At 42.9% G+C, this 121,896-nt stretch overlaps 1 protein-coding gene and 1 pseudogene across 1 annotated transcript; one reads left to right on the top strand and one right to left on the bottom strand.

The window, feature by feature from the left end:
* Positions 1-12,254: 12,254 nt before the first annotated feature.
* LOC121144557 lies at positions 12,255-12,773 on the bottom strand (annotated as a pseudogene).
* Positions 12,774-29,487: 16,714 nt separating this feature from the next.
* Positions 29,488-121,610, top strand: MEGF9 (multiple EGF like domains 9). The gene is made up of 6 exons (XM_040963882.1): positions 29,488-30,179; positions 79,255-79,456; positions 100,418-100,557; positions 111,301-111,444; positions 115,424-115,693; positions 117,413-121,610. Exons 1-6 carry the CDS (start codon positions 29,573-29,575, stop codon positions 117,862-117,864), a joined length of 1,815 nt encoding a protein of 604 aa, XP_040819816.1. The 5' UTR covers positions 29,488-29,572; the 3' UTR covers positions 117,865-121,610.
* Positions 121,611-121,896: the final 286 nt, after the last annotated feature.

The raw sequence follows: 121,896 nt of genomic DNA on the forward strand, positions 1-121,896 counted from the left end.
TCAGCTGACCTGTGCGACCTGCTTGTGCTGCCGATGGCTTAAAGAAAAGGGGTGGACAATGATTATCCAAGCCGACACCCAGGGGACACACCAGCTGCCTTGCAGCCTTTCCTCCAGCCTGCGCCCCTTCCCCCTCCATCAGTTCTGCACCCAGGCAGCAGGTCACTGCTCCCTGGTCCTCATTTGGGCTCCCAGACCGATTGGATCTTCCCAATCGTATGTTTCACTCCTCTCCACCCTGCATTTCACTGAAGTGATTCTTTCAGAATGGATTTGGGGAGAGGGGGAGAGCACTCAATATTTCTTTGCCATCTTAATATGTGCCCTGTGATTTATTTATCCACTTCAGAACCACTTGCTATGCTTTAGAAGAGACAGTCCAGATCTAACAGAGTGTGTTCTGGACACAGTCTGAACATCTAGTTATGATCACCAAGGACACAGCTGATTGTTCATTCCCAGCATCATCCATTGATGTTAGTTGAAGATGGAAACTTAGGCCAGTGATGAGGCTTAGGAGGCAGGAGTGGGAGAGGGGTTTAGGGAACTAGCCCCCCAGTGGCCGTTCTCGTTAGGGAGCTGGCTGTAAAAGCTGGGTTTAGCCCAGCTCTCCCCCTGCTGTCAGACTCACTGTGACCCATTTTGTCTGCGAGGTCTTGAATTGTGTGTCTCCAGTCCCATGAGCTCCTTTCCTTCGTGAGTCCTTGTCACAGAGCTGACCAAGCAGTACAAATACTAAAGAAGAAGGACAGAAAAGTGTAAAATGGTTTACTGGTTCAAAAGCTGGGAAAGTAAGAAATCTTCAAATGTATCTTGACAGATGCATTGGCACCTCAGCCTTTGGAGTTGGTGTTTCTGAGGGGGAAGTTGAATGACACAGGATTTTAAATGCATTCAGATCGGTGGATGTTGCACTTGACTCGTCCCAGTAGCCTAAACACACGAAGAGCTTTCCTGTCTCGGGTTGTTTGTCCTCACTGTTGTGTGTATCGGGGACCTCCTCCCGTGACTGGTTTTGCTCCTCTCAGGGCTCTGAACTATCCTCGAAGCTCGGTTTTAGTCTCTATGCTGTCTCCCAAAGCACTGCCCCTCCAGCCTGTCATTCTTCAGCAAAGCGAGGGCTTTGCTTTCCTTCACAGCCCTACCTGCATACGAGGTTCCACTTGCATTGTCTGTGGGTTTACTTGTTCATGGTCTGTCTGTTGCCAGCATGCGGCTGGAGGCTTGTTCCACAAGGGGCAGAGCCCCGGCACAGGGGAACACTTAACATGTCCCAGGCCCTCAGTTGATAGGGTTGACTGTCTACATCCCATCCACAGAGTAGAAATATTAGGGAGACAGGCATTTGACACAACTATTCTGTGTCAGAGGACCTGGGTGTAAGTTCTGTGTTTTTACATTTTTTTAATTCCAGAATTGGTGGGTAGCAGTGGGTGATGGCACAAGAGCTTGGGCCAGCCTATGCCAGTCATGCGAGTATTCTGCTTTGATTCCCAGTCTCCTGACTTAGGCCTGGGCCTGAATTAGCTGCTATGGGAACCTGGAGGGTGAACCAGCAGGTGGAAGATCTTTCTTTGTCTCTTTTTCAAATCAATAATAAATAAATACATTTTCAGGTAAAATATTTTTGGGAAAGATGACATTTGTAATAAACATGGACAGGCTGATTTTTCTTCATTCATCCCTAAATGACATACTATCTTAATCTGACTGTGCTAGGTCTTGTGGCACTCTGTAGAGATGACTTAAGCACACGGGAGGATTGTGTAGGTTATGCACAAATGCAATGCCCTTTTCTATAAGGGACTTGAAGATCAAGATATTTGGATGCTTTCCCCTGGAACCAACACACTATGAATGTGTATATTCAACACACTTGAATATAATCGTTCCCTAATTAACAAAGTTGCCTCAGGCATGACTGCTTTTACTAGGTAAGCGCAGCTGTATAATAAGCTACTCTAAAACTTAGTGACTTAAAAACAAAAGTTTGCTGCTTCTCACCTTCTCACAGTTTGGTGAGTTGACTGCGTGGACTGGGTCTGCCCAGGCAGCTACAGTGCCCTGGAGACTGCTTCTAGGGACACATGGCTTAGATATGCTCACCCACCTGTGTGGGCCAGAGCTGGGATGGGTGGGCCTCTCTCCGTGTGGACTTTCAACCTGGGTCTCCGTAGCCCATGGCAGAAGCCTTACAGGAGGTCAAAGGGGAAGCAGCAAGGCCTTGAGGTCTAGCTAAAACTGCACAATTCATTTCTGCCACAGTTCCTTGATCAAAGCGAATCACGTTACCCTCCCTTAGAGCCAAGGGGTGGAGAAAAAGGTTTCTACCTTTTTCTGGGCAAAACTGAAAACATTATGTCTCTACTTATCAATGTGCCTCACTGCCCCCAAAGCAGCTTTCTGGGTTTGTTTGGCACATGAGTCTTGGGAGTCATCCACCAGGGCCCAACCCGGTAGCTGGCACCTGGCAAGCCCTGGCTATTGGCCAAGGGAATGAATGATGAATGACAGTCATCAGCGATTCCACCACTCTTCAACAGTGGTACCAGTCCTCTAGACACACTGGCTCAGGCTGCCCCCTTGTGGAAACTGAGGTTGGTGCTTCCAGTCTGGGAAATAGAATTATATGACTCCAGGTTGCAGATTAGGAAAATGGTTTCTGAAATTCAGCATCAGAAGAAGTTGTAGAAGATATTATATGAAGAATGAGCTTCATTCTGGTCATCTTAGTGGGTCTGACTTGATCCAAATTAATTGAGATATGGCTCATATTTTAAGCTGTGGTGAGAGGCCATGGTATTGGGAATAGCACCCTAGGTTTAAGGGCGACACGATGTGCATTGAGAGGCAGAACTGCCGCTTGCTATTGTGAAACCTTTGGAAATCCGCTTAATAGCTCTGATTCTCATTTACCTAGGTCATGGATTGTTGTAAGATTAAAGTCATGGCTAGTAAGAGTGCTTAAAGGTAAGACCCTCACTCAGTAAGTATAGGTAAGCATTATTGGCCAGGCAAAGGACTCTGAAAATGTCTAGTATGTAGTAGGTGTTCAGTAAAATGTAGACTTTCTTATATTAGGTGCTCAATAAACAGTAAAAATGAGTGCAACAAGAACAAGAGTCATGTTAACTACTGAATCCCAGGAACTAGTGTGTCCAAATGGCATGTAGCAGGTGCACAACAAGCATATTCTGAATGAACAAAGCTCAGCTCCTGTGTCTGCCAAACTGAAGAGTTTTGGGGCAAGTGCCATGGCTCAACAGGCTAATTGATCCTTTGCTTTCCAATGCTGACATCCCATATGGGTGCCGGCTCATGTCCCTGCTGCTCCACTTCCCATCTAGCTCCCTGCTTATGGTCTGGGAAAGCAGGGGACGATGGCCCGAGGCCTTGGGACCCTGGACACCCACACAGGCATTCGGAAGAGGCTTCAAATCAGCTCAGCTCCGGCCATTGCAGCCACCTGGGGAGTGAACCAGCAGATGGAAGATCTTTCTTTTTGTCTCTCCTTCTTTCTTTAAATCTGTCTTTCCAATAAAAATAAATAAATTGGGCCCGGCGGCATGGCCTAGCGGCTAAAGTCCTCGCCTTGAACGAACTGGGATCCCATATGGGCGCCGGTTCTAATTCCAGCAGCTCCACTTCCCATCCAGCTCTCTGCTTGTGGCCTGGGAAAGCAGTTGAGGATGGCCCAAAGCCTTGGGACCCTGCACCCGTGTGGGAGACCCAGAGGAAGTTCCTGGATCCTGGCTTCAGACTGGCATAGCATCGGCCGTTGTGCTCACTTCGGGAGTGAATTATCGGAGGGAAGATCTTCCTCTCTGTCTCTTCTCCTCTCTGTATATCTGACTTTCCAATAAATAAGTAAATCTTTTAAAAGATAAATAAAAATAAATAAATCTTTAAAAACCAAAGTGAAGTCCTTTTTATTCAGTGCCTCAGTGCCTATTTCCTTATCAGCACTGGACCAAATTATCTATGGATAATTTTACCCTCCCTCCAACATTAAACTATCTACTGCTTTCCCTTTTGTTTCTCTCATTAACATCATCACTGTTTTTAACCAGACTTTGATGATTAGCCCTTTTTAAAAGATTTATTCATTTTTATTGAAAAACAGATTTATACAGAGAAAGAGATAGAGAGAGGAAGATCTTGCATCCACTGGTTCACTCTGCAAGTGGCCACAATGGCCGGAGCTGAGCTGATCTGAAGCCAGAAGCCTCCTCCAGGTCTTCCATGTGGGTGCAGGTTCCCAAGGCTTTGGACCATCCTCCACTGCTTTCCCAGGACACAAGCAGGGAGATAGATGGGAAGTGGAGCAGCCAGGACACAAACCAGTGCCCATATGGGATCCTGGCGCATATGCCAAACAAGGACTTAGCCACATTGCACCAGACCCTGATGATTAACTATTTTTTTAAGATTTTTATTTTTATTATTATTTTTTTATTGGAAAGGCAGATATACAGAGAAGAGAGACAGAGAGGAAGATCTTCCATCCGATGATTCACTCCCCAAGTGAGCACAACAGCCGATGCTATGCCGATCCGAAGCCAGGAGCATCTTCCGGGTCTCCCACGCGGGTGCAGGGTCCCAAAGCTTTGGGCCGTCCTCGACTGCTTTCCCGGGCCACAGGCAGGGAGCTGGAAGGGAAGCGGGGCTGCCGGGATAGAACCAGCGCCCATATGGGATCCCGGGCGTGCAAGGCGAGGACCTTAACCACTTGCGCCACCGTGCCGGGCCGGATGATTAACTTTTTAAAAACTCATTTGTTAGGAAGAAAGACAGAGAGCCTGCAAATGTCTGCAATGGCTGACAGCAGGCCAAGCTACAAGCCAGGATTCAGGACCTCAATCCAAGACTCTCCCGTGGGTGGCAGGCACCTAATTGTTTGGGTTGCCATCTGCTGCCTCCCAGGGTGTGCATTGGCAGGAAGCTGGATTGGAAATGGAGATACAGTTTGTTCCCAGGCACTTGGATATGAGATAGGAATGGATTCCTAAGTGATGGCTTACCCTACTGCACCACAAGGTCTGCCCAGGTTTTTTCTTTTCTTTTCTTTTTTTAATTAAAAAAAATTTACTGTTGTTGATTGGCTACTTCTTTTCCCAAACTCTTCATTTCTCTCTTTCTGGGTCCAGATAAAAGCTGCACTTTTCTAGCCTCCTTTGCAGTTTGGCATCGTCATGTGATTCAGTGTGGACTCATAGAATGTGCAAGGAAGCGATATGTACATTTTCTGGGGCATCTCCAACCTTAATCCCCTTATCTTGAATGTTGGCTCTTTCCTCTTTCCCAGAAGTAACTTTGATGAAATAAATGATGACATACTCATGTATAGCAGAAGAACGGGTGCACTGTACCTGCTCCCAGCAGCATCAGTTCACTAACCTGCCTCTGTTTTATAAGACAGAAGTTATTTTTGGTCATGTTGGAGACACAATGTTTTGGGGTATCTTTGTTACAGCACCGTAGTGGTGACCCCACTAATAGTCTCAAACTTCTTCCTCATACTGAAGATGTATTAAAGCCCATTTCACTATGTAGAATTGATTGGAGGCTTGTAGAAGAGCCCTTGAAAGCCACCATGCATGTTACAGAAGACCACAAAATATTCTTTTGTGTCTTTTCCTACAAACTTTATAGCAGAATTACATAAGTATATTTTTACTTGTAAGATTGTGAAATAAATACAATTTAAATGATAGTTGATACAAAGTACCCCAGTACCAACCAAAAGTGACAACTAGAAGTGTAACTTGCCTTATGATGGCAATGGAGTGATTGATTTTAGTTCAGGTTCCTGTCTCCTGCAAAGACATTGGTATTGTATACAAACAGGATAAACATGTACCCCTACACACGTGTCAGCTGCCCTACACAGAGAAATACACAGCATGGGTGAGCCAGAGTGTTGCGCTAAACGAGGGGGAAAAGCCAAAATGGTACCCATGCCTGGGAAGCACTGTTTGAGAACGGGAGGGCAGGAGAGAGGCAAGACTCTGAGAGGGCACTGAAAGGATGGTGAGGTCCAGGGTGGAAACAGAGCGCGGCCCCACCTTCCGCCTCTTTTGATCTTGCCTTTGCTTTGTCCTAGAGGCAACAGATGGGAACATTGGCATTTTGATTGACAATTCAGAAGGTACCTGGAGGGGAAGTGGCTTGTGACATCTGGCTCAGCTGACCTACATTGTTTCCGGTTTGTTCCATATTACAACCATTATGCTCTGTGGAGGCTAAATTTCTCAGTTTGGATACTTTGAAGGCCACATGTTCACCATTGACTTTGCTATATTTGTCCTCTTAATCACCATGATTGTTGTCAATGTAACTACGGTGGGAAGTACACTTTTGTAAAAAAAAGAAAAAAAAATATATATATATACATATTTTAGTTGAGAGAGGGAGATTATCTGCCCCCACTTGGTATATTCCCCAACTGATTGCGTTGATTGGGTTGGGTCAGGCTCAAGCCAGGACTCTATATCTCCCTCTGAGTCTCCCACATGAGTGGCTCAAGCATTTGGCTGTGTTTTACTGCTTTCCTGGGTGCATTGGCTTGGAACTGGACCAGAAGTTGAGCAGTCAAGACGGCAAACACTACTCCTACGGGACGTCAAAATGGCAGGCTGTGGCAACCTTCTGTACCACAAAGCCAGTCTGCAACTGGACTTTTGATAAAAAGTATGACTGTGTCCATTCAGTGTGTTCACCATGGTTGAGGTTGAGTATATGTACATTTGCTTAGCTGGAAAGCACACTGGCAGGTCGCACTCTGAGAAGACAGTTTTTGTCCCAGATGCTGAATGATGGAAAGGAAAAGAAGCAGGTCACACAGCATAGTTGGAGGCACTTGTTGCAACAGGTCACCTGTTAACCTTCATGAGTGACTGATTCCGTAGTCATCAGGATGACCTTGGATCCATGATTGTTGCTGCTGTCAACAGGTGACCGTGAGCCACTGTCAAGAGGTGAGCCACTCTCTGACAACCACCAGTCTAAAGGGACCAGCATGTTGACTCAATTGGCTAATCCTATACCTCCAAGCACCAGCACCTCATAGGACACTGGTTCATGTCCTGGCTGCTCCATTTCCAATCCAGTTCTATTGATGGCCTGAGAAAGCAGTGAAGAATGGCCCAATTTCTTGGGACCCTGCACCTGTGTGGGAGACCTGAAAGAGGCTCCTGGATCCTAGCTTCAGGTCAACTCAGCTTGAGCTGTTACAACCATTTGGAGAGTTAACCAGAAGATATAAGATCTTTCTCTCTGTCTATCTTTCTCTCTGTAAATCTGCCTTTCTAATGAAAAGAAATACATCTTTTAAAAAGAAAAAGCAAAGTCTAAGGAAGGGAACTGGTGTTGTGGTATAGTAGTTTAAGCCACTGTCTGTTACACCAGCATCCCATAACAACCCTGGTTCGAATCCTGGTTGCCACACTTCCCATCTGGCTCCCTGCTAATGCTTCTGGGAATGCAGTGGTAGTCAGCCCAAGTGCTTGGATTCCTGCACTCAAGGGAAGAGCAAAATAGAGTTCAAGGGTCCTGGCTTCAACCTGATCCAGCCCTGGCTGTGTGGCCATTTGGGAAATTAATCAGTGAATGGAAGATTATCTCTCTCTCTCTCTCTCCTTTAAAACAAGCAAAAAAAAAAAAAAAATAGCCAAAAGACAAAGTCTAACTCACTGCCCGGGTGGTGTGCTCAGCAGTGACTCAGCAGTGACTCCCAGACTCCCAGCCTGCTCCTTGGTGAGACATCCTGGCCTCACCCTTGCTCATCTCGGCGATGGAGTTCGTAAGATTCAAGGCCAAGGGTGAGGAGAGAACCCACAGGGACACCTGATAGCCTTATGTGTTTAGATGATCTGGGTCAATTTTTCCCCCCATGTAAGATTATTAGCAATCTACTTTATTGCTGTCATAATTGCTAAAAATGAACAATGTTATTTCTCAACAATACATTTTGCCTAAATAGTTTCTCATTATGGACTGGTTAAATACTTCCCAATTTTGTGTTACTGTTAAAATTGCTGCACTTTGTCAATGTCACTTTTTTTTTCTTTTGCTTCTGTTGGACCATTTCCTCAGGAAGCAGGGTGAGATTTCAGTCTTAGGGAAGAGCACAAGGATGTTGTAACATCAGAGAAAGACGAGAAGTAGGCTTTAACAGGAAGTACTTACACAAAATAGGCTACATCAATAACACACTGTACAATGTATTAAAAAAAGAATCAGGCTTATCCATAATAGCCTCAAATAGGACCATCCCAATGTCTGCCAATTGGTGAATACATTTGAAAATATAGTATATCCCTACCCTGGACTATTACTCAACCATGAAAAGGAAAGAAGTTTAAGTACACTGCATAAACTTTGGAAGCATTGTGTTAAGTTAGACCCAGAGAGCCATGGACAATTTGGACCCATTTACATGAGTTCTAGAATTGGCAGATCTAGAAGTAACAGAAAATCAGCAGGTATCAGTGGAGCAACTAAACAGGAGAAGGTAACGGAAAATGATCTTGCTCATGAACACAGGATTTCCTTTTGAGATGAGAGGATCGTTCTGGATTAGTTCCTAGCAATGGCCTTACAACCCTTGAATGTACAGAAAACCACTCTGCTTTATATTTTCAAGGGCTCAGTCTAGTTAGATGTGAATTATGTCTCAATACAAGAGGAATGAGGCAGACTTGTATGTATTGACCTGATGTACTTGTACAGTTCGTTCAAAGATGCCGTGTGCAGGTTAGCGTCTGTGACCCCGTTTTTGTGAAGGTCTTTTTTCCATCCTTTCTCTGGGGCTGATATTCCTAGCCTTCCCTGGGAGGCACGTCAGCCTTGCTCTCCGCAGGAAGTCCCTGTAAGAGGGAGACTGCTTTTCCTGCCAGCAGCCGAGCCCCTGCCACGGGCTAGACACCATGACAGGTATGGAGCCCTCCATCCTTCCTGGGTCCCCACCAGCCATGAAGTGGGAGGGTCACTTCCAGGACAGCACAGCTATGGAGCTGGCCCTTGCAGCATCTTGCAGGCAGCCCAGGCAACTCAGAAGTAGACCTCTGGAAACATCTGGAAGTCTTCATGGTGGCAAGACCTGCCCCTTTTATTACCTCTTCAGGGGGGATAGCAGGCCTGTCCCAAAGGCAGGGACAGAACAAATGGACAACTTCCCTTTCCAGCAGAGGTCCTTGCAAACACAATGATGAGCTCGTAGTAAGCTTTCAGGATCGGCCTCTTGAGCACAGACCCTGTCCCGGGCAGCAGGGTCACAGTGCTGGACTCAGAGTCCCTGTTTACCTTCCAGGGCTTGCAGGGTGAGGGCAAAGAGAAGGACAAACAGCGCTTGCCATTGAAGCTGACCCGTCCAGGACAGGGATATGTTGTAAAGTGGAGAGGATGAACGTTGCAATCAGAAGGGCCTGTTACTTCATGTCCTCACCGTGTGGGTTTGGACAAATTTCCCAACCTCTCCAGGCTGTTTCCTCATCTGGAACAAGTATCAATAATTACACATGTGCTTTGACTACATAATTACCATGAAAAATTAAAGGACTGAGTACATCAAGACTTAGAACTGCCTCGCACACAGTGGAAGCTCACTGAATGAGTACTAGTATTGATACTGCCAGTATAATTGTAAAGGCTCTAGTCGGGCCAACTGCAACAGATCTTGTTGAGCAGAAAACAACAGAAGAGCTGGGTTTTTACAGGTGAGTAGGAATTTGCTAAATTGCTGGTCCAAGTTAGAAGCAACAGCAAGGTCAGCTTTGGGAGGGAGACTTAGACTGTTTAAGGCAACTTGAGTAGGCTAATCGGAAACCACTGAACTATTCCCATCAAGCTGTTAAGTGCCTTATCTGGGACAACAAGACCATCCTCCAAGAAGGGACCTTAAATGACCTCTCAGTGAGAATTCAAAAAATGAGCATTCTCGTTAGCAATGCTGCTTGCAGCGAAGCGGCCTCCCTCGCCCCGTGGCTTCGCCCAGCTAGCCTCAAGATTAGCGGGTCAGTGCCTGTTTTGAAACCAGCTCCATCACTTACTACCACTGTGGCTGTGGGGCAGGTTTCTCAACCTTTCTTAACCTCGGTGACCTAGCCCATCTTTGAGAGGGAGTCGTTTTCTCCCTTTTGAGGTTAGGCATAAAAGGAGACAATGCAGGTGAAACTCAGCGCCAAGCCTAGCGCAGCGCCTGCCTCCACCTGCCTCCATCGCTAGTGACGACAGCAACAGTAATTACCCAGAGCAGATCTGCATTGTTTGCAACTGGGAATCTTCCTAAAGCTGGTCGGCTCAGGTGGATTTTCTAGAAGGACAGGTCATTTGGGTCAGATGGATTGCTCTTCCGTGGGAAAGGGAGCTGCTGCTCCTGGGGCAGGAGTAAGTGCTGTTTTCTATCTTAACTCCGGGGTTGTCCCTGGGAAGGTGCAGACTTGGTCAAGACTAGACTTGCACACCTACCCCACATGCTTGAATCCCACGCAACAAACTATTGTTTCTCTGTGCTGGTCACCTGACACAGGGCTGTGTGGTTAGCAACTGTTACAAGTATTTGTTATGTTTTAAAAATTAATCAATATGTTTCTTTTTTGTTTTTTAAAGATTTTTATTTTATTTATTGGAAAGTCAGATATACAGAGAGGAGGAGAGACAGAGAGGAAGATCTTTCGTTCAATGATTCACTCCCCAAGTGAGTGTAACGGCCGATGCTGTGCCGATCCGAAGCCAGGATCCAGGAACTTCTTCCAGGTATCCCATGTGGGTGCAGGGTCCCAAAGCTTCGGGCCATCCTCAACTGCTTTCCCAGGCTACAAGCAGGGAGCCGGATGGGAAGTGGAGCTGCCAGGATTAGAACCGGCGCCTATATGGGATCCTGGCGCATTCAAGGCGAGGACTTTAGCCTTTAGGCCACGCCACCGGGCCCAATATGTTTGTTTTCATTTACATGAGAGATGGAGGGCTGGTTCACTCTCCCCTAATGTTCGTAACCAGTAATGCTAGACCTGGCTGAAATGGGGAACCGGAACTTACTCCGTCTCCTGTGCGTGGCAGGCGTGCGGCTCCTTGAGCCCGCACCTGCTGCTTGCCAGGGTGTACATTAGCAAGGAGCTGCAAGTGGGAGCAAGGCTGGGACTCGAACCCAGGCTGTCTGATGTGAAACATGGTGTCCAGATTGACGGCTCTATCTCTAGGCTAAATGTCCCCCTCCAAATTATTTTTTTTATCTTTTGTAGAAAATACATAATAATTTTATATTTTAATTTTTAAAAAAATCTAAAAATATCCAGATTGACATTTTAGAATAATTATTATTTACATATATTCTTAAAAAATTGGAAAGCATTTTCCCACTTTTTTTTTTTTTTTGCCTGAGGAAGGGCATTAGAAAACTTTGGCAAATCAATACAATACTCTTTAAGGTAACAAAATCGCATGTCTCTTTGGAGTCATATATTCTTTTTTTTTAAAGATTTATTTATTTATTGGAAAGTCAGATATACAGAGAAGAGGAGAGACAGAGAGGAAGATCTTCATCTGATGATTCACTCCCCAAGTGAGCGCAATGGCCGATGCTATGCCGATCCGAAGCCAGGATCCAGGAACTTATTCTGGGTATCCCATGTGGGTGAAGGGTCCCAAAGCTTTGGGCCGTCCTCAACTGCTTTCCCAGGCCACAAGCAGGGAACTGGATGGGAAGTGGAGGTGCTGGGATTAGAACCGGCACCCACATGGGATCCGGGTTCGTTCAAGGCGAGGACTTAGTCACTAGGCCACACCACCGGGCCCTGGAGTCATATATTCTTGTAGTGCTAAAGTCACTCCAAAAATACTATGTAAGTACTGCACTGGTTTAACAGAGCTACTTTGTACAAATTAATGTCCTCTAATACTGTGTGCCTCCCCCCTCGAACAGTGAGCCCCTCCCACAGGCTGCCAGCCTTGCCAGCAGCTGCCCCATGGTGTGCACGGAAGAGGAAGAGGCGTTTCTGTTGGCTCTGGGCTGGTCAGAAGCCAGGCAGCATTCCAGTGTGTGGAAAACGCTCTGTCACTTCAGACAGCATTCATCTCAGATGATCCCAGGATTTAGAAGATGTGCATCTTTTATTTGATCGAAAGTCACATAGTCTTACTCCTGCTTATTTAAAAAAACACCACAATTCTACCTAAAATATAGTTGTACTTTTTAAATAAAAAATAAATCCACTGGCCTGGAGAGCTGGGACCTGCTGGAACACGCAGCCTCGGCATCACTTCTCTGCAAACTTGGCCGCTGCCATCGGGGCCGGGTACTCCCTCTCGCCAATGCTGCCAGGGCTTTAATCTCAGCATTTAATTTGTGTCTCACCCACTGCGTTGCTTCTTTGTCTTTTCTAGATTCTGAAGAGAGTGTACTTGCCATCAGACCTTCCAGGCAGCTGCTGAGGCTGACTGCCTTCCCGGCGATTGTGGCTTCTTGAGTTAGAACAATGTTCTAACAGGGTCCTGAGGATGTGGTTTGTACATTTATTTTTTCATCTACTGAAACCATATTTGCTCTTGCTCTTACATGTTTCTTCTTGCTTCACAGTGGAAGGCAGGTGCAAAGTTAGTGGCTGTGCAGCTACCCCGAGGGGTCCTCATGTCTGTCCAACCATCTAAGCCAACCACACTTGGGTTCGCTGGCTTTCATCTCAGTTTGGATTGAGGTGTTTCTGCATTGCAGCTGTTTCAAACACTTCCCATGGGTAGCTCGTCTGGTCTTTCTGTGTGTTTTCCTTTCTCTTCATTGAAAGGAATAAGACAGGCCTGGCAGGGTAGCCTAGTGGCTATAGTCTTTGCTTTGCATGGGTTGGGATCCCATGTGGATGCTAATTTGTATCCTAGCTGCTCCACTTCCCATCCAGCTCCCTGTTTGTGGTCTGGAAAAGCAATCAAGGATGGCTCAAAGTCTCGGGACCTTGCACCCATGTGGGAGACCTGGAAGAAATGCCTGGCTTCTGGCTTTGGATTGACTCAGCTCTGGCCGATGTGGCTACTTGCAGAGTGAACCAGCAGATGGAAGATCTTTATCTTTCCTTCTCTCTGTGAATCTGACTTTCCAATAAAAAGAAAATAAGTAAGTCTTTATAAATAAATAAATAAACAGAGGAACAAGACAAGAGCCAGAGATGTTTCCAGCCATAGTGACTCCTAAACCATGCAGCACTTGATTGTTGCAAAGACCAGTAGCGAGGTCCAGGTCTGCACAGTACCAGTGGCCTGCACATGATGTGCATCTGGGCAGTGCTCAGGGACAAGGAGGCCAAGAGGTGACAGCTGCCCCACCCCTCCCATACATTTTTTTAATACTTATTATTTTTATTGGAAAAGCAAAGCTGCAACAGAGAGACGGGGAGACAGGGAGAGAGAGGAGATCTTCTACCTGCTGGTTCACTCCCAAATGGCTATAATTGCCCAAGCTAGGCCAGTCTAAAGCCTAGAGTCAGGAGCTGCTTCTGGGTTTCCCACATGGGTGCAGGGGCCCTTGAACTTGAGCCATCCTCCACTGCTTTCTCAGGCCATCACCAGGGAGCTGCATCAGGAGTGGAGCAGCCAGGACTTGATGTGGCACTCATATAGGATGCTGGTGTCACAGATGGGAGCTTAACTTGCTATGCCACAGCATCAGCCCCGCATAAGTTATTTTATTTACATTATTTAAATACAGAAAAAGTCATTATAAAACAACACAGGCTTATATAAATATTTCTTGAAGAGTGGGTGCTTGGCACACGGATAATAAATATATTGCTTGGGATGCCTGCATTCCATGTTGCAATCTCAGCCCAGCTTCGATCTCAGGAGGCTGTTCATGTATGCCCCAGGAGACAGCAGGTGTTGGCTCAAGCAGTTGGGTCCCTGCCCACCACAGGGGAGACCTGGACTCAGTGCTAAGCCTCTCTCTCTGACTTTTAAATAAGTAAAGATTAAACATAAATCTACTTCTTGAGCTCTTCTACTTTTCATCTATAATTCTCCAAAGAAACCGATCCATTTGTGTTGTTAATATTCTCCCCCAAATACTCTTTTATATCCGTTTCTCCATGTCCTGACAGGTTCTGTGTTTGTCATTTTCAGCCTTGTCTTAGCATTCCTCAAATGGATGGGCTGCAGTCTGTTGCTCCCCTGGGTCTTTTAGTACCTGGAAGGTTCCCACTGTTTGCTGTTGCTGTAGATGATACTATCAAGTGTCAAGAGAATCTTCCAATCTGTGCAAGAATTTCCCCAGGACAGATCGCTAGATTCAGGCTTGGGACTCAAAGGATGGAACTGGGTTTTCTTGCTCCTGTTACGTAAGGACAGAACCTCCTGGAGAAAGATAAGATTGGCCACGTACTCAGACTCTGATCCACTGGGAAAGGAATACGGAAGCAGTGCCAGTGAGATGACAGGGCACTTGGCTGAGCTAGGCAGCATTTTCTGGAAGGGAAATGATTCCTGGGAACATTCTCCACTGATAGCTCAGTCCTCTGTTGGCTTACTCGGGGCTCCCCCGCCTCTGCCACAGCTGCCTTTGCTGGAGTTGTGCACAGGCAGTTAGCAGTGTGCAGAGCACTCTAGAATCTCCCATGAATTCCCAAGGGTCAAATACCCTATGCTGGGCATGAATAAATGACTTGAGCAGGGCAGCTGGAAAGGGTAGAGGAAGCCCCATTCCAATGAGGCAGGGCTTGCATCAACCTGTTGACCTCCCAGGTGCTTCCCCGATGAGAATGGTGGAGCATTGAAATGACACACTTTTATACATTTATGTATCTACTTGAGAGAGAGAGAGAGGGAAAGAGAAAGAAATAATTTCCTATTTGCTAGTTTACTTTTTAAATGCTCCCAATGGGAGGTAAGCCAGCATGCTTCTAGAAGTCTAGGCCCAGAGCCCATGCCGAGTGTGGGGGCTGTGGATTGCCCATGAAAGGGGGCTTGGGGATGTGTGGGATTGAAAATCACCAAGGGAGTGGTTGACAGGTATGGAAGGACTTCTGGGGGATTCCATAGACAAGGCCACTGCACTCATAGGTAAACAAGGGGGCTGGAATTGGGTGATTTGGAGGGGGCAAATCAGAGATCACATCAGGGTCAGACCAATGCACTCACCCGTGTGGGAAACCTGGGCTGAGCTGGGGGCATCACCTGTTGCCTGCTGGTGTACACAAAAGCTAGGGATGGAGGGCCTGCCTGTCAGGAGCGGGTCACAGTACTTGCCAGTGAGTGTCAGGGGAAGAGGTGGGCCATGACACCAAGCAGCATGTGAGAGAACAGGGTTTAGGCCCAAATTCTGTAGGGAATTTGTTTGCTCACTCCTGTGGGACTGCTATACCCTCGGGTTTTGCAAGAGACCTGGGGGTGGTGACAGGCTGAGCCAAGAACAACCACAGAACTAACCAACACTCATGGGTACTGTGGCTGGGATTAGGCTGAGCTGGCCCAGGCTGCAACACCCATGGATGCATCTGAGAATTCGGTTAGGGGTGGATTGGGCTGCAGCATCTGCCTCTTAGAGGCCAGGACTGGAGGTGGACTATGCTGGGCAGCACCTGCCAGCACCCATGAGATCTGGGCCTGGGAGCATGCCTGGCAGGAGAACTTGGGGAACACCCTTATTAAGCTGTAGCTCCTGCCGGTGAGCATGAGAGCCAGGTTTGGGGATGGGCCAGGCCAAGCAAAGTTGCGGCACTTGTCAGCATGGGTGTGGAATGGCTTAGGGAACAGATCAGACAGGGCCAGGATAACCTGTAATACCCATTAGCATGTGTGCAAGCCAGAATGGTGTGTGGGTTACTTGGCTAGCCTACTATACCCACCAATTCATGTAGGCTGCAATACCCACCAGCATGTGTAAGATCCCAGACTGGGGACAGGCCTGGTAGGGGAGCTTTGGGGACTGCTATTCTAGGTCACTGCTCCCGTTGGTGAGTGTGAGAGCTGGGACTGGGGGCAGACTGGGCTAGGTAGAACTGCAACACCCATTAGCCTACACATAAGCTGGGTTGGGGGAGGGCTAGGCCAGGCTAGGCTACCATATCTGCTGGCACATGCAAGAACCAGAGTAATTGTGGCCAGATGGGCTTTGTCTCAGCATCTGTTTGCAAGTGTCAGAACTGGTTGTAAGTCATGTCAGGCTGAGACAGAGGAGAGGCAGAAGGAGAGAGAGAAAAAGAGAGAGAGAGATCTTCTGTCCTCTGCTTCACACCCCAAATGGCCACAATGGCCAGAGCTGGGATAGTCCAAAGCCAGGAGCTTCTTCTGGGTCTCTCACATAAGGGTAGGGGCTCTAGAACTCCGGCATCCTCTGCTGCTTTCCCAGCAGAGAGCTTGGGTCAGAAGTGAAGCAACTGAGACACAACCCATCATCCACATGAGGAGCTAATGCCACAGGTGGAGGCTTAGCTCACTATGCTGAGCTACACCCAGGCCTCACCCAGAGAGCACCTTTTCCTTGAGGTCTTCCCTGGTCACTGCACTGAATGTGACAGGATGCCTGAGCCTTTTTGCTTAAAAAAAAAAGTTATTTATTTATTCATGTAAAAGGCAAAGAGAGAGGGAGACACAGAGAGACCACTGGCACATTATGCAAATATAACAACTGAAGCAGGGCAGGCCCATGCCAGGGTTTCAGAACAGTCTGAGGCTCCCACATGGGTAGCAGGGACCCCAAGTATGTACTCAGCCATCATGTGCTACACCCCTTTCCCTAGGGCAAGCATCAGCAGGAAGCTGGAGAGAAGGGGAGACTTGAACCCAGGCACTCAGTCACAGGATGGCATGTGGGCATCTCAAACAGCACCTTCACATCTGTGTCAAACATCTGCCCCCAAGCCAATTTCTAGCCCATTATCAGCCTTGGTTGCCTTAGCACCCTTTCCTGAAATGATCTGTGTGTCCGTCTAAGTGTCTGACTCCGTAATCAGAACCTGAACTCCATGGGGACTGCAGCCAGGGCTCTCTGCTCAGAGCGGAGCATCAAGGTGGCACTCAGAGAATCCCACGTGTCCTTGTGTACCTTGATTCAGCCTCATCACTTTCCTCCTAAGCAGGACACACGAGGGCATTTCAAAAAGTACATGGGAAAAGGGGGATGTAAAGGTAAAGTCTATTTTGGTGCAAGAAATTTTGGACTGCCTGTGTAGTATTCTCGCAGTATGCGTTTCCCATGAACTTTCAGTAGCTCCCTTGTGTATAACTCGGCTTGGCAGGAGAGAGCACCAGGCAGGGAGGGATTAGGCTGTAGATCAGGGTACCCGCCTTAAGAGCAGCTCCCCTCATGGGGTATGTGACCTGGGCCACTCCCTCCCCAACACACAGAAGTGACATGAGGTGTGTGGGACTCCAGGGAGCAGGATCCAGTGGGCAAAGGTTCGTAGAGACAGACCTCAAGTTCAACAGAGCGAGAAGTTGTGGACAGAGCTGAGCAGGGATAGGATGAGGATAGCCGTGTCCCTCTCTCGTCCCCCATGAGCCACTCATGGCCCTCCACCTCCGTGTGGTTTGCTCACCAATCGGCAGCTCGCTGATCTCTGGAATTTCCTCCTTGCACAGAGTTGGGGATTCTGCCTCACAAGAGGAACCAGGCTGGATGGGGAGTGGCAGGGGTGCTGTCCCCAGGCCATCCCATCTCCCATGATCGCAGGAACTTGGGTTCAGAGTAGTTTCTTTCATTTTTTTTTAAACATGTGTTTTCCTGGGGTGGGCACTGTGGTGTAACAGGTTAAGCCTCTGCCTGTAATGTTTGCAAAAAAAGTTGAAAGAGGAAGAAATATAAAATAGTTTCAATTAGGAGAGGACACAATGGCATAGTAAGCTGAGTCTCCACCTGGGGCACCAGGTGGACGATGTTTTGTGTCTCAGTTGCTTCACTTCTGATCAAGCTCTCTGTTGAGAAAGTAGGAGAGAATGGCCTGAGTTCTAGAGTCCCTACACCGATGTGGGAGAAGAAGAAGCTCCTGGCTTTGGACTGTCCCAGTTCTGGCCATTGTGGCCGTTTGGGAAGTGAAGCAGGGGACGGAAGATCTCTCTCTTCTTCTGTCTGTGCAAATTTGCCTTTCAAATAAAAAAAGAAAAAATTTTGAAAAATAAAATGTTTCATTTTATTTGAAAAGCAGAGTCAGGAAGAAATCTTTCTTCTGGTTCACTTCCCAACTGTTCTGAACAGCCACACAGAAGCCAGGAACCTGGAACTCCATCCTGGTCTCCCACATGGGTAACAGGAATCCAAGTACTTGGATCACTCTGCTGCCTCCCAGGGTGCCTGTTAGCAGGGAAGCAGCAGAGCCAGGACTTGAGCCAGGCACTTGGGTAAGATACCCGGGCATCCCAAGTGGAGTCTCAACTGCTGTGCCCAATGCCTTCCCTAAGAGCAGTTTATTTCTGAGGCAGCACTTTAGGACCTCCGGGGAGGAGAGGGCGTCAGGCTGGGAGGCGCTGTCAGTGGCATGCCGGGTTAAAGCTCAGTGACCCACAGTGCCAATGCCCTGGCTGGTGACCACATCCGCCTACCTGCTGTTTGCTCACTGCAGAAAGCCAATCATCTGAATCTGGAATGTGGCACCAAAGCCAAATAAGGGCTCCTGGCCTGGTTCTGCAGCCAAGTGGACCATGCATGCTTAAATACATCCTCTCCTTCTTTCTCTGGAAGATGGAGAGTGTTTGAATTACACCTAAACACTTGTGAAGGCTCTCTTCTAACTCGAACATTCCAGCATTCTTTTGGACAACAAAAAAAGAATTTGACTCGTGCCCGGGACTCATGCCTGGGCCCTGGGTCTTCAACAGATCATCTTTCTTAGTTGACAGCCTGGAAGAGAACCAAGACCCTGACCTGTGTCACCAGTGGTTGAAGCCTTTGCAGAGTGTCTGTGTTTATTCACAGCTCTTGCTGGACAGATGATGGAGGCATGACACTGTTACCAGGGCCCCACCAAGGTCCATCAAGAGAAAGACCAGCTGCCCCACCAACGCCCCGGACAGGTGTGCTCATCTAAAGGCCAGAGAGTAATTCAATACCTTCAATACTGTAGGGACAAGTTGGGGAGCATTTAGACCAATGACATGCCTGTTTGTGGCAGCCCAGGGCAGGCCACGCTGGGGTCCCAAACCTGGAGCAGGAAGTGATGAGCAGTTTTTGTACCAGCGCTGTAGATCTAAAACACACAGCACACCACGGAGTCCAGAGCAAGATCCATGAGAAAACCCTGAAGACTGTGGCTCACAGGAAACTCACCACACACACACACAGAGCAGGTAACTACAGCTGCTTCTTCCGGCCACATCTTCACAAGCAGCATCAAAAAGGCTGTCTTGGCCCAGCGCGGTGGCGCAGTGGTTAACGTCCTCGCCTTGCATGCCCGGGATCCCATATGGGCGCTGGTTCTAATCCCGGCAGCCCCACTTCCCTTCCAGCTCCCTGCCTGTGGCCTGGGAAAGCAGTCGAGGACGGCCCAAAGCTTTGGGACCCTGTACCCATGTGGGAGACCTGGAAGATGCTCCTGGCTTCGGATCAGCATAGCATTGGCTGTTGTGCTCACTTGGGGAGTGAATCATCGGACGGAAGACCTTCCTCTCTGTCTCTCTTCCTCTCTGTATATCCGCCTTTCCAATAAAAATAAAAAATAAATCTTAAAAAAAAAAGGCTGTCTCTGACGAGGGTCTTGAGGCCAGTGTCCTGGCAGGGACAGACTGGAAGCTGTTTGACCTGGAGATCAGTGGGCTCAGGGACACAAGCCTTTGGCTTCCTGCCCAGTGTGAGTCCTGCTTCCTGGAAAGTGCCACTCCCATTCAGGGTGGCATTTTGCTTTGGTAAGTTTCAGACACACTGGTTGCTGCCTAGTTTGGAAGAGTGGAACACTGGCAGGATGTGGAGTCCCCATCACTTGCCCTTACAGGCAGAGAACTGTAAGGACATCTTACATGTTCCCATTCATTACATGAGAGGCTCCCAAAAGTTCATGGAAAATGTGTAATATGGAAAAGGCATGCATGGACTTCAGATCTTAGGGAATTGCACACCAGCCTGTGGCAGGGCCTCATCCAGGGCCATGGCTTGCAGTAGGGGCAGAGTTAGGACTAGTGCCCATGCCTGCTGCTTCCCAGGGTCACAGTTATGGCAGCCCATCCTGTCTCAGATTCCCTTTATCCAGCAGGTCCTTCCAAGAAGCCACTGAAAGAGAGACAGAGAGATTTCCTTTTGCTGATTCACTTCTCAAATGACAGAAACAGCCATAGCTGAGCTGATCCAAAGCCTAGAGCCAGGAGCTTCTTCCAATATCTCATACAGGTACGGAGGCCCAGGGATTTGGACCATTCTCTGCCGCTTTCCCAGGCCACAAGCAGGAAGCTGGATGGGAGGTAGGGCAGCCAGGACTCATCCCGGGGCCCATATGGGATGCTGGTGCTTGCAGGTGGAGGATTAGCCTTTAGAGGCACTGCATCAACCCCTGGGATGTCCACTTGGGATCCAATCTCTTGCTGATGCACTCCAGGAAGCAGCAGGTGGCTCAAGTGCCTGAGTACCGCCACCCACACTGGAGTCCTGGATCGACTTCTGAGCTCCTGGCTTCAGCCTCACCCAGAGGACTGGCTACTATGGGCACTTGGACAGTGGAACAGTAGATAAAATCTCTCTCTCCTCTCCTCTCTCTGCTGTTCAAATAAATTGGGAATAAATAAGTTAGAACCTAAAAGTAGACCAAAATACTGCGTCAGCCTCTCCTTCACGTTGCATGCTGCACCTATTATCTCCTTCCTGCTTGTTTTTTTTTTTTTTTTAATCTCAAAGTCTGTATTACTTCTGGCTTTTCCAAAGTGGGCTTCTTTTTCTGGTTTTGTGCTGGATGGTACATACTCAGGGAGGACCTGCCCAGTCACTCTAAGGTGATATCATAGCACCCTTTCTGTCACTTTTGAGGCATTTATCATACTCTATTAGTAAAGTGATGTTCCTATTTGTTATATGAGAGGCCCCAAAAGTTCATGGAATATGTGTAATATGAAAAGGCCATGCATGGACTTCAAAATTCTCTGCAGCAAACTAAGTTTGTCTTTTTTTTTAAATTTATGTATTTTTTATTGGAAAGTCAGATATACAGAGAGGAGGAGAGACAGAGAGGAAGATCTTCCGTCCACTGATTCACTCCCCAAGTGAGTGTAACGGCCGGTGCTGTGCCGATCCGAAGCCAGGATCCAGGAACTTCTTCCTGGTTTCCCACGTGGGTACAGGGTCACAAAGCTTTGGGCCGTCCTTGACTGCTTTCCCAGGTTACAAGCAGGGAGCTGGATGGGAAGTGGAGCTGCTGGGATTAGAACCAGCGCCCATATGGGATCCTGGTGCATTCAAGGCGAGGACTTTAGCCACTAGGCCATACCGCCGGGCCCACTAAGTCTGTCTTTTAATTACACTTGCTCACAAGTGTAATTTGAAGACCCCTCATATTGTAAAGATTCTTTTTTGTTGTATTACTCACTTTGTTGGCCTTACATTGGTGCTTGATTTTGCCGAGTGAACGAGTGGATGGGTCCTAGTAAGAGGTATTAGGTGCTTATTTTACAGATGACAAAAACGAAGCTCAGAGGAGGCCGACTTGCCCCCAGTGACAAAGACGGGCAGCAGCACAGCGAAGTTCACGAGATTGTGGGGTTCTTCCAGATCACACACTGGAAGGGAGAAGAGAGACTCCTGGCTGGGAACACAGCTTGACTGATCCACAGCCTAATTCCCCACCATGGGACTGGGTGGCAGAGATCCCAGCATTCTAGCCTCTTCCCGAGGTGGTGCTGCCAGTCAGCACATGGCTAAGGATTACATCTGACTCCAAATCCCAAACTGCACCCTTGAGGCACTGCATTTGGCCAATAATCATCCGGTGAGTGCGTAAGAACAGCGCAGCGATTGTCTGAGAGAGGAACTCAGGCCCAGGAGCCCAAGCAGAGGCCTGATCTCCCAGGCCCCTCTTCAGAGGCTTTTCTAATTTGGGCTTGCTGGAATGAGCAAGATGTTGCTAGTTCCCATCCACCAATGTGGCCTAATTTGGAAGATTTCTGTAATTCCCAAGGCCCTTACAGCTGCCTACGAGCTACCCTGATTACTTGTCATTCTTTTAGAACTCTGCCCTTGGAAGCTGGCAACAGACCCCCCCTCCCCACTTCTTTGGTTCGAGGAAGAGAGTTCTTCGAGTGGGAGCCTCGTGGCATAAGGAGGGTCCTAGGCCAGATGTCTGAGAGTGCAAAAGTGTAGGGGTGCCCAACCAACAGACTCTTGGCCTCTTGTTGGCCCTTCTGACTGCCTCAATAAGCAATGATTTGGGTCTGTCTGTGGTCCAGGAGTCCTAGGCTTTGGCTCTGACCCTGGCTGTGTCACCACTTGCAGGGATCTTGGCCAAAGCCCGTTCTTTCTGTGGTTCCTGATTTACCATCTGTCCGAGGACAGGTGTGCAGGAGCTGACACCTCTGTCTCTTCTTAGCTATGATCTTTGATTTTTTGATTTTTTTTTTTTTTGGCAGCCTTTTCAGGAAACCACTTGTTCCTGTAGAATTGGGTTTCCCTATCACCCCACCCTCTGAAGGTAGCATATCAACAGGGCTACTTTGGTGTAGTTCCAAAAGGGGCCTCTTGGTTCTAAAGGCCTATGGATTTCTCAGGGGCACCTGAGGAAGACAGAGGAGTCAAATACTCACTCCTGCCAAGCACCCTGTGATCCAGGTCTTCGAGGGTTTACTCCAGGCCAAGCTGTGGTGCAACATTCTATATGCCTTGTTTGGTTTGATTTGCAGCCCCGTGAGATAGATGTTAAGATCTCCAACCTACAAGGGGGAGAAACTGAGGCAGAAAGTTAAAGTAATGTAGTTAATGATATACAGCTAGGAGGAACTGGATCAAACCCAGCACTCCTAATTGTTCAATGACCACTTCTCCTACAAATAACAGCAATAAGAAAAAGTAACCAGAGTGGAGGAAGTACAGTAAGCAGTTGTGGAAATCACCCTGGACATGAAATCTACATAAATGCCTATTCATCCCAGTTCTTCCATTTTGTAGCTTGGTGATCTTGGGCAAGGGATTGGACTAGCTCGAGTGACAATACACTGGCTTATTCCACAGTAGAAGATTAAAGCTGACAATGTATGTTATGAGTTTAGAATCTATGCCTGACAGACCGTAAGTGCTCAGTAGAAGTTAGCTCCTGACGTCTACGGCCATACCACCCTGAACGCACTCAATCTCGTCTGATCTCGGAAGCTAGGCAGGGTTGGGTCTGGTTAGTACTTGGAAGGGAGAAGTTAGTTCCTGTTGATACAATTACAAAGATGCCTGCAGTGGCTTCCACCTTCCTTCCAGGATTTGCGGAGGTTCCTGTGAGATAATGGCTGGGAAAGCTCCACTGGCTGTGCACCTGTCAGGGACCCCGTTGTAGCAAGGATAGCAATTTAAGGGAAAGAGGCATTTAAGAAGCTTCGACTCCATTCCTTCTCCAAATGGTTCAAGTTCTTTGCTATGCAGCCAACCCTGGAGAATGATGAGCCAGGCTTTGAGTTGGTACCCTGTGGGACTGATGTCCCTCAACAGAGCTCAAAGAATAGCAGCAAATGCTTTTCTGGGCTGCTGTTAGCATCAGAGGGGCTTTGGAACAGAGTTTGAGCATTCAGCTTCATCATTTGGGGACAGTGCTTTGTGATGACTGTCCATTTGCAACTGAACCCTTTTTTTTTTTTTTGCCACATGGTAAGAGGAGACAGCGTGAGACTAAGCCAAAGATGTGGTGGGCAGACACGTTCGTAGATGCAAAGTAAGTTCTGTTGTTGATTATTACTGATAGAGCAATACAAGCTCACTATTTTAAAAACCTGGAAAATGCAGAAAAATATGAAGCAGAAAAACATTTTAAGTACCCACAATGCAATCACTCAGAAATAAAGAAAATGTCTTCCCCTATTGATCTTTTATTCTCTGTATGCATTATCATTTTATAGCACGAGGGTCACAGTATAGTCTTACAAGCTGCTTTTTTCAAAATTTCAATCTAAGAGAATTTTTCTGCCTGCATATTATTTTTAAGTAGAAGAATAATACTACAACATAGAGACTTTATAGAGCACAGAGTACTCAGACCAATCCCTTATGGTTATCTGTACTGATTTTTCTAATCTTCACTACTATACATAACATTCTGATGAATGCTTTTGTAGAAACATCTACATATATTTTACCCCTTGGATGGACTCTTAAAAGTGAAATAATGAATCAGAAGATATATACTCTTAAAGCTTCAGAAAATGGTTGTATCCTTTTCCATTTCTGTAAACAGTAGAGACAGTCCCTCCCCAGTCATAAGTATTACCAGTTTTTGGAAACTCTGATTCCCTTCAAACTGAAGGATAAAGAATGGCAATTCATTATCTCCACTTGCAGCTCTTTGGTTACTTGTGTTGCCTCTGCAGTATTCCATGCTTCTTAGTCATTTGTTTTTCCCTTTCTGTGAGTTGTCAGTTACTGCCCTTTGCTGGGCAGACTTTGTGCATAGTGGCCCAGTAATCCTATAGTTGTTTGCAGAAGATGCCAAACCTTGCATTTAGCCTTGCCTCTGATGGGAGGCCAGGCCCCAGCAGGATTAGAAATAGTTTGTGTCAGCACTGCTATTTCAATAAAATCAGAAGGGGGAAAGTTTCCATGTTTTCCCAGTATTGGAATCTAGAAGATGAAGTTATTTTTGCCAAACCACGTCTACCGTATTATTGTGTTTTCTTTTCTCTATCCTTAAATGTTGCTCTAGCAGGAGGGTTAAATTTGCTCTGTGTGTGTGTGTGTGTGTGTGTGTGTGTGTGTGTGTGTACTCATCCTTTCTTTCAGTATGAGTTGATTAGCATCCTACTTCCTGCAACTCATAGTGGCTTTGGTGGCAGACTCTGGGACTAAGCACCTGAGGTTTGGATGGAGGCAGATCTTGGGCAATCTACTTAACCTCTTAGGGGCTTCTTTCAAGTGTGAGTGATAGCCCTGCATGTGAGAATAAATGAAGAATGCAAATCTCCTGGACCAGTGAGCGTCATGTCCTATGACTTCTTGTGGCTCAGCAAACACGTCTTGAGCCTCTTCTGTGTCTTTGACACTGGGCTAGGTGCTGACTGTGTAAGAATCAGCCTGGGCCGTTACAGGCCCAAAGTGGCCTGCAGGAGTCAGGCCAGCTGCTTCACTGCCCCAACCTGCCTCCTCTTCTGCACTCCCTTATTAAGCCCAAAGGCTCTAGGTACAATGGCTGGGTGGGTAGCTGTGTTGGGCATCCCAGGCCTTTGCCGCATTTGGGGCAATAGGGAAATTGGCAGGCAACACTGTGATCCACAGAGTGGCACAGCTGTTACTTTTCTTTTTCATTTTCTTCTTGCCATTACGTCATGAGCCTTTATCCATGACAGTTAAGGTTAACAAACTGAACCAGCTTTCTTCAGTTTCATTTCTGGTTCAACCACTTACTAAGTGACCTTGGAAAAGCTGTGGAACCTTTCTGTACCCTTGTTTCTTTATCAGTAAAACCTGGAAATTACTATGCTCTAGAGTGAATGTGTCCCCTTAAACTCATTTGATGAAATCCAACTCCCTGGTCCCAGCGCAATGGCTTAATTGGCTAATCCTCCCCTTGTAAGCACCAGTATCCCATATGGGCACCAGTTTGTATCGTGGCTGCTCCACTTCCCCTCCAGCTCCCTGCTTGTGGACTGGGAAAGCACTGGAAGATGTCTCAATACCTTGGGACCCTGCAGCCATGTGGGAGACTTGGAAGAAACTCTTGGCTTTTGGCTTTGGATCAGCTCAGCTCCAGTCATTGTGGCTGTTTGGGGAGTGAAGCAGTGGATGGAAAATCTTTGTCTCTCTTTCTCCCTGTAAATTTGCCTTTCCAATAAAAAAATAAATCTTAAAAAAAAAAATCCAACTTCCCATGTGATAGACGAGGAAACGGGGCCCTGAGTGGGTGATTAGTTCTTGAGAACGGAATCCTGATAAAGGCAATTATGGTCCTTGTAAAAAGAGACTCCGGAAAGCAGCCCTCCCTGTTCTGCTATTTGAAGACCTGGGAGAAAGAGAGACGTCTGTGAAGCAGAAAGTGGGTCCTCACCGGAAGCTGCAACAGTCACTGCCTTGGTTTTGGGGATCTCAGCAGCCAGGACTGTGGGAAGTAACTCCCTGTTACTTCTAGGCCATCCAGTTTAAGGTACTTTGATATGCAGCCCAACAGATATACTTACTTCTGGAGCTGTTCTTGAAATTAAGCAAAATAATCCAGGTATAGTTCCTGGCACGTACAGTGCAGCACACCTGGTAAGAATTCAGTTATTTGTTAGTACTACTTGCCAGTCTCCATTGCTTCCCTTGCAGTGACTGCATGATTCAAAAGATGTAACACCTTTCTGTGGCACTGGATATTTAAAGTGTTGTCAATTTTTAAACTCAAGATGAATTTTTTTAAAAGTCAGATATACTGAGAGGAGGAGAAACAGAGAGGAAGATCTTCTGTTCGCAACAGCCAGAGCTGACACAATCCGAAGGCAGGAGCCAGGAGCCTCTTTCAGGTCTCCCACATGGGTGCAGGATCCCAAAGCTTTGGACTATTCTCTACTGCTTTCCCAGGCTACAAGCAGGGAGCAGGATGGGAAGTGGGGCTTCTGGGATTAGAGCCGGCACTCATACGGGATCCCAGCACATGTAAGGCGAGGACTTTAGCCACTAGGCTACTGTGCCAGGCCCTCAAGATAGTTTCTAACAAATTAAAACAAATTAAAAAAAAATCATGTTGCAGTTTAAAGATGAAGGCAGAACAATGAATCTAAAAAAAAAAAAATCAAGGCTGAGTGAACCGACATTAATAAACTTGGGTAATTTTCAAAATCACTCAACACTTTGTTCATAGCCTGGGCTAGTTATCCCACCATAGACCTGAGACAGAGGGTTGGCCTGGCCTCCTCAGCCAGCTCTTCCAGTTCTTTGTGATTCTCCTGGCAGAGCAGCTGCATCAGCTTCTCTCTCTCTCTCTCTCTCTCTCTCTCTCTCTCTCTCTCTCTCTCTCGCCAGGCAACCTGTGATACAGCACAGCTTTAGGCTACCCCAGCATTTTTTCAGATATCGTTTGGAAATAATCTGGTAGAGCAACTCTCAGTTCATGTCACCTGACAAGGAAGTTGTGGGCCAGCAGTTTCTACTGTGGTCCTATAGCCTGCAAGATCCAAAGTTTGGAAGGGTCTGATTGAAATGGCAGCCTACACAGACTGAGCACTGCCAGGGACAGGATCTTGAAGGACATTTTCTTCCATCCTCATCTCAATGTGATGGCAGAGGATTAATTGACCCCAATATCCAGGTGAGTAAGCTGAGGCTCGGAGAGGTTAAAAGTTTCCTCCAAGGACACATGGCTGGCAGAGTCATGCCCACGTCTGTCTGAGTCTAAAGACACTGTTTTTTCCCCCCGGGCACCACAGAGTCTCTTTTCAATTTAATTCAATTCATTCAGCATGCATGAGTGCTCAGGTGCACTGCGCCATCCTCCATCTCTCAGAATAGACAGCCTGATGGACCAGACGGCTGGATCCAACACAAGCGCCTGTGTGAAGCGGATGCAAGCTTGTGCGAAGCCGGCAGTTGAATGTGTCCTGTCGTGTGTACTTCCGAAAACCACGGATAATCCTTTTAGGAAGAGGTGCACTGATAGATCAGGGCTGCTCTCGGTGGATAAGCTAAGGGCAGTGGGTTCTGGAAGAGACAAAATCCCACTCAGCCTTCCGATGTCGGCTCTCGGACAATGTATCATTTTGGTTGGGGTCTAAAGGATGGAGCGGGATTAGCAAAAGACTGGGAAAGGGGCATGATCTGGCCGCCCTCCCCACTCCTGCCCAGAGGAATAAAAACCAGACTCTTGGTTGATCCTTGCTCTAAACACTGGCCTAGAAACCAGGGCACCTGCACACACCCCTGCCTACCGCCTCTGCTTGCATCCGCAGGCAGATCTGCCAAGATCCACGCACAGATAATCACAAAACCCCAAAACATGGGGGATCCACATAAAAACACACGCCGAGATTGAGACCAACGTAACAACAAAAAAGAGCTAGCAGCCCCAGGAGCCCATCCCACTTTCCATATACAAGCACACACATATCTTCCCCGCCTCCCCAGCACTCACACAGGCAAATACACGCATGCTTTCATGAACATTGACAGGATCACACGCAAATCTCATCCTGCCGGTCTGGTTAGGGACCAGTGACTAACAGGAAGCCAGGGTTGGGTCAGCGGTGGTTGCGATGAAGCCCCGTGAATCCCATGCCAAACCCGCCTCGCAGGGCTGTCCCATGGAAGCTGCTGGGCGGAGGCTGCAGCGTCCCGCTTGGGGTCAAGTTTCCCAGCTCTGGGCGAGTTGGGTGTCTTCCAGGGTCAAGCTGTGCGATCAGCCCCGCCCCATCCCGGCTGCGGGCTGGAGGCTCAGGGGACCCAGCAGGGCCGTGCCTCGGGGCGGCTTTCTAACCCCAGGCTTGTCCTGACACAGTGCGCCTTGACAGTTGTTAGCATTAATGAGGGTTAGCTACCGTGGGCGGGCACTGGGTTAAACCCTTGGCGCACAGGACTTAATTCTTAGCACAGCTCTCTGGGGGAGGGGGAGGTGTCCCAGCAACTCCACTGCATCGCGCTCACGCCACAAAAGCACCCAGCTGGAGACAAGAAGTTGAGGTCCTACCTGACCCCATTCCCTCCCCTACCCCGGGGTTTAGGGTCAAGTATGTGCAGGAGTCTCTGTCTCCTCCAGCCTCCTAGAGAGTTTTCTTCAGACCCCGGAGTGCAGCCTGGAACATCAGATGCCCAGAGAGGGCGCCTCAGTTTCTCCATCCCTGAAATGGGAATAGCATCATCCGAATTCGCGGGGAGCCGAGGCCAAGGCTCTCTCGGGACACAGGATGGAGGTACGCTGGGCTTTTCAGCCTGGCTACTGCGGCTCTCGCCCGTCGTGGGGCTCCAGCCCAGTCCCCGCCCGAGCCAGCCCGAGCCGGGGTGCGGCGCCGGCGCCCCATTGTTCAGGAGGGCGGGGACGCTCCTGCTCGCGGATTCCCCGCCCCAGGTCGCGCTCGCAGCCTAGTGGAACAGACGACTCGGCTTGGCGTCTGGCCGCGCGGGGCACGTCCTTTGTCTGCTCCGCTGCGCCCAGTGCCCGAGGCCCTCGCCCCGCTCTTCGGGCAGACAAAGCGGCGGCCGTAGCGAGCCCGGCCGGCTCGAGCGGGACTCGCACCACCACTCCTCCCGCCCCACTTCCCGCCCCCTCTTTTCCTTGCCCTTTGATTGGTCCGCAGGCCTGGGTCACGTGGGCCGGCCAGGCCTTTCATTGGTGGGGCGCTGCTGCCACTCGTGGAGGGCGGGCTGTCCGCGCGGGGCCCGGTCGCTCCCTCCGCGCTGGGGCCCGCCCGCGGGGCCGGCCGCCTGTCAGAGGGAGGTGGCGATGGTGCGCCCGGTGGCGGCGGCGCCTGAGGCGGCTCTCTCGGTCGGTTCGCAGGGAGAGGATGACTGACCAACCGACTGGCTGAATGAATGAATGGCGGAGCCGAGCGCGCCATGAGGAGCCTGCCGAGCCTGTGCGGCCTCGCCCTGCTGTGCTGCGCCGCCGCCGCCTCAGCAGCCTCGGTGGGGAATGTCACCGGTGGCGGCGGGGCCGACGGGCAGGTGGACGCGTCGCCGGGCCCGGAGCTGCGGGGCGCTCCCAGCCACCCCTTCCCTGAGGCGACGGCTCCCACGGCGCAGGCCCCGACGACCGGCCCTCCGCGCAGTCCCCTGGCCGCGACGACCTCCTCAGCCCGGTCTCCCGAGACCACCCCTCTTCGGACGACCGCCGGACCCGCTTCCACCACTTCCGAGGTGCCGGTCAGCCCCTCGCGCCGGACCACCACAGCCTGGGCGGGCGATCGCACTCCGACCACCCCTCGGGAGCCCACCAGACCCGCGCCCACCACCTTCTCGGCGATCACTACCCCGGTGCCGACCACCCCCATAGCGCCCACGGTCCCGGAGCCCACCGCTTCCCGCACCCTGAGCCCTGCTTCCCCCAGCAGCAGCAGCAGCAGCAGCAGCAGCAGCAGCAGCAGCAGCAGCGTCCCACCCACCCCACCTGCCACCGAGGCCACCTCGCCGCCTCCCCCAGGTAAGTCCCTGCCGCCTCCCTGGCCGGACACGGCAGGACACTGCCCAGCCCCCTCGGCGGCAGGATCGGGCGCTTGGCTGGAAGCGATGGTTTCTAATCCTCCCAGAGTTGGGCTCCCAAAGGGAGGTCCAAGCTCCCGCGAGCACCCCCACCCCCGCACGCGCCCCACCGGCAAAGTCTTTGTCCCCCTTGGGCTGTGTTCCCCCGGAGAGCGAGGCTGCTGCATCTTTCCAAAGAGGGTTTCTGGCCTCGGCCAGGGGACCCAAGAGGGGCTTAAACTTTGAGGTTGTGTTCGCTCAGCCTCCCCGCCTGGGTTCTTTGGGGGAAGTTGGGAGGCCAACACCCGCACCTCCGTGAGCCCAGAGGTCAAAAACCGACAACCAGGGATTGGTGCCGCAGCTCCGATTTCCGGGTTGGCCCTTCTTGTGGGTGTAAATCTCAAGAGGGGTGTGTGCGTGTGTGACAGGTGGAGAGAGACATGGAGGGGGTTTGTTTACAAACAGTAAAATGGACCTTCTGAGGCCCCAAATAAAAATAACAAAGGCATTGTAAGCCGTGTTTGTCACGCCTACAGGAGGACTCAGCAGGTCACTTGGGACAGGTGTGGATCTAGGTTGAGCAGGTTTATAAACTAGGTTGAATCCGTCCCAGGCACCGCGTGTTTTTCTTCCTCACGCACAAGGTCAGTATGTTTGGACAGAAAAACATACCTGAAGCGAGGGTTCCCATTTTTGTGCTTTCCACTGGCATGTTCAAGTTTACCAGGGCTGAGAAATGCCGGTTTCTGCTTGGGTCCGCCTGGAGAAGGTTCTGTCTGCCGGCTGATGTCTTACAGCCAAGTTAGAGACAGCCCCTTCTCTCGCCCACTTTCTCTCGGCTGGGCCTGGAACGAAGCAGGTAAGACTCTGCTTGTCAAGACGTCTCCAGCAAGAGTCTCCGTGTCGTTTTGCTTTAAGCTGGCGTGCAGATTAGTCCAAACCATTTGTCTGGCTGGATCTCTGACCTAATTCTAAGGCTCAGTGATTTACTGGGGAGTCGGGTGGAGACTATAATTGAGTTTGTAGAGAATTTTCCCACAAGGTTGTGAACCTTATCACAGTCTTCCAGTCTTGGGTGAGAGCCTGGCGATGACACGAGGAGGATTGTGAATTACAGCCACAAAGGCCAAGTTTACACGAGCTGTGCCCGGCTTCACCTGTGTCTGGGTTGGCTTTCTTGTGGAGACACAGGAAGCGGAGTGGTTGAGAATTAGGACTCTGGAGTTAACATTTGAGTTCGCAGCCTGGCTGTGCCCGGGATGAGCTCCGTAAGCCTGGTCGGGGCACTTGAACCTCCCTAGCCTCAGTTTCTAAAAGTGTAACATGGAGGCAGTAATACTTCACTCTACAGAGTGCCATCCACAGTGTGAGGTTGAGGGTGCTTAGCACTGCTCCTGGCGCACAGACAGCACCGTTGGTGTGTTGGCTGTGCTTCAGCTGGATTCTGTGTGTGTGGCTAACTTAGGAGGGACTTGCTTGGCTTATTTGTTTTAGTGAAATAGAAGAAAACTAGAAGGAATTCACTTTTTTATGGAGTTGCAGGCCACTGTAGCATTTAAGCAGGAGTTTTCCTTACTTTGGTTAATATCTGATACATACATGTATCTAGTTGATATTATTTAACTTTTATTCTTTTTGCATTGTTACTTTTAGGCTACAAAAGTATCCCTTTCTGGCAAAAGCACAAAGGGCCAGAAGTGTACAAGGGAAAAAGTGAAAGTCATTCCTTCCCTGCCTGCTGCTTCCAGACAGAGCCTGGCGGTGCCTACTACCACTTTGTGGGATCTTTTTTCAAGCATTTTTTTTCTGGACACATGTAAACACATACATAGTAGCTTAAATAGTTTTCCAGACATCAAAGTGGATATTCCTGGACACACTGTTTTGCAGCTTACTGTGTTCACTTCAGTAGCCATTGTGGCCTTTTTGTGTCAGTGCTCAGCATTTACCTATTCTTTCTAACAATTGCACTTTCCATTGTAAGAATGTCATAATTTACTTAACAAGCCCCTGCTTATGGACACTTAAATTGCATCTAAGCTTCGCTTTAAATAACGAGAATATGCTGTTGTTAAGTTCCTCATGTATTTTTTTGAACGTTCAGAATCCATATTAATTCAAGTAAAGCTGGATTTATTGAATATTTGTCATGCAAACTGTTCAAGGCTTTTGGTAACTTCTATGGACTAACATAAAATGGGGTCTTTGGTGGTCTTTGGGCAACAAAAGTTGTATAAGATTGTCTAACATCAGTGACTTTCCTGTGTTTTACCTACTTGGGGCTTTTCTGTGAGTAAGAAGCCCTGGGTTGCTTGTGACTGATTTTGTAGCCATTGATGAGTGCAGTGTTGGCTTCCCAATGATAGGAACGGACTTTTACCTGTGCTCAGGCTCCAGGCGATTTCAAGGAGAGAACATTTCTCTTTAACTGGCTGAGGGAAAACTTCTACTCAATTTCAGAGCAAATTTGGCTTGTGAAGTTGTGCTTCCTGGCATCTGGGGAGGGCTGTACAGAACTTTTTATTTCTGTGTTTCTGTAAACACTGAGTGCCGTTCATAATATACTGTTCAACTGGTAAGTGTTAGATCCACTTTCCGAATTACTAAGATTCTTTCATGGAGATTTAACTGAGAATTCTTGCCTGTCCCTCGATTAGGGCCTTCTTTAATTTACAGGGCCAGTGATCTGCAAGTTGAAATTCATTGCCCGGTAAGCAGGTGCTTTCTCTTCCAAACCAGGCAAGCCATTGTGCTGAGAGCTTGACTGAATGGGGCACTCGAAGGAAGTGAAGGGAGATGCTATGATATCAGAGAGTACGCTAATTAACAGTAAGACACTGACGTAAATGTTTGATTTTTTAAATTATGGACCTTGAAAGCTAGATGGAACCTTAGTACTTCCAAGAGCTTAGCTGAGATGCTTTGACCTGCACTTAGCTCTGGCTGGTTTGGAGCTGCCCTCCGAGGCCCTCTAGAACAGGTCACCCTCTCTGTGTGGTGACAGTTCCTCCGGAGTTTGGGGACAGTGATCATGCTCCCTCAAGCCTGGGCTAAATAACTGACTTCTTCAACTGGTCCTTATGCAACCTGGTTTCAGCTCCCTGCCCATCCTGGCCACCTGTTTCCCAGTCTTTTATATCCCAGTGTGTGCTTTCTGCGTGTGGTGCTGCTGAGGTAGCACTCTGCCTCTTCCAGCAGCCACACTGGGCTGTTGTCTCACAAGCCCACAGTCTTTTTGTTAGCTCAGTCTTTTTGTTTTCTTCTAAATGCATGCTGCAAGGTCGTTCCTTCATCGTGAACTTGCAAATCTTGGCATTTTCTGGAAGATAAACTGAGATATTTACCAAACTTAGCTTGCTTGTGTTTGATTTTGAATCATTCTTTGTAGATACCAACTCTGTCAGTGTACTCCTCCCAATTTATTCACGTTTCCCTGTTGGGTGATCTGATCCTGTGGACAGAATTTGAGGGCAAGTTAGGGCAGGCTGGCATTATCGCAATAATAAATTTATGGGAGAATAAATTTATGGATGATAAAACAGTTTGGAAAGAAACAGGTAATAGTTTCGTTCTCCAGGTTCTCTTTCAGCTCAGCCAGGAGCCACGTATGGATATAGGGGCCCAAGGCACTGAGCCATTCTCCACTGCTTTCCCAGGCTATAAGCAGGGAGTTGGGTTGGAAGTAGAGCAGCTGGAACACAAACCAGTGACCACATGGGATTCTGGCACTTGGAGGTGGAGGGTTAGCCAGTTGAGCCAACACTCTAGCTCTGAGGTTGAATGTAATTTAGACTTGAATATTTTCCATATTTAAACAAGTTAATAAGTACATTCCATTGAAGCTGAGACAGCATCCTGAAGGCAAGCCCATTAAGATATTTGCAGCAAAATGCACATTGAGTGGGATTAATAAAAACCATGGGTAACATTTGATGAGGTCAACTTCTGATGCCAGGTGTATGATATAGGGCAGAGTAGGTATTTGCCATCAAATGAGTTACAGAAGAATGTTTGGTTTTGGAGCTTCTGACTTTTAGCATCAGATCTGATAAACTATGGATCACTAACTAATACACTATGTTCTGAGTGCCTTACATATTTTACTCACTTAGTCATCAGAGTACTTTGGTACTATTATTATCATTAATTTTGTAAATGTGATAAGGAAACTGAGTCCAAGCCATGGTGGGACCTACATTCAGCCTACTCAGTCTGGCTCCAGAATCTGTACTATTAGCATTTAAAGAAATACTTGCTTAAGGGTGGGCATTTGGCTTAGGGTAATATGAAGACACTGCTGGGGATGCCCGGATACTGCACTGGAGTTTTTATGTTTAAATCCCATCTCTGTCCCCAATTCTAGCTTCCAGCTATTGTGCATCCTAGAAGTTAGCAAGTGATGGTCCAGTTGTTAGGTCTTTGCCATGCAAATTGGAGAGCTGGATTGAGTTGCCAGCTTCCAGGTTTGGCTGACCCAATCCTGCCCATTGTGGCATCTGGGAAGTGAACCAGTGATCAGATGGGAGCTGTGTCTACCTCTGTGTGTCTCTTACTTTACTTTTCAAACAAACAAACAAACAAACAAATATATGTTTTTAAATGAGGAGTCTCTGAGAGAAAAAAAGAAATAGTTGTCTAAAACGGAAGAATAAGAAGCAATTTTGCAAAGATATCAAGTTTTTGGATATCAATCTGAAAAAATTTCTTCCACTTCTTCAACATTTTGCTTCACTATGTTTTACATAGTTCTTGCCCCTCTGCTTAGGTTGTGATTCTTATTTGTGAGGGAGTAATTTGTTTGTATTCTTCTTAGAACCAGGCTCAGGGATTTCATACATTAAGTGTATCTTATTCCTTACCCAAGTGCTTAGCTTCCCATAGAAATTCCTTGGTCTGATTAGTTTTGGAAGCAGAATAGTTAAACTCCAGAACATTAGTTTCAAATCTTCTGAATTAGGTCCCCCGGAAGCCTTCTGGCTACTTGAAAATTTACATGTTGAAATAATATGACTAGGTCTTTTTATCCTGAGTCTTTTAAAGAACCATAAAATTAAAGTGTGCATTACTTTTCATCTCAGCATTTCTAAACATGTATACATTAACTTCCAGACGTCCTGGCTCCCTTATAAAAAAAAACCGAAGAAGTATCACAGTGTTGTTTTTACTGATGAGTAAATTATGGGTACAGAGATGACTGCTCTAAAATATTAACGGATCAGAAGAGAATAAAACATAAGATCTTGTTCAGTTAAAAGGCAATGCTAGAAGATAATTTTAATTGTAAATAGCTTTAATCCATATTTTTCCCTTGTTGTTGATTTTTGTTTATTTTCTTTAGGTGTGCTCAAGAAAAGTCTTTATTGTAAGTGTGACATTATATTACAGGTAATTCTGCTGTGGTGACAGTTTTTTTTTTTTAAGTATACATTTGATTTATATGTCTCACACTTCAGATAACTACACTAACTGCAATTTAAGTTTAAAGGGAGACTGCTGAAAAAACATAATGAAAAGATTAGGTCGGTATACATATGTGTTTGAATCACAATGAAGAATTACTCAAAATAACTATTGTTTTAGGTATAAGTACATGTGATAAATTTGTGTCAAAATAATGCCTCATAGTCATACCACTGTTCCACAGAAAATTACTGCTTGAAGAAATCTTTTCCTATTACTTTTTTAAATTAAATAAAACAAACAAACAGCAGCAACAACAATAACAACAAGCTTTTGTTCCTGGTCCTTGCTCATTTTTTTGTTTTCAATATAAATTTGTCTATATGTTCCCGTCACTGGTTTCTTAGTCTTAGCCTCATCCATTTCCCCCACATTCTTTAAGGAACCAAACTGCCCTTTCTGTTGAACAATTTACCACTTTGTCCTCCCTCAGTGCCTCCTCAAAGCTTAATTCTTCCAAGAAGTCTTTCTAGAGGAACAAAAAAGTCCTTGAAGATGTCATGGTATCAGGGAGCACAGGGTTGAACACTTTGCACTCAGAACAGAATCTGTCTTTCTCTGCGCCTTTGACTCCTTTCCGAGTGACTTGTTTTGAGGCCATTTAATTTAGATGATTAAGCCCCATTTTAAGAAGATGTCATCATATATACAATGTACAGGCCATGGTATTCATTTTCTCTTTTTGAAATTTTCTTTTTCTCTGAGGCATCTGCCTTATTTTGCTCAGCTTTTAGTTTTTCTTCTGTTGAGGAAAAAGAAAATAAACTGCCTCTTAAAAATCAAGTATTTGAATAAATGTCAAATTTCTTTTTCTGTGTATGAGAAGTATGAGTTGTTTTTGTTGGTAGGTGGATTTGAGATGCTTGTGAATAAAAAAAGGCTTAATTTTTAGTTGGGAAACAAATGTCTGATCTTTTGCATGACAGAATTTCCCCTGTAGAAATAGCAATTATGGTTAATAGTGAACAGAGTGCTTCTAATAATTAACAAATATGAAGTGCATTGTAGTTTACCAAGCACTCTTAAAATTCCCAAGACTTTACCATCCGTACTCTGTTGATTCCTGGGTACTGCATGCATGGAAAAAAAAAAGCTAAGTTTCTGTCCCCCCTACTTTTCTTGGAGAATGTTGACCAGTTTTTTACAGCATTTTGGTGGTTTCATGTATGATATTTTGTGTTTCACACTATTATCCTTTACCCTTATTTTCTGGAGTGTAAATCTTTGATTTAGATAGTCCATATTTAAATAATGGAAAATGGCATTTGGTGAAGAGGGATTTTAAAAAATATTTTCTTTTGTAGGCATTCTACAGGGATGAATGTTTTAGAAAGAGCACAGTAGTTGTTGAAAGTAAATGGTGACAGAGATAAATGAACCACAGAACTTATCGAGAGGACTTATATAAATTTCACTTCTTCCTATTGAAATAATCTTGTTTTCTGATGTAGAAATCTTTTGAAATTATTTGAAGTTGCGATTTCACTTTGCAGTGTCTTGATTCAGCGTGCTTAAGTACTTTCTAAGAGACTTAGTGCTTTCTCGCCTCCCATTGCCAATCTGTTGTTTCAGCATTTTGGCAAAGAAGGTAACCAGCACTAGCTAATATTACTATATACCTGAATACCTATCCCAGAATTTTGTTTTTACAAACCCCTAGTTACTCCTTAGTGCAGTAGTTAAGTAAATCATCTTATTCCTGGCAAACACTGGGACTCATAAGGTTAAAGTGTCAGTTTGCCTGAGCATGGAGACTCATAGAGGCAGAAACATCTGCTTCTTTTGTTTCTTATTGTCTGGTCCAAAATAGATCTTCAGTAGTGATTCAGTGAGTGGGAAAGAAGCAATAATTCGTAGCCACACTAGGCATATAGAATGTTCCTAAGAAAAATAATACAGTTGTATGCTTGTGTCTCTCAGTTTAAAAGTGAATATTCCCCCCCCCCTTTTTTTTTACCTCTCATAGTAATGGTATAGGAACCTGCTTAGGGACAATGGAATTCATTGAGATTTGTGTATTATACAATTTCACTTTTTTTTGCTACATTGTTTTGTCCTTTCTGTTTGATTTTTAAATTAAAGGAAGGGCAACAACAGACACATGATTATCTGATGACTTGTGGAAAGAGTAGTCAGTTAGAAAAGTTGAAATATTGTCAGTAAGACATGGGTACCTAAATTTTGACTAGGTCTATAAACTTGAGCACTTAAATTATTTTTTTAATTATTAATTTATTTGAAAGTCAGTAAGAGAGAGAGAGAGAGAGAGAGAGAGAGAGAGAGAGAAGTCTCCCATCTGCTAATTCACTTCCCAAGTGGTGCAATGGCAGGGCTAAGCCCACCTGAAGCCAGGAGCCAGGAACTTCATTCAGGTCACCCACATCGATGCAGGATCTCAAGTACTTGGGTCATCTTTTGCTGTTTTCTCTAGGCCATTAGTAAGGAAGTGGGCCAGAAGTGGAGAAGCTGGGACATGAACCCCGGCCCATATGGGATTCCTATGTCACAGCAGGGACTTTACCCGCTAATGCCACAATGCTGGCCCCACTTTGGTTTCTCAGTTTGGTTTCTCAGATGGATCTGGGAGCTAGGTAGCTCCTAGTGGCTCTATTTGTATCCTCCACACTCAACACTCCCTTCTCACCCTCATATCACATCCATACTCTATGATCTGTTCTTTCTTTATAAATTGGGTTTATTTGGTTAGTAACAATTTTGAGATAGAAATTTTACTATGAAATCCTGTAGTAAAAATTTATGGCAATCTCTGAATTCAGAGATTATATTTTCCAGAAAATTATAATTACTATGCAGGCATTAAAATGTTTAAATTATGGGCCAGTGCTGTGGGGTAGTGGATAAAGCCACTGCTATGGTACTGACAACCTCTGTGGGCAGTTTGAGTCCTGGCTGCTCCACCACTTCTGAGCCAGCTCCCTGCTACAGCCCCTGGAAAAGCAGCTGAAAATGGCCCAGGTGCTTGGGCTCCTGCCCCCTTGTGGGAGACCAGAAAGAAGCCCCAGGCTCCTGGCTTCGGATCTCCCCAGCTCCTGCCATGGAGGCTATTTGGAGAGCAAACCAGTGGGTGGAAGATCTGTCTGTCTCCTCTCTCTGTAACTTTGTCTTTCAAATAAATAAATAACATTTATTTGAAAACAATTTTAAATGTTTATAATACAATTAGCAACATACATAGGAGAGATATGCCAAATGTTACTTTGCTGAGACTAAATAATGGAATTATAGGTAATTTTAATTACCTTTATGTGTTTTTCTGAATTTTCGAAGTTTTTATGACTATATTCAATTTTAATTGTGGGGGTCATAAAAATAACTAAAGAAATGTGTAAAAGGTTATGGTAACTTGATGAGGCTTTACTTATTTGAGATCAAGTTTGGGCTGTTTCATTGTAATTTCTGTTGTTGATCTGGCCGCATTAACCTGTGTTGGAGGTGTTGGCCCAGATGCAGTGAGTGCTGATTTTGCCAAAAGGAGACTCCTCCTGAGGGCGCCATGATCTTAGGCATAGGCTAAGGCTGACATAGCTAAGATCTGGTCCCTTTAGGAATGTAAAACATGCACTTTAAAACTAGTTAAGGTAACTTGTTGCAACAGATTTCATTGAAATTGTGCAAAATTTGCATTCATGACATTGTTCTCAGTTTTTACCAACAGAATACTTTCCTCTTACTGTTTCATAGTTTACAGATAATGGAGCCATTGAAAGCTTGGTTTCGGTCTGTCCAAATGTTTTGCAGTTAGATCAGATGGACCTGCTTTTCCACTGGCAGAATAACAGCTATCCTATGTGATACCTTACCAGGGAGCAAACTAAGCTCTAGGAGAAGGGGTGATTTATTCATTCAGAAAAAATGAATATGTGCTATCTACTTACAACTTAAACAGTGAGGAGTATCTTCAACCTGCCTAGGAAATGTTAAATAATACTTTTTAATTGACTTTTTTTTTTTGAGAAAAATACACACACACCAAAATTCTCACTGGTTCACTCCTCAAGAGTCTGCATGGCTGTGACTGGGTCAGGCTGAAGACAGCTGCTAGAAGCTCGTTTCATTCCTTCATGCTTCCTAGATACTGGCCTATTAGTGCAAGGGATCTTATTTGATTTGTAATTACTATTTTGAATCTAGTGCTTCTATGTAAAAAGAAGAGAGTAGCATTATTGACTGTAAGAAGGACATCATACTCTTTAGTTCTTTTTAATTGCGGAAATGATCTTTAAGGATACAATGTTTTTAGGCATGTTTTATGGGGGTGGGCATCTGGTGCAGCAATGAAGGTACCGCCGCTCAGGAAGCCTGCCTCTCATATCACAGTTCCTGGGTTTGAGCCTTGGCTCTGCTTACAACTCCAGCTTCCTGCCAGTGTGCACCATGGGAGGCACCAGATCACCACAAAAAAGTAGTTGTGCTGCTGCTGCCACATGGGAGACCTGGGTAGAGTTCCAGGCTCCTGGCTTTGGCAGAGCCCAGTCCCAACAGGTGTGAGCATTTTGGGAGTGAGCCACTGGATGGAAAGTCTCTTTCTCCATATCTGTAATCTGTTTCTGTATATCTGCATTTCAAGTAAAATGAAAAAAAAAATAGTATTGGCACTGCTTAAGTGTTGTCTGCTGTAACAGGAAAGTGGATGAACTGAGTAGTTTTTAGGTTATTTTCAAACCTGTCATTATTTACTGGGATGTAATGGTGCTTTGACAAAGGGTTACTGGAGGTAATGTGGGAAAACAGGGAATGTCGGCATTCCAACATATGTATCCTATTTTATTGTTTATTGATTGGGGTAAGACAATGAGTTTTTTCAGCAACAGATTTGACTTTATATTCATCATACTTCTATTGTATCTTCGATTGATCAGTTCTGTATGAACAGCATGAGCAGGATAGCTCCACCATCCATTGATGCAGTGTGTACCAAAGACACAAAGCAAACTGGCCCTTGGGTGTTATTATCACTGAATTGTTGGTGTATTGCCTGCAAACTTATCCCACTCAACTGGTTTTAATTTTTAAGTTAGTTTGTTGCTTCAACTTGTCCACCAAAGCAGTCCGGAGTGGTCCAGCTAATCAGTGGATTGGCATTTGGAACTAAATTACAGTCTTTTGTTTCATTTACTTAGTGAGTTTTTAACACATTAGAGAAAAAAAATACTATGTCTTAGTTTCTATAAAATGAAAACCATTACTTCCAGTATCTCAGGTTTTTTGTGAGGTAGCACATGTAAATTACTTTGGATTTTGCTTAAACACAAAGGCTTTGTAAGATTAAAGCTATTTTCTAGGTGAAGCAAATGAAGAGACATTTTTGAAAAGAACATATTCAAATGGCTAATAGACATATGAAAAGATGCTCAGGCTCCCTAACTGTCAGGGAGATACAAATGAAAACCACATTAAGATTCCACCTAACTCCAGTGAGATTGATCTACATTCAGAACTCTACTAATAACACCTGCTGTTGTGGATGTGGGGAGAAAGGCACCCTCCTTCACTGCTGATGGGAGTGTAGGCTAGTGCAACCACTGTGGAAATCAGTGTGGAGATGCTTGGAGAATTGCACATAATCTGCTGTAGGACTCGGCTATCCTGCTCCTAGGAAATATCCAAAGGAAATGAAAACTACATATGAGAAGGAGATCTGTAATCCTATATTTACAGCAGCACAATCAACAATAGCAAAGACATGGAAATAACCCAGATGCCAGTCCAAAGAGGAATGGTTAAAGAAACTGTGGTACATGTATTCCACAGAATATTACCCAGCCATTAAAAATAATGAAATTATACCATTTGCAACTAGATGGTCCCAGCTAGAGACCATTATGCTTAATGAAATAAGTCAATCCCCAAATGACAAATACCATGTTTTCTCTGATATAAGGCAACTTTCATGCAGACTGTAAGATCAGTAACCCTTTCGATATTGATTAGGCTGCATCTCATGTGTTTTTGTTTTTATTTCCATTTCTTCCAAATAGTTTCTTCTCTCTTTTTAAATTCATTGCTTGTTTTTGGATCTCACAGTGGCATCACTTTACCCAAGAGGCTGTTGTGTTTTCTTTTCTATTTCTTCACCCACGTGTTGTTCAGTGGTGCATTTTTCAACTCCATGGTGCTGTCAATTTTTTATTTTAACTTCGCACCTGTTGTTGACTTTGTTTCGTGGCTTCTCATTTAAGGGAATGTATAGTGAGTGTAATAGAGACTGTCATATTCAGATGTGAAGATACAATGCAGTATGCATCTCTATCTCCAAATCAAAGATGGACTGCCAATAAAACTGTTGGACATACTAGACAATGGATGCTGTACTGTCTGACATACCAGCAATGTCAGGGCACACTTAAATAACAGGCTGATGGACTTATGACTGTTTATGAAGGACTGTACTATTGTAATGATATGGGGAAAATCAGTTGGGGGTGAGAATTTGAGAAGGGGGTAGAGAAATCCCACACTCTATGGAATTGTACCATAAAATTTTTGAAAATGTAAAAAAAAAAAAATCAAAATTTTAAAAAAATTTTAAGATTTATTTATTTATTGGAAAGTCAGATATACAGAGAGGAGGAGAGACAGAGAGGAAGATCTTCTGTCCGATGATTCACTCCCCAAGTGAGCACAACTGCCGATGTGATGCTGATCCATAGCCAGGATCCAGGAACTTCTTCCTGGTTTCCCACGTGGGTACAGGGTCCCAAAGCTTTGGGCCGTCCTTGACTGCTTTCCCAGGCTACAAGCAGGGAGCTGGATGGGAAGTGGAGCTGCTAGGATTAGAACCAGCGCCCATATGGGATCCTGGTGTGTTCAAAGCGAGGACTTTAGCTGCTAGGCCACGCAGCTGGGCCCCAAAATTTAAAATTTTTTTAAGAAAGAAAATATAAATAAAATGAAGCAAAGGGAAATTTTAAAAATTTAAAGCTATTTTCTGACATTCTTTCCACATTGCATGGTTCATATGAGTTTATAATACAATGTGAATAAGTAGTTTTGATCAAAAAGAACAAAGCAACAAGCACATGGATATGCATGTGGTTTCTTTACATAAAATATATTTTTGTATTGTTTTGTAGTTAATATATTATTTATAGGTATTTATGTTATGGCATTTTTCCAGAGCTTTAAGAGCTTTTAATGTTATTTTTCTTCCTATTCTATCCAGAGAAATGAAAGTAATTCTTATTTTAACTTGAACTGGTAACATGAACAAGTTGTGGTTTGCAAATCTCTAGTATTATTTTTGGGTTATTATGTTTAGGGTGAATTCTACTTAATTTCTTTATGATTATAAAGTAAAATATATTCATTTTAGAAAATATGAACAATGTAAAAGGCAAAAAAGTGAACCCAGAAATAACTAAAGGTGACATGTTGTGGTAACTGCACCTTTTCTATGTCAATATTTGTTGTATTCTCTGTCATTGAAATGATTCAGTATGGATATATATTGCCTTGAAAGTTCTCTTTAATGTAATATATTCAAATATTTTAAATTTTGAAAGGGAATCTGTCACAGAAAGTTGAAAGTAGTACTGCTGTTGCCATTACTGTAATATATATGGTCAAATTTTGAATTCTTACTATATTCAGATTACCATATTAGGTGCCTCCTAGTAGTTACAGAAAAAGAAACTGTCCCATAAAGGTTTTTATTACTGCCTTTAATATTTTATTGTTGCATAAATTGCTCTGCCTCTCACAGTAATAAATGAGATCACTCATTTGTGAAGAAAACAGAAATATGAATTGGATTTAGCACTCTTCTGAGGTTAAATATGTGATTGATTAAAATGGGAAAAAAAATTCCCCACAATGGCCTTATTTTCCATGTCATCAAGAAGAACATAATCTGTTTTGGATGGTGATATAAAAGCTCATACAATGCTTTCCTTGAGACTTCGTGCTCTTTTGCAAAACCCAACCAGTGACTTGTTTTTCTTTTGTTTGTTTTAGCCAACTATTGTTTTTCTTGAGTTCAAGTGGCCTCTGAAAGCCCAAAGCAGTCTGCAAGTGAAACTGAACCAGGCCTTTAATATTTTCAGTCCTGTAGCGAGAAAAGGCAGCATGTCCATCTGCTTGGCTTATCCATTGCCAAAAGGCCTAGGTACTGTGCTAAAGAATGTGTTCACAAGTGGCTCTGGCCTTCAGGAAACTGCTGTCCACATGACCTGTAATCTTGAGTTTGAACTGTAAAATCAGACATAATGAACTCTACTATTATGGAAAGATGGTTAAATTAATTGACGTTTGTAGAACTCTTGATTCAATAGTGCTTAATACTTGATATATAGACTAATATTCAGCACATTGTAAATTTCCATTGAAAACTATTGTTATTATGAATTCTGCTTTTATTACCTATTCAGAGTATTCAAAAAATGACAGAGTTCTTAGTTAAATCTACATGAATAAACTTTACTGTTTCCTTGACCCAGTCTGGAGACTGGTAACACATGGCTAATAAAGAAGGGTTACACATTGTCACAGATGAACTTTGTCTTATAGGTGGTCGGTCCTAGGTACAGGGTGGGACCAATGTGCTGGAGGCAAAGGCCCTCTCCTATCCTTCAACAATGGCCCAGGTCAAACAAAAATTGACCTGTGCATGTTGCCAAATTCAACAGAAATGCTATCGCTTAGCACTGGATTAATGGAAGATATTTTTTTTCTTTTCATTCTCGTGTAAAAAAATTTGTGTATTTTTATTTGAAAGGTAGAGTTAACAGAATGGAGATAGATTTTTCATCTGCTGTTCCATTTCTGGAATGGCTTCATTGGTCAGAACTGGGCATGTCTGAAGCCAAGAGCCTGGAGATTCTTCTGGATCTTCCATGTGAGTGCATTTGGGCTATTTTTTGCTGTTTTTCCAGGCACATTAGCAGGGAGCTGAATCAGAAGTGCAGCAACTAGGACTCAAACTGGTCCCCATTTGAATGCCAGCATCATACGCCTTAGTGCTGGTCCCTAATAGAAGGTACTTGGCTATTTTGTTTTAAAGATTTATTTATATTGTTGGAAATTCAGCATTACAGAGAGAGAAGGAGAGACAGAGAGAAAGATCTTCCACCCACTGATTCACTCCCCAAGCGGCCGCAATGGCCCAAGCTGAGCCAATCCAAACCCAAAAACCAGGAGCTTCCTCCAGGTCTCCCACATTGGTGCAGGGTCCCAAGACCTTGACCGCCCTCCAACTGCCCTCCCAGGCCACAAGCTGATTGGAAAGTGGAGCCACCAAGACACAAATTGGCACCCATCTGGGAGCCGGGTGTGCAAATTGAAGACTTTAGCCACTACGCCCCCCACGCCAGGCCCTCTTATCTATTTTCAAAATGCAAATGCAACGGTAGGACTCTGTGAAATCTTTGAAACAGCTGTTGTCCCGTTCTGCTAGGTGTAAATTTCTCTGGTATATTTTGTAGGTTTCAAGCCTTAACCACAAATGACCTAGTAAAACGAAGATAAGGCTGGGCCTGTAGAAAGACATGGGAACTCAATTTTATATTTGCAACACACTGCTCTTTTTGAAAGTATGTCAAGTAGTATTCACATTAGGTCTAAGCCCCATAACCTCCCAGGGCTTCGGCTTCAGTGCTCTTCTTGGAAACATGAATATATCACACCTATCTAATTGGGTCTTAACTGTTACAGCTAGAATTCAAACCTGTCTGGCTCAAAAATCTGTGTGTTTTTTCCCCTTTGCTAAAGCAGATGGGAATAGCAGAAAATGAAAGAAAGCATCCAGGGGGAGCAGAGCACATTTTGCTTTCTGTTTTTTATCACCTCTTCTAGCAAATTCATGCTTTTCCTCTCTTGGCACTCATTGTGAGTTGTAGGTGGTGATCCAGTTTTTGAGTGGCTACTGTGAGAAATCAAAATTAGATCAATGTGCTTCTCAAAAGCTGATGTGGGTGTGGAGTGGCGGTGGGGGGAGGAGCCAGAGGTGGACACTGGGTGAGGGTAAGTCGCTGGAGGAGCACGGTACCTCAAAGGCAGAACTGAGTGGCGCTGGCCTGTGTGCTGTCTAATCAGTAGCAGCGGGCGCTAACAGAGACCGGGTCATGCTCATTAGCATTGGGCAAGAACTGCCACACATGGTGAAATAGTACTGTTTGATTATTCCTGACTTGCTAGTAAAACCTTTTATCTTTACTGTGGACTCAAGAATAAGATGCTGTTGCATAACAATATGCTATCTAAATAGAAGGTAACATTTGGCTATGTAAAAGTCATAAAAGAAAACCAGCCTTGCAAATATGACCTGTACCTCTGCTGGTCACCTGGAATCTGTTTTCCCTCTCCGTTTCATCAACTTCCCTCCTCATGCAAAGGGTAGTTGTCTCAGGTCAGCAAAGGAGTAGCTAGGAAATTATTTCAAGGCTACACCCAGCCCCATCTGATCCACTTACAAAGTATATTGAGAATTGATATGTAAAATTTTGTAGGTTTTGTGTTTTATTAGAGAGAGTTAAATACCTTCAGTTTGTCTAGCATCAGTTTCTCAATAAACATTGTATGTTACAAGTACAAAAGTGCAGTGGTGAGGTAGAGCTAGAGATGTGAACACATATATAATGTAAAACCTCATCATATCAACCTAGTTAATTTTACATAATATTTATGCTTCAATGTAATTTTGTATTTCTTCTAAAGTAATCCCAGCCCATAAAATTCAAGTTCACTGAATCTTTTGACTGTCTCCATCCTCATTTCTGACACTCCTCTCTTTTTCTTTCCTTTTAAAAAGTATTTGTTTGTTTGTTTGTTTGGAAGTCAGAGTTAGAGAGATGGAGAGTGAGAGATCTTCCATCTGCTAGTTCACTACTTGAATGGTTGCAGCAACCCCTGCTAGTCCAGGGCAAAATCAGGAACCAGGAACTTCTTCCAGGCCTCCCATGTGGGTGCTAGGTTCCAAGGACTGTGGGCCATCTCTGCTGCTTTCCCAGGCCATAAGCAGGGAGCTGGATGGGAAGTGGAGTAGCTGGGACATGGACCAACACTTAAGTGGGATGTTGATACTACAGGAGGAAGCTTAGCCTACTACACCACAGAGCTGGCCCCATCTGCCTTTTTAAATACTATATGCCCAGCACCTAGATTAATTCCTAATGCAATAAGTCCTTAGTATCTATGATGTAAGTTTGTATTGGCCAACGTGAGTACATAATTTCTGCCAGTTTGGGTGGGCTGGTGAGGGTCTAGGCTGTGGGCTTGCAGGCAGCCTGGGAGATGGCACCAGCAGGAGTGTCTAGCCACCTGGGAACTCATACCCAGGCAGACAGAACCTGGGGATTTCCACATGTGCTTGATCCCGGGCAGGATGGGGTGGGGAGAGGAGAGCCCTAGGTGAGCATGCTGGCATGGTGTGCTGGTGGACCTGCTTGGATCTTGGGTGTGTGGAGGGGTAGGGGCAGCATGTCTGCCCTGGTGGGCAGGTATTGCTTCAGGGCAGCACACCACCCCATTGGATCTAGGCTTGGGAAGACTGGGCTAGGGAACCCATGTGTTCCTGGGTCTAGGGTGTGCCCGATTGGACTAGACTCCAGCACCCACTGATTATCACAAGAGCCAGGGTGGGCCCAGCGTGGTGGCCTAGTGGCTAAAGTCCTCACCTTGAATGCACCAGGATCCCATATGGGCGCTGTTTCTAATCCTGGCAGCTTCACTTCCCATCCAGTTCCCTGCTTGTAGCCTGGGAAAGCAGCTGAAGACAGCCCAAAGTCTTGGGACTCTGCACCTACGTGGAAGACCTGGAGGAAGTTTCTGCCTTCTGGCTTCGGATTGGTGCAGCACTGACTGTTGTGGTCACTTGGGGGAGTGAACCATTGGATGAAAGATCTTCCTCTCTGTTTCTCCTCCTCTCTGTATATCTGACTTTGCAATAGTAATAGTAATAGTAATAGTAATAATAATAATAATAAAAACAAGAGCCAGGATGGGTGTAGGACAGGCTGTGCTAGATCTCAAAACCCAGCTAGCCATGTGAGAGCTGGTCTAGGGGTGGACCAGGAGTGGATGAACTGTAACACCCAAAAGTAAGAGCCTGAATAGGTGCGTGGCATTGGAACAGGCTGCTGTTTCTGCTAGGACAGAGGTAGATCAAATCAGGCTGGGCCAAGGATCCACCAGTGTGTAAGATCTGCCACTGGGAGGTGACCTGATAGAGGAGCTTGGGGAACTCCTCTGTCAGGACAGAGTACTTGCAGGTGAGTGCAAGGATCAAGACTGGGAGCAGCCCTGACCAGACCAGGTTGCAGTACCTGCTGGTATACCTGTGGGTCAGCTCTTGGGGTGGGCCAGCTGGGCCAGTTCATAACACGCACTGGCAGATGTGGGGGCTAGGATGGGGTGCAGGACAGGCCAAGTTGAGCTGCAACACCAGCCAGTTCACATTAGGGCTGGGATTGGGGGCTGGCTGGGCTGGGCTGGGTTAGGCGGCAGCACCCACCAGCATGAGCTGGAAAAGGGGACAGGCAGGGCTGGGCCAGGGTACAGCACCCACTGGCAGATGCTGGGGTGAGATGGGTCATGCCAGACTGGGCCACAGCACCCACCAGCACACATAGGACCCTGGGGGGAGAAGGTGGGGAGGCAGCAAGGACTCCCCATGCTGGGCTGCTGTTCCTGCTGACGAGCATGAAATGGCCTAAAATGCCACACCTGCTCAACATAAAATCTTTCATTTTTTTTTTTTTTGGAACCGACTGTATCTGTAGATTGCATCTATTCTGGAAAGAAATACCTTTGCAAAATGTATCTTGTATTTGTGCTTTAAAAATTAAGTGACATGAGGCCAGCGTTGTGGTACAGTAGGTTAAGCTGACTTCTGCCATGTTGGCATGCCAGATGAGCACTGGTTTGACTCCTGGATGCTCTGCTTCTGACCCACTTTCCTGCTGATGGACCCCGGAAAGCAGCACAAACTGATCTAAGTGCCTGGGTTCCTACCACCCATGTAGGAGATCAGAATGGAGTTTCAGGCTACTGGCTTTGGCCTAGCCCAGCCCTCGTCATTGTGGTCGTTTGGGGAATGAGCCAAAGGATAGAAGACCTCTTTCTGCCTCTCCTTTCTTGCAACTCTGCCTTTCAAGCAAATAAATAAATCTTAAAAAAAAAAATAAAGTTCGGTAACCTGGGTATAGCATTTGACTTTGAAGAAATGACTAAATGGAGCCTCATAATTATAAAATGGTTGAAGGACAGCGATGACATATTGTAGACCAGAGATCTGCCACTTTTACAGGTCAGCTTTCGGTGAAAAGAAGAGGAAAATTAAGTCAAACTGAAAGAGAGCTTTTATTCAAGATAACTGTAGAATTATTATTATTATTTATTATGGCTTTTGTCTCGGGAACTTGTCTGCCTAAATTTGAATTCTCCCTGTCAGTTGTTTTTACTGTGTGACCTTGGGCTCAGTCTCAGTTTCCCATTTGTAAAATGGGCATAATAATACTATCTACCTCATAGGGTTGTTTTTTTTTTTTAAAGATTTATTTTTTATTATTTTTTCATTGGAAAGGCGGATATACAGAGAGGAGAGACAGAGAGGAAGATCTTCCGTCCGATGATTCACTCCCCAAGTGAGCGCAACGGGCCGGTACTATGCCGATCCGAAGCCAGGAGCCTCTTCCGGGTCTCCCACGCGGGTGCAGGTTCCCAAAGCCTTGGGCCGTCCTCGACTGCTTTCCCAGGCCACAGGCAAGGAGCTGGAAGGGAAGCGGGGCTGCCGGGATTAGAACCGGCGCCCATATGGGATCCCGGGCGTGCAAGGCGAGGACCTTTAACCACTTGCGCCACCGCGCCGGGCCCTACCTCATAGGGTTGTTACAAGAATTAAACAGTAACAAATGTAAAACACTGAGAATTCCTACGGTAACTTGACCTCTGAATGTTAGCTGTTCTTTTCACTATTTGAATACCTACTTCCCTTCCATGTTTCCAGTCCTTTTAATTCTTTTTAATGCGATTATTATTATTATTATCATTTTATGATACAGTTCCGTAGGCCCTGGGATTTCCTTTGCCATTTCCCCAAGCTCACTACTCCCCACGACCAAGTTTCCCTATTTTATTACTATAGTATAGTTCTTCATAAACCGTCATATTTCCATCATTGTGGGCATGGACAATGGCAAATAGTCCAGCTTCCTATTGTCAAGATGTAGTTAACAGTTTCATTGGGAGTCCATCTTTGATCTGGAAGTAGAGGTGCATACTGCATTGTATCCTCACATTTGGATATGATAGTCTCCATTGCATAGTTACTATACATCCCCTTAAAGGAAAAGCCACAATATAAAATCAACAACAGGAAGAAAAATAGAAATTTACAATACCATGAAGTTAAATAACATGCTACTGGATATGACAGTCTCCATTACACAGTTACTGTACATCCCTTTAATTGAAAAGCCACAAACAAAATCAACAACAGGAAGAAAAGAAGAAATTAAAATGCCATGAAGTTCAATAATATGCTACTGAATGGTTAATGTGTCATGGAAGAAATGAAAAAGAAAGTCAAGAACCTTCTTGAAGAAAATGATGCTACTGTATGACTAATGAGTCACTGAGGAATTTAATGAGGAAGAACATGTTTTGAAGAGATAAAACTAAATTTAAAAAAACCATGAGATATAGTTTCCGCTGATCTTTGTTGGTAAGATATGTCTCCTGTAGGCAACAAATAGATAAGTTTTGTTATTTTAATCCAGCCTACTAATCTATGACGTTTCATTGATGAGTTTAAGCCATTTACATTCAGGGTTAATATAAATGTGTGGTAATTTGGTCCTGTCATTTTAGCAATGGGTTGTTCATTGATTTAGTCTTCTGTTGTTATTTTACTGGGATGTTCTTCACATTTGCCTTTGGTTTTGGTGGGCAGTATTCCTCTTCTCTGTCAAAAGAACATCTTTAAGTATCATTTATAGAGCAGGTTTGGAAGAGGTATATTGTTTTTTGTTTTTTTTTTTTTAAGATTTATTTATCTTTATTACAAAGTCAGATATACAGAGAGGAGGAGAGGCAGAGAGGAAGAGCTTCCGTCTGATGATTCACTCCCCAAATGAGTGCCACTGCCAGTGCTGCGCCGATCTGAAGCCGGGAACCAGGAACCTCTTCTGGGTCTCCCACATAGGTGCAGGGTCCCAAAGCATTGGGCTGTCCTCGACTGCTTTCCCAGGCCACAAGCAGGGAGCTGGAAGGGAAGTGGAGCTACTAGGATTAGAACTGGTGCCCATGTGGGATCCTGGTGCGTTCAAGGCGAGGACTTCAGCCTCTAGGCCACGCCGCCAGGCCCAAGAGGCATATTGTTTTAACTTTTATTTACTGTGGAAGAGTTTTATTTCATTTTCAAAGACAAAGGAAAGCTTTACTGGGTACGTTATCCTGGGCTGACAACTTTTTGCTTTTAGAATCTAGAATATGTTGCTCCATTCTTTTCTGGCCTGTAGGGCTTCCTGTGAGAGATCTCCTGTGAGTTTAATTGGCATTTCTTTATATGTCAGTTGATTATTTTCATGTGCACAGTTAAGGATCTTTTCCTTATGTTTGATTGAAGAGAGCTTGATTATTATGTGTCGTGGTGAAGATCGCTTTTGGTCAAGCCTGTTGGGAGTTCTGTGTCCCTCTTGAATATTATTTCCCAGTTGTTTCTGTAGATTAGGGAAATTTTCCTTTGTTATCTCATTGAATACTCCTGTAATCCCAGCTTCTCTTCCTGCACCTTCTGCAACTCCCATAACTCTTATATTTGGTCTTTTTATAGTGTCTTTCAGTTCTTGAATACTTTTTCTTTTTTTCCAGATCCAGCTCTGATTCCAGCTTTTTGTTTATTTTTTCCTGGTGACAGGAAGTATCTTCCAATTCTGAGATTCTTTCTTCTGCTTGCTTCATTCTATTTTGGAGACTCTCCATGGTACTTTTAGTTTGCTCTACTGTGTTCTTCATTTCTGATATATCAGCCTTAATTTGATTCATTTCTCATGTGGCATATTCCTTAAATTCCTTGAAGACCTGCTTTACGTGCTTCTTGGTGTTGATAAGAAGTTTTATAACAAGTGTTTTGAATTCTGTATCTCCCATTTTCTCAATGTCTTCCTCATTTAACTCTGAGGTTGGCAAAGGGTTTTGCTCCTTTGCAGGGGAGTCTTCAGTAATATTCATTGTGCCTTTGTCTTTTCTTTTGCTCTTGCTCATTGTAGTTCTGGTTATCAGAATCTTCTTCTTGGGTCAGGTTTCTAAGCCCTGTCACCCACAGGTCTACAATTCGATTTTATTTATTACAGTTGGTACACTGCTCTTAGTTTGCAGTTACATGTGCCACTCCTTCCATTGAGTTCTAAGTCTGGGTTCTTATGTTAGACTTCTACCATGGTCTCCGTAGCCCCAGTTCCTGGCTTACCACTCGCCACCTCCTATGATACTGTGCTGAGGCTGCACCGTTGTCTGTACAACCTTTCTCCCACTTCCAGTTGGAACAGATCCCAGGATTAGGGAGACACCAAGTATTTAATATAATTCGATTGTCGGTGGTGCTGATCTTGCCGGAATCTGTTGGCTGTGAGATCCAGGGGCCAAACAGACCTATTTTGACATGTACAATGCCAGAGTCATTATTATTTTCCCTGTGGGACCCATGCAATGCATTGAGCTCAGTGAGTTTGCTCCCAGCTCAGTGCATTCACAGCCGTTGTCCTGCAGTCTTTTTCCACACTTACAAGATGTTGTCTGATGCCACTAGTAGAGTTCTTCATCTGCCGGCCGTCAGGTCTGAAGCAAACTGGACCCATTCTGTGTGGAACCTGTAAGATGCCGCGTTATTGCAGTTCACTGAACTAAAAAAAGCGTTCATTCTTAGACCCATGCATGCACAATCCTGTCCCATAGCCTTTGCCTTCTTATACAAAATGGTGCCTGATTCTGCTCTAGAGGGCACACTGGCCTGTCTGGGACTTGCTGCTATCTCTGCTCCTGGTCAAATCAAACAGAGCAGAAGGACAGGCAGTTCTTTGGGTTTACTTTCTGAGCTCCCGGTGAACTTCCCTTCCCGTCTTGTTGTTGGTGGAGTTCCACCTGCCAGTGCAGTTCAGATCGCCACTAGCTGACTGCTGCTGGAGTATCAGTCACTGCAGCACCACACCGTTGCGTCCGCTGCTTTCCTGTGTCTGTCAGTCTCCAGGTGCCCCTCTGCTGTTGTTCTGTCCTCTCCTGTTTTCTGGACTGTGCCCTCTCTGCTTCACACCGGCCAATGTTTCTCCGTCTGTTTAAACGTGTCCTCACCCTATTCTGCCATATTGATCCTCTCATTTCTTTTAATTCTTTACTATCTCTAATTCCAACACACAATCAGAAGTCACTCCATTTTCCAAATGAGGAACCTGGAGAAGATGACATTGTTTGCTCAGTAGCTATGGGATTGGGAAGGGTTTGTTGGCTGAGATTCAAACTCACATCTACCTTATAGTTGGAACTTTCTGTCATGGCAAGTAACTTGCTAAAAGTAGATTGAATTTAATATGCTTTGCTGTATCCTTCTAATCACTGTTGTTAGTTTTAAGGCATCTTTGCCCACCTATCTTTTGCTTCTTTTTTTTGATTCATAGTTATTTTCTTGTATAGCCTATTGATTTTTTAAACTACTTTCAATTTTCCACCTTTCCCTTTTTAATTGTAGTAAAAATATATACTTTACTTGAAAGAGAAAAAGCTTATCCTCGTATATGGTTTTAATTTTGCTTTCATTTTTTTGTTAGCCTAATTGATTTGTATGGTGATTTGGTTTGTTGGAGAGGAAACTTATATTTTTTCTGAGTCAGAGATGAATAGGCTTATATATTAGCCAACATGGCACTTAAATGCAAATAGCTTATACCAAAAGCTAAGGGCCATTTTAGCTGGCATAAAAGATGAGCATAAGTTGGTTGAATATATAGTATCAAATAGTGGTACTGTGTTGTTACAAAGGTTTTATCACCTAATAATGTTTTTTATATGCTCATCATTTTTAACTTGTGAATAAAACTTACAAAATCTAAATTGACTCCAGGGATCTGTTGCCAAAAAAAGTTATACTTTCTGTTTTAGCGAATTATTTTTCTTAGCATATAGTCTTAACAGAAATTAAATTTCTCTTTTCTACATTTCTTTCAGAGGATACTCTGAAACAGAGTAACAGAACACATATTTAGAAATATGCAAGCTTGACACCAATGATTAAGCACTCTTCGGAGACTAAGGCCACACACATCAGAAATATATTACTTTCTATTTCTTTATTACTTAACCAATTTGCAATGAGTCTTCCTCTTTTATCTTCCTCTTTTTTTTTCAAGCCAGTCAAAATTTCAGGTCCTCTTTTTTTTTTTTTTTTTTGTCATGCTCAGTTGGTCTTCAGCTATGCTTCACTATTAAGCTTACCTTTGCATTCTTTTAGGAAATGGCATACTTTTGTTAGTAAGTTTACATTACTTTCCCAGTGTCAATATTAACAAAACAAGGTTTTCTTTTTTTCCTAAACCTGCTTATCAGATCTTTGTTAACCCATTGAGCATCTATTGCTGGCCTGGTTAGGTGGTGAAGAGACCAGTAAGGCAAGTTGCTATAGTTGATGAGGTAATGGAAGATGGATCAAATTTGATATCGAGTGTCAGGTACCATCATAGTGAAATAGACAGGGTAGTGCAGGAGGAGCCAGAAGGGGACTCCTTACTCCCAGACTTTTAGGGAGTGAAGGAAAATATCAGGGAGACTATTTGAAAGAAATGTTCTCTGATCCAAGACTTAAGATAAAGTAGGACTTAGACAGGCAGCAGAGGGGAACAGTCTAGGAAAAAGGAGCATGTGAAAAAGGAACAGAGATAGGAGACTTTGAATTCTGTGTGGCTTGAGAAGGGAAGGAGAGATTTTGTGAGAGAACTGGGAATGGTGAGATTTTTCTTTAAGGATCTGTTTACTTATTTGAAAGGTAAAGTTTCAGAAGGAGAGACACACAGAGAGGACGCCAAAGAGAGAGATCTTCCATCCGTGGATTCATTCCCCAGATGGCCACAATGATGGGGCTGGGTCAGACCAGAGCCAGGAGCATGGGCTTCTGTCAGCATCTCCTGTGTGAGTGTCAGGGGTTCCAGCCCTTAGGCCGTCTTCCACTGCTTGTCTCAGGTTAGTAGCAGGGAGGTGGATATTGGCAATAGAGCAGCTCGAGCAAGCGCCCGTATCACAGGTGGCTCAACCTGTCACTTGCCACAGTACGAGCACAGGGACTGAGATTTGAAGTGACAGTCATCAGTAGTTGTCAAAGCATGCTTTCCATGCCATGCTCATAATTTTGTTCTGGAAGCAATGGATGAGTACAGTATAAGCCAGTAAATGACATGGTAAGGTTTATGGTTCACAGAGATCAGTCTAGAAACTGCAGTGCACTTCTAAATGTGTAAATGATCCCCAGCAAAGATAATTAGAGGCCACAGACTGTCCTTAAATCTTTTCCAGCACTAATTTTGAATTAAAGGGTTTCCATGCTAAGATTAAGTAAAAATAGAGTGGGGCATGGATTAGTTATCTATTCTCTCTTATTAAGGAAACATTTTAAATCCATTATGCCTGTTGATATGACATAAACTAGTCATGTTAACATGACTAAAATTGAAGACCTGATAAAAATAAAGCTAGCCATCAGGGCTGGAGTTCTTAATTTATCTTGTGTTAGGTTGAACACGTTAAGTACCTCTTATGCGTATACGACAGACACTGGGCTGGCACCTGAGCGAACAGTGGATGACAAGCATCCACAGGGCAGAGGAGGGGCATACTCCTACACAAATGCAACTACTCTGGGAACCTTTTCACTTTCCACTCATACCTCAGACCTGCAAAGTATGGATGAGGATGCCAAAGATGAGAGGTATCTGATGTAAGCGAGGTAATGTAATAATGGATGGCAGTTGGCACTGTATTAGACCGCTTGCCCTAACAAGACAATGGCCGTGTACTTTTGAGTCTGAGGCAGTTTTCTTTGCCTCTTCTCTAAATTCTTTCTATCATTGCCTGCATTGATATTTTTAAAAGACTTACTGAAGAGAGAGAGAAAAAAAACTTTGGTGGTTCACCTTTCAAATGGGCTGTCACAGCCCCACCCAAAGCCAGGAGGCCTGAACTCCCCTGGAACTCCTTCCCCGAATCCCCTGTGGTGGCAAGGACCTGGGTCCTTGGGCCACTTTGTGCTTTCCCAGCTGCACTAACAGGGAGCTGGATTGGAGGTGGAGCAGCCAGAACTTGAACTGGTACCTGTATGGGTGCCTGAGTCATTCACTGCATCACAATTCAGACCTTAGCCAACTCCGTATTATCGAGCCTTGAAGAACCAGGTAATTAGTGACCAAAAAGTGTAGACTAAGAAAGAGCAAGCTGGCCGGTTAAGATGCCTGTAACTGGGTCTGGTGTGGTAGCCTAATGGCTGGAGTTCTTGTTTTGCAATGCACCGGGATCCCATGTGGGTGTAGGTTTATGTTCCTGGCTGCTCCATTTTCCATCCAGCTCCCTGCTTGTGGCCTGGAAAAGCAGTCAAGGACGTCCCAAAACCTTGGGTCCCTGCACCTGTGTGGAAAACCCAGAAGAAGCTCCTGGCTCCTGGCTTCAGATGAGCTCAGTCCCTTGGGGAGTGAATCAACGGGCAGATCTTCCTCTCTCTCCTGCTCTCTGTAAATCTGACTTTCTAATAAATAAAAATAAAAATAAGAAGTTGAATTTATACGAACTTTAAAAAGAAAAGTTGCCTGCATCCCCCTTGTAAGCCCCTGGGTTTAATTCCTGACTCTGTCCTGACTCCTACTTTCTGCCCTGTACCGTGGGAGGCAGCTGGGATAGCTCTTCTGCATTGGAGACTGGGAACTTGCCTGGCTCCTGGCTTTGGCTTCTGGCTAGCACTAGTATTTAGGGGTATAAACCAGCTCTATATCTCTCTGCCTCTAAATTAAAAAGAAAATAAGTACAGATTGTAAAAATCAGGTTATCTGGACTTATGTCCCAGCTATGACCCTTCTACCCTGTATGTCAGCCCACTTCATAAAGTAGCAACTGCTGTTATAAGATAGTTGTTGGTAAAGCACTTAAAAATATGAGAGGACATGGAAAGAATTCAATAAATGTTAGTTGTTAAAATCATAATTGGAATTGCCACGCTTCCAAACATTCAGGAAACTTTGATAAAATGTGTTTCTACTTTATGCAAACTAGTCTTGATAAAGAGCTTTCGTCCAGGGTGTGTATTTGAAATCTCACTTGCTTAGGACAATCAGTGGCATTGTTATCATAAACAAAAGCATAAGAAAATTACCAGGGCCTGGCGCTGTGGCCTAGTGGCTAAAGTCCTCACATTGAACGTGCTGGGATCCCATATGGGTGCCAGTTCTAATCCCAGTGGCACTGCTTCCCACCCATTTCTGTGCTTGTAGCTTAGGAAAGCAGTCGAGGATAGCCCAAAACCTTGGGACCCTGCATCCACATGGGAGACCCAGAATAAACTCCTGGCTCCTTCCTTCAGACTGGCTCAGCTCCAGCCATTGCAGTCACTTGGGGAGTGAACCATCGGACGGAAGATCTTCCTCTGTCTCTCCTCCTCTGTATATATCTGCCTTTCCAATAAAAATAAATGAATCTTTTTAAAAAAAGAAAAAAATGTACCAGTGAAAGTAACATACATATGCATATAAAAGCATTTTTATTATAAAAATATTTGAGCATATGCAAAAATTAGGCATGGTGATGACCTATGGAGACAGTCGTAGCAAGCCCTGCCTTGGATCACCCCATCCTTTTATCTTGTCTGTCTTATTTTGAAAGAAATGCCAGGCATTATTCCATCTATAAATACTTCAGAGTGTATTTTTGAAAAATATGGTTTTTCCTATTTCTTAACTCATCCCTAAAGAGGATTAATTTCTGAATGTCATTAAGCATGGTGTAAGAGAATCAGTATCTTTATGATTGGAGGAAAGATTGTTTGATTTTGAAGAAGAAAATGAACAGTGTAGGGTGATACCGTTTCTTGTCGCTGTCATGCATCTGAACCGCCATGCGCTGTGAGCAGACCTGCAGCATCTGCGCTCCCCAGCGTTTACCTTGCTGCAGCTGAATCTAAACACTTGATTGACCCTTTCTTAAGGAAAAGCAATGAGAATTGGTAACTTTTTTGTTATTGTTTGTAGCATTGCTAAATACCCAACTGAGAATGGAAACTGATCATGTGTGCAATCTGTGCATTGTTGGGGTAGGGGAGTGTGAAGTATGGGTTAGTATTCAGTTTTCATGTTAGAGGAAACTGACTAAAACCGATGATTTTCAACGATTATATAAGCTGCAAAGAACTTGTGCTATAATTTGTCATTTGAACCGTCCTCATTCCATACAAATTTACTGAGTTTAAGAAACTTACTATTTACATATATTTTAAATGTCTGTGGCTGCATTATTTTTTTTTAAAGATTTATTTTTTTTTTACTTTTTTAATTGGAGAGGCGGATATACAGAGAGGAGAGACAGAGAGGAAGATCTTCCGTCCGATGATTCACTCCCCAAGTGAGCACAACGGCCGATGCTATGCCGATCCGAAGCCAGGAGCCTCTTCCGGGTCTCCCACGCGGGTGCAGGTTCCCAAAGCTTTGGGCCGTCCTCGACTGCTTTCCCAGGCCACAGGCAGGGAGCTGGAAGGGAAGCGGGGCTGCCGGGATAGAACCGGCGCCCATATGGGATCCCGGGTGTGCAAGGCTAGGACCTTAACCACTGCGCTACTGCACCGGGCCCTGGCTGCATTATTTTTAAAAATAGGGTCAAATTTATCTTTGATCATTTAACTATTTTGTCTTTCATTGTATTAGAATTTCAAGTAGTTTTCCTGTCATCTGACCTATCCTAACTCTTAGATGGCAGAGTAACTTTAGGACTAATACAGAGGAAATTTTAATCTGCAGTAGAGGGTTAGTTGCAACTGAAAAGAATCGAGGCAAATGTTCTATTGCTAGTGGAACATTTCATTATAAAAAGTTCTTTTCAAATTCCAGGATATTGGTTGCTTGGTCACTGAAGAGTCTGTCCTGCCATTCACTAGCACCCTGGGTGTCTGAACAGACCTGGTTAGGAATGTACTGTTCGTTTTGAAAGAGGAAAAAGGATGGAGAGGCTGCCTCAATCATTGTATTACCCAAGCTGAACATTCTACATGTGGCATACTGTTGATACAGACAGCGCATTAGTGTTCAGTGTGCAGCCTGCTGTACAAAGCATTTGGAGTGGTTTCATCTTTGTAGCTACACCTACGTTTTAATACACACATGCCGACTAACGCTGGAGGTCACTGAGGGAGGCTCCTTGCTTTCTCGGTCTCTATGGATAAGTAACCTTGTTTTAATATGTCAGATCTGTGGTCAACAAAACACTCAGCGTGCCTACCTTCTTTATTCCTGTTCTCTAATCTTTAAGCCCCAGAACCTCATAATTTCCCCCAAAGTTCTGGATATTGTTCATTCAGCAATTAGGAGAAATGGTAGTGCTGATGGAGTGTGACTCTGATATGACTGCAGCTTTGTATCTGGAATGTTTATTCCCCTGAGCTTTCCAACTGGGGGAAGCCCAGCATGAACTCCTACTTTGGAAAATATCTGAGTGGGCAGACCCATTTGCCACATTACCCTCATTGTCTGTCTTTGTTTGTTCAGCTGAAAAGCAATTCTTGCCTTTGACACAGCCAGGCATGAATCTCAAGGCTCAGAAGCTTTTAAAATGGGGAGAAAAGTTGTTTTGGGAAAGGGGAAGGAAGAAAATTGTTATCAGATACGGATGTGTGCTAGCGAACAGCATAGTGACTCAAAGCGCAAACCTGGCAACATTCTCACAGGCCTGCCTTAGTTGGGTCTTTGATTTTATTTACTTTCCCTACCTTCTGCGTAAGAGGTGCTGAAAATTCATTGATATGTTTTCTTTGTCTTCATTACAGTAGGAAAATTAGGTTTCTAGGACATGAGTGTACTGTCTACAACAGATAATGATAAATGTCCTGTGGTCATAATAGCTTGCACATGCTTTTGGAATCTATTTTCTGGCATTCTTCATCTCTTAACTGAAGTATTTTAGCAAACTGCAAGAAAAAAAAAATCTCCTTGCCTTCGTTCTTTCCCAATCCACTTTCATGCTGCAGCCAGAATTATGTTTCTAAAATGAAAGTCGGATCATATAATTCTCCCATGTGTGAGATTTTTCCATGGTTACCCAGTACTCTTTGGAAAGTCCTTCACATATTTCTATTCCTGCCTGCTATTTTGCATCCCAGACTAGTGAACTTTTTCAGGTCTCCGTGGTGCCAGGCTCCGCCTTGCCTCCTGCAGGTGCGTGTGCTCTTCACCCTTGCCTTCAGGATGCTCTTCCTCTCTGATTTGACTTTAGCCTTACTTGCTTGTCGCAGCTCAGTTCATTCCCTGCAAGTCTGTCTTAGGCGGTTCTCCACAGAACACAGGTGTTGTGCTTCCCATAGCACTCTGTATTTCAGCTCTGCACTACTTGTTTCTTATCTCTTTCTCTTTCTTCCTGCTGTAAGACTAGTTGTAGGATGGCAGGGATCATCTGTCTTCTCATTGTTGTATCTGCACACCTAGAAATTACAGTCTGTTTCTGGGACAACACTAACTTCTTGATGATTGAATTAATGGCTATGTGTTTTGCCAAGAATTTTTTCTCTAGAAACTACAGAGAAGAATCATGGTTCTCTGTTTTTATGTTCTTGTTGTTTTCTCCATCTTCTCTTCATACTCATTTTTTTTAAAAAGATTAATTTTTATTGGAAAGGCAGATATACAGAGAGGAGGAAAAACAGAGTGGAAGATCTTCTGTCTGTTGATTCACTCCCCAAGCAGCCGCAAACAACTGGAGCTGAGCCGAAGCCAGGAGCCAGGAGCTCTTCTGGGTCTCCTTCGCAGGTGCAGGCTCCCTTTGGGCCATCTTTGCTTTCCCAGGCCATAAGCAGGGAGCTGGATGGGAAATGGGGCTGCCAGGGTTAGAACCGGAGCCCATATGGGATCCTGGTGTTTTCAAGGTGAGGACTTTAGCCGCTAGGCCACCGCACCAGTCCCCATACTAATTTTTATTTATTAATTTATTCAGTGATTCAGCAGACCATTACTTGGAGTCTTTAAACTCCCATTCCTTTTTGTAGAACAAGGTAAAGGGAAGTTGCATGTATTTACCTTATGCTTCTGTTGTCCATTCTATCTAAAATTGCACTGCCATAGAATACATAGTTTATTTCTTCTGACCCATCCTTCTCTGTATTACTTTATGTCTTCATCATTAACTACCTTCTAACATACTAGATATTTGTTTAAGCTCTTTGCTCTGTTTCTCTCTCCTGATAAGATGCAAAGTCCATGAGAGTATGAATTTTGGTCTGCTTGTTTTGCTGGATCCCTAAAATAATATTTGGCACATGCCAAGGTGATGCACATGTTGGCTGTGTGCAGGAATACTGTCACGCCTTTGGGTGTATGTCTTTTCTTTTTTACCCTTTCAGTATACCTCATTTAGTTCTGCCTCCTCATTCAGTGCCATGCTTTTTCTTTTCCTTTTATTTTTTTTTCTCTCTCTCTTTTAAAGATTTATTTATTTTTATTGGAAAAGCAGATTGATAAAGAGAGGGAGAGACAGACAGAAAGATCTTCCATCTGCAGTTTACTCCCCAAATGGCTGAAACAGTTGGTACTAAGGCAATCTGACTCCAGGAGGTAGGAGCCTCCTCGGGGTTTCTCACAAGGTGCAGGGGCCCAAGGCTTGGGCCATCCTCCACTGTCTTTCCAGACTATAAGCAGGAAGCTGGATGGGAGGTGGAGCAACTGAGGTACAAACCGGTACCCATAGGGGATCCCAGTGCTTGCAAAGGGAGGATTAGCCAATTGAGCTATCATGCCAGGCCCTCTTTTCTTTTTATATTTTTCACTTTACAGATAGTACGATTTTGAGGGTATAATCCGGGCCATTCCAGGCAAGGATTATTTTTTACCAATTTTGATTACATCAGGTAACCATTACCACTTAACTCTGACCTTTACATCTAAGCAGATATCTGAAGCTTTTAGACAGGCTGTGTGTGTGTGTGCATGTGTATGTGTGTATGTGTGTTGGTTGGTGGAATATCATATTTACCAGAAATGCTAACCACTTTTTTTTCATTAAATTACATGAAATATGCAGCTTTTAGAAAAGCAGTACAGTGATAATTCCTTGGAATCCACTTTCAGTTTTATAATATCTGAAATTTATCTCACATTTATTTTAGTTTTTTTCATTTTTGAAATATTAGCTGTGAATAAAGCCTTCAGCTGTTCTTTATCCCCTTTTCTTTCTTCCAAATTCAGATATAGCCATTGTCCTGAATTTGATCCCATGCATTTAAAGATACTCACACACACACACACACACGTTACGTTTACATTTTAAATTTTGCATAAGGACTTTTTTCATGCTTTTTTCACTCATAATTTTTAAAATTGATATTGCTTCATGTGTATACTTTGTGTAAGTAGCTGTATAGATGTCTACTCTGAAATTTTTACTGTGTATCCAATTTCATGTTGTAAGCATTAGAACTGGTTTCTGTGCTTTGCTATTGTAATTAATGATGAAATGAGCAAACTTGCACAAGTTGTCTTCTTTACAAATGAGAAAATTTCCCAGGGAAATGCCTTTAATATGCATGTAGACCAACTGGCTATCCTGTCAAAACACCATTTTTTTATTCATTTGATGGTCCTGATTTTGTGTGTTTCTCACAAGTCCCCACATGATGCAACTCTACGTGTCATATTTGGAGTTGCAAGACACTAATCAGTTAGAAGATATGAACATGGATATTTTCCCAGATATTACCACATTTTATCTGAAGCGATTATACAAATTCTTATTTCCACTAGGGATATATGACAGATTTGGTTGTTCTGGGAGTAACCATTTTAGATGACTAATCTGTAATCATTCTGTTCTTAAGATTGGATTTCTTTTTAGATGGAGAACATTGAAAAACCCAAAGTGCTTCAGTGAATAGTTAACTTTGAGCATTCCTCAGTGAAAAACTATTATAGGGGCCAGTGTGTTGGCCTAGTGGCAAAAATTCCTTGCATTGCATGTACCGGGATCCCAGTTTGTGTCCTGGCTGCTCTTCCTCTCATCCAGCTTCCTGCTTGTGGCCTGGGAAAGCAGTCAAGGACTGCTCAAAGGTTTGGGACCCTGGACCTGCGTGGGATACCCAGAAGAAGCTCCTAGCTCCTGGCTTCAGATCAACTCAGCTGCCTTCCTGGGCCGCAAACAGGGAGCTGGAAGGGAAGTGGAGCAGCTAGGATGCGCACTGGTGCCCATGTGGGATGCTGGCGAATGCAGGTGGAGGGTTAACCCATCAAACTGTGGTGCCTGCTGTTAGGGAAAGTTTGATGATTGTGTTTTGTACTTTTCCTTGAGGGAGTACACAGAAGTGTAATGTGAAGTCTTGTGGTCAGTGGGGTATGAGCGTGTCGGTAATGTGCAATACAGTTCTACCTGGTGTCCTACCACCTTGAAGTACCTTCATGCAGTTAGAAATAGACAGGATTTTTAAAAACATCTTGGTGCTTCCAAATTTTCATTAATAGAAATTAGTCTTCTTTCTGTCTTTTAGAATTATAAATTCGGTCTCAGTTTTCTTTTGAGAATCCTTGAGAGAGAGAGAGAGTTTGAGAGAGAGAGAGTCTATATGAGTATGGTAGCAGAGAGAGGTGTGTGCAAGAGCAGGAGTGAGGAGGAGCCAGAGAGGGCTTTCTTCTCTATTATTCCCTGTTTGCATATGACTGCCCAAATGCTTAGTCATGATGATAAAGCAAAGAACTTCACAGCTTGCCTTAGTTGATTAAACCAGTGCCTGTGTTGCTGGCATCCCATTAAGGGGCCTGTTGGAGTCCTGGCCGTTCCCCTTCTAACTGTAACCCTTCCAAACAGCAGAAGATGGCCCAAGGACTTGGTCCCTGACCCTCCTGAGGTACTTGGTTGAAGCTCCTGCTGTTGGCTCCAGCCTGGCCCAGCCCCAGCTGTTGCAATCATTTGGGGAATAAACCAGCAGATGGAAGATTCTCTCTCTCTCTGTAATTCTGTCTTTCACATAAATAATATAAATCTTTTTTTAAAAAAGAATTTCTCTTTCTCCTATGGCAATGGGTACATTTGTACTGATTTTAAAGCTTGTGAAAATATACACTGCTCGGTCCCCCACCAGATGTTTGTATTTAGTAGGTGGGAGAAGGGATCCAGGAGTCAGGGTATTATTATTATTGCTGGTCCAGAGTTTGAAGCTGATGGTGCTGAGATCTTCTTTGGAGAATGTAAACTCTTTAGATTGGAATTCAGGGCTGAAATGTACCTGTTTAAGATGAATTTGATGCATTTTCTTCTTCTATTCCTTCCTCAACTTGCTGTAAGCATGATAAGTATATTTTCTATTTACTTATTGTTACCCACAAACCATCATGTATTTTTCCAGAATTAGTTGGCATACTTTGTGGTCAAATGTATATATATTCCTAATAATCCACAGGCTTTCCATTTAATAATGCAATTGACTGGCGGTGAATATTAAACTATAATATGTGGGACCAGCTTTCCCTTTATAAAAAAATTTAGGAGTTCCTGTGTTACCTTACCGGGTACCTTAGAGCAGCATTTATAAATTGACTTTTCCTCCTCCTGTCTTTGCAGTCCATTCCTCTGACAACATTTTTAGGCATTACGATAGCAAACAGCCTTTAAGTTACTCAGCTGGCCTCTGTCAACAGAGACGCCAGGGCAGATCTAACCCATGCTCAGGAGCAACTGACAATACTTGAGGCTCTGTGCTTATTATGTTTTCTGCTATGTTCACTGTGCGATTAAGACATGGACAAAGCTATCTAGAGTGGTTTTAATACATTCAGAGATCTCTGGTGATTCCTTTGGGTTCTCAGCTCTGGCAAGCTGCAGCAACATTTAAGGGTGCTGCTTTGCCCACCAGATTGCTTAAAATAAAACTATAGATGGAGAGAGACGCCTGTCATAAGGCTTTTGCTTTTGTGTTTTGCCTTCTTTCTTTCTAGATCTTAAAATTTTTATAACTTTTATAAGTTAGGAATCCAATGTTCCAATTTAATGAAAAGCCTTCACAGAGAGGGAATGAAATTTGAGAGTACAGAGCTATCAACGGTGGTTTCACGTTCGCACTCAGGTTCCCGACCGCATGGACTGATCTCTTTCTACTGTGACCTGGAGCTCAATTTCACGTTGCTCAGATTCAGTTCCTGTATCTTCTTGTCCTGCCTCCTCTTAAACTCAGGGATTTGTGGTAATGATGTCAGCGGAAAAGCCCATATAAATTCTGAATAGTTACTAAGATAGAATAAGCACTTCTGAAGCTAAATAGTAATAACTCAGATGGGCTGGTTACTCTTTCAAGCCTATAGATGATACTTAACTTCTTTTAATACTTGAGAGTGGCCTGACAGACAAAAATACACTTAAAGCAATATTTGCATATTTGAGAAGCAAAAACACAGAAATAGATGTTAGAGGGAATTTCTGTCTCCTGGACCACTCCCCAGATGACTGAAATAGCTTGGGCTGGCCAAGCTGAAACTTGGAGCCAGGGACTCAACCAAGATCTCCCATATGTGTAGCAGGAATAAGTTGAGCTATCACTGCTTCTTCTAGGATCTGCATTAGGAGGAAGTGGCAGTCAGGTGCTACAGCTGGAATTCAGGTGTGCTAGTCAGCATCTTAACTGTTGGGTTAAATAGTCATCAGAGGGCCTGATGTGATAGCCTAGCAGCAAAAAAAAATCCTAGCCTTGCATGAGCCGGGATCTCATATGGGCGCCAGTTCTAATCCCAATCCCGGCAGCCCCACTTCCCATCCAGCTCCCTGCTTGTGGCCTGGGAAAGTAGTCAAGGACGGCCCTGCACCCGCATGGGAGACCCGGGACAGCCTCTGTGCTCCTGGAGGCAGGAGCCCTAATACATTTGTCAGAATAAAACCACACATCATGATTTAATATTTATCATATTTGTTTTACTTAAACATACTCATAGCTAAAATAATGCTTCTAATTAGTATCTCAGGTATCTCTAAAAGGAGTGTCACCAACTTAATTTTGTAGTGTGAGCAGCTGTTGCCTTCCACCACAGTGTTGAAAACAGGTTGCAGCGTGCATGCACGCACACACACACAACACACACAGCAATGACTATGTTTAGTTGTGGCATTTGTTTCTTCCTTGCTTGCCTCTTCTTTTCTCTTTGTTTCTCTCCCTTTTGGCCACTGCTTTCCTCTTCTTTCCAAAGGAGGAAGCACACGTAGGGGAACGGAATGAGGAAAGACAAGGAAGTAAGAGAAACCCCGGAGTGAATGTTGTCTCAACCACCGAAGTCTGTGGTTTTCGGCAAGAACTGAGGTTCTCTAAGTTTTTGGCTTTTTTTTTTTTAAATCTTTATTTGAGAAGCAGATGTTACAATGAAAAGGAGAGACAGAGACAGAGAGAGCTGTCCACTGGCCCACAACAGCTAGAGCTGAGATGATCCGGAGCCAGGAGCTTCTTCCAGGTCTCCCGCTTGGTGCAGGGTCTCCAGGACTTGTACCATACTTGCTGCTTTCCCAGGCTGTAAGCAGAGAGCTGGGTTATTGCAAGTGGAGCAGCTGGGACATGAACCAGTACCCAGATGGGAGGTCAATGCTAAAGGCTGAGGCTTAGCTTGTTAGCCCACCATGCTGGGGCCAGGTTCTCTAAATTTTAATTTTCTTGTTATAAGCTGGAACATATAATTCTATCCTGGTAAAACTGTTGTGAAGCTAAGTGTTTATGCAAACAGGGACACTGTAGGTAAGTGTAGGTAACTGGTGGTTATTCTTATTATGATTTGTAATAATAGCAGCAGGCATTTGGTGCAGTGGTTCAGACACTGCTTGGGTTAAGACACATACCGGAGTGCTTGGGTTCAAGTCTTGGCTCCAATTTCTAATTCCAGCTTTTTCTTTACTTCCCTTCAGCCTACGTGGGAGACATGGATTGAGTTTGTGGCTTTTGTCTTTGGCTGTTGTAGGCATTTAAGAAGTGAGCTAACAGATGGAAGAATGCTCTCTCAATCTCTGCCTTTCATATGAATAATATAACAGTAATACTAATTAAGAAGATTTACCTAAGGATTAAGATAAGCAGTTGTGTGGAACAGTGGACTCTCGTTTTACCAATAAGCTTTTGTGGTTTAGGAAATCCACAATTACAGCGTTGTTAGCTGGGTAAGTTGGCTATCACTAGAGGACCTTATATCATGTACCTGAAAATAAAAATCTTAAGGGAATCGAGGGAAAAAATCATGAAAAATATTAGGAGTTCAATAAGATGACTGTATATCCCCCCAAAATCAAAGTTAAAAGTTATCACAGGTACTAATTAGATGGCATAATAGGGAAAAACAGAGTTTTAACCACTGCTACTACCACTTCCACTAATAATAAAAGGTTTAGAAATCTCAACAAAATTTGTATGAAATTCATACGTATAATACACAGTTTTACTGGTAGAAAAGTAAACTGAGTAATTTTTGCTTATTATTATGCTGACCATATATATGAAAGGTGAAGATTTTAAATTCACTAGTTCTTAGAATGTTAGTGTTTAGGATAAATAGAACTACTGGAAAAATTATAATGAAATTGATTTTTGGAGAGAACATGGCGATCGAGTTGGAATGGAAACAACCTTGAAAGGCCAAAATAAAATATAATGATGAATAATACATAATATAAAAGTGTCAGGTATTAAGACCTTAAAATGTGTATTTGTGTGCTAGACAAATCAGCTTAATATATCTAAAATAGATTCTCATGTATAGAATATTTTATGATATAAAGGGGTGGGCTTTTTATAGCAGGTTAGACTGGCACATGGGATGACTGCTTACTGTATCAGAGTGCAGATTCAAATCTAGCTGCTCTGCTTCCAACCCAGCTCCCGGCTAAAGCATCCTAGGAAGCAGTAGAAGGTAATCCAAGTACCTGGGTAACTGCTACCCAGTGGGCGATGAGGATGGTGGTCTGGTTTCATAGCTTCACCCTGGCCCAGCTCAGGGTGTTGCAGGTGTCTGAGGAGGAACCAGCAGATAGAAAAATCTCTCTGTATCATCCCACACTTCCTTCTCCGTCACTCTGCCTTTCAAATAGAAGGGAATTAATAAATTTGTTAAGAATTTAAATAAAACCATGGTTTGTTTAGCCATTCTGTTTCTGAAGAACATTTTAATTATTTCTGTCTTTGGGTGATTATAAATAGAGTTAATGTGGATATTTAGTTACACATAAGTGTAAGCACAAGTTTTCAATGTTTAATTATAATTTATTTACTTGAAAGGTGGAGTTATAGAGACAGCAAATGAGAAAGAAGGATCCGAGAGAGAGAGAGAGATCACCTCTAACTGCTCCCCAAATGACTGCAAGAACTAGCTCTGATCAGGTTGAAAGCAGGATCCAGCAGCTTTATCCAGATCTCCCATGTGGCGGTAGGGGCTCAGATACTTGGGTCACTTTCTCCTGCCTTCCCAGGCACATTGAGTAGCACTGAATCAAAAGTGGACCATCTGGGACTGGAGAAGTGGAAACCTAACCAGCGCTCATATGAAATGCAGGCAGGCGCTGCAACTAGTGCTATTCCCTGGTGTACCACACCACCAGCCTCAAATTTTTATTTCTTTGGGGGTAGAAACCGAGCAGTAGAATTATTGGGTCAGATAGTGGGCATACATTTAACTTCATAAGAAATTGCTAGATTATTTTTGAAGCATGCTTATCAGAAAAAAGACTTCTTACTAGAGAAAGTCCAGAGATTTACTCCATCTTCAGTGCCAATATTGAGCTACACAGTTGATGGTAGGTGAGTGATATATGACGGGCGAGTAGATGAGTTGTGCAGCAGGTATTTTTATTGAGATCACAGTCCAGTGGAGACTCAAATGAGGAAGAGAAGGAAAAACTTGCATGTGTTGGTGCGGATAAAAGGGCAAAAAGATGGGAGAGAGAGCACCTACAAACAGTACTGTAAGGAAGAACTAACTGTCCTACTCATTTATGTTTTATTAAACTATGTATGTATCAACTCATGGATACACAAATATTTGTCAAATATTATCTCTGATATATTGTCATGATGGAGTAAAACAGCAAGTGAATAAAAAAGTAAAGTAAGATAGATAGTAGTGGTAACTGTAAAACAATGTGAATCTGCTTAATTCCACTAAACTGAATACTTAAAATTATTAAAATTAGCAACTTTGGGGTATGACACGGTGGCTTAGCGGCTAAAAGTCCTTACCTTGTATGCACCAGAGTCCCATATTGGCGCTAGTTCATATCCCAATGGCCCCACTTTCCATCCTGCTCCCTGCTTGTAGCCTGGGAGAGCAGTGGAGGACAGCCCGAAGCCTTGGGAACCTGCACCCATGTGGGAGACCCGGAAGAGTCTCCTGGCTCCTGGCTTCGGATCATCTTAGCTCTGGCCATTGCAGCTACTTGGGAGTGAACCAGCGAACAGAAGATCTTTGTCTCTCCTCTCCGTGAATCTGACTTTCCAATAAAATTAAATAAATCTTTAAAAAATAGCAACTTTATATTATATGTATGTTTTACCACAATTTAAAAAAATTGTTTAGGGCCTGGCGCAATAGTGTAGTGGTTAAAGTTCTTGCCTTGAACGCAGTGGGTTCCAATATGGTCACCTGTTCTAATCCTGGCAGCATTGCTTCCCATCCAGCTCCTTGCTTGTAGCCTGGGAGAGCAGTTGAGGATGGCCCAAAGCCTTGGGACCCTGCACCCGTGTGGGATACTTGGAAGAAGCTTCCAACTCCTGGCTTCGGATAGGCACAGTACCAGTCGTTGAGCTCACTTGGGGAGTGAATCATCAAACGGAAGATCCTCCTCTCTGTATATCTGCCTTTCCAATAAAAATAAATAAAATCTTTTTAAAAATTGTTTAAAAATAAAGATGTTAGTTCCAGTGCAGTGGTATACTAAGCTAATCCTCTGCTTGAAGCTTCTGGTTCCAGCTTCAGGCTAGCCAGCTCTGGCCACTATGGCCATTTGGGGTGTGAACCAAAGGATGGGAGATCTATCCTTCTCCCTGTTTCTCTTCTTGTCTCTCTCTCTCTCTTTCAAGTAAAATAAATAATTTTTTAAAAATAGGGATGCAGAAGAATCAAGGACAAATAAGTGATTCAGAAAAAAAACATCTGATCTCCAGTGATATTTTCCCTGTTTACATTGTTAGCAACTTTGTGTAAATATTTACCTGATTGTTTGGGAAGATAATTTGAATTTTTACTTGATCTGAATTTAAACTGTTACTAAGTACTACTATCACTCCGGTTAAGTTTATTTCATGTATTATGTAGAAACAGTAAAAAGTTGATTTAACATATTCCTCAAAAAGCGTCTTTTGGGAAAACAAACACAACCGAGAAAATGTGACAAAACAAAGGTTAACATTGTGGTGTGATGGGTACTGGTTTAAGTATTAGCTCTTCCAGTTCCAGTCCAGCTGCTTGCCAAAGGCCTGGGAAAAGCAGTGGAAGATGACCCAAGTATATGGGCCCCTCCCAGCATGAAACTCTTGGCTCTTGGTTCCTAGGTTTCTGCTGGCCCAGTCCTGGCTTTGCAGCCTGTTGGGGAGTGAACCTCAGAAGAAGGATCTCTGTCTCTCTGTCTCTCTTATTCTTGGAGCACTGACTTTCAAATCAGTAAATACATCTTTAAAAGAAAAAGAAAACACTGATTTTTCTAAAGCAAGGATTCACTTGGTGAAGGGAGGGAATCTGGTTGGGTATCTGCAGTCAGGGAAATCACCTAGAAGGTGTTTTCAAAGACAGGCTCAAATTGAAAGCATTTGACTAGGGCCGCTGATGTATCAGCTGTCTGTATAACAGAACACCACGAAACTCAGTGTCTTAAAGCAGTAACAATGACTTGCTTTTCATTATGTGTATGCTTGGTGATTCTGCTTATTCTCCTGGGCTTACTCTTTTAATATTGTTTACATAATTGAGAGGGATGCACACCCTTGTGGGCCTCTGATTAGGGTAGGGAGGGTCAGGTATGAAGGAAGGTGGATGGCACAGATGTTTCAATTTTTTTTCCTCCTGTGTCTGCAGAGGAGGAGGAGGAAGGGGGCTGCTCCTTGCAGTCAAACCACATTAGCACCTGAAGATGGGACAGTCCGTTTGATGACGCTTCAGATAGTTCCATGTGGTGAAGAATATTCCAAGGGTGTTTTTTGGGTGGTTTTAATAATTCTGAGGAGTTGTTGGTTTCATTGCTGCAAGTTTGAAAAAAATCTTTCCAAGGACAAAGTCCACCTTAGTGCATCCACAGTCCCAGGCAACATGCCACAAAGCTTGACCAGGAGAGTTGTCCAGCCTGTTCTACTTTCCATCCTCTGATGAGGCAGTTGACATCTGCTGGCCTAGATGAGATGGTCATCATGTCCCCTGTGTACATCTGGACATGCTGTCCACTGCACAGGCTTCAGCAACTGAGGAGGCCCAATCTTGATACATGTACTCTATGGTCAGACAACACATCCTGGGATTTTTCTCTGTGGCTACGGTTTGAGTTTAGTGGTCCAGTGTCGCGCCCACGTGTCTTATCGCCCCGCAATAAGAGGCAGACGCGAGTGAAGCCTTCTGCGGTAAAATTTATTGCGCACACCAAGATGAGGAGGAAAGGGCCCTGACCCCGGCAGGCTGTCTGCTCTTATGTGCTGACTGGCCCTGCCTCCGCCGATGATAGGTCGGCGTCATGATCACGCAGGGTCCTGGGCGACCAGATTCGTCAGTCCCCAGTGTTCACGTGCCAGCCACGCCGCAGCTCACTGCGCATGCGCTAGGCACCTGCGCAGTACTGCAAAAGCTACGTGAATCTCCACCAGGCACGAAGGTGTGGCTTTTCCGGCCGGCGCCATTTTGGGTACGGGATGTGGCCAGTACATACAGATGCGGCTGGCAACAGTCCAGTTGTGGAGTCCTCCAAGAAACCTCACCTGGGGTGGCCTCAGGCCTGATCTTGTATGCTCCAACCAGTACAGGATTAGGTTTTGTTTGTCACCTGCACCAGCCAGTGAACATACTGGTGGATGCAGCTTGGTCAGTTGTGTCCCAGCCCCATATCTCATGTTAACGGGTGGATGCTCTGGCCCAGCCAGGCAGCCTGCCACAGACCCAGTCCCACACATACCAGCAGGTGCATGGCCTAGTCAAGGTGATCCCCCCGTAATCCCTACTAGGCCTGTCCCATCCTGGGCTTACTCCTATTATTCATTAACAAGTTGGCTAGAATTAGAAGGTCCCAGGTGGCCTCGCTAACATGTTTGGGGTCTTGATGGCTGTAGCTGAATGGCTGAGACTTTTCAGTTGTCTAGTCCAAACTTCCCTACAACTGGGTTCTAAATGAATGAAGGCAAAAGGCGCAAAGGTCCTAATACCTAGATTCTGGAGGTTTTACTACATTGAAGCTGCATTCATCAGGTAGCTAAGGAGTCTGAGAAATAGCACTGCGAGGCAGGGTTCACTGGAATCTGTAATACAGAGATCTACCATGGTTAAAGTGGAAACTGAAGGACCAGCTTTAACCACAGTGAAATGCTCATGGAATTTTTTATCTAGTCACATGGAGATTAAGGAAAGACAGAGTTTCAAAAATAAAGGAGCCATGTAAAAGCTTAAGAATAAGGTCTGACTAACATTGTCTGTACCAACAATGTTGGGGCATACTTAAATAACAGATGGATGGAGTTGTAACTCCTTATGCTATTGTGGCAATATGGGGAAAATAAGTCGGGGTCGGGAATTAGAGGGAGGGAATTCCAGACTCTACAGAATTGTACCATAAAATTCAAAATTTTAAATAAAACTTAAAAAAGAATAAGGTCTGAGAAGGTTATTACCTTGGTCAGTAACATTTGAGAGAATGTTTTCAGTAAAGTTTGGAAAACTGTGCTGAACATTAAAGACATGTGGTGAAGAAAAGGCAACAGTGTGTATTTTGATTAGAGAAATTTTATTTAGAAGATAAGGGGTAGCTAAAATAGGAGATTAAATAGAATATGTTTTAGATTGTGAAAGACTCAATATGTATTTGATAATAGATCCTGGGCCACAGCACAATGGCTCATCTGGTTAACCTTCAGTCTGCCAGCATCCCATATGGTTACTGGTTTATGTCCTAGCTGCTCCATTTCTTATCCAGCTCTCTGTATGTTCCAAGTCCTTGGACCCCTGCACTGACGTGGGAGACTCAGGGGTAGGGTAGCTCCAGCCTCCTGGCTTTGGATTGGCTTATCTGGATGTTACAGTCATTTGGGGAATGAATTAGCAGATGGAAGATCTTTCTCTCTGTGTGTCTCCTTCTCTCTCTAAATCTACCTTTCCAATAAATATAAATGGAATCTCTCTATCAAAAAAGTAGATCTTCTAAAAAGTTAAAGATTGAAGGCTGAAGTGAGTATGTGGAGCAGACAGAGTCCCAGAAATGGCAGACAGGGGAGGTGGAGAAGAATGCAGTTGGAAGGACTGTTGTGTCTCTCTCTCTCTCTCTCTCTCTCTCTCATTCACACATCTTCCGTCCCCTGGTTCACTCTCAGACGGCCACAGCAGCTGATGCTGGGCCAGGTTGCAGTCAGGAGCAGCTGAGACTCCACTATGCGACCCAGCATTGAGAGCTGCAGCTTAACCCACTACAGCGCTGACACAAGTTTGAAAAATAATACACACATTAAATTTTAAAGTAAAGCTGCTTTCTGCTCATTAGGATTACTAGATATAACTTTATACTTGATATAATCAGTTTCTTTATTATAGAGCAGGTTCCTATAATCCAAAAACTGTGTGGCCACATAACATTTGACCTGTAATTATTTTTTATGATAGATGACATGAATATCCACATTTTATAAACCAAAACACTGAAACTCAATAGTTAGACTTACTGAAGGTGAGAGAGCAAAGTCTAATTTGAGAGATTTTTGGGTCATCAGGTGGTTTTTCCTCTCATTTTACTATACAGCAGCCGCTTCTCATTGTGGAAGGACATGGACTTTGGAGATAGTTTGCGCTGCGGTCCTTCTCCAGGACTGACGGCTTGGCTGATTTGCTTCATCTCTTTGGGACTCAGATTTCTCATTTAAGAGATCTGAGTCTCGGGACTGCAGTGAGGATGAAGGAGACCTTTCTGTGTGTGCTTTCCTGTATGTTACATACTACACATGTACTGTATGCTCAATGACTGCTAATATCATCTTTGTTACTATTAGTAGTAAAAGGTAACTTTTACTTTTACCAAAGCTTCCCATCTTATCTCATTTAATAAAATTGTCTTTGAATTGTGGAAAACTGGCAGTGTGCCAAGAGCAAAGAGCAAACTCTAACACAGCCTTGAATGTGACTCAGAAAAATTTCAACAAAATCTGTAATGTTGCTCTGTTTTTTTTTTTTTTTGTACGTCTACCACAAAATAGAACTCTTTTGTTACACCAAGTTGTGGTTAAGAATTTTAGTGGGTATAGTTTAATTCTGAAAGATAAAGCTTTTAAAGCTTGCCTTTAAAAGTGATACCTTTAAAATGTTTCACATTTCCACAAAATCTGGTTGAACTCTAGAAATTCAGCTTTAAATAATATTCTTCCAGCTTTTCAGTGATTTGTGATCCTGCCCTGGCATAACACATGTGATGTGTAATTTGAGTACCAGTGTTACCTTTTATAAATAATAAGACTCTTTATAAATATAAAAATTCTGTGTTGATTTTTTTTTTCCTAGAAAGAGGCCTTTCTGGGATTCCTTCTGTCTAAACCTACAGAGATGAGATATGGTCCCCATAAAAATATACTTTGCAATGTACCATACATGTAGGAAACCAGGCCTATGGTAAAAATAATAAAGCTTGTTGGTTTTTAAGAATTATTTGATGTTTAGGCAAAAGTTTGAATTAAGTGTTCCTTATTCTTTTCAATCTGAACATTAAGAGAGATGTTCTTTGTCATGTATCCTGTGGCAGGCTTTTGAAAGATTGAATTCAATGATGGGTAGATCGGACATCCATCACTTGGATTTCTGTACAACACTTCTCTTCCAGATGTTTTGTTGATTATTGCAATACTCCAAGTCCACTCCACTGCATCTTAGGTGCTGAATACTATAGATACTGTCATTATTTCCTGTTCGTGGATGAAGAAATGGAAGCAAAGGGAGGTTACCTAATTTGCCTAATGTTATAAAGTTAGTGAGAGCAGGGTTTTAAACTCACTCTATGCCCCTACAGTCTGTGCTCATAACTGTTTCACTTATTGTTTCTTCAAAATTAGTGTCATTAGTGTCATGTGAAAGTTGTATGTTGTTAGGAATTCATCATAGGGAGCATAGTTACACTTTGTGAAGAAGTGAGTTTCAGCTGATGTTGAAAAGGGGGGAAGGTGGGATATTAAGATGTGGAGGAGTTGCCGTAAGCTGCACAGACTGAGCAAAAGTTCAAAGAGGGAAAGAACAAGAGTATGTCACAGAATAAGAGAGATTGGATTGGCTCTAATCATAACTAAAGAGTTGAAAGTTTATCCATCAAAATTTTACTGAAAAAATGGTGATTTTGTCTCACAGTTCTTAGAATTATTGAGGTTTTTTTTTTTTTAAATGATCTCATTCATCAGGACCATGAGGACACTGAATTAGTTTTTAGGTAGAAATAATAAAGGTACAATTCAGTCTTTATTAAAGTGTTCTTTAGTCTTTTCAGTTTTTCTGAGCTGGTTCTGCCTATGCGAGCAAAACAGTTTAACTTGTGTTGAAATTGGTTCAGCAGGAGGAGTTGAATGTATTGAATTTCTTCCAGTCTCACAAGAAAAATGTTATTTTAAGTTTCTGGTCATTTTTGGTGCCATGAAAGTCTTGCCATGAAATTGTTGTTGGAAATTTTACTTAAAGACCACTGGACATGGCTTTAGTATTTACAGAAACCACTACACACACACACGCCTCGCAAGTCAGCATCACTGGAAAGATATAACCGCCAAAGAAATGTCACGCTGATACAGCCTAGAAAAAGAAGAATCTTGATTATGATGGAAAGCTGGTTCTTTTAAGCTTAGGACTGAAGAAATCTGTATGGGCTTTATAACTTATTCACTACCCGAACTTGAAAGACATACACATAAAGTAATTAAACCGTTCCCTACTATATATTCATTCATTCGTTATAGTTGCACATTAGAAGTGTGAATAACAGAGGAGTAAACTAACACCAAAGGTTGGAAATAGGAGCACAAGAGGTACAGAGTTGGCCAAATTGGAATTTATGGATGGGATCCTTTGTCTTGATTTTATGTATAAGCTGCTTGGACTACATAAAGAATTTTAAAGCCTGATTTTCTTTTCGAGGTCAGAGAAGCAAACCTTTTTGTTATTTTTTGTGTCAAACTTTTAATTTGCACTTATCTAGTTATCTAACTTTCAAAAATTATTTATTTACTTATTTGAGAGACATAAAGTATTCCCACTTGCTGATTTCACTACACAAATGCTCTCTATGGATGGGACTATGCCAGGGCCAAAGCCGGGAATGAAGTGTGGAAAACCGGGAACCTACAGCCAGAGAGTAAACCAGACTTCCAATGTGGGTGGCAGGGACTCAGATAAGTACTGGAGCCAATACCACTGCTTCCCAATTAGGAGATGAACTAGGTATTGAAACCAGGTACTCTGATATACAATGTAGGTGTTTTGCATTTTTTTTTTTTAAGATTTACCTATTTTGGGGCCCAGCACCATAGCCTAGTGGCCAAAGTCCTCACCTTGTATGTGCTGGGATCCCGTATGGGCACTGGTTCATGTCCTAGCTGCTCCACTTTCCTTCCAGCTCCCTTCTTGTGGCCTGGCAAAGCCACAGAGGATGGCCCAAGGCCTTAAGACTCTGAACCTGTGTGGGAGACCCAGGAGAAGCTCCTGACTCTTGGCTTCAGATCAGTTCAGCTTTGACCATTTGGCCACTTGGGGAGTGATCCATTGAATGAAAGATCTTTCTCTGTCTCTTCTTCTCTCTGTAAATCTGACTCTCCAATAAAAATTGAAAAAAATTTTCATGTTTATCTGAAGAGTCACAGAGAGATGGAGAGACAGAGAGTCTTCCATCCACTGATGCACTTTCCAGATAAACTCAATGGCCAGTTCTCGGCTGGCAAAACTAGGGCCATGTGAACCACCCACAGTGGCAGAGGCCCAAGCATCTTCTGCTTTCCCCAGGGCTATCTTCTGCTGCTTTTTCCAGGCCATTATCAGGGAACTAAATCAGAAATGGAATGGCCAGCACTCAAATTGGCATTTCAGGGTGCCAGCTAAACTGGAAGTGGAGTCAGGGCTTGAACCTAGGCACTCGAATAAGGAACGTGGGCATCTTAAGCAGCAGCTTAACCACTGCACTACAATGCCCACTCCCAGGCTTTTGTTTGTTTGTTTGTTTATTTGTTTTTATTTAAAAGTCAGAGGGACAGAAATCATCTGCTTGTTGGTTTACTCCCCATATGCCTACGGTAGTTGAAGTTGGATAAAGTCAAAGTCAGAAGCCCAGCACTTAGTCCAGCTCTTCTGTCTGAAAGCAGGAGCCCGAGTTCTTGTTACTGCATGCTGCCTCCCAGGATGTACAGTGACAGGAAGCTGGAAGCAGGAACTGCCTTCTGCCCCAGACCCTTCAGTACAGGATGGTGGCATCCCAAGCGACATCTTAACTGCTACGCCAAGTACCTGCCCCATAGATATGTTTGTTTCCTAAATCGTTAAATTTCAGAAGGACTAAAAAAAAAATTTTCAGAAGGACTCAAATTTTAACTGGTTATAACTCAATAACTTTTCATTTCTGGATTTATTGTTCATCATTTCCTCATCATAAAATTTCAATTCTCCACTAATTTCTTCCAAGGCAGATCTTATTAGTTTGTGGTTCTAGCTGTGGCATAATCTGTATGACCAGAACAGATTATCAAAATTAATGATAATTTGAGCCTAGTTTCTATTAGTATAGAAAGTATTTATTTGGGCCCGGCTGCATGGCCTAGGCTAAAGTCCTCGCCTTGAACACGCCAGGATCCCATATGGGCGCTGGTTCTAATCCCGGCAGCTTCAGCTTCACTTCCCATCCAGCTGCCTGCTTGTGGCCTGGGAAAGCAGTCGAGGACAGCCCAAAGCTTTGGGACTCTGCACCCATGTGGGAGACCTGGAGGAAGTTCCTGGATCCTGGCTCCAGATCAGCACAGTATCGGCCGTTGCGCTCACTTGGGGAGTGAATCAGTGGACAGAAGATCTTCCTTTCTATCTCTCCAGCTCTCTGTATATCTGACTTTGTAATAAAAATAAATAAATCTTAAAAAAAAGAAAGTATTTACTAATTAAAGCTTTATTTATTTGTTTGTTTTAAAAAATCACTGGGTGAATAATGTTTTTATTACCCATCTATTTTATTTTTTAAAAAAGATTTATTTATTTTAATTGGAAAAGTAGATTTTCAGAGAGGAGAGACAGAGAGAAAGATTTTCCATCTGCTGCTTCACTTTCCAAATGGCTGCAGTGGCCAGAACTGAACTGATCTGAAGCCAGGAACCAGGATCTTCTTCCAGGTTTCCTCCATGGATATAGGGTACCAATGCCTTGGGCCATCCTCTGCTGCCCTCCCAGGCCACAAGCAGGAAGCAAGGTGGGAAGTACAGCAGCTGGTACACAAACTGGTGCCCACGTGGGATCCTGGTGCCTACAAGATGAGGATTAACCAATTGAGCCATCATGCTGGGCCCAGATTTATTTATTTTTATTGGAAAGGCAAAGCCTGAGAAAAGGAGAGATGGAGAAAGAAAGGTCTTCCTTCTTCTGATTCAGTCCCCAAATGAGCACAACAGCTGGAGGTGAGCCAGTCCGAAGCCAGGACCCAGGATTTTCCTTTGAATCTTACACATGGGTACAGGGTCCCAAGATTTTGGGTCATCCTCCTCTGCTTTCTCAGGCCACAAGCAGGGGGCTGGGTTGAAGTGGAGCAGCTGCGACATGAACCAGTGCCCACATGAGATGCTGTCGCTTGAAGGAAGAAAATTATCTAGTTGAGTCAACATGCCAACCCAGAAAGGGTTCATTTATTTAACATTTCTGGTATGCACTGGAAGCTTTCAATCCAGGAAAAAAATAACAATTTATAATCATATTGTGATGTAGTGTAAGAGGGATAGGAAATGAAGACTACTAGAAAGAAAACTGAGAATATTAGCTCTATAATTATGAACTGTGCATAATTTTGTGTACCTCATCCATTTCTCAGTGTAAGTAAACAGGATATACTGTAAATCTGAACTGATTTTATGTAGCCTTACAAAGTTGTTCTGAATATATCATTAAGAAAAATAGAGTTTGTCTTACTAAGAAAGCAGTAAGTCTTAGTTGATAATGTCTCTTTCCTTTTCCTCTCAGAGTACGAGTGTAACTGCTCCAGGACTGGAAGCTTGAATGAGGATCTCTGCAACCAGACCACGGGGCAGTGCACCTGTCTGCCGGGTTATCAGGGTCTTCACTGTGAAACCTGCCAAGAAGACTTCTACCTGAACCACACCTCTGGGCTCTGCCTGCCCTGTTATTGTAATCCGCGGGGAGCACTAGGCAGATTCTGCAACAGGTGAGCAGAGGCTGGAGGTACAGTTTGTTTTTAACTGAGAAAAAAACAAAACAAAAAAAACCCCAAAAAAACCAAAACACCAAAGGTTCCTGCTCTTAAGGACTAGTTTAATGAAGGCAGAGGAGTGTGGGAAATGTATAACACGTTTTATATGCTCTCATTTCCTCACTTGGTAGGTTTTTTGAACTGTTAGGATTTGCAAACTTTTACTCTATTGATGTAGTCCTTCAAAAGCACCTGACTTCCAGCCCTACTCCACAATAGCGTCTGTAGCTTTCATATGAAGAAATGAATGCATCTGCTTTCAGCCATGTCCTGTGGAAATGTTCTTTTTATGTATTGAAACATCATTGAACTGTTATGGTGGATTTTTTTCTTTTCAAAATTATGGATTTGTTTCTTTGGACATTTAAGGCTTTTATTTGCTGTTATCCATTTTCTTTAGGGGTAAATAGATTGAATTCATGCTATTGACCAGCACTTTTCTGAAATCCCACTAGAATTACGTTTATTTGTTATTCAGGGATGACTTAATGGTTTTTTTTTTAAGATTTATTTATTTTCCAGGACCTGGGGAGGGCTGGAAATTGGGTGGGCCTTCTCCCTTAATATCCACCTTTAAACATGAAGGAAACAATATGGAAATAATAGTCTTACCCACTTTCCTATAGCCCTTGAAACTTTTTACCCTAATTAACTATGTAAAGATTGTCAAAAATATAATAAAAATTAATTTAAAAAATAGAAAAAAAAGATTTATTTATTTTTATTACAAAGTCAGATATACAGAGAGCTGGAGAGGAAATTCTTTTGTCTGATGATTCACTCCTCAAGTGGCCACAACTGCCAGTGCTGTGCCAATCTGAAGCCAGGATCCAAGAACTTCCTCCAGGTCTCCTACATGGGTGCAGGATCCCAAAGCATTGGGCTGTCCTCGACTGCTTTCCCAGGCCATAAGCAGGGAGCTGGATGGAAAGTGGAGCTGCCGGGATTAGAACCGGCGCCCATATGGGATCCTGGTGTGTTCAAGGCGAGGACTTTAGCCTCTAGGCCACACAGCCATGCCCAGAGATGACTTAATGTTGTGGGACAGTGACCTGCTATCTGAGGAGCTGCCTTCCATTATACTGAAAGCCATTATTTTTTCATCTTATATGGAGTAATTAGCTTTAAGGGGACCTCAAGTGAAAAAGTTAAAAAGGCAATGCTAGGTAATGAGAAAGACAATAACTTTAGAATTAGCGTAACTTGAAGGGCTAGTGTTCTGATGGAGCAGGTTAGGTTGCTGTCTGCTGTACCAAAGTCACGTATGAGCACCAGTGTGAGTCCCTGCTGTGTGAGACCAGCATGGAGTTCTTATTCCTGGCTTTGGCCTGGCCTAGCCCTGACAATGGCTGCTATTTAAGAAGTGAAACAGCAAGATATAAGATATTTCTGTCTCTTACTCTCTATCTCTTCCTCTCTTTGCCACACTGCCTTTCAAATAAATGCGTCTTTTAAAAAATAGAATCAGTGTTACTTGAGTATGAATTCAAGATCTTTTGCCACTTAAGAGCTGTGTGCCTTAGACAAGTCATCTCATTTTCCTGACCCTCATTTTCTTCTCGAGGTGGTTGTGAGGTGCACCTTGGGATGCCCAAGTCCCATACTGGAGCATCTTAACTACTATACCAAACACTCAGCCCATGCTTGATATTTAAAAATAATTATTTGTCTTAATCCTCACAGCAACTCCGTACATGTAGGCTACCAAGTCAGAAGAGTTACAGGCAGAAAGGGAGTTCCTACTAGTGGCTTCCAATCCCAAGTCTGGCACTTTTACTACCGTTTGACATTGCTTCTATTTATGAGAAAATATTCTGTTCTTTAAGATTGAAAAAGATTGAAAATATAATAGTTGGCTACCAATGCTCCCATTGCCCCTCCAAAAATATTCAGAAGTGCCACATTTCTTACCATGTTAAAAGACAAATTACCAATTTTGTTCATTCTTGCATCTCATGGGATGTCCGCCTTCTAGGATAAGATTCTATAACATATTTTCTCTCAGTGCTTTTGGAGAAATAGAAAAGTGTGTTTTAGGCTAATGTCCTTGTAAGAGGAGAAAAAAAAAATGAAGGATTCATAAATTTTTAGAAGTGAGGGAAGAGGAGAAAAAACAGTAGTTATGTTTATGTAATATGATAACAAATTCATGCATGGTTCTTCTACCCATTATTTTTTCTTTTGTTTTTTCCTGACAGTTAATGCTGTTTAGTGCTAAACCACTATTCTATCCTGAAAATTAATAGTAGCCGTAAGGTAGTGGAAATGTATACTGGTAGAGTAATAATCTAAAAGTCTAGAGTAGAGGACTACTTTTCTATGGTCCGTGTCCAAATCCAGCCTACCGCCCGTTTTTACAACATTTTATCGGAATGCAGCTCTGCCTGTTTGCTCATGTATTGCCTGTGGCTGTTTTAATCCTATAGTGTAAAATTGACCAGATACAGGAGACCATGTGATTTTTTTTGAAAGTTTGAGGTATTTACTCTGACATTTTAAGAACAATTTTGCTAATTCTTGGTATATAATCATCTATTCCATCATGGTAGGCATTGCTCGATAACCGCAGAACCTTAGGGATATCCCTTTACTTCTTTTTAGGCTTTATCTTTTTATTTGTGGAGATAATCCATGTCCGTCGCTTTGTTGGATAGAATTGTTTTGTCTTAAGGCTTAAGGAAGATGATGCACATATGAATCACTGTAAGCTGCAATTTCCGCAGAGCTCATAGGAACCATTCATTAAGCATATGTTATTCATTAGGGCACTTTGCTAAGTGCTTTATGTGCATTGTCACATTTAATCCATGCAAAAACCCGTCTTTACAAAAACTCCCTTGAGGAGAAAACTGTTATTTTCCTACTATGAATATGAGAATTCTGGTGTTTAGAGGTCATAGTTAACTGCCTAAGTTTACACATTGATGCTGTTCTTCAGCTCAGTTGAACAAATGCAATATGCAAAATAGAGGCCACAGAATGACTTCACAGTTCATGCTTTTCCCAATAGAAAACCCGTAGGGTTTCACACCTAAATATTCTAGAATTACTTCTCCTCAAATGAATGTGTTTTGGCTGATGATTATAAAGGGAAAAAATGTGTTTATGTCAGAAACTCAGCAAATCCATTGCCATATTTTTTAACACAACATTTGGGAAATCTATGTTAAATTTCACTTATAATTGATAGAATGTTAGAATCATATGTAGGCAGTTTGAAAGCTGCACTGAATATCAACAAAGAGGATGTGCAGTATATTACTACTTACAGCTGCTTAATAACTGCGGGAATTATTATTTTTTTAATCAGGAAGTGATGTTTTATGTATTTTCCATCCTATCAGGAGAGCTAGTTACATTTGTGTAGATCATTGACAGTGGTTTAATTACACTGTAGGAACCTAGTTAGTTGTTTTGAGTTGACATGTACCAAATTATAATTTATTTTTTCATTTAAAATCTGTTATCCCTGGCAGGCTAATTTTTTTTTTTAATGGGGTTAACACAGGATTTTGTATTTTCTGTGTAATGTCAAATCTGGAAGGCCCCTGCTTCCATTGCAGCTCATACAAATAATGACTGTTTTCTCCCCTCTAGACCTAGAGTTGCAGGTCCAACCCCTGAGGTCTGCTCTCAGCGTGCTCCCCCTTGCTCTTTATAAAACCCCTTCTTGAAGCTCCTGGCTTCAGACTGCACTATTACATGGCACTACTGTTGTTGCCACTCTTGGGCACCACCCTTATTCATATGCATGACTCATTGTTGTCTCTGATGCCACACCTGTCATTTTTTCTGGATGACTGTAAAATCTATGGAAAATTATAACAATACTTCAGCTCTCAGTTTCTTGAATTCTCTTCCAACAAGTTTTCTTCCGTATTCTTTCCAATCTTAGTTTATTTTATTGGTCTTAGGATAGGAACACTAATTTTTAAAAATATAAATCCACATTTCTTTTCTGTGGGGCACTTCAAAGTAGTACTGCCTTAGGGAAAAAAATTAGCTAGGATTTCAGAATTTCAGTCATTTGTTAGAACAAGCAGTGTTACCATAGATCATTAAAGGGGTTAGTGTTACGGTGCAGCAGGCTAATCATACCTTGTGATTACAGCATCTCATAGGCAGGGTGCCAGTTTGAGCTTGGGCTTCTCCACGTCCTATCTAGCACCCTGCTCCTGTGCCCCAAAACAGCAGGAAATGGTTTACGTGAATTCATCCATGCTACCCACATGGGAAACCCAGACTGAGTTCAAGGCTGCTGGCTTCATCTGAAACAGCCCCAGCTGCTGGGCCCCATTCCCTTTGAGGAGTGTCCCAGGGAATGGGGGACACTTCCTTTCTCTCACCCTGCTTTTCACATAAACAAATAAATCTTTGAAAATATAATTTAAAAACTAAACTTTAAAGATTTTTTTTTTATTTTTTTATTTTTTATTGGAGAGGCGGATATACAGAGAGGAGAGACAGAGAGGAAGATCTTCCATCCATGGATTCACTCCCCAAGTGAGCGCAACAGCTGATGCTATGCTGATCCGAAGCCAGGAGCCTCTTCCAGGTCTCCCACGCGGGTGCAGGGTCCCAAAGCTTTGGGCCGTCCTCGACTGCTTTCCCAGGCCACAGGCAGGGAGCTGGAAAGGAAGCGGGGTCGCCGGGATAGAACCGGCGTCCATATGGGATCCCGGGCGTGCAAGGCGAGGACCTTAACCACTGTGCCACCACGCCGGGCCCCTAAAAACTAAACTTTAAAGAAGTAGTTGGGAGTTCTAAATCCACATGCCTCCAAATACAATAGCTCTTAGTACAAGAAAGAGGTTAGGGCGGTTAGAAGAACAGAAATGAGAAGTTACAGAACTGTTTATTTTGTGAGACTGTGTGGCTGAAAAATGAGGAAATATTTCTGTGTTCTGCTTTCCTATAAATTCGATGTAGGTGGGTTAAGAAAAAGGGAAATTATGGGAAAGCAATGTGCTGTGGTAGAAAGAAATGCAATCCACAGTGAACAGATTTGGTTTACACGCCTGGCTTAGCCAGTTACTAACCATATTACTTTGATTAAGCTATTTGAACTCTCTGAACCATAGTGATTTCATTTGTAAAAAAAGGACTAACATATATACCATAAAGATTTTTTTGTGAGAATTAAATTGCATGTATCCACTTAAATTATAACTGAGACATAGATTCAGTTTAATACTTCTCCCCAAAATTGATTCTGCTTTCACAATAGAATTAGCATCACGCAAAAGAAGAATACTTGTTGAATATGAGTAAATAGGACCTATTTGTTTTTTTGTTATAGGCTAAAGAAGAAATTGTTTATTATAACTAGAAAAAAGAAGAGATTTTCTTCCATTTACATAAAAATCTATGAGGGTTCTTCAAAAAGTAAATAGAAAAAGGCATATTATGAAAAAAGCATGGATTCCAAATTTTTATACCAAAATAAAATTATCATCTAATTCCATATGCATGAACTTTTTGCAGTACACTTATATTATATATCCCTTTTAAAGTTGAACATTTTGGGCCTGGCATGGTAGCCTAGCGGCCAAAGTCCTCACCTTGAATGCATCGGGATCCCATATGGGTGCTGGTTCTAATCCTGGCAGCATTGCTTCCCATCCAGCTCCCTGTTTGTGGCCTGGGAAAGCAGTTAAGGATGGCCCAAAGCCTTGGGACCCTGCACCCGTGTAGGAGACCCGGAAGAGGCTCCTGCATTCTGGCTCCTGACTTCGGATTGGCACAGCTCTAACCATTAAGGACACTTGGGGAGTGAATCCATGGATGGAAGATCTTCCTCTCTGTCTCTCATCCTCTGTATATTTGACTTTGCAATAAAAATAAATAAATCTTAAATAAATGTTGAACATTTTATATTTCAGAATAAAACTAAAAGCTAAAATTAATTGACACGTTAGGCATATTTTGTTTTAAAGATTCATTTAATTATTTTTTATGTATATATTTTTATTACATTTCATTTTATAACAACGTTTCATGGGCTCTGATATTCCCCCATCCCCATGCCCTCCCCCCATGGTGGATTGCTCCACCTTATTGCAGTATTACAGTTCAATCCAGTCTTGTTTCTTTCATTGCAAGCACATTTCATTATTTATTTGAAAGAGATACAGAGGAAGAGGAAAAGGGAGTGGAAGGAGATGGAGATGGAGAGGAGGAGAAAAGGTAGGAGAGAGAAAGATAGTTTCCAACTGCTGATTTGTTTCCCAGATGGCCACATTGGCCAGGGATAAACCACGTCAAGTTCAGGAGCTTCCTTGAGGTCTCCCATATGAGTGGCTGGGACCCAGATACTTGGGACATCTTCTGTTGCTTTTCCCAGACCATTAACAGGAAGCTGGGTCAGAAGTGGAACAGCCAGGATGTGAATGCGTGCCCAGTTGGGATGCTGGTGTCACAGACACAGTGTTACCTGTATGCCACAGCGTGGGCCCTGCTAGGCATTATTCTAATCACCTTAGTTGTTAGTTTACTTAATCTTCATAGGAAACAAATGAGGTAGGCATTATTATTATTCATTTTTGTACTTGAAGGAACCTGTAATTTATATAATTTGTCTAAATTATTAGTTAATAGCCAATAAAGCACAAGATTTGAGATAGAAACATTTGTAATTTGGATCTAGACTATTCTAGACCATTCTATTGGCTAGACTATATACTCCTCTAGGCTGTGTGTTCCTACTGAGCAAACAGGGTGAATATTATAAGAAACTCTGCCGCTATAGTGTAGGTGCTGATATTTTATAATAATTTCTTCTGGTTATTCCTTGACCCTGTTGTGATGTAGGTCATGATGTATGAATAGCTAGCTCTTTTTGGAATGAACTAATCCCTATTTTGGCTTAATGGTAATTTAGAACCTGAGAGGATCAGCCCTTTGGTGAGCTAGCATTAATTGCTTTATCTGTTAGCTTTTTTTCTTTGTGTTAAGCATTTCAGAGCTAAAATCAGTGTTACTTTAGCTCTTCTCTATAAACATAATCTGTGTAAAACTAAAGAATATAGTAGTATGAGAACACAGGAAAACAAACTTATAAATACATGCTTAATTTGTAAGTAAAGCAGAAAAAGCACCAGGATAAGTTAGTGATATAGAAAGGCTTTATTGAGGAGGTGGGAACTGAGATGTGTTTTATAGTTAGGGAGACAGAAAGGACCTTGTCAGGAGAAAGAACCATGAAAATTCAAGAGAATTTCCCAAGATTTTATAGTGGGAAAAGAAAATAGATCTCCTGTTGCCTATTCAAGTTCTCTTCCGCCTTAACCTTCCACTTCTCTTTTTGGAAATGAGTGAAGAGTAGTAGCATCCCTAGTAAGAGCCTGACTCTCTTTATATAACTTTTTCTAAAAAAAAAGGTTTATTTTATTTCACTTTTTTTTTTATTGGAAAGGCAGGTATACAGAGAGAAGAAGAAACAGAGAGAAAGATCTTACCTCTGCTGGTTCACTCCCCAAGTAGCCACAACAGTTGGAGCTGAGCCGAAGCTAGGAGTCAGGAGCTTCTGCCAAGTCTCCCATGCGAGTGCAGTGTCTCAAGGCCTTGGACTGTCCTCACTGCACTCCCAGGCCTTTGGCAGGGGGCTGGAAGGAAAAAGGAATAATCAGGGTACGAACTGGTGCCCACATGGGATCCAGGCAGAAGCAAGGCGAGGATTTAGCCACTAAGCTATTGTGCAGGGCCCTCTTTACAGAACTCTTTAAGACAGCATCAAGGCTTATGTTATGTGTGATAATTATGTAATTTTTATTTTTATTTTTTATAAGTGTTTGTGATAAGTTAATCCACAAGAATTAATCTGTCTTAGTAGTATAACAAAGAAGTTCAGATTGGTTATTTTCCATAACATCTGTGGTTACTTCTCTTTGAAAATTTACTACTTTGCATTTTGGGCAATGAGAATGTACTGCAGAATGGGAGGCAAAATTTTACTTATTTAGTAAATTATTGTCAAAATATCTTTCAGGTAGAAAAATAACAAAACACCTGAGCTTGTATCATACAGGGCTCTGAAAATTATCTCATCCATAATAATCAAGAATAAGAACTCTTGCTTGTCAACTTGCCTGTAATTGTAGATCAAGAAAAAATTGATAGCTAGAGACGATTAATAGTTGAGTAAAGCTTTGTCATTTTATTCATTTGTTGTTTCATTTAATAATTCTGTCTGCCATTATATGTAAAAAAAAAAAATTACCCCTCTTCTTAAGGAACTTAACTAGACAATAGAAAAACAGAAATGCAAACCAAATAGGAGTATACAGGGAAACCTCTGGGGATCTTAAGAGAAAAAGTGGTGTTTGAGATTTGAAGAATGAGTAAAAACTAGTATGAAAGAAAAAGATTTGTAGTAGATTAAAGAGACTCACTTCTTGTTTTTTAAGGCAGTGCTTGATAGCGGTGGGCAGGAAGGCTGAGCATGGAAATGACAAGGGATGAGACTTTTGTTTTCTGGTTTAATTTAACCTCTAACCTCTAGGACAATGCCTAGAGTGCAACAGACACTAAACTTTTGATCAGCGAAGAGAATGAGTAAATAAAGAACAAATAAGCCACATGAGGAAGAGCCTGATGTGTCATTGAAATTTGTTTATCCATTGAAGAAAGCTGAATATCAGATTTACTTTTCAGAAAAAAATCGCTGAGTTCAGGCCAGGGAATCAGCGGGAAGGCTGTTGTAACGGTCTAAGCAAGAGAAGGCCAAGGCCTGATTTCTTGGGCGTTGCCATCGGCCTCAGTGACGGTGTTGCAGAAGAGGGGACCAATGTAACAGAGAAAGGAAGGTAGAACGGGAGTGAGAAAAGTCCCACGTTTCTCTCTGGTCCAGGTCCATGAGTGAAGAGCTGATCCATTAACTACATCGGGGGTGGAGGCAGATAAGGAATAAAGATAAAGAAGAGATCCTGATGGTGTTATGTCTCAAACATTTGATTTTTAAGTGTCTAGGGACGTTTCTGAAGAGATGTCTGGTAGACACTTGCACATATATTGTGTGTCAAACTCTAAAATCCTCTGATCTATCTTGTTTTTGCACTGTTCGGTAGAAAAATAGAGCAAATCTTCACAGCTTTTAGTTTTAAAATCTTTATTTAGTATTCTAGTGTTTATCCCTGAAATTGTATCAATCTTTAGCTTAAATTACATTTTTCTGATATGCTTCTATATTTTTTTTCCTTGAAAGTAGAATTTTTCAAGATAGCCATTTTGATCAAGACAGGTCATTGAATCAGAATCAGCTTTTATCCTGTCACGATTCATTTGCTTTGATAAATATTTGCATAGTGCCATACGGTTTATGGCTTAGAAGTATTTTAAACACATTACCCCAAGTATCACGCCATGCTCATGGTAAAACAGATTAGACTAAAATTTGAATGTTGATAAATGATTAGTTAGAGTTTGTTCGAAAAGACTCTGAATGTGTTGAGGCTTCAGTATAAGTAATGCGTATCTAGTACAGATTAGAAAACTTTTTTTTCCTAGTGCGTTTTGAACTTAAAACTAAAGCTTCCATCAACACAGGACATAATCTGCTCTCCTGGTCTTAATTATTAACTAGATGCCAGCTGCAGTCAGATGAAAATATACAGTGCCACTTTCCTCTCCAGCTGTTGGTGACCTTTGTAAACATTAAGATGTCCAAGTGACAGTACTGCTGTTGAGCAAGCACTTCACTGTCTCAGAGACCATGCTACAGACTCCTCTCCTTCTTGTTCTTTTAGGCTAATGTAGAACTTTTTAAAAAGGCATCTGTGTGTTTATATTGGGAAAAACAGATTTACAGAGAGAAGGAATCCACTATTCATTTCCCAAGTGGCTGCAATAACCAGAGCTGATCTGATCTGAAGCCAGGAGCCAGGAGCCAGGAGCCAGGAGCCAGCAGCCTCCTTCAGGTCTCCCACATGGGTACAGGTTCACAAAGATTTGGGTCATCTTCTGCTGCTTTTCTAGACCATAAATAGAGTGCAGGATTGGAAATGGAGCAGTCAGGACACCAGCCAGTGCCCAAATGGAATGCTGGTACTTGCATGTGGAGGACTAGCCTATTTAGCCACTACAGCAGCCCTATTATAGATTTATTAAGAGGCTTTTCCAAGTTCTATTTTTTTAAAATGAGATTTATTTATTTGAAGGTCAGAGTTACAGAGAAGGAGAGTCAGAGACAGAGAATCTTAGATCTGCTGGTTCACACACACAAATGGCCTCAGCAGCCAGGGTTGGCCAGGTTGAAGCCTGCATCCAGAAGCTTCTTCTGGGCCTTCATCATGGGTGGCAGAAGACCAAGCACTTAGGTCCTCTTCAGCTGTTTTCCCTGGCTCATTGGCAGGGAGCTGAATGAGAAGTGGAATGCCAGCTAATGCAGAGTCAGAATCAGTGCATTCCCTGTACTAGCTAACAGGTACTGGTGGATGCCACTGCCTGGTTAGCCCTTTCCTCAGCCCCATTTCTCATGGGTGCTCTGGCCTAGCCCAAGCCAACCTGTCACAGACCTGGCCCTCACACATACCCACAGGTGCTGTGGCCTAGTCAGGGCAATCCCAAACAACTCCCACCGAGTCTGCCTCCAGCCCCAGTGTTTGACTGAGCCAGCAGGTGCTGTGGACTAGCACAGCCTGACCTGCCACCAGACCCAGCCCACACACATGCCAACTAGTGCACACATGCTTTGATAAACATTTTGAGAAAGAAAAGAAAAGGTAAGTGTGGAAAAAGGTTCTCATTCCAAAGAAGCTTCTGGTCAGGAAAGGGCACTAAGAAATATATGTGAATAGTTGTGATATAATGTAAGCAATGACCCATATTATAATATATAAGGATAAAATGTTACAGTATTAAAAACTGGGGAAATATCATTTATAGCTGGAAAAACCAGAGCTGATTGCATTGAGGGAGATAGCTTTTGACCACATTTGGAGAAAAGAGGAGATTCAGGCACAGAATGAAAAGGGTGGAATAAGACTTTACAGAAGAAGTCTCAGAAGTTTGTTTTCTTAGGATGTTAAGCAGAAGAAGTATAGGAGCAGGAGCTGGTTGTGCTATGTCTTGCTTGCTCTGTTCACAGAAAAAGTCTTAAGCAGCAAAGTGTTTTCAATTTGACTCGCTAAGCAATTTTCAAGTATAAAAAAAGACAAACATTGTGTTTCAGTAGTGGTAGAGTGGGTATATGTAAGTGGGGAGAGTGAGTACACTAGAAAGAACCAAAATCAAAATCTTTTCAAGATTTATTTATTTTACAAAAATAGCATTTTAATAGTGAGAATAGAACACTGAGGGAATGAAGTTAGTGAGAATGGTGTTGTGCTATGATAGCAGGGTTTGTGCGTAGTTCTCTAGAAGTGTGATTTTTGCATTAATGAGGACAGACATCTTAAGGTGCTTATTATTTTGAAGTCAGTTTATGGAAATGCACAGTCTTGACTTCCTTCTCAGATGTGCCCCTCTTCCCTGTGCTGGCTCTGCTTCCTGGCCTGTAGGATCAGAGTCTGCTTCCTTTCCCACATTTCAGCAGGTGCTCCCATCCTCTGCATCGCCCAGGTTTTATTTCCCCATAAGCCTTGCTGCCGAGTGTCAAACAGTGCCCCCATCTTCACATTCTTCCTGTGTTACAGGAGATGCATCCAAGGGCCCTTTGCCTTTTATGAGTTTTTTAAACTGCTAATCTTTATAGAGAGGCCTTTGGAGGTAGCAAGCTTTATAGATATGGGGAAGTTGAAAGCTTACTTAATTGACAGCCTTTTCCACAAATAGTGTTCAAGCATAGATGGATCTTTTTATCTTTCCAATTAATTGCTGACCCTCATATGCCCCAGCAGCATAAAGCACTATAGCTTCCTTTAAGGCAATCTTTCCTCCAACAGTTCATTACTGATTGTCTAAGAAGTAAGGGTCACTCCTCCTGTGATGTTAGGTATAAAAGGAACATGATTCTTGTATTGATTCTTTCTCCTGGCCACACGAGGCTGCCGGGTTGAAGCCTGGTCCCTGACTCAGCTGTCACATGATTCTCACTGTTGTGATTAGCATCCACTGGGTCAGATCCTTGCAGTGGTAGCAGTGATTTCTAAAGGAGGATGAATTGATGGGTGTCGGTTCTAATCTCAGTAGCCCCACTTCCCATCCAGCTCCCTGCTTGTGGCCTGGGAAAGCAGTGGAAGATGGCCCAAAGCTTTGGGACCCTACACCCATGTGGGAGACCCAGAAGAGGCTCCTGATTCCTGGCTTCAGATCAGCACAGCTCCAGCCATTGGGGTCCTTTCGGGGGAGTGAATCATCGGACGGAAGATCTTCCCTCTGTCTCTCTTCCTCTCTATATATCTGGCTTTCCAATAAAAGTAAATAAATCTTTTTCAAAATTATATATGAAAGTAAGAAGGATAAACTGTGATATAGTGGGTTAAGCTGCTGCTTGTCACACTGGCATTCCATATGGGTACCAGTTTGATTTCTGGCTATTCCACTGTTGATCCAGTTCCCTACTAGTGTGCTTAGGAAAGTTCTTGGGTCCCTCCACCCATGAGAGAGATTTGAATGAAGCCCGTGGCTCCTAGCTTTGGTCTGGCCCAGCCCATCCCTGGCTGTTGCATCCATTGGTGGAGTGAACTAGTGGGTCTAAGATCTCTCTCTTTCTGCCTGTCTGTCTTTGCCCACCTCTCTGTAACTGTCAATCAAATAAAGGAAATACATCTCTTTTTAGAGGATCAACTCATTCCCTTAGTGCCAAGTTCTTCTAAGGATGCTGTAGTTTGTGGCTCCCAAGTTGTACATCTTCACAACCTGCTCCTTCTTTACACGTGAAGCCACATCCCAGTGTGCGAGAAAGCCCCGAGAGTACTGTAACACCATCTTTTCACTTTGCCTCGATGTGAGGCATCTTTCTTTAGCTGCTCGAGGTGCAGTCTTAGTAAATTCTTCACTCAGGACCATGGAATCCATGCACTCTGTCCTTACAAAACTAGTGGTTTCTCTACATACCCAGGAGTGTGAGGAAAATTATTTTATGCTTCTGCCCAAGTGACAAAGCAATTGCAGTCTAATCTTGCTAAAGGAAAAAGGAATCACAAGTTTAATCTCTAAACATCTCACTTTTATAAGACATTTTTAAACCATTGTATTTTCTAGTCTATCATTTGACTTCCTTCTGAGATGAAAATACCACACACCTTGGCCAATGCTCCTGACATTGTCGCTACCACCATTAACTTTAGATGAAAAGCAGTGACACTATTGAATATTTACCATGCCCCAGGCTAAGTGCTTCCTTCATGCTATCTTACAAGATAACATTACTTAAAAATGATATATTCTCATTTTACAGAAGAAGAAATTAAGACTTAATTTGTTCCCAAGGGGCCCTGGCTTCGAATTAGCAAAGCACCAGCCGTTGCCGTCACTTGGGGAGTGAATCATCTGATGGAAGATCTTCCTCTCTGTCTCTCCTCCTCTCTGTATATCTGACTTTGCAATAAAAATAAGATAAATCTTTTAAAAAGGGGGGTCTTCCATCTACCGGTTTACTCTCTAAATGGCTGGGCCAGTGAAAAACCAGGAGCCAAGAGCTTCTTCCAGGTCTCCTACGTGGATGCAAGGGCCTGAGGACTTGGGCCGTTCTCTGCTGCTTTTCCAGGCACATTAGCAGGTTGCTGAATCAGAAGTAGACAGCCAGAACTCAAACTGGTATTCATATGAGATGCAGGCATAGCAGGAGGAGGCTGTAAAATGCTACCCCACAGTGCTGCTGTATTTCTGTTTTAATAGGAGGACGAAATTGGTCCTAGTGATCCTTTCGACCTTACATCCAGGAGAGGAATTAGGGTAAGGAATGGCATGACAACCTGCCATTTTAGATGTATGACATTGTGGTTAGAACACACAACCACATTTATAGCCTCTTATAATATCCCTTTTTCCTGAAGTTTTAAAAGATCTTCTAAAACTTATGTTAGTAGACTTAGACTTAAATAGAAGGACGCTTGTTCTCACAGAGAAGGCTTTGTCTTGCCATATCCCTTGAAAGAAAATTAAGTCAGCATGACTTTTTCTATCCCAAATGGCTTCTTTTCACAGCAAGAAATATGCTTCCTAGAGGACATAGGGAAGTCTGGGACCCTTCAGCTTTCTTTACTCCCTACATGTGATTCCTGCTCAGGTGTTTAAGTTCGTCAGTCCTAGAGAGGTATTTGGACTTGAAGATTCTTTATATATTTCCGAACTCAGCCATAACTATTTTGATATTCTAAGTATACAGGACTAACTTAGAAATTATGATTTCCATTATTATGATTCTATGTAGAATTAGTGAATTCTCTGGTATGATATATACCAGGCTTTCCAGCAATTAAAATTTTTCAAGTTTGCTTCTATGCTTGCAAGTTTTGTAAATTTCAGGGAATGTCAATTATCAGTAACCGTAAGGTTGTTTACAATTCTTTTTTCATTTTCTTACCTGATTCTAACAACAACTCTGAAGACAAGGATGATATCTCCCCCAGTTACGGGAAGTGGTCACTGGTTCCTTGTGATACATTAAACTCTTCAGTGGTCAGTGCTGGCGTGGTCTGTGCCCCTGCGCTCTGACTCACAAATTCTTAGCCTAAGAAGGACACGCACATGGAATGCAGTGCTGAGTATGTGTATTTTCTCTGTGGAGGAGATCTTTAACTTTGGATGTATTAATATTTTACCCTGCATGGAGTGTCTACTATTTGGAATGTGTTTAAATGCAAGTCTATATGCTTTTAGGAAATTATCACAATGTTTTGAAACAGGGATTATTCTTAACTTTAGAAAGTGAAAGCTTAACTTGCTCAGTACTCAAATAGCTAGACAATGATAGACTTGAGAGTTAGGAATATCCTAAAATTCCTAAAGCATTACATTTTGTGATGCAGAGGACTTAGCAGACTGGAGAAGTCCCCAGCGGAAGGTGGAACAAACTCCCCAGCTCCACCCAAAAAGCCACATTACCCGTTGGACCAGAAGAAAACATCCAAACTCTAAGCGTGATGGTCTGTGTTGCAAGTTAACCTCTGGCTGTCTGACCTGCCTGCCGCTGTCTTGAGGACTGTTCAATAAATCTAACACTGCTTACTCTTGACAGCGCTGCTGAATTCTTAAGCCACCCATGACATGGGTCTCCATTGGTCACTTCCTATAATGTAAATATTGTTCTTTGTACTTTGTAACCCTGGAGTAGGAACTCAGTAAATGTTAATGTTGCCTCCAGATTACCCTACTTGCTAGGGGTTCCAGAATTTCAGTGTAAAGGATTTAGTCTGTAGCAGTTCATGCTAAGCAGGTTGTTTGCTGATTTTGAAAACTGAGAAAACCACTTAGGCTCTCATTTCTGTGCAGAAGTGAGTTCTAACTCCTAGGTGCTATGATTCTTTGAACACAGCATGTATACAAGTTAAGAGTAATGACTGCAGTCTCACTAAGCAAATCTTATGTAATTGTTATAAGAAATATAGATATATTAACACAGTTGAGAAATAATTTCTTTACAAGATGATACCTGGACCCCATGTTTTATCTCTATATTTTCTCCTTTCAAAATATTTCTATGAAATAATGGAATACTTGTGTGGGCTTAAGAATTCTTCTGACTGTATGTTTTTTCTATTTAAAAAAAGTGAAGGAACTGAGAAGTAACTTTTCTAGTTGAATCGCTAGGCTTCCTATGTTATACATCTGAGACTATGACATGCTTTGTTTTGCTTTAATTTTGCATTTAGGTTTCACTTTGGACTTTTCAAACAACTTTCAGATTTGGTTTTGCCATGCTCAGCTATGAGCAAATATTTTTGCTCTTAGCCAATACCCTTTGTGAGTATTTTGAGCTTCTATCTGAATATGAGTTACTGCTGAACATATTTTAGACTCTTTGCCCTCAAAAATACAAGGAATGTTTAGTATAATGGTCCAATGTTTTCAACAAGAAAGGTTTCCTTTTTTCCCTCTGGAAAAGGCGCTTTGCTCATTGCATAATGGTCTTTTCCCTAACTGGAAAGACAGAACAACACTAAATGTAGACAGGCTTGTGCCAGTGTCTGATTATTGAGGTATTTTTTATAACAAAGAGAAACTGTTTTTTCATTACCTTTACCAAGCTGTCATCCAAACATGAGATTAAGAATTATTAATAACTTTTTGTTTTGCTTAGTTTCACATGTAAAACCTCTCTAATGGGAAAAAAAAAAAAGGCCTTTCTGGCTACTTTTTGGAATTTTGTTATATTGAGAGGACTCAAGATCAACCATTTTCTAGTAATTTTAGACTCTGTTTTAATAGTAGCTTCAGTCTCTTCCCAGAGTAAATTGTTTTTAATTGCTAAAAAGGAAGAGAGCATTTAGTGTTTATATATATTTTTTTCTGTTTTTCATTTTCCCATGTCATGATGCAAACATGTAAACTGAGGAACAAGGCAGAAGGAAAAGCCACGGATCCTAGATGACCAGACGTTAATTAATTTTTCCTAATTAAAGGTATTTGTTTAGTTCTGTGAGCACTTTAGCTACATTATTGATATGATGCCTACAATTATCATATAATTGGGATGATGCCTAAATTTATGCGAACACGCACTTGTTTTGTATGTTGTAAGTCTCAGGAAGAAAACAGACAATGATTTTGGTAGCAAAAACATACCAAGGACATCTGACAATGTAGAAATAAATTCAGTATTATCTGCTGGTAGGATGGCATGCTGGGGCCTCCTAATGTAGGATTTTGGAGACACTTTCCCTTTTCTGTTTAAAAAGTTTCTTTCAGAAAACTGTGTCTACCACATATTCATAACATGTTCTCTTTTCCTAGCTGTACTTTTTCTCAAAACGAGTAATTTCCCCTTAATTCCTTGTCATTTTTTCAAAAAGTTTTTGAACAGAATTTTACAAGAAAACAATTTAGGGTCTTCGTTAATTTTACCTCTTGGGAATTCAAACCTATTCTTGAAATTCCCAGAAAAAAAAAAAAAAAGCCAAGACCTAGGGTTGCTTTCATTTTTCAGATAAATGAGTCTTGGGAGCCAGAGCTGTGGTACAGCAAGCTAAGCCTATGCCTGTGGCACTGGCACCCTCGTGGGTGCCAATTCAGCTCCCTGCCAGTGGCCTGGGAAATCAGTGGAGGGTGGCCCTAGTCCTTGGGCCGCTGCAACTACCAGAGACCCAGAGGAGGCTGCTGGCTTTGGACCGGTCCACTTCCCGCAGCTGCAGCATTCTGGGAAGTAGAGCCAGATGGGGCATCTCTCTCCCTTTCCTCTTTCTAAGTCTGCCTTTCACACACAATTAAAGAAATAGTTTTAAATCTTTAAAAAGAAGTAACATTAAATGACCAAATAGTAAATTCTATCTTAAATTAAAAAAAAAAGATTTATTTGTTTTTATTGGAAAGTCAGATACACAGAGAGGAGGAGAGACAGAGAGGAAGATCTTCTGTCCGCTGATTCACTCCCCAAGCAGCCGCAACGGCTGGAGCTGAGCCATTCTGAAGCCAGGAGCCCAGAGCCTTGTATGGGTCTCCCATACAAGTTCCAAGGCCTTGCATGCAGGGTTCCAAGGCCTTGGGTCATCCTCAACTGTTTTCTCAGGCCACAGCAGATAGCCAGACAGGAAGCAGGGCCTCTGGGATTAGAACCAGCATCCTCATGGGATCCTGGCTCACGTAAGGTGAGGACTTTAGCTGCTAGGCTGCCACGCTGGGCCCCAATCTTAACTTTATTAATTGGTCTCAGTATTACCAACTTTGATTTCTGTTCAAAATGTAGTTCTATTCTCCTGTTTCCAGACATGAAGCTGTAGATCTTTGGCTCTTTCACTTCAAATCTTTGGATAAGTCTAAGAGGTTTGTTAACAGGCCTTTAAAACTTTTTTTTTTTTTGGAGTTTCATTGCATTTATCTCATTGACCTTTGCCTCAGAAAGCATTCAGTAGTCTTCAGCAGAGGGAGACCATGAAAGAGGGTGTTGTAAAGGCTTTATTCTATAAAAGAAGTCAAAGCTTTATAGTTGCTGAGTGATTTAGTTCTCCTACATGCAGAAATTGGCCATGAGCCATGAGTAACATGATGGAAAGCACTCCTAGTCTCACATCCAAGCTTCCCTGAGAGAGAGAGAAGAGAGAGAGAGAGAGAGAGAGAGACTTTCTTTCCTAGTTAAAATCTACCCAGGATAACTGTGAAGCAATGCAGTGTGGACTTGGTAATCTGCTATGTCAGAATTCATGCAGACACGTTGGGTTTTTTTTTTTAATCAACTAAGGAGTAGTTCCCCCAGGGAGAAGGATGCCTGTTTAAATCAGTCTTTTGTGGGCCAAGAACAGATTTGTGAAGCAGAAATAGCGACTATATGGCTATGTTATAGTTATAAGATATCATTTAGTGATTATGTATTCCAAGGTAATACCTTTTTCATACAGCTGGTAGATTAGGCAAACACCATCATTAAAAGTAATTGTTTATTCTTTTGCATACTGAATGCTCTAATGTCTTTAGAAGAATGAGGTGCAATCATGTTTTGATTTACATTTTAAAAGGCTTGGGAATTGGCTAATGAAGTATTAACCATTCTTTAAAAGATATATCCTTTGTCATTTTTTGACGATATAGAGCTGCTTAAAATGACTGCTTCCTTCTTATTGACTCATAAGATATTCCTCAACTTCCTATGCAATAAACATGTTTGCTTTGCTGCATCATTAAATATGTTGGAGTAAGACTGGTAACCTAGGTAGCATGGTGCAATGATAAAAGTCTGGCTCGTTATAGCTGTAACCTCAATTACTAAGTACAAACAGTAAATTGAACTCCTCTGAATTTTCTCAAAAGTGAAATAAAGATTGTAACTTCTATCTTACAGAATTACTTTGAGAATTAGAATACATAGCCTTTTAATTTTAAGACATATTATTTGATTTCATTTTTTTCTAAATGACAGAGAGCTAAGAGACAAAAACCTTGCATCCACTGATCAACTGCTCAAATACCTAGAACAGCCAAGGCCCAGGTCTCCCATGTAGGTGGTGGGGACCCAGTTAGTTGAACCATCCCCTCCGCCCTGTCGTGCAAATTAGCAGTAAGCTGAAATTTGAAAGAAAGCTGGATTGGCTTTGTTTCCAAAGTAAGGCACTTTAATATGGGATGTGGGTGTCCCAAGTAGCATTTTTTTTTTCTTTTAAGATATATTTTATTTTTATTTGAAAGGTAGAGTTACAGAGAGAGTAGAGGCATGAAGTCTGCCATCTGCTGGTTCACTCCACAAATAGCTACAACCGCCAGAGCTGAGCCCATGCAAAGGCAGGAGCCAAGAGCGTCCTCTGGTGTCTCATGTGCTGCAGGGGCCACAAATGCCTTTCCAGGTGACAAGGAAGCTGGATCAGAAAAGGAGCAGCTGGAATTCAAACTGGTACCCATATGAGATGCCAGTGCCAAAGATAGAAACTTAGCCCCCTGTGCCATGGTGCTTGGCCTCCAAGTAGCACCTTTAGCTACTTCACCAAACAACCCACTCCAAGAATATATATTGACACAGATCCTGGGGGGGGGGGGGAGATGGTTCATTTAAAAATTATTATCACTTCTACTATTATTCCTGTTTTCAGATGCTTCTGTTTTATATTATCTGTTAGCCAAAAAATTGCATACTCACTATTTAAGGCTGTGTTGGTAGAAACACAGTTTGATGAGTGATTTCCTAGGATACAGGACTTAAGATACAGTAGTTACTTCTTATGTACGTGACCCTGGGCTCATTTCCTTTCTGGAATGGTTTCATTTGAGAGCAGTCCTACGAGTTGTCATGTGGAATTGTTTTTCCATTCTTTTTTGGCATCCCCTGACATACGTATTACAGAGAAACAAGATATATGGGAGAGAGAACTAAGTTTAAGCTTTAACTACTCAAAATAGATTTTTAGAAATGGAAAGCAAAATTCGTACTGTCTAGCTCAGTGGTTGATGAACAGAGAGGCATGTTTCAAAGTCAAAAGAACAATAGGTTTTTATAATGTAAGTAGAACACACATGGCTGAAAGGTGCTCTACTTTCATTTTGCAAAACTCAGCCCAAAGTTCCAATAACACTCAATTTAGAATTTCTGTTTTTATTGCAGAAACAGAAGTAAAAGAAGTGATAGAGGATTTTTTTTAAAACTGATATACACAGAGGAGGTGTGTAGCTGTTTATATTTTTAGCTTGGACTTGTAAACTGAAATTAACAACCCCCTAGAGACTAATTAGGAGCCGAATCTCTAAACCATTGTCATTGTTTTAGAAAGCAATTCTAACTTAGATTCTCTCCCATCCAATACCGGTGCCTGAATCTACTCAGATGATGAGGCTTACCCCTCTGAGATCCAGAATGAGCATGTGATGGGAGGGCACACAGCTTTTCTGATAATCCTGGTCGTTGTCTTACTGCCTTTCACCTTGTAAAAACTCTCTTAATGCCTAATTTTAGAATTCAGTTTGTATGTTTATTGAGTGCTTATCCAGAAGTTATTAAGTGCCAGATATTATACTTGATTCCTTGGATAGCAAAACAGTTCGGATGTGGTCCCTGAACTCAGGTCACTCCCCCAGGAAAGTGTAACACGTGGAAGCAGCTGATTGTAAGTACACTGTCCCTGTGCTTGTGCAAGGTCTTGGGACTGAGAAGAAATGTGCCTGCTGTGGTGCTGGGGCTTTGGCTCAGGCCTAGAACAACCTAACCAGAAAAACAAGACTTACCAAAGTGAAAGAATCTAGAGCAGCTTACAATTAGGATCAAAGTGTCTGATGTAGAAAATGTGCAGCCAGCAGATCTCTTAGGAACCAACAGAGAGGCGTCTCACGGGAGAAGAGCTTCGAATGCAGGAGAACTTTAACGTTGACTTATTTTTGTCCATTGTCTGCCTTTGTTTGCAGCTCTGGGAATTGCCAGTGCAAAGTGGGTGTCACCGGCTCTACATGTAACCGATGCCAAGATGGATATTACAATTTTAGTAAGGATGGCTGTTCACCCTGTCAGTGCAGTAACCGGTCCACCAGCTGCCATGTCTCCACAGGTACATGCTTTTGTTAATTTTGTCATGTAAGTTTCCATTGTACTTTTCATTGTGTAGTCTTGCAGCTGTCGGTTATTCTTCCTAAATAGTTTATAAGGGCTTTTCTTTTCCAAGTAGACTGTAATAGATCACAGGAAGCCAAACTATTGCTGTACCAATCTGAAAAACAAATATGTAATGTTAAAAAGTGATGCTACTGGGCCTGGTGCGGTAGCCTCGCAGCTTAAGTACTCACTGAGCTTGAGCCACGATCCCACGAGGGTGCCGGTTCTAATCCTGCCAGCCCCGCTTCTCATCCAGCTCCTTGCCTGTGGCCTGGGAAAGCACTGGAGGATGGCCCAAAGCCTTGGGACTCTGCACCCACAGGGGAGGCCTGGAAGAGGCTCTGGGCTCCTGGCTCTGGATCGGCTCAGCTCCAGCCATTGTGCTCACTTGGGGACTGAATGAACAGAAGGAAGATCTTTCTCTCTTTCTCCCCTCCTCTCTGTGAATCTGACTTTCCAATAAAAAAAAAAACAAATAAATCTGCTTTAAAAAAGTGATACTACTTGGAAAGCCACAGAAGCAAGGAAAACTGTGAACACTCGAACTGCAGAAATGGTGGATCTCTCCTGGGGGAAGCTGATGATTACCAACCGTTTTCTTTCCAAGGTATATTTGTTGATTTTTAGCAATAATAATAATAATAATAAAAAGTGAACAAGAAGGCATTAAAGGAAACCTAATGGAAAGACATGTGGGACACAGCCAGAAGGTGTGTTACCAGTACAACTGCAGGGCCAGAGGAAGGGATCAGAGCAGCCTCGGAGGAAATGCTGGCCAAGACCTTTCCAGACTGCTGAAAGACATCAGCCCACGGATTCAGAAGGCTCAGTAACCCCCCCAGTGGCAAATAAATGGTGAAACTGTTAAAAACGAAAGTGACTCTAAATATTCCTTGGGGATTCCTGTCGCCGCCGACAAAAAACATCAGGACGTCCTGATCTGACAGTTACAAGTGTTTTGGTGAGAATGGGGTAACAGGATATGTGCAATTGGAAGTACTCTGGGAAAGGACTGTGTTGAACGCTAATTCTGCATTTGAATCATTCATAGAAAAGCGAAGTAATTTGGAAAAAAAATGTTGTTATTTTCTCTTGCACGTGGTGCTGTTCTTGCCTGCTTGCCGGTTGTGTTTTGTGGCTGTTCTTTTCCTTTTCTATACGTCATTCTGGATTCTGATTCTAAAAGCAAGCCCTGGCCCTGGCCCCCTCATATCTTGTCTTTCTCCAGCATCAGATGGTCTCTATAATCCATCTCTACCCCCACCCTGTCCCCTAGCCATGGGAAGTCATGCTCTTTCTTCATGGTCTTCAACTAAAGGCATGAAATGCATCAACTAAATGGTCTTCAACTAAATGCAGAAAGCATTTCCTGACACTCTAGGCTAGTTGAAAAGTCTCCTGTCACAGGCTTTCATATATTGTGTGTGTTTTTTATAGCCTCTATTTATCTATCTATCTATCCGTCCATCCATCAGTATGAGTCACATAAGATGAGGCTGCTCCACCACATCAGAAGGTCCGTGAGGACAGAAGCAGTGTCAGTTTATTTACCAGGACATACATAATTGCTAGTGTGGAACTCTGCGCATGGCAAGTACTCTGTTAGTTGAGTGAATGAACAGAATGAATGGAAAAACATACAAAGGAAAGATGAACTTCAATACTGGATCGCGGATGGAAAGCTTCAGCTGCCTTAAGTGGCTGCCCAGCTGTTTTCCTGTGCTAGGAAGCATTCTACACGGCTGTTCTTAGTGCTCCTGCAGCGAAGGCGTGTTCCAGCGCCGCCGTCGGGCAGCGCGGGACTCCTAGGCTTTTCCTGCAGCGATGAGGCAGCTGCCTCTGCTACCGAGTCAATGCTACCCCCAGAGGAGGAAGTCTGGAGATGGTTTAGGGCCAGGAAATCCTTGCCATGCTTATGGTTTCTAAGAGCTGCTAGCGATGAAAGAAGTGAATGGTTTCAATGTTTTGTAATATAGTACAAGTGGAATCCAATAGGAAGGCGTGCAAATACAGATTGAAAACCGCAGGATAAAGCCAGTCTTTTACGTCAAATCAGATTTTGTTCTCTAATGCTGTGACATGGCTGCCCTCTGGTGGCCACTTCCTGTTTTCACAGTCTATTTTTCCCCCCTGTCTTTTTCTGTAACTTGGTTGTAGATTTCAGTAGATTTTCAAAATACTCTTTTTTTTTTTTTTAAGATTTCTTTTTTATTGGAAAGTCAGATACACAGAGAGGAGGGGAGGCAGAGAGGAAAATTTTCTGTCTGATGATGCACTCCCCAAGTGACCACAGTGGCCGGAGCTGAGCCAATCCAGAGCCAGGAGCCCAGAGCCTCTTCCAGGCCTCCCATGCGGATGCAGGGTCCCAAGGCTTTGGGCCGTCCTCCCCTGCTTTCTCAGGCCTCAAGCAGGGAGCTGGATGGAAAGCAAAGCAGCTTCCTGGAATCCATATGGGATCCTGGGTGTGCCAGGCGAGGACTTTAGCCGCTAGGCTACCGTGCCATGCTCCGACCAGCGGAGCCAGTAACGTGGACAGGGAGAGGGTCTGGGGATGAAGCACCAACAGGAGACCAGTGATGGTGGAAGTCTCTGCGAAGTCTCCCTTTATTGCGCCTTCACCTCTCCTTATATACTCTTCCCCCCACATCCTCATTTCGCAGGATATTGAATACAGATGAGTCCAATTAGTCCAGGTGCTTTTAGCCACAAGCCCAGTTCCTGTTCCTGCTCAGCCCAGCGAGCACTAATCAACTCCTTAGTCCACAACAGGGCCGGGCCCAGTGGTAGTAATAATTTGAAAAACATTAGATAATCCAATTTCTAGCAATTGGTAATTAAGTGAATAGCCTCATCTTGGCACTGTCTGGTTAGGAGCACGGAAAGTCAAATGGCTTTGCCCTGACAGAGTTGTCTAATCTGTTCATTCTATAAATTTGAGATAAAAACAATAACTGCTGATGGATTGTTGTGAAGACTTAATGCAGTAATTCTGTATAGCTCTGATAATAAGCAAATGGTAATTATTGCTGTCATTAAAATAATGTAAAGAATGACATTTAACATCACGACAATGTAAAACAACCAGGGCATAACATTATCTTTCATGTAGTTATATGATTCTAAAAAGAAAAATCTAAGCTTTAGAAAGAAAGAAAAAGAATAGGAAAAAATATTTCAAAATTTTATGGGGGGTTTCTTAGAGTGATTTTTTCCCTCTATTTCTGTATTTTTCTAGAATTTCTTTTGATTGCGCATGGATTTCCTTTAAAATGGAGACTAGAGATGAATTGTTTTAAAATTTTGACTTTATGTTCACTTTATGATACATTTTTTCAAAAAAATAAAGGTTTATTAATTTTCATGACAGAACTGCCAAGATGGAGAGACAGAGATCTTCCCACCCATTGGTTCGGTCCACACGTGGCTGCACCCACCTGGTGGCTAAAGCCATGAGGCAGGAGCTTCATCCAGGGCTCCCACATGGCTGTCAGGGGCCCAGGCACTTGGGCCATCTGCCTCTGCTTTCCCAGGCGCACTAGCAGAGAGCTACAAAGTGGGGCAGCTGGGATCCGAACCCCGGGCAGGTGGGAGCTTGTGCCGGCCCCAGTATACTTCTAACAATTAAGTCCCCTTCATGTAGTTGCAGTGTCCCGTGGTAACTGCTTTGAGCTCAAGGACTTGCTCCCCTCAGGATGCCCTGTACGCCTGGTCTTATTCCTGCAGGACTGTCTTTTCCTTCTCAGGCAGCTTTGCTGAGTCTTCTTACACCTCAGACCTTGATCCTGTTCTCCCCGTTTACATTTTCTACCTAAGTTAAGGGAGATATTTAATTTAAATGCCATTATATTTGTGCTTTCTGTTATCAGATTCACATTGATTTCTCCCACGGTTTTACACTCAAACATCCAACAGACAACTTCACTCAAGTGCTTTAACTGGCATTCTAAAGCTAACACATCCAGAATAATGTATTTTTACTGTGTAAGCTAAGCTTGCTCTGCCCTGGTGTTCTGCCTTTTGCTAACTGGCCTCATTTACCCGGCTGCTGTCACAAAGCCTTCTAGTCATTTTGGAGTCTTTGGAACACACGCTGGCTCCTTCTGCTCTCTATGGCCCTCGTGGCGTCATCCTTATTCCAGCCACTGTCACTCCCTTTTGCCTCCTTGTGTCCTCACAGTCCAGACTCCGCATAATCCGCCCTCAGAGTAAAACGGAGATCCCTGACTGTGACCTCATGAACCGCTGTGCTGTGACACCTGCCTCTCTAACTCTCCCTTATTCAGACTCCACATGACCTTCTTCCAGTTTGACAGATTAAAGTTTGCCTTCTAGAGACAGAGGTCAGACGTCTGTTCTGAAGACAGAGTACACTGGTATGCTCCTGACATGTTCTTGTATAAAGTATGAAATGGCCAAATAAATAAGGAAAGAAGCAAAAGTTTTTTTATAGGCGCTAATTTATCTTTCCAAAGTTTTGTCTTAAATTTGTTTGGTCCTTTCTTGGACCAGTTATTTTCTTGGTTACCCCTGCCAGATTTTTGAGATGCTCAGGCCAAGAATGTGAAGTCATCGCCCTTCTTCCTCGTTTTTCTTTTCTCCATTTTTTCCCTCTGGATGAATTCCCCTTTTTTTCAGCAAAGAGAATGTGAACTTTAAGGCCGTGTTGTATTTCACACAGTTACCAGCATAATGAACAACACAGCATTTCAGCTAACTTTTACAGAGCACTTATTGAAAAGGGAAGTTTCTCAAAATTTAGATTGCAAGGGAACATCTCATCTAGTTCAGTTTCCTTAATTTATAAATCAAAAAGGAGAAAACACCATATTTCATGGCATAGTACTTTACCCCTTGAAATAGTCACGTTATATCAGTAGCCACAGAATTATTATCCCATTCAACAGATTAGGAAAGCTGAAACTCGAATAAACTATTTGTTGAAGGTCACATAGCTGGTAAGAGGGTCAGTGGGAACTGGTACTCAAATCTGACATGAAATCCCATACCATTTTTTTCTTATGCTTTATTCCTTTCAGAGGAAAGTTGTAAGCTATTAGAAAAACAAATTCATATTTTGGCTCCTACTGAAGTTAGATTTTAAAGGTTCTGATCTTTATATTATTATAAAAATAATTGTTTTTACATGTAATACTTATTAGTTGAGTTCTTAAAATATTTTACAATACACAATACATTGTATAATGTTTTAATTTTTGTGATTAAAAAAATCAAGATAATAAAAATAAAAGTAACATGTACATACCGGAGGCAATTTGAAAATTTGATAGTTGGGAGAGATTACTCAGAGGGTGCTTGTCCCCTGTTACTCCCATTGGCATTTGGGTTCACAGTCATAGAAAAACCACCATCCTACCTTTTTTTTTTTTAAAGATTTCTTTTAATTATTTTTTATTAGAAAGGCGGATATACAGAGAGGAGAGACAGAGAGGAAGATCTTCCGTCCGATGATTCACTCCCCAAGTGAGCGCAACAGCCAATACTATGCTGATCCGAAGCCAGGAGCCTCTTCTGGGTCTCCCACGTGGGTAAAGGGTCCCAAAGCTTTGGGCCGTCCTTGACTGCTTTCCCGGGCCACAGACAGGGAGCTGGAAGGGAAGCAGGGCTGCCGGGATTAGAACCGGCGACCATATGGGATCCCGGGCGTGCAAGGCGAGGACCTTAACCACTTGCGCCACCGCGCCGGGCCCCATCCTACCTTTGATTAATTCATTTATTCATTAATTTTCCTTTTTTGGAACTGATGCAAGTACAAGCTATCTTTAAAGCAATATAGAAAGTGATGAATATTTAAGGATAAATTTTATTGTCTTATTTGCATTCACTTTTACTTCTTTATGTCAAAATTTGTTTATCTATTTGAATGCCAAGGGAGGAGAGACAGAAAGAGATCTTCCATTTACTGGTTCATTTCCTAAATGAAATGGCCAGGAATCAGGAACTTCATCTGTGTCTCCCACATGAATGGAGGGGCCCACACACTTGGGCCATCTTGAGATGCTTTTCCCAGGCCTTTAGTAGTGAGCAGGATTAGAAATGGAACAGCCAAGACACAAACCAACATCTATATGGGATGCTAGCATTGCAAGTGGCAACTTTAACCCTATACCACCATTTCTACTTCTGAAATAGCATATATACTATGCAGGGTCGGTTTTTCTCATTGAACTCTCATTGCAGGATAAATAGTTTAAAAATTGAAATAAGAAATTCTTCTAGTAAAAAAAAAATCCCTTTGGCCTGGCACAATGGCTGAATCCACTTATTCTCAGCCAACAAGAATAGGATCTCATATGGGCACTGGTTCATGTCCTGGCTACTGCACTTCTCTTCCAACTCATTGTTTGTGGTCCAGGAAAACAGTGGAGGATGGTCCAAAGCCTTGGGACCCTGTGCCCAGGTGGGAGACCAGTAGAAACTGCTGGCTCCTGGCTTTGGACTGGCTCAGTTCTTGTCTTTACAGCCATTTGGGGAGTGAACCAGCAGATAGAAGCCCTGTCTCTCTGTGTCTCTCCTTCTCTCTGTAAATCTCCCTTTCCAATAAAAATAAATAAATGTTAAAAAAAAAACCTTAAAATGTTTGAATATATGTGGTTTGTGAAATGTATTTTGATAGCCACAAAAGGTTCCAGCTCTTACCTAGATTAGTAAAAACTCCCAAATAAGAAAGGTTGTGCCCTCATAGTATTGTAGAAGCCAAGTGTTAAAAGTAGCGTGTATATATTGGCATTCTTAAACTAAGCATAGCAGCATGACCTGTTTTGTTTTGTTTTTTTCTTAAGTCATTGATTTGCTTTTTATTGGTTTTAACCTTTATGGTAAAGGAGTCATCAGCCAAGGTATGTGTTGAGGAAGACTTTCTAATGCTCCTCTTCTAAATTCAAATTTTAGGTTCCTTTTTGAAGTTTAGCATCCATCACTGTTTACAAGATCGCTCCTAAGTTGCAAAAATTCTTTCCATGTTTTTTCCTCTGAACATGACCTTTTCTTGTCACGTCAAACACAAAGAACTTATTATTGAACATCGTCTTTCTGTAAGCAGCTAAATTCTGTCACTGAATTGTTAGTTGCTTTGAGGTGCTTTTCAAATTTTCTTTCTTTCTTTTTTTTTTTTAATCAAAGTTTAGTGCTTTGTCAGATTTTTTTCTTCTAGAAATTCTGCCCACTGAACATTTTCAATGGAGGATAGCAGGTAGATTTTGTTTGTACTGTGGATATTTACTTTTTCCCCCAATTTTTAGAACACTGATATTTTAAAATGTTTGGTTTTTAGAGCTGAAATTCACAGTTTCAGCTATCTGAATTGTCAGTTTTCAGTTATCTTTATTGTCAGAAAGCTCTGTAGCTAAAGAGGAATCGAAGCAGGAGAGATCTTGAAAGAAACCAGTAACTGAAGTGCTTATTGCTGTGTGAGTGAGTAGTACTTTCTTTGCTATGTGAGAAATATTAAATAGAACAGCAGGTCTTTAAAAGTTATTATCTAAGGTGATATTAACAAGTGAGTTTGGTTTAATTGAAAATTAACTGTTCATATAATAAACCTTTGAAGCTGTCTTTCCCAGTGAATCCTGAAGCTTGGTAGTTGGGGGACAGGTTAGGGATCTGCTTGGTCATTTTGAATTGCGATTAAACATGTATGTTAAAAATATTTTTATCTTTTTTCAACTCTTGCTCTAGTTGTCAGGCATTTCATTTCACAACCTCATTTCTTCTCCCTGTTTTTGCGAACATTTCACTAGTCAGGAAAAGAAATCAAATAAGCCTCTTTGTGAAGTGTCACTGAACTGTATTTAACTTCTGCACTTTTCTCGTCTGTTGGATTTCTGTGTTGGTCTGTTCACTGACTGCTGTAGCCGTAGTTCTGAGCATCCTGTGGAAGCCGGGACCCCAGGGGGAGGATGTGAGTTGTGCTGACCCTTGGCCTTCCCTGTCTTCAGTGTCTGTGAGCTCCTTTCTGACAGCTCTCACAGAGCAGTGTTGCTAAGCACATAACTTTGCTTGCCTCTTTCCTTCGCATTTTCTCTGTTATTGAATTGTTTTTTATTTTGGCTATGAAATATGAAAACCCATGAAGAACAGTATAACAAACATCCAGGTACCCATGTCTCAAAATAACAAATGAAAGCATAGTTACCATATAAAATTTGTTTGTTTATTTTCATTCTATTTGAAAGCCAAAGAGATAAAACAGAGAGAAACAGAGAATCTTCTGCCCACTGGTTCACTTCCCAGATGCCTACAACAACTAGGACTGGGAAGGCAGAAGCCAGGAATTCAGAACTCAATTCATGTCTCCCACACAGGCTGCCAAGCACTTGAGCCATCATTCCTGGGCAGTGGAGCCAGGCCTGGAAACCAGGCCTCGTAAAATGGGATGTGGGTATCCCAAGCAGTGTCTTAACCACCTCCTAGAGTTAAATTTTCAAAATAGAAAACTTCAAATAAAATTGGAGTCCTCTTTGTATTCTTCCCTGGTCCCATCTTTCTCCTCTAGAGAAGCGAGCAGAACATACAATCCCCCCATATTCTCTCAGCCCATTTTCTGTGTTTACTGCACAAAGGTGCTTCAGAAAGTTCATGGAATGTGGAAGGAGATAATTTGGGTTAAAAAAAAAAATCAAAGATGCTTGCTTAGTTTTCTCATACCGTGCATCTTCATAAAGGCTGTGAAGATCTCTCCTGTGTATGGATATAAATTTTTTCTACCAAGATGAATTTAATCATTCTAAACTGTTTGGTTGTTTGTTTACATTTTAGAAAATGTTACGGTACAATTTCATAGGCTCAGAGATTCACCCTCCTTGTCCCCAATTTTCCTCCCTCCACTGATTTCCCCTATATTAATTCAATAGTATAGTCCTGCAAAGACAGTCATGGGTCCAGTATTCTGCTATGTAAGCGTGTCCTGTCATTGTGTATATAGACAGTGACAGAATTCTAGTAACCAGTGGTCCGGATATATTTGACAGTTTCATTGGGAGTCCATCTTTGATTTGGAAGTAGAGATGCACACTGCATTGTATCTTCACATCTCAATATGATAGTCTCTATTATACAGTTCTTTTACGTTATTATATGTTGATGCTTGGTTGATTTTGTATTTTGCATGAAGGTTGTCTTATATGACAAATATAATATGAAAAAAAGATATGAATTTATGTTTAAGTTATAGTTTTTCTTGGACTTTTTTGAAGTACCCTCATATATGTATGCATCCATCTGGTTGCTGTATTAGATATTTGCTTGCCTAGTATTAAAGAGTTGAATTTAAAATTTTCTTAAGATTTGTTCATTAATTAAATTAGTTGCAGAGAGAGAGTGAGATCTTGTATCCACTGGTTGTGCTCCTCAGATGGCCACCTGAAATGTGATCTGGGTCTCTCAGACGCGAGTGGCAAGGCCCAAGCACTTAGGCCATCTGCTGCTTTCCCCAGGCCTGCTATTATAGGGCTGGGGTGGAAGCAGAGCAGCCAGGACTCAAACCAGCATACATATGGGATTCTGTCATCACAAGGGGAGGCTTAACCACTTAGACCATAGTGTCATCTCCAGCTTTAAGGTTTTTGAGGGCCTGGTACGGTAGCATAATGTTTAAGTACCTCGCCTTGAAACACGCCAGGATCCCATATGGGTGCCGGTTCTAATGCTGGCAGCTCCACTTCCCATCCAGCTCCCTGCTTGTGGCCTGGGAAAGCAGTCATGGACGACCCAAAGCCTTGGGACCCTTCACTTGTGTGGGAGACCCAAAAGAAACTCCTAGCTCCTGGCTTCAGGTAGGCTTAGCTCCAGCCTTTGTGGCCATTTGGGGAGTGAATCATCAGAGGATCTTCCTCTCTCTGTGTCTTTCCTCTCTGTACATCTGCCTTTCCAATAAAATAAATAAATTTTTAAAAAGAAAAAAAAAAGATTTTTGTAAAAAAGTTTCTAAAATTCTGTACTTTGCTTTTTTAACTAATGTTTTTAAGATTTATGTATGTTTGTGCAGATTGATTTTCACTATGAAAATACCACAATTTATCTATCCTTAGGTAATGGATGTTTTTATTGATTTTATTGATTTTTTTCCATGTAATTGGCCTGCTTTGGGTATGTGGTCAGTCATCCAGGTGGGGGCTTATTACAGCTATAATCTTGTACCCAGCCTTTCCCTGAAGAATCTACAGTGCAATAGCAAATGCAGAACTCAGTGTAGAAATAAGATGGAGCATTAACTGAACTCTTTGCAGTTCCCATAACTTCTCTTTTCCTGCAACTCTTATAACCTTTTTGTTGCTAGCTTGATTTCTGAAAGTTGCTGTGCTTTAGGAATAAATCTGTAACTTAAAAATAATGTGCTTGGGGCCCAGCACGATAGTCTGGTGGCAATGTCTTCACCTTGCATGTGCTGGGATCCCATATGGGTGCTGGTTCGTATCCTGGCTGTTCCACTTCCCATCCAACTCCTTGAGTGTGGCCTGGGAAAGCAGTTGAGGACGGCCCAAAGCCTTGGGACCCTTCACTCATGTGGGAGACCCGGAAGAGGCTCCTAGCTCTTGGCTTCAGGTAGGCTTAGCTCCAGCCTTTGTGGTCACTTGGTGAATGAGCCAGCAGATGGAATATCTTTCTCTTTCTCTCCTTCTCTTTGTCAATCTGACTTTTCAATAAAAATAAATAAATCTTTAAAAAAATGTGTTTCTTTCAGGTGTATGTTCTAACTGCCAGGAAAATAGTCGAGGGGATCACTGTGAAGAATGCGAAGAAGGATTTTATCAGAGTCCTGATGCCAGTGCAGGCTGTCTTCGCTGCCCTTGCTCAGAAGTAACATCCACAGGAAGCTGCACTATAAGTAAGACCTTTCTCTGATTCTTCGTTTTCGAGGTGCAGGGGGTCGGGGTATCAGTGAATCAGTGATCAATAGGTATAAATTTCATTGATAAATGAAGTTATGGATGCTGTAAGTGGAAGGAAGTTATGAAAAAAGGAATTCACAGTGTAACCCATATATATCATATACATGAAATCACAGTATAATTTTGTGTAATTCACAAAAGCTCAATGTTTGCTAACTTGGGTCAAGGTACCATTCACTAATTATCCTTCCAAGGTTCTTCATCCAGATAGCAGGGGTCCAAATACTTGGACCATCTTGTGTTGCTTCTCCCAGACCATTAGTAGGGAGCTGGTTTGGAAGTGGAGCAGCTGGACATGAACCCCTGCCCATACTAAACATGAGCCTATGCCAGTGCTGGATGCCAGCATTACAGCCTGCAGCTTCATCTTTCCTGCCACAGCACTGGCCCTACAAATATAGATTTGTCTTACTAATGTAGCTCACCTACGAATTATCTATCGCTGTGTAACCAATTACAGGTTAAGTATTGCTTATCTGATATGCTTGAGATCCGTAAGTTTCTTAAATTTTGGAATATTTGCGTTCATGTAAAATATTTCAGCAATAGAACCCAAGTCTAAACACAATTAATTTATGGATTTCATTGACAGAATCCATTTTGTATATACATACCCTGAAACTATTTTTATACCATGTTTTCAGTATACTTGTGTTTTGACTACAGTCTCATCTGTTCATGAGATCAAATGTAGAATTTTCCACGTAGGACACCATTTCAGTGCTCAGGATATTTTGTATTTTGGAGAATTTTGAGTTCTTTAATTAGGATCCTCAACCTCTACCTTAAAGTTAGCGGCTTAAGATAATAAGCACTCACTACTTCCTGTCACTTCTGCTTACCTGGGGTGGTTTGCTTTGCATTCTTCCTTCCCACCCTCTTTTTCTCCTTACCCTTTAGATAACAGCTTTATTGAGAAATAATTACCATTCCATATATTTATTTAAAATGTGTGGTTCAATTTTTTTTTTTTAGTAAACACAGGCACACACAAACACACTCACATAATGTTGCCAACCATTGTCACAGTTACTTTTAGAACATTTTGTCACCCTAACTTTAAAAAAATAAAAGCAATCCTATACCTGTTACCCTGAAAACAAGTGATATAAAAGAGAGATTGAAATTGCCATGTATTTTGTAGCCTCATACCTGCACAAGAGGGAGTGCCAGGAGGGCAGGGATCATGAGGAACCATCTTAAAAACAGGCCAGAAGGAGGCTCAGGGCTCCTGGCTTCGGGTCAGCTGAGCTCTGGCCATTGTGGCCACTTGGGGATTGAATCAATGGATGGAAGATTCTCTTTGTCTTTTTCTTTTCTGACTTTCACAATAAAAACAAAAACAAATATTTAAAAAAAAAAAAAGACTTGGGGCCTGGCACGGTGGCCTAGCAGATAAAGTCCTCACCTTGAACGTGGCATAATCCCATATGGGTGCAGGTTCTCATCCCGGCAGCTCCACTTCCCATCCAGCTCCCTGCTTGTGGCCTGGAAAAGCAGTTGAGGATGGCCCAAAGCTTTGGGACCCTGTACCCACATGGGAGACCTGGAAGAGGTTCCTGGTTCCCAGCTTTGGATTGGCACAGCACCGGCCGATGCACTCACTTGGGTAGTGAATCATCAGACGGAAGCTCTTCCTCTCTGTCTCTCCTCTCTGTATTTCTGACTTTGTAATAAAAATAAATAAATCTTAAAAAAAAAAAGACTTTATAGCTTTACAGGAATTATAAACAAGAAATTGTGTTAGTCCTTGGGACATCTAAAATATCTTTTCTTTCGAACTCAGGGCATATGAAATTGCTTTACAAATGATTGTTAACTTCACTTTCATGTGATGTTTAAAATTTAGAAGTTTTCTCTAGAGAATTATGATACCTAACAAAAGCACTGTGCTTGAATCTTTTGTTCTTGTCTGGCTTTTCCAGAGACTGTAGGTTCTACAAGGCATTTTTAACCATTGCATCTCCACTTGTAGCCCAATTAGAATTATGAATGCTAATAACAATACATGCTGAGTAGAAAGATGCTTCAATTCTTGATCTTTCCCTTCTTCTCTCTCTGCAAATCTCTTTCAAGTAAAAATAAATAAATCTTTTTAAAATTAAAAGAAAAGGTATAATTGCTGCAGTGGGATTGGAGAGACCTCCAGTGATGAGAAGATCTTACTGAGCTGTAGCAGAGAGGACTTGAGAGCTGGTCAGAAGGCAGATGGAGAGAAGGGGCACTGAGAGGGAAGCTGTCTCTTGCCTGACATAAGTGGGCGGATGCTGGTACTACTCTCCGTGACAAAGGAGAGTTGAGGGGAAGACGGGACACTGGCGGGGGGGCGAAGGTTGAGGGCAGTGTTGTGCGGGTCTTATCTGAGATGTGTGTGCATCCGGGCATACCGGAAGTTAGCATACACTTTGAAGTGTGGAACAGGGATACAGACGAGAGATACACATTTTGGAATTGTCAGCAGTTCAGTGGCTAAGCTCATTCATGGAGAATGCTCAGGGTGAGAAGGAGAAGAAACCAAGAATTGAAGTCTGGAAAGGATCACCATTTAAGGTGGAGAGAAATGGAAGGAATTTTTATCAAAACCATATATTCTGCTTACTCTGTCACATCCAAAAGGGAAGGAAATTTATTTTTCTTATTATAAGTTTATTTTATTGAGATGTTTACATAGTTGGGAAGGAGGTGTGCCCATGTGACCACTGATTAGAGTGGGGAGGGTCAAAGTAAGGGGGGAAAGTGAATGAAAGAATTGCTTTCAATACAGATCTGGAGGAGGAAGGCAATGAAGGGGAGAGAGCCGCTCCTAGCAAACCACCCTCATCAGTACCCAGGGCTGAGGGACGGCCACTTGATGTCATCCCGACGTTTCCAGTGTGGAGTGTGTTCTGAGGGTACTGGTTAAGTGGTTTCAGTAGTTTTGAAATGCTGGTGATTTCGTTGTTCCAATGAAGGAAGGAAATTAAAAATAAAAGCATGAGAATGCCAGTTTACCACAATGATTTGGACTCTTGGTGTAAGCATATTGCTGTTGCTATCTGTCTGAACAAATTCTCTGAATGGCTTCATGAGTTTTACAGTTTTCTAGAAAGTTAGTAAATAAAATATAGATGATGAGTTTGGTTATTGTGTATGTGTTTCTTTTGAAAAAAAATTTTTTTAAAATCAGAGTTAGAGAAAGAAGGAGAGAGAGATGGAGAGAGATGGTCCATCTGCAGGTTCACTCCTGAGATGGCCATTGTGATCACTGGAGTTGGGCTGAAGACCTAGAGCCAGGAGCTTAGGCCAGGTCTCCCACATGAATAGCAAGGGTCCAAATTCTTGGGACATCTTGCACTGCTTTTCCCAGGCCTTCAGCAGGAAGCTGAAATAGAAGTGGAGCAATCAAGACATGAACTGAAGCCCACAAGAGATGCCAGCATCACAAGTGGTAATTTTACTGGGTACCATACATACCTGCCCCTCCATGTGCCTCTAAGATTGAGAGGAGAGGGCCCATGCAATGACTCATGAGCTAAATTATTACCCTGCACACACCAGGATCCCCTATGGGTGCCAGTTCACGTCCCAACTGCTCCACTTCCCATCCAGCTTCCTACTTGTGGCCTAGGAAACAGTTGAGGATGGCCCAAAGTTTTGGGACCCTGAACACATGTGGGAGACCCAGAAGAAACTCCAGGCTCCTGGCTTCAGATTGGCTCAGCTCTGGCCATTGCAGCCAGTTAGGGAGTGAACCAGTGCGTGGAAAATCTTCCTCTCTGTATTGCTGCCTCTTTCTAAATCTGCATTTCTAATAAAAATAAGTAAATCTTGAAAAAAAACATGTAGAGGAGATAATAAGGATGTTTTATACATCTTCAGGATTAGCGATTGTTTTGCATTATGAAGTGATTTTTGGCGTTCTCTCTTTTTTTTTAGAATCAGGTGAATCAGAACCTAAATGTAGCCAGTGTAAAGATGGTTACACAGGCCCAAACTGCAATCAATGTGAAAATGGCTATTACAATTCTGACAGCATCTGTGTGAAATGCGAGTGCCATGGCCACGTGGACCCAATTAAAACTCCAAAGATTTGCAAGCCCGAGAGTGGTGAGTGCATCAACTGCCTCCATAATACCACTGGATTTCGGTGTGAGAACTGCCTGGAAGGTTATGTTCAAGACCTCGAGGGAAACTGCATCAAGAAAGGTAAACCCTCTCCTAAGGTTGTACATTTAATACCTAAACTAACAGTGAACATTTCAGGACAGCTGCCTTTAGCATCCTAACACCTGCCACTCCCGCCAGAAGAGTTTCTGGAATAGGTTCTGACAGGTACGTGTCTGAAAAGATCTCCTTCCATTCCTGCTGCTCTCCCGACTCCCCAAAGCCACTCCAGACGCGTGAGGACCAAGACCAAGTCCCTGGCGACAGTGAGACAAATTCTCCTCCCATTTTCCCTTCATCTATTTTTATTTTTGTGTTAATGGTTTGAAAGTCCTGTCATTTCTTTTATCTTTTGGCTTCCTTTATTCTCATTACTTCCAGTGATCATCAAAGATTCAAAGATCCTTTTCAAGCAAGGACCTATAATCTGGTTAGAAGTTCCGTCTTAGAAACTGGAGTTCATTGTAACAACTTTCTCACTTGGAACCTAAGTTTCCCCATGTATGTTGGAGGAAATCATAACAATGTTCTTTTTTATGTTTTAAAAGAAACATTTTTAAAGAAAAGATTATGCATATGGCAAAACGTTTCCTATGGGGACGTTCAGTAAGGATTAGAAAAAAAAAAGTAATTATTTTAAATTCTGGAATAGTTAGGGGTGTCCAACGTTTCTTAGGTCACAGAGAGATTTCAGACTCTGTTCTGCAGATTGTTCTTCCCATTCTAACAGATGCTCAGGACCAAGCCAAGCAGTTGGTCTGTGGCAAGTGCAACATTTCTGCCATTTGCTTGACTTCCATAAGCTGCATGCTTGAGACTAAACGAGTCCAAGCGAGCTCTGTCACTCAGTTCTTTCCCACGTGAGACACATTCAGTGTCCGTACTCACGTGACGGGTCTCTGATGCTCTGTCTGGTCAGTTATTAGGATAAATTGATATGGCTGTTTGTGGTAATGGATTATAATGCTGATCCTAGTGATTTTATAGAGCACTGTGTGCCGAGCACTGCGAACGTTCAGTCTGATCATGCCTTATAGCATGTCATCTTTCCCAAGAACTCTGCAAGGTAGACTTTGTTCTCATTCTCTGGAGGAGGAAACCTGCGGGTGTAAGAAGACTGGCTTATCTACAGCAACATAGCTCTGCTTGATTCCAAAGCTTTTGACTCTTCCACTGGGCTATGCTGTCATGGAATTACAAAACGTGAGACTTAAATTACAAAGTAGCTGTAATCGTCAAAAAGGGAGAATTCCTACTCATGGAGTGAAAGAAAAGCTGTTTTCTCTCTTGTCTGACATCAACTTCGGACATTTAGATTGTGTTGTTCAGATCTGATTAGAGACAGTTTTTCCTGCACCACCTCTGAGAAAAAATTTACCATTATCAAATGCCATCAGATACATTTTTTTTTTAGTTTAAATGATTGAAATTTATCATCCTAACTATGTGTTTTAGACTCAACACAGACACATTAACTGCTTGTTAAGAATGGATATTACTGTATCTGTGAGTAAGAGGTGGAAAGCTTAATTCTCCCAAAGATTTTAATATAGATATTATACATATTGAAGGACATCCATAGATGTAAGAAGTTAACTTCCTAGAACTGTTCATCACTCTATTTCTTTAGAAATTATTTTTGACTTGCATACTTTAAAGCAGAGCATCATGTCAACACCTCACGTCAGCATCCATTCCATGTGTGTTTCTTTTATTGTTTCTCAAAACTAGATACATTTCATTCTCTGTTTTTGTTTTCAGCAGTTATTGTTCCAACACCTGAAGCTTCTACCATTTTGGTTTCCAATGCCTCTTTGACCACATCAGTGCCCACCCCTGTTCTAAACAGTACCTTCACCCCCACAACCCTGCAGACTATCTTTTCAGTAAACTCTTCTGAAAACAGCACTTCAGCTTTAGCTGATGTATCATGGACTCAGTTTAACATCATCATTTTGACAGTCATCATCATCGTGGTGGTGCTGCTGATGGCATTTGTGGGGGCTGTGTACATGTACCGGGAGTACCAAAATCGGAAACTCAATGCCCCCTTTTGGACCATCGAGCTGAAAGAAGACAATATCAGTTTCAGCAGCTACCATGACAGCATTCCCAATGCAGATGTGTCGGGACTATTGGAAGATGATGGCAATGAGGTAGCTCCCAATGGGCAACTGACCCTGACGACACCCATCCATAACTACAAAGCCTGACAAACTGGAACTCTCCTCCTGGATTGTAAACCACAGTGCTTGCTGAGACTGCGTCAGCCTCTGACCAGACCAAGCCTGGGTAGAATTCACTGAGAAGGCAAAGGCAGATCTGAGCTGCTCAGATACAAATCCTAATGCACTTGGCCTACCTATTGCTCTTGGTTTACCCATGAAATCTGAAGCATTCATCATCATGAAGGATTCGAAGCAAAGTATATTTTTGTACTAAATCACGTGGGAATATGGAAAGGCTGAATCAAACTGTGCAGCCCCCAGTCCGCTTTGACCCTCAAGTAAATTCTTGGAGAAATGTTCACCAAACCAAAAGTACCAGGATGATGAATGTGGAGAGGGAAAGGAGTGCTGCAAGACTTCATCTCCCTTCCCAAAACTTGCTCTTTTTTTTTTCTTTTTTTAAGGAAACAAAAAGGAGGATCAGGGATTAAGTTTATTTTGCTGTACAACAACACTTCATTGAGGAAAAGCTGGAGTTTCAGCTGTATTACTATAAACAATCTTGATTGTTCTGGAATGGGGCAGAATAGTCCCAAGAAGATTTTTAGAAGGGCTTGATTTTTTTCTCCCAGGGTTCATGCTCTGGTGGGGAGATTGAAGCACAGGATAAGCTAAAGGCAGAGAGCATAGGCAGCAACGGGGAGCAGGAAGCTAGTGGTCCTCCTCAGGGTGTCCGTGTGAATGGCAAATTGTCTACAAATAAGGAGTATTCCTGCTTCTAGAGTAAGATGTATATAGTTAATGTAGGATATCTGGTCAACATTGTATTTGTATCTATTTGTAAAAAAAAATCATGTCATATTTTATCATCTAGAATTTATTTGTACAGCATTTAATGGCATTGTAAAAAGAAAACAGGGAGTGGTTAAATTACTGTAAAAGAGACAGCAATGTTGCTAGAGCTGGGACTCTGGAAATATCACTCATGCTTAGTCCCTCTTTGGACATTGTTGGAACTTCTAAGAGTTAAATGTTTCTAATCTTTTCTCAGTCTAAAAGTAGAGTTATATGCTCTTTGACTTGCTGTTGGATTCAAGCAATAGATTCTGAAGTCAAAATCTGTAAGCTGGGACACAAGCTGCATTCTCAAAAATGCCCACCTAAGTTAACCCTAGCCACTCCATAGATTTTATACAATTGATAAGCCACCATATGCTCATTAAAAGGTGTTTTTTCTTTTTAAACCCCTGAATGTAAAAGACAGTCTTCCAAAGGATTGAAATATTTCAGTTCCAAAAGAAAAGCCATCCCACCACTTGGGGTCCCTAGCTTTCATTCTTGTGAAATATTTTATCCCTCATCAAAACTAAAAAGCTTCCTCTTCTTTGAATGTAGCTTGTCACTCCCTCACCGTGATGTTTGTGCAGCTTCTCATCCACAGTTGAGTGTGTGTGGTTGGTCTTCGCTGTCCTCAGCTCCTGTGAGGCTGACAGGTTGTGGATTAGGCGAGCCAGCCAAGGGGGCCCAAAGTCCAATGCAGACATTTATTAAGAGGAACAACAAGCTGTGAAATGATTAGGAAACAGTAGACTCCTTGTTAGCTTAGACTTAGAAAATCCAAGGTGACCCTTTTGCCTAACTTCCTTAGAGAAAAACCTAGGCTTTGGGAAACTCCTACAATGCTCTCAGGATTTGGAGGTGGTGCCCTGGAAAGGTGCAGGCGAGGGCTCTACAGTGACCCAAGCATGTCCTGCCATCATTCATAAAATTAGAGATTCCATGACATTAGACTCATTCAATATTTCTGTCACTGTTTGTAGTTTGCAAAGGACTTTCCCATGTGTATCCTTTGTTCCTCACCATGGCCCCCAAGCAAGGAATTATCACCCCCATTTTACAGACAAGAAGGCTGAGGCACAGAGGTGCTAAATGTCTTGTTCGAGACTAAACACAATGCGTGGCATTAGTAGGCTTGAGATCGAGACTCCTGACTTAGATTCATATGTACAATAACACATAAATTGCCTGGCTGGGGACCTAAGACAGTTGGGAGGAAAGTCCCTTTTGTGGATGTTTGTAGATTATTAAAATTAAATACCACGTTCCAGGCCTTTTAGCTATTGGTAAGACTTTGTGGAAAGAACCACAGAACTACTGTACAGAGTACAAGTTCGAAACCTGCCCATTTATGCTGTATTAAACTGACCTACTCCCCTAAGCTGCTTGTGCCTGCATAGACTGCGCCAAGTGGTAGATCCACCTTCCTCCCTGACATGCACTTCAGCCCCTGCCAGAAAACAGCATTGAGGATGGTGAGAGGCAAACATTAGCTGAAAGGAGCTAGCTCAATCAAGAAAATGTTTGGTGGAATCCAGAACCGAAGCTAAGTAGTATTGACTCTGTGAAGAGTTCTGGCAACAAATCTTCAAACATTATTGCAAAAATGAAATTGCAATGAACATTTACCCTTAAAGTACCTGTTAACGTCTCCTAGGTCATGTCCTTATTTTATTACCCCGGAGAAGTAAAGTGAAGGTCCTAAACTTTGTTTGATGGATGCTTTAGTGTGGCGCAGCCTTTTGCTGTGAAATGTAAATCCGTCTTGAAGTGATCTGCCACTGATATCAGACATGACAGCTCTGTGGAACGCACGGGCAGCCTTCGTCTCTAAAGGCATGAGCCTGGGAACTGCGGTGTGCTGCCGTGGGCCCCAGCAGTCCTTGCAAAGCCTCATCCTGGAAACCGTTTTTTGTCTAAGGATTTGAAAGTGTTTATTTTGTGAATCTTCTTGAGAAATGACAGAAACTGCTATGAACTAGTACTCTTGTCATGTAGTCCATCTGGCCAGCCCATGTGCGTTTCTGACCCTTCAGTGCTTTAGGTGGTGTCAGGAGTGGCCTCGTCCTTTCTGTCTCTCCTCTCAGGACTCTCTTACCTAGAAATGACCTTGTATGCTTGATGTCCCCCTGCCCCAGGGCTGCTTGGGCTTTAAAAGAGGAAAGCGGAGCAGTTATGGGATTGGAGGAGTGAGATTTCTTTTTTTTTTTTTTTTTGGAGGCGGGCAGGGGGCAGGATTTGTAGAAGCCTCCAATTACATGGCTGCTCTCGGCCACAATGTTTCCTGGAAAAGAACCCTGAAAGCAATACTTATGGACCTGAAAACAGAGAAGGAACAGAGTAACCTGTTAGAGAAAGAAAGGCCTCCAGAGAATGCTCATAGTCTGTTGTTGTCTTCTCGCTAGTAAGGACTTTGGGAGCTAAAACGAGTTGGGTGTGAGGGCATTCTCCCTACCCTGAGCCAGTGACCAGGACGGCAGGCAGAAAGCAGCCAGAAAGAGGCCTCTGCAGACACTGGGTGAGAACCAGCGCGCTGATGGCTATGCAGCCCCAGCGTGTTAGCGGATAATGCGGCTTTTTCAAAGGCATCTGGGAAGCTTGCTTTTGTGTTTCTTATGCTAGGTAGTAACTGCAGTGGCGGCCCTAGGTTAGCCCAGAGGTTCCGAGCTAAATTAATCCAGAAGTGCTGTGATTTACAGTCAAGTTGCAATGCTAGGCACAGGCACTCTGCAATCAGTTAAATTCCTGCCCAAGCAATTAGGGAATGTTTCTGAAACATTAAACGTGTATTTATGTCACTAAAATTCTAACACAAATGTTAAAAACACGTCTCATACATAGGCTGTACTAGGAGGCTTCATGATGCATTTCTAAATTTGTGTATGATTTGAATATATGAAAGAATTTATACAAGAGTGTTATTTAAAATTATTAATAAATGTATATAATTTGTACCTATTGTATTTGTTTTACTTTTTATGTGTTCAGAGTTGTTACAAGTCCATATGTGTGTATGTATGTGTATACCAGGAATCATTTGTTATCTATTTCATGGAAAGTCTTTTTTCTGAAAATTTATTTATTTTTATTTGAAAGGCAGATTTACAAAAAGAACAAAAGAGAGAGAGAGATCTTCCATCCTCTGGCTCACTCCCCAAATGGACCCAAGGGCTGGAGCTGATCTTATCCAAAGCTAGAAGCCAGCAGTCTCCTTCTGGGTCTCCCATGTGGGTGCCAAGG

The sequence above is a fragment of the Ochotona curzoniae genome, unplaced genomic scaffold (assembly GCF_017591425.1).
Source record: "Ochotona curzoniae isolate NIBS_2020 unplaced genomic scaffold, NIBS_Ocur_1.0 scaffold_3208, whole genome shotgun sequence".
NCBI classification, from domain to species: domain Eukaryota; kingdom Metazoa; phylum Chordata; class Mammalia; order Lagomorpha; family Ochotonidae; genus Ochotona; species Ochotona curzoniae.

Coding starts and splice junctions, on each gene's coding strand:
- MEGF9 (XM_040963882.1), top strand. CDS start 29,573: ATGAATGGCGGAGCCGAGCGCGCCATGAGGAGCCTGCCGAGCCTGTGC. Junction 30,180..79,254: donor CACCTCGCCGCCTCCCCCAG/GTAAGTCCCTGC, acceptor TTTTCCTCTCAG/AGTACGAGTGTAACTGCTCC. Junction 115,694..117,412: donor GGGAAACTGCATCAAGAAAG/GTAAACCCTCTC, acceptor TTTTGTTTTCAG/CAGTTATTGTTCCAACACCT.